Source organism: Schistocerca americana, chromosome 5 (genome assembly GCF_021461395.2).
Source record: "Schistocerca americana isolate TAMUIC-IGC-003095 chromosome 5, iqSchAmer2.1, whole genome shotgun sequence".
NCBI classification, from domain to species: domain Eukaryota; kingdom Metazoa; phylum Arthropoda; class Insecta; order Orthoptera; family Acrididae; genus Schistocerca; species Schistocerca americana.
Window position 1 is genome coordinate 559,999,572 of NC_060123.1, and position 121,524 is coordinate 560,121,095.

A 121,524-nucleotide genomic window follows, 5' to 3' on the forward strand; every position below is an offset into this window, starting at 1 on the left:
CAGGTTTCGTCATCACTTATTTTAACATATGGGCCATTTGATACAAAATCATACTAAAAACTAAGCATTTCATTGTCACACAAACCGATCTTTTCGTCAAAACACTAATGTAATAGGGACAAAAAAGGCAATGAGCACTATGGGACTAACTAACCTAAGGACATCATACACATCCATGCCCGAGGCAGTAATAGGGACAGTTTTGGAAGTTCAAAACCGTATGAGAATGCAAGCTTCAAGTGGCATATGAAAATACTGGATTCCATGGTCTTATCAATGAATGTACTGACAATCACATTTTCGCTGTGCAGTAAACTCTGGCGGCGAGGGCGCTGGAGAGCTCGTTAACACGCCCTTCCTCGGCCGCGCCAGCGACGGAACTGCAGCGGAGCTACCCAGGCACGACTCGTGACTCGCTCTCATAGCTTTTCTTCTGCCAGTATCTCGTCTCTTACCTTCTAGACTTCACAGAAGCTCTCCTACGAAACTTGCGAGATTAGCGGTTTTAATCTGCCAGCAAGTTTCATATCAGTGCACACTCCGCTGCAGAGAGACTATTTTGTTCTGGGAACATCCTCCAGGCTGTGGCTAAGCCATGTCTCCGCTACGTCCTTCTTCCCAAAAGCACTAGTCCCGCAAAGCTATGAGAACGGGTCGTAAGTCGTGCTTGGGTAGTTCAGTTTATAGAGCACCTGTCTGCCAAAGGCAAAAATCTCGAGTTCGAGTCTCGGCCCGGCTTACGGTTTTAATCTGCCAGGAAGTTTCATTCAGGCAGTCAGATGAATGTTAATGGCTGCAGTATCGAAAGCAGAACAGCACTCTCTTTTTCGGGGAGAACTTGAGTAAGTCGACGCAGATGTATAACGAGTCCGTTGAAGCATTCACGGACAGCATCCGAAAGATCAAAGTCCAAAAGTACGAACTGATGTGGAATTTGGAAAGAAGCAAGAATACGGCTCTCGAACTATTTTTATGCGGCATTCCCTCTGAAATGTCCCGTAGAATTAGGATGGAGAACCCATGTGGCTTTGCCACAGCTACTAGGATTGCCACACAGTTGGAAGAGACTGCCATGTTTTTGCTTCAGTAACAAAATGTCACAGTATGGAAATGAGGTTCACATCTAACAACGCTTTCATCAGCTGGAATGCTACGAGTGTGGACGAGAGGGTCACGTAGCACGAGAACGCAGGAGTAAGAACCAGGAAAATGCGTATCAGCACAAGCGTTCCAGAAACGTCAACGGGAATGTGTCAGCCATCGGAAAAAGTTCCCATTAAAGTGTAGTACCGCATGGACAGATGCAGACGCTGAATGCTGCTTGTTGAGTTTGGTTAATGGCAAGGAACATAGGTTTTTAGAAGATACAGAGTTACATGCATCAGTTGTCGTGTTTGATCTCTTCGGTAGATAGAGACTGGGGTCTCCACATTACAGGTTGCGTGGAGTTGGTAATAATGAAATATGCTCATTGGGGACAGCACTGCTCAAGTTTAACATTGGGGCGAAGACTTTTTCTGAGCAAAGGAAGTGTTGCCACAGGCTGGTGAATGGTATTCTCCAATGCTCGGGTTTCATTTGCTTACTAAACATCATGCTAAACTTGATCTTTCGCGACATACCGTTGAGATTGGATTGACTTTGTTTCCACTGGTAACACCGTCACAAGCAAAGAAGTGTCACAAAACATACTGATAATAAAGCTGTTGCCGTTTGCTCTGTCGACACACACATGCACACTAAAGATGGGTACCCATGTTATGTAGTGCCACATACACAGAAATTAGTTTGGGTCTCTGTGAAAGTAACGAGAATTCGGGTACAGCGCACTGCTTTATAGGCAGAAGACTAGCATTTATATGTAGCGTGGTTATTGAAAATTGGTTTCACTTAACGTGGACAATTTCGATGTGGAATACGCGAATCTACCGAAGGGTTTAATGATCATCACATTGGATATTGTGGGTGAAGAGGCTATATAGATAGGTCAAGCGCTGACCACAGCCATAAGCATACTGTCGACGATTCTGCATATGTGAAACACTGGGTCTTTCGTAGGCAGTGAGCGGAGAGCTATAGAAGCACTACTGTCATAATTGTTTAATGCACAGGGTCCATTATCTATGACCCTGATTACCCTACACCACACTCTGACTGGAAATAATGTCCCAGTTTATGGCAACCATACTGTATACCAAACAATTGCAACCACACATAGAAGAATTCATCATTTGACAGCTGGTAGATGGCGTCATAGAACCTAATGATAGTCCCTGGTGGACACCCGTGGTCCTGGTCCTGAAAGAACTGACAGATGACACCAAGAGATATCACTTTTGTTACGAATGTAGGTACCTGAAAGCTGGAACAACCACCGAGATCTATCCAATACCTAATATCACAGACATACAGATGCAAATACTTCTTCACATTGGATTTATGCAGTGGTTACCACCACTTGGATGTACTGCCAGAGGAAACTCTAAACAACTTCTTCAGTTCCTTGGCGGCAGTTTCAATATTTCAGGATGCCATTTGAGCTTAAAAGTGCACCAGCCAGATTCCGAGGATTGCTATGTGGGTTTAGCGTCTCCTAAAATTTGGAACATGCATGATATATCGCGATGACATTATAGTTGTTTGGAGGATATCAATGGACATGTAAAACTGTTGGAGGAAGTGTTCCATAGACCACGGGAAGCACACCTCATGCTAAGTATTGAAAAATGAAACTTTGCACAGACTCAGATCAAGTATGTGGGCCATGTTATTAGTGAAGGGATGTATGAACCGACCCCTGTTTAGTGTCAGCGATATCTGAATTTTCAACCCATCACACAACTAAATAGTTACAGGCTTTTCTGGGGCTCTGTAACCATTACCAAAAATTGTCACAGTCCTGGCATAAATTGCTCATCCATATTAAATAGATCCTGAGAAAAGACATTAAATTTGAATATGAATGTGCCTTTCAGATACTGCTAAAAGCATTAACCAAAGACACTGTGGTGGTGTTTCCTAATATCTGACAAAGATTTCATCCTTTCCTGTGATCCCAGCAATAATGCTCTTGTTTGCATTCTCAGTCAGAACACATATGGTAAAGAACATCCTGTAGCATACGCATCTCAACAGCAAAACAGAGCAGAATGCAATTACTGGACCACAAAGAAGGAAATGTTGGCAGTCATCTATCATCTATGGGATCACTTACTTTCGGCTTTACCTGTACAGGCATAAATAGCTATTGGGTTTAAAGGATCCCTCTAACAGGTTGACAAGATGTGTTCTTACGTTGAGTGTCTTCTACTACGGAGCTACTCATAAACCTGTGGAGGAACACAGAATCGCAGATACTTTGGACTGCAAGGTCGCAGTGCTACGAGCATTTGGGACGAGTGTGAGTGTGTGGCAGACAGAGCAGACAGGTGACTCAGACTGTCAGGAATTTAGGTCGCAGCCACAGTTCCTAACGCATGATGGCTTGCTGTGCAAGTCAACAAATTGACTGACTGACTAGACTGAACATAGCGGTTCCGTTGTTGCTGAGGAATAAAGCGTTGCAAGAGGCACATGGCCATATGTTACCAGGTCATAGTGGCTGAAGAGCGACGGATAAATACAGTTTTCCATAATTCCTTCAGGAAAGAAGACGAAGTAAATATTCCATAATTCGAAACCAGAACAGCTGTTAGTATGGGTGACATAAAAGTAGATATCTTCGGTGTTGCGAAACAAATCACTTAAGAAAGGCAATTCTTCCAGTCCCGAGGGTATACCAATCAGGTTCCTTTCAGAGTATGCAGACAAAATAGCGCCCTTCTTACCAACGATATGCAACCGCTCACTTGACGAAAGGTCTGTTCCTAAAGACTGGAAAGTAACACAGGTCACACCAATATTCAAGAAAGGAAATAGGAGTAACCCACTGAATTACAGACCCATACCACTGACCTCAATTTGCAGTAGGATTTTGGAGCGTATACTGTACTCGAAGCCGGCCGAAGTGGCCGAGTGTTTCTAGGCGCTACAGTCTGGAACCGCGCGACCGCTACGGTCGCAGGTTCGAATCCTGCCTCGGGCATGGATGTGTGTGATGTCCTTAGGTTAGTTAGGTTTAAGTAGTTCTAAGTTCCAGGGGACTAATGACCACAGCAGTTAAGTCCCATAGTGCTCAGAGCCATTTGAACCTGTCCTCGAACATTATGAATCACCTTGAAGAAAATGACTTATTGATATATAACCAACACGGATTCAGAAAATATCGTTCTTGTGCAATACAGCTAGCTCATTAGTCCCATGAAGCAAAGAGTGCTGTCGATAAGGGACCTCAGGTCGATTTCATATTCCTAGATTTCCAGAAGGCTTTTGATACCGTTCCTCACAAGCAACTATTAATCAAATTGCGTGCATATGGTAAATCATCGAGTAGAACAGAAGTGATGTCTGGCGTTCCGCAAGGTAGTGTCATAGACCCTCTGCTGTTCCTGATTTACATAAATGATCTGAGCACCCACCTTAGATTGTTTGCAGATGACGCTGTAATGTACCGTCTAGTAAAATCGCCAGACGATCAATTCCAATTACAAAATGATCTAGAGAGAACATCTGTATGGTGCGAAAAGTGGCAATTAGCACTAAACAAAGAAAAGTGCGAGGTCATCCACATGGGTACTAAAAGAAATCCGATAAATTTTGGGTATACGACAAATCGCACAAATCTAAGGGCTGTCAATTCGACTAAATACCTAGGAATCACAATTACGGCAACTTAAATTGGAAAGACCACATTGATAATATTGTGGGGAAGGCGAAACAAAGACTGCACTTTCTTGGCAGAACACTTAGAAGATGCAACAACGACAAACCCACTAAAGAGACAGCCTACATTACACTTGTGCGTCCTCTGCTGGAATATTGCTGCGCGATATGGGATCCTTACCAGGTAGGATTGACGGAGGACATCGAAAAAGTGCAAAGAAGGTCAGCTCGTTTCGTGTTATCGCGCAATAAGGGTGAGAGTGTCACTGATAGTGGGGGTGGCAGTCACTGAAACAAAGGTGGTTTTCTTTGCGGTGAGATCTATTTACGAAATTTCAATCACCAACTTTCTCTTCTGAATGTGTAAATATTTTGTAGGGAGAACTGATCATCACAATAAAGTAAGAGAAATCAGAGCTCGAACGGAAAGATTTAGGTGTTCCTTTTTCCCACGCGAATTAGAGACTGGAATGGTAGAGAAGTAGAATGAAAATGGTTCGATAACCCCGCTGCCAGGCACTTAAGTGTGAATTGCTGAGTAGCCATGTAGATGTAGATGCAGATTTAGAAGAAAATTTTGTTGGTGGATGAGAAAACATGATGTGGATCAGTATGTGCGAAACTATAGACCATACACACAAAGGGCCAGTCCTAGCTATAAAAAAAAAAACCCTCCAAATGTTGCCAGTGGCATCAAAACCTTAACTGCTAATGATCCACTTCATACATCATGATTCGGATTAAGGCCGGTGTTACACTATCATATTTCTTTCTTAAATGTTCGTGAAATTTCTTTGACAAAGATCTTTGACGTGGCGCTAAATTAGTTTATTACACTGTCGTCATACTTTTCGACAAATTTCAACAACTTGTGTGTTATGCGCTGCAGTTACTAATACCACAATTGCATTGTGTGTGTATTTGGAAGACAAGCGGCGGAAAAAAGGAAATATGCTTCGCTTAATCCATAGGTGTTACTACGACATAATAAAAGCATCCAGCAAAATTTGATTCGAGAGCTGCAATTGGAGGAAGTCAAATCTTAATATATAAATTACTTACGAATGGATGAGAGGGTATTTCAGTATTTGTTCAGTAAAGTGGCTTCTCATATTACAAAACAGAATACTCTATTGAGAAATGATGTATGTGCAGAAGACCAGAAAACTGTAACACTACTCTTTCTTAATACAGGAGAGAGATACTCTAATTTACAACACAGCTTTCGAATATCACATTGCACATTAACCAAAAGAATTCCAGAAACGTGCGAAGCGATTTATAAAGCACTAAAGGGGGACTATGTGAAGGCAAATAAATATTTAGTACAATATATGGCCAATAAGAACTAATTTTATTTTTGAATAATTTAATTAATGGAATTAGTGTACCAACAACTAAAAAAATTAATAAAAAGTATGAAACAGATGAAGTGCTTTTTAACTTGTTGCATCCAGGGTTTAAACATAGACAAAGTAGAATGGAAAGTGCAACATCCACGAGATAAATTTTAGCTACACTGCAACAAGAGGAAATTATACCTCTAACAGTTATAAACATTATCTACCCGACATATGAAAAAAAAATGAAATAAAACGATGATAAATATTAATTATTTATATAATATTTTATGCTGTAATTGGACATATCGACGTGTATCATACAAAGACAATGATAATTGTAAATTCCTTCTATGATCTGCGTTTGTCTTCCTTTGTTTTTACCTTTTGTTGGTTTGCTTTTGTAGGTTGCGGACGCAAGACGCATATCAAACTGAGGTCTGTTAAGAAATTGTAATTATTTGTTAATTATTACTTGAGAATAGAGTTCATTGTTATTATAAATATGAGTGAATAATTATTTGTAACGTGAATTCCTCTCTCAATAAGCATTATCAGACTTAATTACTTCTTTCCGCTGCAAGGAGCGCAGCCATTGATGATACCGATTTGTATCGCGTTTTTATATGTGTTTCTTACGAAAGTATCAAAGGTTTGCTTGATGAAAATTAGTCTATATGGTGCACAATATGAAAGTAAAGTCTAATAAACATTTCAAATACTTATCCTGTTAAAACGAAATTTGCTCTAACAATAGAAAGTCTCTATCAATTGTCTGCCGCCATCTTAACAAATATCTCAGCGGCAAATTCAAATTACGCAACTCTGCAGACATAAATGCTGAAGGTAATAAAAATGTGTAAAAATAAATGTGCATCGGTGGTCCCGAACTCATTTTAATGAAAATAATTCGAATCAGATTGGTTCTTTAAAAAACAGTGCTCATAGCACGATCCATGTAACAAACTTTTCTTGCTGATGTCTGGAGCCGAAATTAATTACGCACGAGTTGCGAAGAATATTGTTTCAGGTAACATACGTCAGTGTTGTGCGAGGCTGATATTCGGTGGTTTTAATGATCATTTTGCTGAAGATAACTGTTTCCATCATAATCAATAGTTGTACAGAATCTGTTGTATGAACTGTGATTTAGTGATACTTATACAACTTACAGACAACACTTTAACACAACGTTAACTTGGAGTTCTCTAGCAACTTGACCAAATCTTTAGCAGGGAGAAAAATTATTTAGTAATTACTCTCTGTAATAAAATAAGATTATCATTTTCATTTACAAATTAGTTAAATACCAAACCACTGAATAACACAGCGAACGCCACAAAAGCTAAGAAAGAATTTTTTATTTTAGAGTGTGACCAACTCCCATATTCTGGCTAGCTGAAAAGAGCTGCCTGGATGTTTCCAGATGTAGAGGTGGATGGCTGTAGCTGTGATTGTGGACATGAAGTCGCCTGCAGAATATTCCACCTGCCTAACAACACACAATTAATACCACGCACAGTGCCCCTTGCTCACCCTCCACCTTAGTCGTAACGGGTTTATTTAATAAGAGTCGAAGGAATACACCAACTTTGAAACCATGTTTACAAACACACTACAGAGACATCAAATAGCTGTAGCGACGCCAGCGCTCCAAGCGGTTACATTTCACATTGCAGTGAACGACTTTTATGATCACATCTGCGACGAGACCCTAGATTTGATCATATTTATTTGACGACAGGCGAGATTTGACAAAGTTCCCTATTACACCATCAAATTTATTTGAGATGAATATTTGACATATCAACTTTGACAAAGAAATATGATAATGTAATACTGGCCTAAGATCCACATTTTCTTTCCGCTGCAACGCACAGGCCGGTTTTGACGGCTTAACATTGACAAGAATACGTCCATAGTACTGTAGATGTCTGAGACTTTGTGTGTGAGCTTATGTACACCCAAACTGTGGTGACCGACCCAGCCAATCATGAATAATAATGATTAATACTTTTGCTGTTGCGGAAGTATTGTGCTAGGATTTTATGTGTGTTCCATGTTTAATGCAGTTCAGGAGTATGAACCAATTTGCTAATAAATGTCCCCTTAGTTTCAATTTCGTTAATTAAAGTTTTTCCATGAGCATATCCACATGCCGATGTTCCTCCTATGAGCACTGACTTCATGTATCTGTAAGAGTGAATGACTAGGATGCACTTAGTGAAATTTAATCATTGATCAGTCGATCTGGAACTTGGTAGCCAGATTTTCGTTATGCGTTTCTTTTTTGGTGTAGGAGCCACAGCTAAAGTCCGCTACGGAAAGGCCCTGTTATAGAGCGAGAAATCGTCCCACCAAGATTTAACAAGCAATATTTAGACGTTTTGGATAGTCAAGAAACAGTGGGCGTCTTTTAATGTTACTAGCTATGTTGCACAACAATGTCACAATGAAAACTCCGGCATTCATTGTTAGTTTGAAGGTGGTAATATATGATAGGATGCCAAGTAAACACGAGCGATAATAAAAACCCTTATCTACTGTTACCCCTTTTCATGGCGACATTCTTTGTTCTTAATGATAATAAACCGATAACTAATAATCAAAATGGCAAAAAAGATTATTTGGACAATTAGGAATTTATATAAAAAGGCAACATAAAACTGCGTCGTTTCAATCACAAAGATGGAAATCGTGCAGATTCGCATTCAAATTAAGGATGCGTTTAACATATCTAAAACAAGGCAGTGTGATAAAGTTCCAGTTTCCTCTTTTCACATATACTTGTTTTAGAAAAGATTATAAGCATCTGGAACTTGATATAGGAAACACAAAACTGAACCAGCAATTCTAGGAAAGATTTCAAAGAGAACTAAAGTGAACTGTTTAGCTTTCGCAGACGATTTTTCAATATTTTCAGAAAATCTGACAGAGGTAGAAACTCAAATATTCTAGATAAAATAGCCAATAGAAGAACTGCTCTCAGAATTTCAGCTAAGAAGAAACAAATTACATAACAAATATAAAAAATATACAAAAATTTACACTAACACATTTAGATAAAACAGAATGAATTAATGAATTTCCGTATCTTGGAGACACGACACAACAGAATGGACGAGAACGATCTGCAATACCGGTACATGAAAGAATCAGAAAATGGAAGAAGCATATAATATCTAGAAAAGGATCTCTATAAATAAAAAGCTAAAGCACTATATCATTGTGTAGGACCGAAACGTTTATTGTGTGTGTGGAAACTTAACAATTACCTACAAGCCAGACAGAACAGATGCACTTGAAAGACAGATAATTAAAAAATTAATGGGTGCAATAAAAGGAGCGAATCAGCCAAAAAAATGGTTCAAATGGCTCTGAGCACTATGGGACTTAACATATATGGTCGTCAGTCCCCTAGAACTTAGAACTACTTAAACCTAACTAACCTAATGACAGCACACAACACCCAGTCATCACGAGGCAGAGAAAATCCCTGACGCCGCCGGGAATAGAACCCGGGAACCCGGGCGTGGGAAGCGAGAACGCTACCGCACGACCACGAGCTGCGGACGAATCATCCAACATAGTAACTATTCGTCCTATATGTATGGAAAAAGAAATCAACAATAGCAAGGATTACTGAAAGAACTAGGGAGAAACAAGATCAGAGAACTGTAAAAACAGAAACAAAAGAATAAAATACAGAGTGACAAAACAATGATAGTTTGGTAGCGGCGCAGAGAGAGTTTCAACGTTTTTATAATTTAGGGCGTCATGATGCCGTTCCGTCGAAACACGCGATGAAATGTTGGATTAATAACTTTGAAGAGAATGGATCTGCCCTCAAGAAGAAACCAATAGGACGACCAAGAAGTGTGCGTTCTCCAGCGAACATTGATGTTGTATGCGAGTCGGACATACGGAGCCCACGGAGTTCAGTTTATAAGCAAGCAGCAGTGATTGGAATGTTCCGGGAAAGTGTCCACAGAATTCTTCATCTTGATTTAAAATTTCATCTGTACAAACTACAATGGTGCAATAATTGAAAGACAATGATTACCGGTTACGATTAGGACTCTGTCAACAAAAGATAAGAAAAATGAACAATGACGATGAATTTCTGAACAAGCTGTAGATGTCAGATGAGGCACATTTTCATCTCACAGGTTATGTGAAAAAAAAAAAAAAAAAAAAAAAACAGAACTGGGCAAACAAAAATCCCAATGACGTTCATGAGCGCCCTTTACACGCTAGGAAAGTGACAGTATGTTGTGGTGTTTCATCACATGGGATTATCGGACCGTATTTTTTCACAAATGAACTGGGAAGCATTATAACTGTCAATGCCGATCGTTACGTGGAGATTTTACGAACTCTCGCTACACCTGCATTGAACAACTTTCCAAACGTTCAAGAGGCCTGGTTTCAACAGGACGGAGCGACATCACACACTGCACGGCAGTCAGTGGCATATGTGAGAGAATTGTTTGGCAGCCGTGTGATCTCGCGATTCGATAACATTCCCTGGCCCCATAGATCGCCAGATTTATCCGTTTGTGATTTTTTCCTCTGGGGCTACCTCAAAAGCAAAGTCTACATGACTCGACCAAGAACCCCGAATGAGTTAAAACAGAGAATTCTGGATGCAATTCACAGTATCCCAGCTGAGATGTTGCAGCGGTCAATGAGGAATCTCAAACAGCAGATTTCACGAATGTATTCGTACAGGAGGAAGTCATCTAAAGGACGTAATTTATAAAAAAAATGATAAATGCCATCAATGTGTCGTAAATGGCAAAGTTGTAAGGTTTCAATTACAATGAATGCAGTTTCTATCCTTCATCACTTCTAGTTTTATTGGATTGTGGAAATGTTCCCTTTTTTCTGTGCCACCCTGTACTTAGTTTGCAAGGCTATCAACACAGAAGCAAGATAGCTCAGACAATATGGACGGAAGAAAGAAAATTACAACGTGAGAAGAAGATGAAGGATTACTGCGAGAACATGAATAAGTGCTGAAAAAATAGGAAACATTAAAGACATTAAATCTGTGACGTAATCCCAATCACTCAACACGAAGATAAAGAAAAGTAGCAGATACTTAGTACGAACGAGTTAAGAGCAGATTGTTTTGGAGAAGTGCTTCCTACTTCATTTTTGTGTGTTTTCTCACAGCTTGACTAAGCACAAGACAGTATACAGCAGTTTAACGATAGTTTAATGTTAACACAATTAGTTCCTTTCTAGTATTCCTCTCCGTTAATATTTACCTTCGGGTATCTCTCATACGCGTTCTCCTCCAATAATGAGATCCACAGAATGCAATTTTGTAGGACAGTATCAATCCACAACCGCTGAAAATGAACAACAGTACTGTGTTGTGTACTAATTTCAAAACTGAGATGGATTCAAGCAGATGAACTTTCTTGCCTATATAAGGAAACTCGTAAAATAATCAAGGAGAAAGTAAGTAGACAATTATGTTATCAGATCACAAACGAAATTGCATGTCACGAAAAGGTGTCCAGAGTACACTGCTGTGACTCACTTGCACCGGAAGTTTACGGTGTAATTACCTACGCTGCTTAATCTTGACAACCTGCGTTTCTGTCTTATCTTATCAGGATCTCTCCTTATGCGCAGTTACGTTTTTCACGCTGTATTAACGCATGCGCTTTATCGGATGCTGTTGCTTATAAGAGAGCGGACGACAACAGCAGGTACCAGAGTGGTTGGCCTCTTCGCCATCGGCTGCAGAGGTAAGAGAATTTCCTCCACATATTAGCAGTGGTCGCTGACATACCATAATGCCGAATATTTCCGATACTGTTGTCTTGAGGTGGTAGTAAATTGGGTAGAATACAGGAAAAACATGTCAGCAATCACAACTTCTAAACCAGAATAGAAAATTTTGTGCTGTAGAGACTTGCACATGCCTACATTCTCTCATAGGGTATTGTTCTGAAACGAAGTTTTGTCAGAAATATCGTGCACTGTCTCTATCAAATACCTATAGTTAGTTGTAATGCAAATACCTATTAGGTAAGGAGATACCGAATATTTCTAGCTGTACGTTTGGGAGCCCGGAAACGTTGCGTACTGGTGGCATATATTCGTACTTGGCTTCGTTGCTAAGATATGAATCGGTGCATCAGGAGAACTTAGTTAAATTGCACTGGCCTTTTTGAAGGTAAATACTTACGCAATTAATCATTAAATTATGTTTTGACAAATACGAGGTTGTAACTTTAATAGTGGCAACTATTTATTTACAGCTCGTACAAAATAGATACGTGTTTCAAAGTTTTACTGACCCTCATAGTAGTGTAGGAGACTCTTAGCAGTGCCAGTTCTGTTGACAGTTCGAGCGGTGCGGTCTATTGCCTGAAGAATGCCGTGAAGTGTTTACTTCAGTTTAGAAATCGAGGTGAACTCACGAGGGCTTAAGTCAGGGGAGGGAAGTCGGTAGTATACCACTTAGCAGCCCTGTCAGTCAAACAAATCAGTAACAGTTTGCACTGTACGTGCTTGAGCATTGTCCTGCAAAATGATGGTCAGGTCCTGCAGAAAGTGCCATCACTTCCGTCTCTAAGCTGGTCGTAGGTTGTGTTCCAGAAATGAACAGCATACAAGGTAGAAAATGATTTCATCATTTTAAATTTTATCACAGGTTTAAAAAAAAAACAATGATTTTTTATGGCTTTCGGTGGAGGGGGCGCGAGAGATGATTAGAAATTAATACTGGAGGCAGAGTTGCCAAATCAGCTTTTTGGGTCTGGCCCTGACTTCTTTTTAATACCATTTAGTTGGCAAATGAGTGATTTAGCTAGCATCCGGAAGTATGGCATTTTTCGCAATCACTTGGCTTCTTTTCTAGAGTTTTTTCTTGACCATAGGAAAGAATTAAAATCCATGTTTATTAAAGGAAAATTGTTTGCATTGGACTAAGAGTTCAAAACACGCTTCAGTATTCCGTCAAAATATATTATTAGACTGCTGACATCAGCAAAGTATCGCAAGTCAGATGTTCTAAGCAGAGCAGCGAAACTGAATTACAGTTCTGCTATGAGTAAATGTGAGTAAATTACATGTGATCCACTTTCGTGGTCCTCTTTTCGCTGATACGGCCCCCTAGCGTTTGAAGTCGACCATTGGATTTCGATACAGACCACTTTGGTAATCGCTGGTTTAGACGATGCTACAAGCGGAGTCACTGTAGAGTTATTCCAGTTTATTACATTCAAAATATATTCGTCAGTTATTTAAACTGCACAGATCATTTCAACAGTAAAATTTTACAGCTTCGTTATTTGTAAAACTTTGAATTCCTCACGCACCACAAAGTAATGATTTTACATGACAGCGGAATTACAGTACTCTCTGCTCATATCAGTTCATGAAAAGTGAAGTGCGTGACGTAAATAGGTTTGGAGAAGATGGCGCTGACCACTGAAAACCAGTGTCACAGGTTGCTCAATTAATGGCAGTTGTAAACCCTCCATGTTATGTCAACGTTCAATAAATCCCTCTGAAAATGGAGGTGAAATTTTCCGAAAAGCTTAGTACGAAAAGTAAATAAGAACGTCAGATGTTTGTGCATTTCAGTTGCTAGTTGAAAGTCAGAGCTAGGCCTTAGCTGATATTTTCGCATTCACTCAGAGTTACTGTGAATGCCAGTGCTGCAATTGGCGCGCTAAACTACCTTCTGTGTAAATCGTTGGTAGCATGAAATATTGCCATCAGGCAATATATGCACCGTAACTAATCATATTTTTTTGATGCTATCTCCTGAATTAATTTGAACGGATAGTTTCTGGACTCTTGCATAATTTGAGGTGTTTATGATTAGTCCAAAGGATCTGAGAATATAATAATCCAGGTACGAAATCTTGTTTTGTCTTACAGGTCACAACACACCAAATTATTCCTTATAATCTTCAAAATGCTTCAAGTGGCTCTGAGCACTATGGGACTTAACATCTGTGGTCATCAGTCCCCTAGAACTTAGAACTACTTTAACCTAACTAACATAAGGACATCACACTAATCCATGCCCGAGGCAGGATTCGAACTTGCGACCGTAGCGGTCACTCGGATCCAGACTGAAGGGAATAGAACCGCACGGCCACACCGGCCGGCCCTTATAGTCTCTGCGGCGCCTATACTATCACTTAAACCTTCCATTCTTCTCCAAACACCTTTCTAAGGGCGATTTAACCGTCTAGCACCCATTTTTCACGGGACTGGTCCTGAAACACACCCACCGTACCAGCTGTAATCTGCACCATGTGTTCATACCTTGTCAAGGTTGCAACCCAAGCTCTTCCTGCCCGACTCTTAGTTCCCAATTCTCAACGATCCTTTCCCCACATACATGCCGTCCGCTGTGGCCGAGCAGTTCTAGGTGCTTCAGTCCGGAACCGGGCGCCTGCTACGGTCGCAGGTTCGAATCCTGCCTCAGGCATGGATGTGTGTGATATCCTTAGGTTAGTTAGGTTTACGTAGTCCTAAGTCTAGGAGACTGATGACCTCAGAAGTTAAGTCCCATAGTGCTTAGAGCCATTTGGACCACATAAATCCTACAACATAATGGATGTAGTCCAATACCATACAGATCAGTAAAAAATAAAGTCCAGTGCTGGCAAGGAATAAATTACAATAGTGACACTGAGGGATTGTCTCCACTACCAACGCCCCCTTATTTTACAGTACAAACTAGTCCTGTACTGACCAGGGATTGCAATCAGCACCTCTTCACTTCTGTCCTGTTATATTACGGCAGAGAAGATCAATTGTACCACCGCCTACCCGAAGGAGTCTGGAAGAACTTAGGTTGAGACAAGTGTGTCACAGAAAATGAATATAGGTCCTCTAAACACCTAATGGTGTAGTGTATTATTTTCAGTTTCTTTGTTTTGCTTGTTTTTTAACAGATCGGTTGGACATTTCCGACGACTACCAGATAACCCTAGTTGTGGATAAGCTCGGTCTCGACATGGGCCTGTTTCTGGAATCATGGCTGAGTGAATTCCTGGCCGTAGCCCTGGTGGCTGCGGCGGCTGTCTACACTTGGTACTCTCACCGCTACAGCTACTGGACCAAGAAGGGCGTATCGCAGGCACCAACTGTGATCCCATTTGGCAATATGGCGAGAGTGTTTCTTGGACTGACTCGTCTGGAATTCATCTTCCAAGGGCTCTACAATCGTTTCCGAGGTATTGTGGAGTAATACCTGTCTGAGCTGCCTTCTCTTTATATTGTTTCCAATTTTATTTTAACTGTAACTTTCTTTGATAATGTAGACTATATTTCTGCCCACTATTAATGTTTCACACTTTTCAGATCAGAGATACGTGGGAGTATATCTCTTCAGCAAACCAGCTCTGTTGCTGGTCGACCCGGATCTCATCCGACTGGTGTTAGTCAAGGAGTTTGATGCATTCTCCCACAGAAATGTTAACTTCGATGAGAAAGACCCACTGAGTTATCATTTATTCAACTTGAACGGAGGCAGATGGAAGAGACTGCGAGCTAAGATGTCGCCTGCCTTTACGACAGGAAAGCTCAAAATGATGTGCCAAGTAAGTAACAAAAATGGATCTGTCCATGTTATAGATAGATATTGTACACACGTCACTAACACTCCTCTGATTTCCTTAAAGTACTGTACTTAGTTGCAAATTAATACTATGCACAATTCCCTATTTGTCATAAATACCTTAGTCCAAGAATGATTTTGTAACAACTACAATTTCACACAAAGCATCCAATCCGAGTCATATTCTCCTAAATACAAGTAAATGGTGACACATTATTTGGGATTCAAACAGAAAATTGTGACCTGTAAATATCTGAATGAGACTTTGGACCAAGGTCATATTCGCTAGGCCAAAATATCAGTCGAAGTTTCTGTTTTATCAGTGAAATTTGTACAATTTACTAACAGCTAAGTTTCACGGAAGCTCGAAATTTAGTGCGGACGTCAATGCGAGATGATTTTAATAGTTTCCACAATGAAATATTGTCTGAAAATATGGTAGAAAACCCAAAGAGATTCTGGTCGTATGTAAAGTACACCAGTGGCAAAAAATAGTCAATACCGTCACTGCGCAATAGCAATGGAAATGTTACCGATGATGGTGCCACTAAAGCGGAATTACAAAATATAGTTTTCCGTAATTCCTCCACGAAAGAAGACGAAGTAAATATTCCAGAATTCGAAACCAGAACAGCTGTTAGCATGAGTGATATAAAAGTAGATATCTTAGGTGTTGCGAAACAACTCAAATCACTTAAGAAAGGCAAGTCTTCTGGTCCAGGTGGTATACCAATCAGGTTCCTCTCAGAGTATGCAGACTCAATAGCGCCTTTCTTAGCAATCGTATACAACCGCTCACTTGACGAAAGGTCTTTCCTAAAGAGTGGAAAGTAGCACAGGTCACAAGAAAGGAAATAGGAGTAACCCATTGAATTACAGACCCATATCACTGACTTCAATTTGCAGTAGGATTTTAGTACATATACCGTACTCGAACATTATGAATCACCTTGATGAAAATGACTTATTAATACATAACCAACACGGATTCAGAAAATATCGTTCTTGTGCAACACAGCTAGCTCTTTATTCCCATGAAGTAATTAGTGCTGTCTACAAGGGATCTCAGTTCGATTCCATATTCCTAGATTTCCAGAAGGCGTTTGATACCGTTCATCACAAGCGACTATTGATCAAATTGCGTGCATATGGCGTATCGTCTGAGTTGTGTGACTGGATTCGGGATTTCCTCTCAGAGAGGTCACAGTTCGTAATGATGGAAGGTAAATCATCGAGTAGAACAGAAGTGACATCTGGCGTTCCGTAAGGACCCTCTGCTGTTCCTGATTTACATAAATGATCTAGGTGATAATCTGAGCAGCCGCCTTAGATTGTTTGCAGATGACGCTGTAATTTACCGTCTAGTAGAATCATCAGACGATAAATTCCAATTACAAAATGATCTAGATAGAATTTCTGTATGGTGCGAAAAGTGGCAATTAGCACTAAACAAAGAAAAGTGCTAGGTCGTCCACATGGGTACTAAAAGAAATCCGATAAATTTTGTGCATACGATAAATCACACAAATCTACGGGCTGTCAATTCGACTAATTACCTAGGCATTACAATTACGAGCAACTGAAATTGGAAAGACGACATAGATAATATTCTGGGGAAGGCGAAACAAAGACTGTACTTTGTTGGCAGAACACTTAGAAGATGCGACAAACCCACTAAAGAGACAGCCTACATTACACATGTCTGTCCTCTGCTGGAATATTGCTGCGCGGTATAGGATCCTTACCAGGTAGGATTGACGGAGGACATCGAAAAAGGGCAAATAAGGGCAGCTCGTTTCGTGTTATCGCGCAATAAGGGTGAGAGTGTCACTTATTTGATACGCGGGTTGGGGTGGCACTCACTGAAACAAAGGCGGTTTTCTTGGCGGCGAGATATATTTACGAAATTTCAATCACTTACTTTCGCTTCCGCATGTATAAATATTTTGTTGACACCCACCTACGTCGTGAGAAATGCTCATCATAATAAAATAAGAGAAATCAGAGCTCGAACGGAAAGATTTAGGTGTTCCTTTTTCCCACGCGCCATTCGTGAGTGGAATGGTTGAGAAGTAGTATGAAAATGGTTCGATGAACTCTCTGCCAGGCATGTAAATGTAGATAGCTATCGTAGTGTGTTAGCTCTGCAACTGTGGAAAGTCAGTATCACCAAACCGTAATAGTGTGACAGATGAACACTGAAGGACGTCAGATTACGTCATCAGATATAGCTGAGCAGTGTGCCGTAATAACTAGCTTGGAGGCAATCAGTCACGTATCTAAACTTATCACTCAGAAAAACGTGTCAGCCTTGAAGCTCCTATGCGATTGGGTTGTTGTGGTAATGGACTCAACCCTTGAGAGGCCAGTTGAGGAGCTGCTTGACTGAGAACCAGCGTCTTCTGACACGAAAGCTGACAACGACTGGGAGACCCATATGCTCCTCTATATCCGCACCAAGTGGTGCTTTAGGCTGCGGATGATACGGCGACCGATCGGTACCGTTGGATCTTCCGAGACCTGTTTGTACGGAGTCTTTTTTAGTTTAGTAAAGTATAATAATAATAATAATAATAATGTTGTGTGACTAGGGCCTCCCGTCGGGTAGACCGCTCGCGTGGTGCAAGTCTTTCGATTTGACGCCACTTCGGCGACTTGCGCGTCGATGGGTATGAAATGATGATGATTAGGACACCACAACACCCAGTCCCTGAGCGGAAAAAAATCTCCCACCCAACCGGGGATCGAACCCGGGCCCATAGGATTGACAGTCTGTCGCGCTGACCACTTTTTTCTGAATTTTATTTTTATTTTTATTGTTTTTATGTCATTTTTTTTTTTGTTTAGTTTTGTTGTGTAATTGATCAGAGGCCTTCTGCGCCCCGCTGGTAATATGTTGAGTCACGTCTTCTCGAAACTGATCCGTTCAATTGTTCAGAAATGTTCATTGATTCAAACAGGAAACCTTCTTCTCTCTTGGCTTAACACATTCCAGCTGCGAGGCGGGTCGTGGAAAGCACTCCCAAGGAAGTTCGAGAAAAATTGTCTGTATTTTGGGTGACGGACAACGACATAATGACGGTCATTGAGGTATGTCCATAAATCGAGTACAGAGTCTACAGTTTGTCCAAATAGGTAGTGAATGGCATGTCAGCGAATCCAATTCACAGCATTGGTCTTTGTAAGAGGAAAATAGTCACGTTCCGGAAATAATAATGAAAGGGGAGTAATCCGATCCGGAATGTCCCGCGTTAGAAAAGCCACAATACGACGAATCAAGTGCCAAACCTCCACCGCCGGTCCGCAAACAAACCGATGTTCATCATTGTCTGGCACTCCACACGTGGAACATAGAGGTGATTGGACGAGGTGGATACGATGAAGGCGAAATTGGTTGATTTGCTTACCATTGACAGTTAGGTACCAGACAGATTGAACATTCGTGTCAAGGTAACAAGCGAACACCGCGCGCCATACATGACGCCAGTCAACCTGGGGGAACTTTTGTTGAATCGGGTTAGGTGTACGACCTAATTGGAGGACATTGTATACTGCCTTTGTCTTGAGTAAAAGCTGTCTTGGTAAGGTGAGGCGTAGATAACTGAGTTCAAGAAAGAAGTATCGTATATAATGGAACTGGGCCGGAACATCCGAGACCATTACTGGGGCTGACAGTGAGACCGGCGAATATGCCGACAGGAGGAGACCAGTGAGGCTCGTTGGGCAACGTGTCCATACCGTCATCTGGGAGCTGACAAATAGGGCGCGAGCTCTATCCGGCACGTGAAACAGATCTATCCCACTTCGTTCACGGGGAAGAGTTAGGGTGGCATAGTTAACTTTGAACAACAGCCCAGAGCTGACGAAAGATGCCATCGCTGCCAACATGCGACGTGCCACAGTAAGCGGGAAGGGTAGAACTTGTGCTACATGGGGAACTCGGGATGCGATATATACAGGGTGAGTCACCTAACGTTACCGCTGGATATATTTCGTAAACCACATCAAATACTGACGAACCGATTCCACAGACCGAACGTGAGGAGAGGGGCTAGTGTAATTGTTTAATACAAACCATACAAAAATGCACGGAAGTATGTTTTTTAACACAAACATACGTTTTTTTAAATGGAACCACGTTAGTTTTGTTAGCACATCTGAACATATAAACAAATACGTAATCAGTGCCGTTTGTTGCATTGTAAAATGTTAATTACATCCGGAGATATTGTAACCTAAAGTTGACGCTTGAAACCTCCGACGTTCAGTTGCGTGTTGTAACAAACACGGGCCACGGTCGGCGAGCAGCATCTGCAGGGACATGTTTACGATGACGACCGTGTTTACGAGTGTGGCTGTGGTGCACTGTTATGGTTTGGTCTAGCTGTCGCAGTGTGCGCATGTAGCGCTTTCTGCTATTGTTATTCTGCATTCGTCTCCGCACACAGACCAACTGTAGTACACCGTGTTACCAGACGTCTGTGATAGTGTAGTGTTGTAGGAACTGTGACCATGGTGTATTCGAACTCTGAAAAGGCGGAGATGATACTCATCTACGGCGAGTGTCGACGAAATGCAGCTGAAGACTGCAGGGTGTATGCAGAACGGTACCCGGACAGAGAGCTTCCAACGTGGCGCACATTGCAAAACATCTACCGCCAACTGTATGCAACAGGCATGGTCGTAGCACGCAAACGGGTCCGTAACAGGCCCGTCACAGGAGAAGCGGATGCAGTTGGTGTGTTAGCTGCCGTTGCCATGAACCCACACATGAGTACACGGGACATTGCGAGAGCCGGTGGACTGAGTCAAAGTAGTATCATGCGCATACTGCATCGTCACCGCTTTCACCCGTTTCATGTGTCGCTACATCAGCAATTACATGGTGATGACTTTAATCATCGAGTGCAATTCTGTCAATGGGCATTAACAGAGAATGCGTTGCAGTTCTACCTGTTTACCGATGAAGCGGGTTTCACAAACCACGCGGCAGTAAATCTACGGAACATGCATTACTAGTCCGTGGACAATCCTCGCTGGCTCAGACAGGTAGAGCGACAGCGACCGTGGACTGTAAATGTATGGTGCGGAATCATTGGCGACCACCTCATTGGTCCTCACTTCATTGCAGAGGCCCAAACAGCTGCAACATACATCGCGTTTCTACAGAATGATCTGCCAACGTTGCTCGAAAATGTCCCACTGGAAACGCGTCGACGTATGTGGTATCAGCATGATGGTGCACCTGCACATTCCGCAACTAACACTAGGCTGACCCTTGTCAGGATGTTCGACGGGCGTTTCATAGGACGTGGAGGACGCATAAATTGGCCAGCCCGTTCTCCTGATCTTACACCTCTGTTCTTCTTTCTGTGGGGCACGTTAAAGGAGAATGTGTTCCGTGATGTGCCTACAGCCTCAGAGTATATGAAACAACGTATTGTGGCAGCCTGCGGCGACATTACACCAGATGTACTGCGACGTGTACGACATTCATTACGCCAGAGATTGCAATTGTGTGCAGAAAGTGATGGCCACGACATTGAACATCTATTGGCCTGACATGTCGGGACACACTCTATTCCACTCCGTAATTGAAAACGGAAACCACGTGTGTACGCGTACCTCACCCGTCATGGTAATGTACATTTGCGTCAGTGAAAAAGACCAGTAAAAAGGTGTTAGCATGTGGACGTAATGTGCTGTTCCAGTCTCTTCTGTACCTAAGGTCCATCACCGTTCCCTTTGGATCCCTACGTAATTCGGTGCTCTCCGATACACACGATCGAGCAGCGGAGGAGTGGTACTCAAGCGTCAACTTTAGGTTACGATATCTCCGGATGTAATTAACATTTTACAATGCAACAAACGGCACTGATTAAGTATTTGTTTATATGTTCAGATGTGCTAACAAAACTAACGGGGTTCCATTTAAAAAAACATAGGTTTGTGTTAAAAAACATACTTCCGTGCATTTTTGTATGGTTTGTATTAACCACTTACACTAGCCCCTCTCCTCACGTTCGGTCTGTGGAATCGTTTCGTCAGTATTTGATGTGGTTTACGAAATATATCCAGCGGTAATGTTAGGTGACTCACCCTGTATATTGACATATCGAGCTCGTTGGAGAATATCTAGGGATCGAAGGCGATGGTCCATAAGACCTGCTCTGATCATTAAAAGGAGGCGTCGGCAGTTGATGGTGGCTGAACGCCGGAGATCAGATGAAAAATCTATTCCCAAACAGCGAATGGTATAAACGGTGGTGAGAGGTGTAACGCACTCCACGGGACGTCCCGTGCCAATGAACATAACTTGTGACCTACGTACGTTGAAAGAGCTACCCGACGCCTCACCATAAGTCGCTTCCCACTTCAAAACAGCTCGAACCTCGTCGGCATTACGTAAATAGATGACTACATCGTCAGCTACCGGGGGCGGACAGTTTAGTAAAGTAAGACCCACCAGCAGTAATGTGTTTCATATGCATGACAGTGTCGACATCGACTTTCAGCTTATTGGCGAAAGCTTTCGAACAATACTCAATCCCGTTTCTCCCTATGCCCATTGAATAGCTGAACGTATGGAACTTACGCAATGTGCATCCACTGACTGCAGGCTCACTATGGAATCTTGAAAGGATTGGCGCTCATCACTGGAACGACACTTCACTGGAAAAGCGATTATCAAGCATTATTTTATGAATGCCTCCTTTGAGAAGATGTACACACATGACTGTCTAGCACAGGGCAGGTTGAACCCTCAGTAGTCTCATATGGGCAGTCGAGGTGTCAAATTAGTTAGTATTTCCGAGACTCCAAAACCTTCTATTTGAACACGACTTGCCCTTCGTGACACAAACTCCATCACTGGCACTCCGTGAATTGTCAGCCGTGTAATCTGAAACAGCAGCGCGGTCCTATCAAAGTGAACCTGTGGACAGAGTGAACAGCAATTTCTGAATCTTTCTGATGGTGACGCTGTGGTGCACGGAAAGGTATCGTCGCTGAGTGACTGTAGAGGGATACAGGAATAGTTGTGATGAATGACAGCTTAATCTAAACGTAGAAAACAGTAAGGTAATGCGGATGAGTGGGAAAGACAATCCTGCAACGTTCGAATACAGCATTAGTAGTGGGCTGCTTGACACAGTCCCATCGATCAAAGATCTAGGCGTAACACTGCATATGATATGAAATGAGCACGTCAGGCTGGTAGTCGAGAAGGCAATGGTCAACTTCGTCCCTGTCAACATTTTAGGAAACTGCAGCATATCTATAAAGGAGACGGCATATAGAACGACACTGTGCCCGGTTCTCGAATACTGCTTGCATGTTTGGTATCGAATCAAAGTAAGCAAAGGAAGACATCGAAACAATTCAGACGCGTCGTGCTTTGTTACTGGTAGTTTCGATCATCAGTTCACAGATATTACGGGTATGCATCGTGAATATAAATGGAGACGGCATATAGAACGATACTGTGACCGGTTCTCGAATACTGCTTGAGTGTTTGGTATCGAAGCAAAGGAAGTAAAGGAAGACATCGAAAAAATTCAGAGGCGTGCTTTGTTACTGGTAGGTTCGATCATCAGTCCGCATATATTACGGGTATGCATCGTGAATTGAAATGGAAACCCTGAAAGGAAGATGACGCTTCCGAGGCACTATTGCGGAAATTCAGAGAACGCCCATTTGAGGCCGACTGCATAACGATTCTACTGCCGCCAACGCACATTTCGCGCAAGGACTACGAAGATGAGAGAAATTTGGGCCTCTGCGGAGGCTTATAGACAGTTGTTTTCCTCTCGCTGTATTTGCAAGCGGAACAGGAAAGGATATGACTGGTAGTACTTCGTACCAGCCGCTTTGCACCGTAAGCTGGTTTGCGGAGTATGCATGTAGATGTAAACGTATACATGTCCTAGTATGGGCTCACCTGTCATTCCCATTCTGTTGAGACGCTTCTAATGATTGACGTTGCTTTCAAACAGCGATGCACGTAAACCTGAAATCTAACGTTTGTCAAGATAGTAACACGGAAAACCATTGATGTGACTGAATGAAGTTTCCAGCACAGGTTAGATACCGTACACAGCACAAATAGGACTGAAGAACTGTACATGTCCGACTGTCAGAATTACGTGTGGTATGAAGTACACACTTGATACAGGCACGTTATACATGAGTGCCTACAGCAACAATGGTTGGAGGAGACAATAACGAATAAGTTGTCTACGCCAGTGACGGGAACAATTGAATGAAAACAATAGATCATTCGGTTGTTGGAAAACAATCGACTCATTCGGTTGTAGTTAATACGTATCGTTTGAATTATTCATTCATTCATGTGGCTCTGAGCACTATGGGATTTAACATCTGAGGTCATCAGTCCCCTAGAGCTTAGAACTACTTAAACTTAACTAACCTAAGGACATCACACACATCCATGCCCGAGGCAGGATTCGAACCTGCGACTGTAGCGGTTGCGCGGTTCCAGACTGAAGCGCCTAGGACCGCTCGGCCACACCGGCCGGCTATTCATTCATTATTTTAAATGAAACCAGTCTGTGGGAGCAATCGAATGAGAACAATCGTTCAGTTGGTAGGACTACTCATTCATTCTTTTGAATAGAACCAGTACGTGGCAGCAACCAAATGAAAACAATTGTGTCATTCGGTTGTAGTTTTACCTGTCAGTTGGATTATAATCGATTAATTTTTTTCGAATGAAAGCAATTAGTGGGAGCAATCGAAAGGAAAGATTCAACATCGTTGTAGCTTTGCATATTGATTGAATTATTCATTCTTTCTTTTCCAGTGGAAACAAAGAGTAGTTTTTCCATCGGTTGAACCAGATATTGATTCTTTTAGCTGAAACAACTCTTTAGTATTTTAGCTGACCGAGCTACCCATTCATTCTCCTGAGTAAAGCCAGCCTTCAGTAGTTCAATTAGTAGAACTAAAGCAGTGCTACTTTATACTGTCAGAGGGTGGGCCTAACCGAAGACGTATCTCTGGGGCATGACAAGTTAAAATAAGCACTACACATGTCCGATCAATTATGTACAAAATGGATAAATTTTTTATCATTTAAAACTGATACATATATCGATGTGGGATAAATAGTTCCAGGTTCCATTAACGCGTAACTAATTAACCTGATGTATCGCTAAGGTAGGCCTGCCACTGCTTGAATTGCGACACCAGACAGAAACTTAAACGCTGAACACTTGGGTCAAATTATTTTCCCTAACACAAACGGTCTGTAGACGATAAGTTGGCCGATGGCCACGATGTTCCGGGGGGAGCGGGGGACATGAGTTTCAGTGCTGACAATGTCAGTGGGCGTGCGCCTCCTACAGATCAGCAGACATAAATTACACGTGGGAATAACAAGGATTTGCGAAAGCTCGTTATAGAGACCTTCGTGTCAGACGTAGTAAAAATCTGGAGTAAGGACTATAAACGTAAATGACATCAATTTTATACATCTCAACGAGTTGAAGGCAAATGACATTTAAGATATTCAGTTGTCTGGCGGGCTAGGCGGCGTCGCGGTGTATGTGATCGCCCATTGTTGGTGGCTTCTAATTGTGTCAATAGAGAAGTATGGAAAATACAGGGTGTTCCAAAATTGTCTGTATAACTTTTATCATATATATACCAGAAATGTGGATAGTCAGAAACGCGCAGTTTGAGGCATAATGTTCATAAACACCTAAGGTTCTAGTGGCCGCTTAACAGAGTTCATTGTGATAAGGTAATCGGCGGCCGAAGTGGCCGAGCGGTTCTAGGCGCTTCAGTCTGGAATCGCGCGACCGCTACGGTCGCAGGTTCGAATCCTGCCTTGGGCATGGATGTGTGTGATGTTCGTAGGTTGGTTAGGTTTAAGCAGTTCTAAGTTCTAGGAGACTGATGACATCAGATGTTAAGTCCCATAGTGTCACAGCCATTTGAACCAATAAGGTGATCACATTTTCTAGTGTCAAATCCCAAACACATTAAAAATTTTTGATATTGCAAATAGAAATCTTAATTAAATATAATAAATGCAGCAAACTATTACCTTAATTTGTTACAAGAAGTATTTTATTTTAGATTTTATTAGTACATAATATGAAGGAGTGTGAACAGACATACAGTATTCATGAGTACTGTAAATTATCTTCAGCATGTCTTTATTCTTCAACAGCATAATGAAAACATTCGGCTCAAGGTTTTTCATAATTCACTCTAGTCACTAACATTGCTTTCGTAGTTTCTACAACAATCTGTGTTTTGTCACTGCTCCATACATCGCTCATTTAGGAAAAAACCCTTTCAGTAACAGGATACGGACGCAGATTAAATGAATATATAATTCGGGATAAATCGTTTCACAATTGTTAAATTCGAGTCAAATAGGTGTCCCGAATTACCTTTGAAAAAATTCAGGACACAGCTAAAAATATCGTGAATGTCAGGAATTTTAACATGTTGCAGCCATGTCAGCAACTGTGATAAATTAATATGTCAAAAATCCGCCTCAGTTGCTAAATCTCACTGGTCTTTACCCAGGTTTCAGATAGAGTAATCTAGCCTTATTCAGGTCGTTGGATGTTCCTCTCCAACAGAAAGAAATTGGAATTATACCTCTTTTTGATCGGATGTGTAGTTTTCGACATATTTCAATGTCTTGAGTTAAAATGAACACTGTGTGTAATTGTTGCATGATTGAAATGGTACATTTCGATTTACAGATAATTACCTTTAGGGAAATTGCAGCTTTTATGCAATTGTCATTTCGTTTGCTTCACACCAGTTCCTTGTCCACACCACAGGTTCAGACACCGACTAAGCAGTACGTCCGTTATGAGTATACAAATCCGATCTCGATAATCCTTTCTTGTTGCCATACTGCATCACTTACTATCCGCTCATCGCTGGGAATAACGATTTTCTGTTCACTGTAACTTCATACGTATTATCATTGCAGCTAATGTGCCCTTTGCGTGCCGAAAGATAACATTACTCGGTGGCGGAACACCCTGCGTCATTCAAATTCACTCAGATGCTCGCTCTATTGCTTTCACGACGCATATGTATATTTCTTCCAAGCTTCCATTTCCTTTGACTGAACATCACTGTAGGTGTGTTTTGAAAGAAATACATTCTTGACCACCCACACAAGAGAGCGCTCTGCCATGCTTAAGTGTACACCATCTGTATGTGAACTTAACCACTTACTGCTGTTACACTGCTATACACATACCTTCTGAAATGGATTCATTCGGTTCATTCCTTCTGAGCGTTGCCATTTTCACGAATATTTGTTAATGTAAGACGCAAATGGCAGTAGGCAGATTACAGTTATATTGTTAGGTATACAGGGTGGTTCGCAAACGGCGCGAGAAGGCTCTACCTTCACATGTGGGCTGGCGTCGTCGGAAACTGTTTAATTGGGCCGTGCATTCTCCCGGACCGACTTGGTTGTCACACGTATCTAGAATTCCTTCGAAAGGGTATGCCATACATGCTAATTGATGTTCCCCTGTCTGTTCGTCGCCGCATTCGATTTCAGCATGGTGGAGCCCCTGCAAATCCCTGCAGGCAAGTGAGGGCACATCCGTAGGCGACCTTTCCCAGCCCAGCCACTGGACTGGTCGCGGTGGGCCAGTCACATGGCCACCACGATCACCTTGTCTGCCCCCAATCGATATTTTCCGGGGGGAGTGGGGGGCGGTATCTGAAGAACCTTGTGTATGAATCATCTGTTACATCGTCGGAGCACCTAGTGGACAGGGTAGTTGTGGCAGCAGGATGTCTTCGAGATAAACGAGGTGTCTTTGAGAGGGTGCGCCGTTCAATGCAGCATCGATGTCAGGCGTGTCTCGATGCATTTTTACAAACTTTGAGCATCTCCTGTAGTGAGCATCCATTTGTAGCACACTGACTAAACAAATGCAACGCAATTTAGTACCCGCGGATGGTCTTTGCGACCGCCGGTTCCTGTGTGATTACTGATCCTTGTTGTATGCCTGATGTACCATGTCGGATTGTAAACATTTTTTTCAACCGTCCTGTATCTCGGAAAAAATTGTATGAGAACCTTTACAATCAACGGTCTCTTCTTCCTTGCAGACAATGCAGGACTGTGGACGCCAATTGGTGGAAGTGTTGGAGGAGCCAGCGAAGAAGGGCCAGATCCTGGAGATGCGGGAGATAGCCGCCAGGTTCACCACCGACATCATCGCCTCTGTCGGTTTCGGGCTCGAGAGTAATTCTCAACGAAACCCGGACGCAGAGTTCCGCCGCTGGGGACGAAAATTATTCGAATTTTCGATTAAGTCGAGGATTGCCGATCTCATGTACAGGTTCATTCCAGTTGTGGCTAAAGCTCTAAGGTGAGTAGTTTAAATGTGCATTTACTCTGTAAAACGTATCACATTGTAACGATACCAGAGAAAAATCTGTCAGCTCCATGAGCCTTCCTAAAACAGTGTAACACACTCTTTAACTTGATAAAGACCAGGGAGGAACAGACCCCATGAATTTCTTCAAGCCGGCCACGGTGGGCGTGCGGTTCTAGGCGCTCCAGTCCGGAGCCGCGCTGCTGCTACGGTCGCAGGTGCGAATCCTGCCTCGGGCATGGGTGTGTGTGATGTCCTTAGGTTAGTTAGGTTTAAGTAGTTCAAAGTTCTAGGGGACTGATGACAACAGCAGTTGAGGCCCATAGTGCTCAGAGCCATTTGAACCATTTTGAGTTTCTTCAAGCATTGAACATCTACATGAAGCCACTCATTGATAATTAGAACCAGTAGTTAACAATTGTGGGGTAGTTGACTGGTGAGTTACAGCCGCTGTTTAAAGGGAGGCCAGTCATTTCCATGGGATTATAAGTGTAACGAAGTGGGGACCCTCGGGGACGAGTGACTGGTGGTGACTGCCCACGAGGTATGGGGCAAACACTGTTAAGAATTAGAAAGAACTTTATTGATCTTGGTACATGGCGTAGCTCGATAGGCTCTTCTCGCTGACACTGACTTAGGTCAGTGAACTGGTGGTGGCTTCTGACTGTTGCTGCTGTGCTGTCACCTTGTGCTGCTAAGGCCGGTAGTCCCTGCAGGCCATGGGCGTTGACGTCAGTGACACTTGGAGTTGTGCTGCGATGACACCCCAAATGGGAGCCTGCTCCTCGCTTCCGCACGCAACTACCAAGGTGGTGCGTACATCACTTCCCTCGGGGTCCTGTAGGCTTGGCAGCCCCTTGCCCCACTTGCACCATTGTGACGGAACGCAGCTGTGAGCTGCCTGCTACCCCTGGACGAAGTCGGCTGGTGACTCGTGTTGTGACACTGAACCCCACTAGGAACTCAGCGCAGGTTGCAGATTGGCAGGGCTGAGACACCAAGTCCTGTGAAGGACTTACTGCATATGGCAGGTGCAGCCCAGTCTCAAACGCGTGGCTGCAGTTAGCAGAGTCCACTGTCTCGCCTGTCCGGTGTTGCTCTGCTACCTTCCGGCGATGATGAGTGTTCCCGCCTTAAAATCCAGACATTTATATGCCTCAGGTGTCTAACATTCTGCGTGGTGTCTGTTTGTTCTAAGTCGTGTCTCCCTACAACTTTCGCGCAACGACGCTCTGAGCGTGTTTTTTAGGGAATTGACTAGTTTGAACCTGGGACCTGTTGCTGGTAAGGAGACGCCAGACCACACACGACATGTAGAGTTCAAAAGATCTCAGTGAGACTACCGATGATATAATCAAATATTTAATGATTTCAGCGTCAGCTCCACTGCACTCCCTGTAAAAGAATCTTTATACTAACTAAATTTAGTGGATGGAGTTCAAGGCTTTCCTATTTTTAGTTAGCTGGTAAAATAACGTCGAAAAAGCAGTTAAGTTTACCACTGGAATTTTTATTCAACTCCCAAAAGATTCTTTATAAATTGCACTATTGATAAAAGGAAATATTTTAATACAGGATGATAAAGACCAACTGCGTTCAACAAAAATGTGAACGAATATTCCCTGAATGGGTTTCCATGTTCTATAATAGATCGAAGGATGACCTATGCCATATCACATCTATAATCTAGGTTTAAATTAAGTTTCATAAAAGAGAAAACTATCAAAAATGGTCTACAGTAACCCTCAATTATCTTTAATTACTTATTTAACTTGTCATAAATTACAGTGGCTGATGTGACTTCTCAATAATTATATAACAGAAAAATCATCGCATTTCAGATTTTAACTTCAAGTAGCAAATGTGAATACCACGAAGTTTAATTGACGATCGACACTACTATTACGTGCGGTTCTAGGCGCTACAGTCTGGAACCGAGCGACCGCTACGGTCGCAGGTTCGAATCCTGCCTCGGGCATTGATGTGTGTGATGTCCTTAGGTTAGTTAGGTTTAATTAGTTCTACGTTCTAGGCGACTGATGACCTCAGAAGTTAAGTCGCATAGTGCTCAGAGCCATTTGAACCATTTGAACTACCATTACGTAAAAAAGCCAGCCGGAGTGGCCGTGCGGTTCTAGGCGCTACAGTCTGGGACCGCGTGACCGCTACGGTCGCAGGTTCGAATCCTGCCTTGGGCATGGATGTGTGTGATGTCCTTAGGTTAGTTAGGTTTAAGTTGTTCTAAGTTCTAGGGGACTGATGACCACAGCAGTTAAGTCCCATAGTGCTCAGAGCCATTTGAACCATTACGTAAAAAGGGGATGTAAGAGATGAGACTTCTGCAGTTCTGAGTGAAGCCTTATGCTCCCTTATGCGGCATCGCGTACGTCCATTACCTTGTCGGTGGTTAGGCTGCGTCATGGGTGGCGGGCGGCGCAGCTCCACACACCTCGTCGTCTCAGTAGCAACTCTCACTAACTTCTCCTCACTACAATTTACCGAAGCTGGTTTAAGAAAAGGTATCTGGCTGTGTTTTCAACTGACCAATCAGCGTCTCAATGTTAACCTTAAGCTCCGCCTACAAAAATTCTGTCTATCCAATGAGAAACGTTATACTTTTCGTGGTGGGGCAATGTTTTTTAATGTTTGCTACGTAACAGAGACACGTATATTCTCACGCTAGAACTTGCAGCTGGTGTAGCCCTTTTAGTGTTATCGTAAGATCTATACTGTTCTTCTGGAAGGCCCTATCTTTTAACATGGGCTGGGGGATGGACCTCCCGGCGATCGGCCGGTGATGTGGGTGTCCGTCCCTTATCGTAGGGCCTCCTAGCCTACACGACTCTGCTCTCGGCTTCTGTTCTCGTTTCTCCCCCTCGGAATTGCATCTGTTTCACGGTGGAAGGTATGACAAGCATTTAGGTTCAAATGGCTCTGAGCACTATGGGACTCAACTGCTGAGGTCATTAGTCCCCTAGAACTTAGAACTAGTTAAACCGAACTAACCTAAGGACATCACGAACATCCATGCCCGAGGCAGGATTCGAACCTGCGACCGTAGCAGTCTTGCGGTTCCAGACTGCAGCGCCTTTAACCGCACGGCCACTTCGGCCGGCGACAAGCATTTAGGCGTTCTTGTGTTAGTCTGTGGTATTCCATTTGCTTACTTGTTGATCGTATTACTTTTGTTAATTTAATGTCAGGATTTATTCGGAGCTATGTGACATACTGCCGGATTTGCTATCATGTCAGGGTTTTCATGGAAGGTGTTGGATTTGCCTGACACCTTACAAGTGCCCATTTGTTTCATTAAAACCTGGCGCTTCGTTACGTTGCCAAAACAAGTGACTCTCCCTGGTGTGGTACCACCACCCCACTTGCTACATGGTTACGGCTGCGCAGCGCCGTTTACCGCTGACCACTGTTATCCCCGCTGCACAATCCATTGGCGTGTCTGTTATTGTAACCCACGTGTCGCCACACTTGCAGCTACGGGCTAACGACTGTTAACGTTACGTTGTTTGGTGAATCGATGCTATTTTTCATCACATTTGTGAAAGACAAGTAATTTTTCGTCCAAAAACTTGGTTGAAGGACTATATAAGAAAGGGCAGTACTTGGTCACCGAGAATTATGGAATAAACGAAATGGTTCATGTACACAAACGTTGGTATGAGAAACATCCCCAAAACATCAGACAACTTCCTCCGGCCTACAACTCACTCCCCACTTACTGCGGGTTAAACGCCTCATTAGGCAGTCAGTGCTCTTGACTTCTTGCATCATTTACAAGAAGAAAAATGATGGCTTTTCCGGCCACCCCACTCACCTTTGGTGAGCTACTGACCATTTTCTGTGTTTTTCGGCCCACTGACGAAATGCAGCTTTCTGTTCCCCTGTGAGGACACTCCTTTTGTCAGGAGACCCTACTCTAAACGCTGCTTGCTTCTCTCTCACACTGGTTGATACAATACTGCACTCACTCTTAGCAGGAAACAACGTCGGGTTTGAAACCCATTGTCATTCCCAAGGCGTGACAATCCTCTCCAGTCCCTGTCGGTTTGTATCTTTTTATGACCACTGTTCTCATGGCTTGTTACGTGGCTGCGAGTGATAGACAGTTCCTTATAGACACACTCGACTGTCAGCGTTGATACACCACCAGATCGAGCAACTTCAGTAGCCATATTGTCCCGGTCGTGTTAAAACATGATAGTTCCTTTACCCTGCAAAACGTATCACATTGTAATGATACCAGAGGAAAATCTGTCAGCCCCATGAGACTACCTAAAATAGTGTAACACAGTCTCTAACTTGATAAAGACCGGGGAGGAAGAGAATCCATGAGTTTCTTCAGGCGTTCCACATCCATTTGAAGCCACTCAGTGACCGGGTGTTGTGTTGTCTCTATCATCATTATCTCGTCCCCATCGACATGCAAGACGCCGAAATGGCGTCAACTCAAAAGACTTGCACTAGGCGACTGGCGACGGGAGGCCCTAGCGACATGACATTTCCATTTGTACAACCCAGTTCAGGCAGTATGGTGTCATAAACATAGGTTTTGACTTGTTCATTAGTCTCTTAGTTGAATAGTCCAAAACTAATAAAACCGACAAAATTACAGTCTCATTTTTCAGCCATAAAGATTTTATGTGTTTAACATCAAGTAGTCCTTATCATAAGGTTTGAGTCCTGCAACTGCGGTTCCAAAAGAATGATGTTTAAGCGTACTTGAAGCTCTAGTCATTAAATTTACCAGATACCAAAGCGAAAGAACTTGCCCCCCTTCTAACAGCCGTGTACCGCAAGTCTCTAGAGGAACGGAAGGTTCCAAATGATTGGAAAAGAGCACAAGTAGTCCCAGTATTCAAGAAGGTCGTCGAGCAGATGCGCAAAACTATAGGCCTATATCTCTGACATCGATCTGTTGTAGAATTTTAGAACACGTATTTTGCTCGCGTATTATGTCATTTATGGAAACCCTGAATCCACTCTGTAGGAATCAACATGGATTCCGGAAACAGCGATCGTGTGAGACCCAAATCGCTTTATTTGTTCATGAGACCCAGAAAATATTAGATACAGGCTCCCAGGTAGATGCCATTATCCTTGACTTCCAGAAGGCGTTCAATACAGTTCCTCACTGTCGCCTGATAAACAAAGTAAGAGCCTACCGAATATCAGACAAGCTGTGTGGTTGGATTCAAGAGTTTTTAGCAAACACAATACAGCATGTTGTTCTCAATGGAGAGACGTCTACATACGTTAAAGTAGCCTCTGGCGCGCCACAGGGGAGTGTTATGGGACCATTGCTTTTCACAATATATATAAATGACCTAGTAGATAGTGTCGGAAGTTCCATGCGGCTTTTCGCGGATGATGCTGCAGTATATAGAGAAGTAGCAGCATTAGAAAATTGCAGCGAAATGCAGGAAGATCTGCAGCGGATAGGCACTTGGTGCAGGGAGTGCAACTGACCCTTAACATAGACAAATGTAATGTATTGCGAATACATAGAAAGAAGGATCCTTCATTGTATGATTATATGATAGCGGAACAAACACTGGTAGCAGTTACTTTTGTAAAATCCGTACGGAACGATTTGAAGTGGAATGGTCATATAAAATCAACTGTTGGTAAGGCGGGCGCCAGGTTGAGATTCATTGGGAGAGTCCTTAGAAAATGTAGTCCATCAACAAAGGAGGTGGCTTACAAAACACTCGTTCGACCTATACTTGAGTATTGCTCATCAGTGTGGGATCCGTACCAGGTCGGGTTGGCAGAGAAGACAGAGAAGATCCGAAGAAGAGCGGCGCGTTTCGACACAGGGTTATTTGATAAGCGTGGTAGCGTTACGGAGATGTTTAGCAAACTCAAGTGGCAGAGTCTGCAAGAGAGGCGCTCTGCGTTGCGGTGTAGCTTGCTGTCCAGGTTTCGGGAGGGTGCGTTTCTGGGTGAGGTGTACTTACACACACAGATATATATATATATATATATATATATATATATATATATATATATATATAATGAACACATTATTGCACTGAAATTGTGCAGAAGTTATATCGTACTTATATATATATATATATATATATATATATATATATATATATATATATATATATATATATACACAAATCAGTTGGTTTTACTGAAAAATTCATCAATGGAGTAGAAGGAGTTGGCCACCAATAAATCCTTTAGGCTTCTCTTAAACTGGATTTCATTGGTTGTTAAGCTTTTTATGGCTGCTGGCAAGTCATTGAAAATGTGTGTTCCTGAATAATGCACACCTTTTTGAACAAGACTAAGTGACTTTAAATCCTTGTGAAGATTATTCTTATTTCTAGTATTGATTCCATGAATTGACCTGTTGGTTTGAAAAAGTGATATATTTTTAATGACAAATTTCATTAAGAAATAAATATACTGGGAAGCAGTAGTTAGTATCCCTAGTTCCCTAAACAGGGTTCTGCAGGATGTTCTTGAGTTCATACCACATATAACTCTTACTGCACGTTTTTGTGCCCAGAAAACTTTAGCTTGGCTTGATGAATTACCCCCTAAAATAATCCCATATGACATTATGGAATAAAAGTAAGCATAGTATGCCAGATTTTTCAATTTCATATCCCCTATGTCTGACACAATTCGCATTGCAGATAGAGATTTGTTAAGACGCTTCAGCAGTTCTGTGGTGTGCTCCTCCCAGTTGAATTTATTATCAAGCTGTAATCCCAAAAATTTAACCCTGTCCACTTCTTCTATCTGCTTGTCATTGTATGTTAGGCATATACTCGTGGGACACCCCTTACAAGTTCTGAACTGCATGTAGTGTGTTTTTTCAAAGTTCAGTGACAAAGAATTGGCTAGGAACTAGTGATTAATGTCCACAAATATTTTATTAGCTGATCTTTTTAAGACTACACTTGATTTGCTATTTATTGCAGTCTTTGTATCATTGGCAAACAAAACAAACTTGGCATCTGGTAATGTTACTGAAGAAAGGTCATTGATATACACAAGAAAAAGTAAGGGCCCCAAAATGGAACCTTGTGGGATCCCACATGTAATTAGTTCCCAGTTGGATGACGCCTGATAGCTTGATACATGTATCTTTCCTAATAACACCCTTTGTTTCCTGCCAGAGATATAAGATTTGAACCATTTTGCAGCATTTCCTGTTACACTATAATATTCTAATTTATTTAAAAGGATATTGTGATTTACACAATCAAATGCCTCTGACAGATCACAAAATATACTAGTGGCCGGCAATTTGTCTAATGAATTAAGCACATTTTCACTGTAAGTGTAGATAGCCTTCTCAATATCAGAACCCTTTAGAAATCCAAACTGTGACTTTGACAGTATGTTATTTGAGATAAGGTGGTTATAAAGCTGATTGTACATTACTTTTTCTAAATTTTTTGAGTATGCTGGCAACAGTGAAATTGGAAGGAAATTTGATGCTATTTCGTTATCTCCCTTCTTAAACAGTGGCTTAACTTCAGCATATTTCAACCATTCAGGAAATATTCCACTGATAAACGACTGGTTACACAGATAGCTTAATATGTTACTTAGCTCAGAATCACATTCTTTAATTAACTTTGTCGCTATTTCATAATACCCACTAGATGTTTTTGAGTTTAAAGATTTTATGGTGGACATTATTTCTGCTGGGGTAGTGAGGGTCAAATTCATATTATGGAAGTTACTTGAAATGTCTGGTCTGAGGTATTCCATAGCAGCATCTACCGAATCTGACAACCCCATCTTTTCTGTAACAGTTATAAAATGATTGTTACAAAGTTCTGCAACACTATACACATCTGTCACCAATGTATCATTTACTCTTAATGCTATTTGTTCCTCTTCATGTCTAGTTTTACCGGTCTCCTCCTTCATTATATCACATATTGTCTTTGAACCATTCTATGACGCCAGGATAATACCGCTCTGTCTCTCCAAAACGTTGGAAGAATGAGACCTCTCCCTAGGATACCGCCACACTCGCCGACGATAGTCATCCGGGGTAGTACAGAAGTGCTATTCATCGCTGAACATAATGCGATGCCGTTCACCAGCAGTACTTGCTTCCCGGCCAAGGCGCTACTCCAAACGCAGCCATTTGTGTTCTGGTCTTAAAGGCAGCCTATGCACTGGGTGGTAATTCAGTGACATGGCTAATGCTACTCTGCCAGTAATTGTATGGAATGGCACAGAACGCTACGGGGAGTCCGTTACTTGTTCTGGGACAACAGACGCAGAAGAGAAAGGGACTGCGAAGCGCTCGCTGCACAATCCGGCGATATTCCCTTGTGGTGGTCAGACGTGGTCGATGGGAACATTGACAAGGTGTATGCCTGCCCGCGTAGTCCCATACAGTCCAACACTGGGCCGCTGCCAAGTCCGAATGCCCCATTATTATACACGTTGAACGATTCGAACAACTGGGGAAATGAAGACGGACAATGAGGCCCCTTTCAAACACTGTCAGGTGTTGAAAATTCCTGCCTAAAACGAGTACGCGACATCACCGTGTACTTGATCACTCAACACCGGACGGTATTCACACCTTTTACACAGTATTGGAAATCAGTATAAAGGCAGGGTTCCACGAAAGGGCCTGAAGTAGGACTTTTGATAAAATATCGATGTATCGACATATTTTACAAGAAATGTAGATACGTAAGTATATGTATATGTCGACACCGAAACAGCAATATCAAATGCCGATATTTTTATTTTATGTTATATATTTTCCGCAATTTTCAGCAAATATTTGAAATTGTTGTGGAATATAAGTTTACTTTCACTGTGTGAAGCAGTCTTACTACTTTTTGAGCTTTCATCATGTCCAGTCTTCCTCTGTGACTGAGTGAAGCAAATATAGCTGTCTCAATGAAGTCCGATTCACTACGGTGAAGGGAGGGGGGGGGGGGGGGGGGGAGCGGGTGTGTGAATAGAATAACAGGATTTCCGATTGGCGTTCTTCAAAATCAGTTGCTCAAAATGATGAACAAAAATCTAAATGATGGCTGTCGGAGAAATGCTGACGTAATCGGCGCTCCGCGCTACCAGCGGAAAGTGCAACGTTTGACTCCACCATGTACCTTTGACACTACAATTACAAGGTCGCTGGCGTTTGCAGAAATGAAAAAACAGGGAAGTTGACATGAGGTGTTCCGGACAGATTAGATGTATGACGAATCCGAACGACAGACTTATCGGACACCTGTTAATTGCGCCACTTACGTGCAGTTACCATTGTTAGCAAAGTGGTTATCGACAAGCGTGAAAGTGGATCGTTTTCCTTTCGACTCTCCTCTAAGGGGGTAAGCAGGTTGCTACCTTGTTGACCTGCAGAATATCTAATAATAAATCAGTACTTAAATATACCACTCTAAACCCGGCAGTATATTTACAACGTGCAGCCAATATATTTTTAGGTCTGTACGTCGATACTATTTGTCGATGTTTTGATACTTTCTTCGTTACATCGATGGTTAATAATGATACGTTTTTTAAATATCGATGTATCAGATTTCCGATATTTTAAAAATATTCAGAAGCAGACGCTTATCGAATTTACTATGAATAAATATACATATAAGACTTACATAATCATGATTGAATTACATAGCTTATTTCACAAAACAAGTAAAAAAATAAGGCGTTTACATTTCCTGGGTGGCAACTGATACAAAGGCACTCACCGTGCTCTTGTGTTATTGCATTGATAGTACTTTGTGCAACTTCCACTTTTCCTAATTACCTAATTACCTAAAAAATTCTCTTCGGCATTGATTTTGTCAGGGGTTGCAGTTCTTGCATTGAAATTATCGACTACTCTTGTCGTATCGCTCTTTCAGCTTACAACAGCCTCAGATTGCCTTCCATTTCGATAAACACGCCTGCAAGTATTCTCCAAAGATTTTCCACGAAGCTCAAAATCTGGGCTATGTCCGTTATCTCCATATCATGCGCCCAATCTCACGTAAATTACCCAACGAAACTGACCAGTTCAACTTGTTGGCAGTTTGACGGTTAGAGTGTCCCATTTACTTGTACGTACAGATTTCTGCTTTTTCGTCACCTGATAAATGTTTTCCGCGTAGCACAGTCACAATCGTGGTTTATGTACACAGCACGCATAGTCACTAATGGCGTATGTTTACTATCTGCAATAATGGCATGAACGCAAACACTAACACTGCATAGAGCCAACTGCCTTTATACCTACTTCCACCCTCTACCATCTGAATCGTTGATGTCTTCTTATATACTGTCCTACTGGTGTCAAATGCGATACAATTTGACTGCATTTGTCGGTATATGGAATTTCATACTGTTCCAAACACATTGTGCACAACTATTCCAATGGACAATGTTAATTTTCCAGCAAATATCCATATCTTTATACTGATTTCCACCACTGTATTCCCTACCAGGCCTGTTAACACTAAAGATGAACAAGACTAATTCACTCGACTAGTCGTTCTACTTGTCACTGAGAATTGCAGTTCTAATCATTTACATACCCATGTGCGTGTATGATGAAGTTACACACATCAAAAAAAGTTTTTCATCACTTCGGTTCCGAGAGTTCCTGTACCTGTACAGAAACCTGGAATAGAGATCAACATAAACATCATTTCCGCCCTTTTTATTGCTCATGAAACCAAACATTGCATGTTGTACCACCATACAGCGAGACCTTCGGAGATGTTGGTCCTGATTGCTGTACCTCTAATACCCAGTGTAGTGTTGGCAGAAGAGCCAACACTGTTTTTCTAGAGGAGGCCGAAATGCACGCGCTTAATTACACGCTGACTGGCGTGAGGTCTGGAACAGGACAATATCTTGAGAATCGTAAATAAAGTGCGTAGATGATGTAATACTTAACTTTAATCCACAATTGTAGAACATCTCTCTTGATGATACATGCTTAAATATCAATTGAATACGGCGCCTCAATTGAATACGGCGCCTTGCTAGGTCGTAGCAAATGACGTAGCTGAGGACTATGCTAACTATCGTCTCGGCAAATGAGAGCGTAGTTGTCAGTGAACCTTTGCTATGAACGTCGGATGTACAACTTGGGCGAGTGCTAGTACGTCTCTCTAGACCTTACGTGTGGTGGCGCTCGGTCTGCTATCACTGACAGTGGCGACACGCGGGTGCGACGGTTTCTAATGGACCGCGGCCGATTTAAAGGCTACCACCTAGCAAGTGTGGTGTCTGGCGGTGACACCACATTCCTCCCCAGCAAATCGGCGAACGGTGGTGTTATAAGGCTTCCGCCCGCCGTGGGGACGACCCCATGTTGACGTATGCGACGAGGGGGGGAGCCTAACAACAGGCGAGGCTGTGCCACCCGCACCCGGCCATTCGGTCCGAGGGGAGCTAGGAAATGCCCGAAACCCTAATCCAGAGTGCACGCCAACATGCGGTGTATGCGCCCGTAAAGAGACAGGAGGGGCCGAAGGGTCGACCTCCATCAGAACGGGGCACCCGACGGGCGAAGACGACATCTGGTCCGGAGCGGGCAAGAGTTCGATGTCGGAGGACAGCTGGTCACGGGAAGCGATCGGCGGCGCGTGACCCAGGAAGGCGCCCTGCGGCTGCAGCGAAGCGTCCACTGCGGGCGGCGCCGGCGAGAGAACAGGCGGCGGCGGCGGCGGCGGCGCGTCGCCATGGGGCAAAATGGAAGGCAGCGTCGGTAACACCTGGGGATGAGGCGAGCCAGTAGATGGGTCCCCAGGGCGCTAACCGGACGGCACCATCGCAGAAAGCAGACGGGGAGCGGCAGAACCCGTGCGACGACAGAGGCGCAGCTGATTGAGATGCCGACGCACCTCACCAGAGGCCCCCAAAACCAGATACATAGCGCGGCCGAGGCAGCGAAGAATGCGCCCTGCGAGCCAACGCCGTGAACCTCGATAGTTGCGATAGTATACCACGTCGCCTGGAGCAAAAGCAGGCGTCTGCCGCTGCACAGGAACCTGATGCGGCGGATGCAGCAAAGACATCAAGGTTCGACGAGGACGACCGTGGAGCAACTCAGCCGGCGAGCCACCATCTCGGGGCTGAGAGCGATACGAAAACAAGAAGAGCAACAACGCGTCCTTCCGAGAATGCGACTCTTTCAACTTCAACATTTGTGACTTGAAAGTGCGGACCAATCGTTCAGCGGCACCGTTTGGCTGAGGCGAAAACGGCGCGGATGTCAGATGTTGAATACCATTGGCCTTGCAGAATGACTGAAATTCTGCGGACATGAATTGTGGGCCATTGTCGGAAACAATAGTCTGTGGAAGACCTTCGATGCAAAAGATAGCGGATAACGCTTGGATGGTGGCAGATGACGTCGTGGAAGACATCCTGACAACAAAAGGAAAATTACTGAAGGAATCGACAACAACCAACCATCGAGCATTCCAGAATGGACCGGCAAAATCTATGTGTAAGCGTTGCCAAGGGGAAGTGGCTTTCGGCCATGCAAAGAATTTCCGCTGTGGTGCGGATTGTTGTTCGGCACACGCCATGCAAGAAGAGCACATATTCGTAATCGCAGCATCGATTCCGAACCAAGTACAGTGCTGACGAGCAAGTTGTTTCGTTCGCACTATACCCCAATGTCCTTGGTGGAGAAGCCGTAAGACAGAGGACTGTTACGAACGAGGGACCACGACCCTGGACTGATCATTATCAGAACGCAACAGCAAAACACCGAGTCGAACAAAAAGTCTCTTCTTGTGAGCAAAAATCGGCGAACCAACGGATCCTCGATCCGTGATTTCGACAAGGGCCATTGAGTAGCAACAAAACGCAAAACGGTAGCAAGGACAGGGTCAGCAGCTGTGGCTGTAGCTACACGACGAAAATCAATCGGAAACGAGTCGACCACGTCATCGGTTTCCGCATCAATGAACATGCAAGCAAGTTCGGAAGAATCGAATGCTCTATCCTCAGCAACAGGCAAACGGGACAACGCATCGGCGTTTCCGTGCTTAGCAATGGACCGATACAAGATATCGTAGCGGTAGTGCGAGAGGAAAATAGACCAGCGAATGAATTTCTGCGCTGTACGTGGAGGTACAGGCTTGTTCGGATGAAAAAGCGATGTCAAAGGTTTGTGGTCTGTGATGATGGTAAAGTGACGACCATACAAGAAATCGTGAAACTTAGTAACACCAAATACGAGAGCCAAGGCTTCTTTTTCGATCTGTGAATAATTTCTTTGCGCAGACGAGAGCAATTTGGACGCAAAGGCAATAGGGCGATCATGCGATCCATCTTTGTGCGCAAGCACAGCACCGATTCCGAAATCCGATGCATCTACCATCAACAAAAGGGGTGTCTGGGGATCGAATGGCGTAAGGCAAGTATTTGAAAGCAACGCCGATTTCAACTGGCGAAAGGCGCGTTCGCATTCCGTCGTCCAGACGAACGGAACACCTTTACGGCGTAAGCGATGAAGCGGAGCTGAAATGGAAGAGGCATGGGGAATATATCGGTTGTAATAATTAATTTTACCCAGCACACTTTGTAGCTGCTTCAGTTTCCGCGGCGAAGGCAAGTCTTGTATGGCACGGGGGTGCTCGGGACTGGGATGTATGCCTTGGGCATTGAGTACGTGGCCCAGATATGGTAAGTCCCGAGCAAAAAACACACATTTGTCCTTCCGCAAGCGAAGACCATTTTGTCGCAAGACCTGAAATAATGTTCGGAGATTGGCTAAATGTTCTTCTTCCGTCTTTCTGGAGATCACAATATCGTCCAGATAGTTTGCTGCAGTAGGGACCGACGCACAAACGGTTTGCAGATATTGCTGAAACAATGCAGGGGCGGATGCACACCCGAATGGCAGTCTTTTGTATCGGTACAAACCAAGATGCGTATTAACCACCAAAACGCTCTGGGATTCTTCGTCCACCGGTATTTGCAAGTACGCATCTGCTAGGTCCAACTTCGAAAAATATTTACCCGGGCACAGTTTGTCAAAAAATCTTCCGGGCGGGGTAAAGGATAAGTTGCAATCACTAATTGTGGATTCACCATTGCCTTGAAGTCCACACAAAGTCTCAATTTTCCGGAAGGTTTTGGCAAAATTACTAAGGGTGAGGCCCAGAGAGAAGCCTGCACACGTTCAATCACACCTTGTGATTCCAAATCATTTAATGTTCTTGCGACCTCATCACGCAATGCGTGGGGAACATTGCGCGCTCTGAAAAATTTCGGTTCCGCGTTTGCTTTCAGTTCCAAATGTGCTTTATAGTTCGTAGCGCAACCAAGGCCCGGTGCAAAAATGTCTGCAAATTCTTCACATAGACTAGAAACACTGGCTGAAGGCACAGTCTGATTCACTGATAGGGCCTGATTGACTATAGACAAGTTAAACAACTTAAATAAATCTAAACCAAACAAGTTCACTGCAGAAGAAGAACGAAGGACGTAAAATGACACAAGTTTTGTTTGTCCCTTGTATGTGGCAAGAAGGCTGCACTGTCCTAACACAGGGATATTCTGACCGGAATAACTATTTAACTTAACATTTGCGGCACGCAAGGGAGGTGGGCCCAGCTGTTTGTACGTGTCGTGATTGATCAGAGTAACTGCAGCTCCGGTATCGAGCTGGAATGGGATCACGTTGCCATGAATGTCCAAATCTACAAAAAGTTCATTGTCCTGCTGACGACAAGAGCGACTGTCTCGTGCAATTTGTACTGACACTGGTACAGAAGCACTTGCGACTTGACGTGATTTCCGTCGACGTCGACGCACACTGTTTGTGGGACGAACACAGTCACTGTTAGAGAGAGTGGCAATGGACGGAGGGGATTGAACTACATGAATATCCATGGGCGAAGGTTCACGAGCCTGAGTATTCTTGGTTCGATTCCGGCGCGAAGCAAAGGGCCTGGAATGGTTTTTAGTGTCCGAACTAAGCTTTTTCTGGCAAACACTCTGAACATGTCCTTTTTTATTACAGAAAAAGCAAATAGCTTGGCGTGACGGGCAATTCTAACGCGAATGTCTGGTTGCACACCGCGGGCATGATTTTAGCACTGTATTTGCCTGCTTGGGCGGCACACGCGGCTGCGCGGATGGGCGCGAGGACTGTTTACTGCTCCGTGCAGCGCGCCCAGCGGGCCGGTTAACGTGACACACGGCTGGCGAAGTTTCAAATGATTCCTGAGCAAAGTCAAGTGTGTCTTGCCTATCCAATATGTCTATCACTTGTTGGAGGGAGGGACTGACCAGTTTCAAAATTTTCTCCCGTATACGAACATCAGAAACGTTCTGTGCAATTGCATCACGTACCATAGTATCTGAATAAGGGAGTCCACATTCACACTCAAAAGCACAACACCTTGTAAGGCCTTGCAAAGTTGCAACCCACTCCCGATTAGTTTGACCGGCTGTGCGGTTTGTACGAAAGAACGTATACCTTTTTGCAACTACATTGACTGATTCCTTGAAATATGCATCTAATGCAGACAAAATTTCTTCGTAGGACAGAGTTGCTACGTCGCGTCGGGGAAACAATTTCATTATCACACGGTACGTCTGGACGCCGATACACGATAATAAGTGAGGCTGCCGCTCGTTACCTTGAATTCTGTAGGCGGCGAGATAGAATCCAAATTGGCGTGACCACTCCGTCCAGATTTCCAGTGCCGCATCAAATGGACGAAAAGGTGGTGCAACTTCATGTTGTGGCTGCGGTAGCGGTGGAGCGGCGGCGGCCGCATCGTTTTGCATCGCACGTTGACCCTGGACGAGCTGTCCAAGGGCATCCAATAAGGCCTGCGTCTGCTAATTCTGCAAGCGATAAAATTCGGACAGTACATCTGGAGATTGTGGCGAAGCCATGACACAAGTAAATTAGTTATATATAAAGGAGACCGTTTGTATCCTCGTCGCCAATTTGTAGTGTTGGCAGAAGAGCCAATACTGTTTTTCTAGAGGAGGCCGAAATGCACGCGTTTAATTACACGCTGACTGGCGTAAGGTCTGGAACAGGACAATATCTTGAGAATTGTAAATAAAGTACGTAGATGATGTAATACTTAACTTTAATCCACGATTGTAGAACATCTCTCTTGATGATACATGCTTCACATAATAAATATCAATTGAATATGGCGCCTTGCTAGGTCGTAGCAAATGACGTAGCTGAAGGCTATGCTAACTATCGTCTCGGCAAATGAGAGCGTAGTTGTCAGTGAACCTTTGCTATGAACGTCGGCTGTACAACTGGGGCGAGTTCTAGTACGTCTCTCTAGACCTGCCGTGTGGTGGCGCTCGGTCTGCTATCACTGACAGTGGCGACACGCGGGTCCGACGTATACTAATGGACCGCGGCCGATTTAAAGGCTACCACCTAGCAAGTGTGGTGTCTGGCGGTGACACCACACCCAGCAGTACGTCCTCTTGCATTGATGCATGCCTGTATTCATTGTCGCATACTATCCACAAGTCCATCAAGGCACTGTTGGTCCAGATTGTCCCACCCCTCAACGGCGATTCGGCGTAGATCCCTCAGAGTGGTTGGTGGGTCACGTCGTCCATAAACAGACCTTTTGAATCTATCCCAGGCATGTTCGATAGGGTTAATGTCTGTAGAACATGCTGGCCACTCTAGTCGAGCGATGTCGTTATCCTGAAGGAAGTCATTCACAAGATGTGCATGATAGGGGCGCGAATTGGCGTGGATGAAGACTGTCACGCCTATATGCTGCCGATATTGTTGCACTATCGGTCGGTGGATGGCATTCACGTATCGTACTACCGTAACGGCGCCTTCCATAACCACCAGCGGCGTACGTCGGCCCCACATAGTGCCACCCCAAAACAGCAGGGAACTTCTACCTTGCTGCACTCGCTGGACAGTGTGTCTAAGACATTGAGCCTGACCGGGTTGCCTCCAAACACGTCTCTGACGATTGTATGGTGGAAAGCATATGCGACACTCATCGGTGACGAGAACGTGATGCCAATCCTGAGCCATCCACTCAGCATGTTGTTGGGCCCATCTGTACCTCGTTGCATGGTGTCGTGGTTGCAAAGATGGTCTTCGCCATGGACGTAGGGAGCGAAGTTGCGCGTCATGCAGTCTATTGCGCACAGTTTGGTTCACTCCGAGACACGTAGACACTTTCCTTGTTGAGAGCCGTTCCTGGCACAAAGTAACAATGCGGACGCAATCGGACAGCGTTATTGGCGGTCTAGGCATGGTTGAACTACAGACAACTCGAGCCGTGTACCTCCTTCCTCGTGGAATGACTGGAGCTGGCGCTGCTCATTCATGGTTGTTTACATCTTTGGGCGGGTTTAGTGCCATCTCTCAACAGTCAAAGGGACTGTGTCTGTGATACAATATCACAACCAAAGCCTATCTCCAGGGGTTCTGGGAACCGGGGTGATGCAAAAGTTTTTTTTTTTTTGTTGGTGTGTGTATCTTCACATCCAAGCATGTCTTCTGGGTCATGACTGTTTGGCATATACTATTAAAACATTTCTACCCAAGAGAAAATTGGCTATGTGTAGTGTATTTTGACAACCACGTGTGCATTACATCAAATTTCATGTATGTTTGATTAGCGAATTCTGAATACTACAAAAACGATCGATGACCATTGTTATCGATTGAGCATCATCAAATAAAGTTGGGGAAAGTACCTTCCTTCGGTTGAGATGTGACCTTACTACTAACTTCATGACTTTGAATGTACATTTGTTTCCCTTATTTTCAGGTTAAAGGGAAGCGCTAGAGACGTCATAATATACTTTCAGGATGTGGTGAAGAGCACTGTGGAGTACCGCGAACAACACAGCGTTGTCCGCAATGACTTCCTGCACCTGATGATACAGCTCAAGAACAAGGGTTTCATTGACGAACAAAGCAAAACGGGATCCCAAGAAATTGATAACTGGAGTAAGTATGAACATATAACTCAACGAACGTGGGGTCAGACAAGTTTGTCACTTCATCAACAAATATCTGGAATCTTATTTTATTCAGAAACAGCTGAAGGCGCGAATCGCATAAATATTTTTTTAATTATTTTTACGCTCTTATACCGGAAATGATATTCGTAAGATGGAGCCAATGTGAATATACCACACATCACCACAAAGAGAAAGAACAGGATAGTGCCTCATTACGAGATTAGTAATGAATATTTTGAGCACTTCGTATCATATAAGTATTTAGCAGTAATAGTAACAAGGAGATCACACAGTAATCGCATTATTGTAATTTTTTATACTTGCGGTACATTAACTCTGCTGGTACTGCGAACGGCTGAAAGCAAGGGGAAACTACAGCCGTAATTTTTCCCGAGGGCATGCAGCTTTACTGTATGGTTAAATGATGATGGCGTCCTCTTGGGTAAAATATTTCGGAGGTAAAATAGTCCCCCATTCGGATCTCCGGGCGGGGACTACTCAAGAGGACGTCGATATCATGAGAAAGAAAACTGGTGCTCTACGGATCGGAGGCGTGGAATGTCAGATCCCTTATTCGGGCAGGTAGGTTAGAAAATTTAAAAGTGAAATGGATAAGTTAAAGTTAGACATAGTGGGAATTACTGATTCAATCTGTATATTGAGCAAGCAGTAAAGGAAACAAAAGAAAAATTCGGAGTAGGTATTAAAATCCATGGAGAAGAAATAAAAACTTTGAGGATCGCCGATGACATTGTAATTCTGTCAGAGACAGCAAAGGACTTGGAACAGCAGTTGAATGGAATGGACAGTGTCTTGAAAGGAGGATATAAGATGGACATCAACAAAAGCAAAACGAGGATAATGGAATGTAGTCGAATTAAGTCGGGTGATGCTGAGGCAATTAGATTAGGAAATGAGAGACTTAAAGTAGTAAACGAGTTTTGCTCTTTGGAGAGAAAAATAGCTGATGATGGTCTAAGTAGAGAGGGTATAAAATGTAGACTGGCAATGGCAAGGAAAGTGTTTCTGAAGAAGAGTAATTTGTTAACATCGAATATAGATTTAAGTTTTAGGAAGTCGTTTCTGAATATATTTGTATGGAGTGTAGCCATCTATGGAAGTGAAACGTGGACGATAAATAGTTTAGACAAGAAGAGAATAGAAGCTTTCGATATGTGGTGCTACAGAAGAATGCTGAAGATTAGATGGGTAGATCACGTAACTGACGAGGAAGTATTGAATAGAATTGGGGAGAAGAGGTGTTTGTGGCACAACTTGAAAAGAAGAAGGGACCGGTTGGTAGGACATGTTCTGAGGCATCAAGGGATCACAAATTTAGCATTGGAGGGCAGCGTGGAGGGTAAAAATCGTAGAGGGAGACCAAGAGATGAATACACTAAGCAGATTCAGAAGAATGTAGGTTGCAGTAAGTACTGGGAGATGAAGAAGCTTGCACAGGATAGAGTAGCATGGAGAGCTGCATCAAACCAGTCTCAGGACTGAAGACCACAACAACAACAACAAATAATTTTGTGGATGGGATTGATGAAACTTCCATCCACGCATTGGTCCCAGGATCCACTGTTTATTCAAATATACCCGGGAAAGGAATGATAAGAGATGGTTTCTAAAATTCGTTGAGAATGCTGCGTTTCTCAGGCAGTACAAAAATTGATGCTTTATATCACCTCTCAAAAGTTCAATTCATTATTGACGGATTGTGCTAAAATTTTGAAGTTACTCTTTTCAAAAACCGTTCTACCCGAAACGTAGCTAAGACCAACGGAAAAGAGTTACTCACAATATAACGTCTGTAAAATATCTGTAAAATATATCTTTTGTAGTTAGTTAATGTCTTATTATAGAGCACCGAATTGTGCTGCTCTGCTTTAAGACACAACGATAAGCGTAAATTACCATGTGATGATTATTGGATTTTAGAAAATACACAGTCCCTAAATATCACAAAAACTACAATGAAAAAACTGGCAAGAAGAAACATATACATTTGCAAATTAGGACTTACTTACAGGCTTTCCTGAGTGGCTAGCTCCATAGAAAAGTTGAGTGAGATCCCAGCTGCTTTCCTCTAACAAAACCGTCTAGCAACCAAATGAGCCTTTCTCATCCTACGACATAATGCGTTACTTCGTTGGTAGAATACAACGTTAGTGGGATGAACTCACTATTATCAAATACAATAATTGTACTAATGGCACGATTTCGTTTCACAGAATTTACGATCGACGACGTGACAGCACAGTCGATCCTGTTTTACGCCGCAGGATTCGAAACATCGTCGACAACCATGAGTTTCGCCCTCTATGAACTGGCTCTCAATCACGATGTACAGAAGCGACTGCACGAGGAGGTGGACGCGACGCTGAAAGAGAACGCAGGACAGTTGACGTACGAGGCCATTTCCGGCATGAAGTATCTCGACAAGGTCGTCGCAGGTGAGTTTCTGCAGACCAGCACAACATAAACCGACATAACTAAAGTGATTGCCTTCTTTTCATTTTCACACAGGCAATCTATATTTGCAGGACCCAACAGATTCCACAGAACTACCCTAAAATAATTTTTCACTCTGTAGCTCATTGTAAGCTGCCGTTAAATTTCGTGGCAGAGTAAAATTGTGTACAAGATACGTACGCCCACACAGACCTCCCTATACCGAATGAATTAATTGGAATTGCTAGAAAATGACATATGTCGATGTTTGAGTACTGATCCGAAAGCTTCATTACATTCTTTCTAGATTATTTACTTGAAAAGGCGCACTTTTTTCAATGTCTATATATAAGTAATAAGCACACCGTCTTCAGACCATGAGTGGCATCCCGAAAAATGGCAACAGCATATGGCGGCCTGGATGGTCCCCCATCCGAGTGCCGACCACGCCCGACAGCACTTAACTTCGGTGATCTCACGGGAACCGGTGTATCCACTGCAGCAACGCCGTTGCCCTAATGTCTATATATAAAGGGTGTAAATTTTTAGTTGACGCACCAGAATAACTCGAAAAATAAGCTTCACACGAGAAAATGTGTAAAATCCAAAGTCGATTATTTTCGAGGAGGACATCAGCTGGTACTAAAATTAGTCCGCCACCCCAGCCTCCTGGGGATGGAGCGGGAGGCAACTTTAAAATTTCAAATCGGAACCCCCATTTCTTATTGCAGAATCAGGCTCTACATAAAAAACTACGTACGTTTTGTCTTAAAGATTTGTTTTGATTCTTGGTAGTTCTCGCTGTAATTAAACAAAACCCATGTTCTCGTTTTTGCGCGGAAAATGGTCACGGATAGATAACAAACTTATTTACTTCGTAAATTTTGATTCGCTAAAACTAAAACTCTCCCTCTCTCCCCATATGGTGGGGTTTGATAGAGAGGAATTAGAGTTTTCCAAATGTTGACCCGAATATTAATTTTTTCCCGCAGATTCGGATAAATTTTGTTTGTTTCGTGGTCATGAGGCCAAACAATTTTTAATTATCAAACAAATCATCTTCCTAGCTAACGAACTAACCAAACATTTTTCATATTTTTGACCATAGCCAGTTAAATCCCACTCCTGCAATCCGACGTTAGACGCCAATCATTTCGTAAGAAAATCTGTCATCTTAACTGCCAATGTTGGTATTTCGTATTCTTTCCCCAGTGTAGCTACTACTTGCGCACTGCTTGAAGCCTCATGGAGGCTACCTGAGACAACAGAAATCGAGGGAATTTGCCGTGTACTGACAAGTTTACCTCGCTAGAAACGTAGTTTGACTACGTAGGTAGGCGAATTAAGAATGGCGTTTGCTTTTCTGTAGGAAACCAGGCGTGACACGTGGAGTTAACGGCACACGAATAGAGACGACAGTGCCAGTGTATAAAGGTTATTTGCTGGAGTGACGTTGGTAGCTATCTGAAACAAGTAAACATCGGTCAGAAGTCGTAATCTTGTTCCGACGTTTGTCGTTTCTGCTGCTCGCATGAGTTACCAAGTGCCTTATTGGAGTGCAAGACTTATTGACAGCTGGCAACGCGCGTTACGTGCCCAGACAGACAGAAATCAACACGTTGAGAGTGGAACTGATTTCACTGGGCTTTTCGCTGAGGCGTCAGTCCTGCTTGCCGGCGATCACTTGTGTTGAGTTGGCGTATAAAGGGATATGTAATGCTGCGCCGGCCGGGGTGGCCGAGCGGTTCTAGGCGCTACAGTCTGGAACCGCGCGACCGCTACGGTCGCAGGTTCGGATCTTGCCTCGGGCATGGATGTGTGTGATGTCCTTAGGTTAGTTAGGTTTAATTAGTTCTAAGTTCTAGGCGACTGATGACCTCCGATGTTAAGTCCCATAGTGCTCGGAGCCATTTGAACCACCCGAACTGCCGCCGTGCTGGATACGTCAACAGAATGTATGTACTCCATCTCACGGTTGTTCAGTTGTAATTAGGGATGGAAAAAATGACCAATTAAACCGATACCGAGATTTTCGTTCTGAATAAACGGTATTTTTCGGTATTTGTTTGGTCTCGGTTATAACAGATTTTTTTAATTTTTTACTAATGACTGTGTAAAAAATCGAAATTTCAAAGAGCCCTAGCAGCAGTGCTAAAGTTTCTCGTTTGTAAGAAAACCTCATTCTGAAAAATGAGCAGTTTTTATTTGTAAAATTTACATTGATTTGAAATACTGCGTTATTGTAGAAAATGGAAAAAGCGATCAGTACTACTTTAATAACAACGCCGACAGAAACGAACAACAAGCACATGCCGTGAAAATTTGTACAGCATTGCTGATACAATAATGTCCGTGTTGCCTTGTGTCGTTGCTTAAGGTAAGCGTGTACGTGCAGTGTGCAAGATTTGCCCCCACGTGGTCTATACGGTAGCTTCTCGCTGTCGTTGCTGGACATCCGTTGTACTGCAGACTGGCACGAACCCTAGTCTGGACGTATTTCTCCGAAGTGACGTAGCAGAGAAGTACAATGCTTCGGTTGCTTTAAAAGATTTAAGATTTGTCTGCCATTTCTATGAAATAATAATAGAGGGAAGATATTAGGGCAACAGCCATAAATTAAAAACTGTCTATAACTCATTCATAGTATACAATAAGAACAGAAAGTAGCTTCGCTGCTGCCTGTGTTCTCATTGTACCGCCTATATTTGCTAGTAGTCCCGGAAAATGGACGAATTAACACAAAAACAGAGTCAGTTTTCACCCTTTGCTACTCACTATACGTAACGCCAAAACAGTGGAATGATCCCCAATTACAACATGATTTTTGAGCAGAGCTTCAAAAATTTACAATCAGTCGGAGAATACTGGTGATTTATTGTAGTATTCAACCACTTGTCACTTTTCTAAAATACACTGTGAATGGTGGACGGGCCGAACGGCTCTAGGCGCTTCAGTCTGGAACCGCGCGACGCGACGGTCGCAGGATCGAATCCTGCCTCGGGCATGGATGTGTGTGATGTCCTTAGGTTAGTTAGGTTTAATTAGTTCTAAGTTCTAGGGGACTGATGACCTCAGAAGTTAAGTCCCATAGTGCTCAGAGCCATTTGAACCAATGGTGGACGGGCTTAGTTTCGGTTATTTCTCTATTTAATTTAACATTGTGAGTCTGTGTATTTTGAAACCGAGAGAGTCGAATTTTTTCAATCTTTCTTAGAGTTCTACTTTTATTACAGGAAGTAATGGGAATAAAAAACCGAAAATCGATTATTTCAGAAACCAATTATTCTGAGAGGTTTTAACAATCAGGTCAAAATGGCGTGGAAAAGTCCATATAATCGAAAACCGATTGTTTCTGCGCTAACCGCAATCCCTAGTTGGAATATTAAAAGGAGTGGTATGACAATAAGACAGCCTCCCAGGACCGACCGTTTAGGGAAAGTCACATTAATGTATATAGGGACTAGTTTCACAGCAATTACATTCAGAAAATTTTGTTCCTCATAGTAGCAAGAACGTCGAAAGGAGAAGACCGTGATTTGTTGAGTGCGTTAATTGTACCACGTATACGTCGCAGTACGACGTGACTGCCATCATCCGACCGTGAGAACTTGTCTGATGCCTCAGTAAATGATCGAAGTACGTGATTTGATCCTCTATGCAATCAACCGAATTTTGTGTGTTTTACGACTACCCATGGTGACAAAGTGAGCAATGAAAATGTGCAAAAATGTATCAAAATTGATGACCTCTGTCTACTTTTGTCAAAGATGAATACTCAAACACATCAACGAACAAACAAATATTTATGCTACACAAGCGACAGTGGTTTCCAAACGTTTGAATCAGTGGATGCCAACAAACAAGAACGAGGAAAACGGTGTTTGAATTAATTTTGTGGATTCAATTAAACGAAATAAAACGGTGTTTCAAATAATTTTGTCCCCACATGAACCATGGACTTTGCCGTTGGTGGGGAGGCTTGCGTGCCTCAGCGATACAGATGGCCGTACCGTAGGTGCAACCACAACGGAAGGGTATCTGTTGAGAGGCCAGGCAAACATGTGGTTCCTGAAGAGGGGCAGCAGCCTTTTCAGTAGTTGCAGGGGCAACAGTCTGGATGATTGACTGATCTGGCCTTGTAACACTAACCAAAACGGCCTTGCTGTGCTGGTACTGCGAACGGCTGAAAGCAAGGGGAAACTACATTTGTAATCTTTCCCAAGGGCATGCAGCTTTACTGTATGGTTAAATGATGATGGCGTCCTCTTGGGTAAAATATTCCGGAGGTAAAATAGTCCCCCATTCGGATCTCCGAGCGGGGACTACTCAAGAGGACGTCGTTATCAGGAGAAAGAAAACTGGCGTTCTGCGGATCGGAGCGTGGAATGTCAGATCCCTTAATCGGGCAGGTAGGTTAGAAAATTTAAAGAGGGAAATGGATAGGTTAAAGTTAGATATAGTGGGAATTAGTGAAGTTCGGTGGCAGGAGGAACATGACTTTTCGTCAGGTGAGTAGAGGGTTATAAATACAAAATCAAATAGGGGTAATGCAGGAGTAGGTTTAATAATGAATAAAAAAGTAAGAGTGCGGGTAAGCTACTACAAACAGCATAGTGAACGCATTATTGTGGCCAAGATAGACACGAAGCCCACACCTACTACAATAGTACAAGTTTATATGCCAACTAGCTCTGCAAATGATGAAGATATTGATGAAATGTATGATGAGATAAAAGAAATTATTCAGGTAGTGAAGGGAGACGAAAATTTAATCGTCATGGGTGACTGGAATTCGAGAGTAGGAAAAGAGAGAGAAGGAAACATAGTAGTTGAATATGGATTGGGGCTAAGAAATGAAAGAGGAAGCCGCCTGGTAGAATTTTGCACAGAGCATAACATAATCATAGCTAACACTTGGTTCAAGGATCATAACAGAAGGTTGTACACATGGAAGAATCCTGGAAATACTAGATGGTATCAGATAGATTATACAATGGTAAGACAGAGATTTAGGAACCAGGTATTAAATTGTAAGACATTTCCAGTGCCAGATGTGGACTCTGACCACAATCTATTGGTTATGAGCTGTAGATTAAAACTGAAGAAACTGCAAAAAGGTGGGAATTTAAGGAGATGGGATCTGGACAAACTGATTAAACCAAAGGTTGTACAGAGTTTCAGGGAGAGCATAACGGAACAATTGTCACAAATGGGGGAAAGAAATACAGTAGAAGAAGAATAGGTAGCTCTGAGGGATGAAGTAGTGAAGGCAGCAGAGGACCAAGTAGGTAAAAAGACGAGGGCTAGAAGAAATCCTTGGGTAACAGAAGAAATATTGAATTTAATTGATGAAAGGAGAAAATATAAAAATGCAGTAAATGAAGCAGGCAAAAAGGAATACAAACGTCTTAAAAATGAGATCGACAGGAAGTGCAAAATGGCTAAGCAGGGATGGCTAGAGGACAAATGTAAGGATGTAGAGGCTTATCTCACGAGGGTTAAGATAGACACTGCCTACAGGAAAATTAAAGAGACCCTTGGAGAAAAGCAGTAAAGGAAACAAAAGAAAAATTCGGAGTAGGTATTAAAATCCATGGAGAAGAAATAAAAACTTTGAGGATCGCCGATGACATTGTAATTCTGTCAGAGACAGCAAAGGACTTGGAAGAGCAGTTGACGGAATGGAAAGTGTCTTGAAAGTAGGATATAAGATGAACATCAACAAAAGCAAAACGAGGATAATGGAATGTAGTCGAATTAAGTCGGGTGATGCTGAGGCAATTAGATTAGGAAATGAGACACTTAAAGTAGTAAAAGAGTTTTGTTATTTGCGGAGCAAAATAACCGATGATGGTCGAAGTAGAGAGGATATAAAATGCTGACTGCCAATGGCAAGAAAAGCGATTCTGAAGAAGGGAAATTTGTTAACATCGAGTATAGACTTAAGTGTCAGGAAGTCGTTTCTGAAAGTATTTGTCTGGAGTGTAGCCATGTACGGAAGTGAAACATGGGCGATAAATAGTTTGGACAAGAAGAGAATAGAAGCTTTCGAAATGTGGTGCTACAGAAGAGTGCTGAAGATTAGATGGGTAGATCACATAACTAATGTGGAGGTATTGAATAGAATTGGGGAGAAGAGGATTTTGTGGCACAACTTGACAAGAAGAAGGGGCCGGTTGGTAGGACATGTTCTGAGGCATCAAGGGATCACAAATTTAGCATTGGAGGGCAGTGTGGAGGGTAAAAATCATAGAGGGAGACCAAGAGATCAATACACTAGGCAGATTCAGAAGGACGTAGGTTGCAGTAAGTACTGGGAGCTGAAGAAGCTTGCACAGGCTAGAGTAGCATGGAGAGTTGCATCAAACCAGTCTCAGGACTGAAGACCACAACAACAACAACAAATAATTTTGTGGATGGGATTGATGAAACTTTCATCTACGCAATGGTCCCAGGATCCACTGTTTATTCAAGTATACCCGGGAAAGGAATGATAAGAGATGGTTTCTAAAATTCGTTGAGAATGCTGCATTTCTCAGGCAGAACAAAAATTGATGCTTTATATCACCTCTCAAAAGTTCAATTCATTATTCACGGATTGTACCAAAATTTTATAACTATTATGATCCTTCTGAAAAACTATGTATCGACGAGCACGAATTATATTCAGGAATATGTGAAACAAAAGAGACACGAATGTTATATCAGAATGTTTAAATTCTACTGCGATAATGGATACTGCTCCACTTTCCAGATTTACGCTGGTAAACTAGTTGATAAATAAAACAACACAGCGACAAATGTTATGATGAGTTTGTGTCAAGATCTATTCAATATATGCTATGCATTATATACCGATAATTGGTATACCAGTGTAGATTTGGCAAGCAAACTTTTAACAAAGAATACGCTTTTGGTTTGTACCCTTCTACTAAGTCGCAAAAGAATGCCCAAAGAAATTGTTACGACCAAATTGAAACTCGGGCAAGTGATTGCAAAAGAGGACGGTCAAGGAATCAGAGTCCTGAAATGGATACACAAAAGAGACGTTTCCGTTCTTTCCGTCATACATGCTAGTGGGAGGGATTTATCGAAAGACAAAAATTGTTACGAAATGTTACGGGGAAAATCTGCTATTGGCCTTTCTGATCAGATGAGAGCATATGGCAGTCTACTGAGAAAGACAGTAAAATTGTATCGGAAGTTAGCATTCGATCTTTTTCTGAACGCCGCTGGTGTGATTGTGTTGTATGTATTGCAACATGTGACGGGACAGAAAATGTCAAACAGAATATACCAGAACCAGTTGGCAGATACGATCACACGGTATTCACGTGGAGTAACTCCAGTCAGTGTCGATACAGGATGAAGGAAACATCAGTTGGAAGCAGAGGAAGGAAAGACGCATGAATTGCGTAAAATTTTTTATGAAAGTTACAAGACGAACACAGAAACACTCGGGCGCAATTCGCTTACAAAATTAACTAAACAGGTGCTTGATTAGCTTTTGTAATAAATGCAAATCTAACCCCATCTCTGTACTGAATGTTTTAATAAACTACATTAAAATTTGACGTGGGCTATTTAACGTTGATGCTGCGGCTCCCAAGCACTGATTTTGTCCAGACGAAAAGTGCACTCATCTCCATAGGACTGGTGGCGCGCTTTGCGTGTTAAAAAAAGAAAAAGAGCACGAAAGGCAACCAAAGGGACAGAGAAAATTATAACCTCACACCCCTACCTCTATTTATTTGGCTAACTCGATTTTAGCGTTGCTAACGAGTACGTTAGACTTCTTCAAAACAATCGTGCACCAATAGCTAATAATATTTGAAGGTTTTTTAAGAATGTGTCAAATAACTGTCACAGTGGTGCAAGTGAGCGTCATGTTTTGCATGGAAACACAGTGATTTTACCGTCGGTTACGTTTTAGTGTCCTCATACTTTCTACTGCACTGCATATTATGTGACAGACTCTGCTAGATTCTCTCCTAATCACTGTAACTAACACCGGTATTTTGTCAGTGAAGTATGAACCTGAAGCGCACCGAACATGGTGGAGGAGTTCGCAAGGAACAAAGTTCATATCTCCGTCGGAAAACCTGATACACACTGTCTGTGGCTTCCGTTATCAGGCCAGGCTACAACCAATGGTACGTCACTCGAGTATCCTTCCCAGCCCATTGAGCAAGTGATCGTTTTCAAAGTATCTTGACGTCAATGGAGCATTAACGGGTCCTGCAAAACAGAGATGTAAAGTCGAATGTAGTTGAATTAGCTTGGTTACTAGAAATAGGATAACGAACAAACGGTGGTTAGCAAGATTCCTCAAAACTGGGAGTTCCGGCAGCCATTTCCCTTGTTTATAAACTAATTGTGATATTTTCGAAAATGCTTCAAAATTTTATCGCTTCTCACAGAAGTCAGAGTTCCACGAAAAGATGTAAATTGATTGACTGATGATGACACACTTAACTGAGAATGCGGAAGCAGGGAAAAACAAAGAGTAAGAGACTTAACAATACTTAATACCTCGCAGCTAAGCAGTCTAGAACACTTGTCACCGAACTTTACACTTTAAAGGGTTCATATGTTTCGTATCTGTAACGAGGCAGATAGTAATGGTCTAATTGTATTCAGCTCTTGGGTAACAGCAACGTCGAGATAGTGTACTAAAGCTGTAAAGTGTCACGCAAATCCAACACCTTTCATGAAAACCCTGACATGATAAGCAAATCCAGTAGTATGTCACATAGCTCCGAATAAATCGTGACATTAAATTAACCAAAGTAATACGAGTAACGAGTGAGCAAATGAAATACCACACACTAATACAAGAATGCCTAAATGCATGTCATAGCTTCCCAACGTGAAACAGACGCAGTTCCGAGGGGAGAAACGAGAACAGAAGCCGAGAGCAGAACCGTGTTAAGCTGGAAGGCCCTACGATAAGGGACGGACGGACACCCACGTCGCCAGTTAACTGCTAGGACCACGCCACCTGCAAGTTTTTAGCGTGAGACTTTTCGCGTCTCTGTTACGTCAAGACCACCCCCCAGCCCATGTTAAAAGCTGGAGCCCTCCAGAAGAACAGTGTAGATCTTACGATAACACAAAAAGGGCTACACCACCCGCAAGTTTTAGTGTGAGACTTTTCCGCGTCTCTGTTATGTTAGGACCACCCCCCAGTCCATGTTAAAAGATAGAGCCCTCCAGAAGAACAGTATAGATCTTACGATAACGCTAAAAGGACCACACCAGCTGCAAGTTTTAGCGTGAGACTTTTTCGCTTCTCTGTTACGTTGCAAACTTTAAAAACATTGCCCCACCACGAAAAGTATAACGTTTCTCATTGGATAGACAGAATTGTTGTAGGCGGAGCTTAAGGTTAACATTGAGACCCTGATTGGTCAGATGAAAACACAGCCAGATAGTTTTTTTTGAACCAACTTCGGTAAACTGTAGTAAGGAGAAGTTAGGGGAGAGTTGCTTCAGAGTTGCTTCGGAGACGGCGAGGTGAGCGGAGCTGTGCTGCCTGCCGCCCCCTGACGAACACCGACAAGGTAATGAACGCACGCGATGCCGCATAGCAGCGCATAAAGCTTCACTCAGAACTGCAGAAGTCTCATCTGTTACATCCCCTTTTTGCGTAATGCTAGTGTCGATCGTCAATTAAAGCTCATGGTGTTCACATTTGCCACTTGAAGTAAAAATCTGAAACGCGATGATTTTTCTGTTATATAGATATTGAGAAGCCACATCAGCCACTGTAATTTACGACAAGTTAGATAAGTAATTAAAGATAATTGAGGGTCACTGTAGACCATTTTGATAGTTTTCTCTTTTGTGAAACTTAATTTAAACCTAGATTATAGATGTGATATGGCATAGGTCATCCTTAGATCCATTGTAGAACTTGGAAACCCATTCAGGAATATTCGTTCACATTTTTGTTGAACGCAGTCGGTTTTTACCATCCTGTATTAAAACATTTCTTTTTATCAATAGTGCAATTTATAAACGATGTTTTGTGAGTAGAATAAAACTTCCAATGGTAAACTTAACTGCTTTTTCGACGTTATTTTACCAGCTAACTAAAAATAGGAAAGCCTTGAACCCCTTCCACTAAATTTAGTTAGTATTAAGATTCTTTTACAGGGAGTGCAGTGGAGCTGACGCTGAGATCACTAACTATTTGGTTATATCATCGCTAGTGTCACTGAACTCTTCTGAATTCTACATGTCATGTGTGGTCTGGCGTCTCCTTACCAGCAACAGGTCCCAGGTTCAAACTAGTCAATTCCCTAAAAAACACGCTCAGAGCGTCGTTGCGCGAAAGTGGTAGGGAGACACGATATAGAACAAACAGACACCACGCAGAATGTTTAGAAGGCAATTTGAAACAACGAAAATGGAATAACATATTTCATCACAACCAAATACATTTAAAAAAGTTAGATCACGCTGAGATCTTTAATTGGGCAGTGATTGTCGACACCGCCACCTGATGAGTTTCTGTAACAAATTAATTAAACCTCTGTGGAAGGATAGAATTCGTATTTTTGTTCGATACAGTAGATTAGGTTTGACAATTCGCTTGATTTGCGCCTTTGGTTCTGTATAATTAGAATTTGTGCGAGATTGATTAGTTCGAAACCGAACACGGTTTCATAACTGCGACAGGCATTCAATAGCCAGCGCCACACATATTTTTCTCGGCGAATTTCGGTTGAAATAATGCGGAATTTGTTGTGGGTCAACGGGGAATATTGCCGCCGCAGCCCCTGTAGTTTCATGTAGTTCCGATAGGTGGCGACGCCATCCGTTCACGTAGCCTTCAAACTGGCGTCTGTAACGGAGCAGAGAGCTGTCACTGAGTTTCTTTTGGCGGAAAACCAGAACATCGCAGGTATTCATAAGGGCTTGCAGAATGTCTCCGGAGACATTGTAACGCACACCGGCTGATGGCACATAGCTGTCACTTCTGTAATGCTGGAACGTGCGGACACTCTCATTCCATATTATAGTGCCTGTGTTGCTCAGAAGTACTGTGTTCAGAAGGATTGCATGTCCGAAGGAACATTGCATCGTACTCCTGAACAACTCAGGCACTATCGTATTTATCCGTCGGCACCGAGCAACCGGCTTTCAATTAAAATGTTTCCCCTGTACGGGAATATCCATAATGGATGTACAAGTGCATGATTGACGACATGTGAAAGTTTTGATCTGACCGTGAAGTGTGCTCAGATAGCTTAACGGCAAGACAATTGTAGTGTCACCGCCAGACACCACACTTGCTAGGTGGTAGCCTTTAAATCGGCCACGGTCCGTTAGTATACGTCGGACCCGCGTGTCGCCACTATCAGTGACTGCAGACCGAGCGCCGCCACACGGCAGGTCTAGTCTAGAGAGACTCCCTAGCACTCGCCCCAGTTGTACAGCTGACTTTGCTAGCGATGGTTCACTGTCTGCATACACTCTCATTTGCAGAGAACACAGTTTAGCATAGCCTTCAGCTACGTCATTTGCTACGACCTAGCAAGGCTCCATATTTTTCGTCAAAGTTCAAGATGGCTGACAACAACAACTTGTCATTAACCGCAGCAGTTGCATGTACCACAATTGCACTGTGTGCACATGCGGAAGAGAAGCTGGGGAAACAAAGGAAACGTACCAGGGTGAAGCATTCAACAAAACTTGTTACGTGAGTTTATAGTGGAGGACGTCAAGTAATACATCAATTACTTAAGAATGGATGAGCATACATTTCTGTATGTGCTCGGTGAAGTGATTCCTCATATCTCAAAGCACAATACTCACTTAAGGGGGGGTAGGACGTCAAACGGGCTGACTTGGAGCAGGAGAGGCACCACAAGACATTTTATTTTCTACTGTCTATACTTTTACAAATAAATCCATAAAACTTTGTCAGCATGACCAGGAAGGATTCAGGATTCACACTCATAGCAGTGGAAGTGCAAAATCATAACAAAATAAGTAACAAAATAATTTTTTTTAGATATGAAATTTCATCATTTTTCACTTACTGTTGGCTGCATTTGTTGCTATAGGTACATTTTTCTTCACAATTAAGAGAGATTCTTTGATGAATTTTGCACAGCACACTAACCATACTTACAGGTGTATGAAACTCTAGAATTTTCCAAATCTATTAAAAACTGCGGTAAAAATTGAGATAATTAACTACAAAATTTGATTTTTTTCTCAACATAAAGTATAAAACGTAACAGTTCATTCATTTTTCATAAATTAAATACATTCTAGAGTTTCAGACACCTGTAACTATGGTTTGTATGCTGTGAAAAATTCATCGAATGGTCTCTTACTTATGAAGAAAAGTGTACCTATAGCAACAAATGCAGCCAATAGTAAGTGAAAAAATGATGAAATATCACATGTAAAAAAAATTATTTTGTTATGTTTTTGAACTTCCGCTGCTACGAGTGTCAATCCTGAATCCTTCCTGGTCATGCTCACAAAGTTTTATGAATTTGCTTGTAAAAATATAGACAGTGGAAATTAAAATGTCCTGTGGTGCCTCTCCTGCTCCAAGTCGGCCCGTTTGACGTCCTACCCCATTTAAGAACTGCTATATCTGCAGAAGACAGGCTCACTGTACCACTCCAATTCCTTGCTGCAGGAGAGAGTTAGGTTACGATAGGTTAGGTTAAGTTAGATTCAGGTCTCCAATCTTCGTAATCTATTTTTGTATTCAGGGCGCCTCACGTTGTAAAGCGCGTCATCAGCTTCATACATCTCTATTAATTTTGTGGTTGTCAGTACACACCAATTGTATTTACTGGCAATGTTTAATAAAAACAATACAGATGACAGAACGCTGCAGCGATGCTAGTCCTCCACGTGATAACACGTCACATTGCAGTGAACAGAAGACAAGCGCCTTATTTGATCAAATCTACAGTGAGGCCCTAGATTTGATCAAATATTTGACGACATTTGACAAAGTTTCCTATTACACCATCAAATTTCTTTGACAAAGATATTGGACAAAGAAATTTAATAGTGTAATACCGGTCTAAGGCGGTCGCATTGAACGGAAATTATGTTGAAAAATAGAATTTTATAGTCAAAACCGTCGGGAATAATATGGTGAATTGGAATCCTGAAGAAACCCAACTTGCTGTCAGAAAACAAAAAAAAAATGTGTTGCGACACTTATTGAACGCTCCTCGCAGAACGAACCGGTCTAGAACTGAGTTACCTGTAGTTCATACATCATCTGATGGCGGAAAAGTATCAAAAAAAAACAATTTAATGCAACAGTAAGAAAGACATTTTGGAAAAGATGTATATAGCGCTTCGTTTTCATTTTAGCGAAGTCGCTGAAAATCTTGAAAACTATAAATTTGTAACCGCTATTGCGTGTGTCAGTTACTTCATTTCCTATACACATTCATTTCGTTCCACAGAGACTCTTAGAAAACACCCACCGTTTAATCGCTATTGCGTGTGTCAGTTACTTCCTTTCCTATACACATTCATTTCGTTCCACAGAGACTCTTAGAAAACACCCACCGGCAGCTGGCACTGACCGAAGATGCGCACGCGACTTCCAGCTTCCTGATGGAGGACCTCTTATTGAGAAAGGGACGCCTGTGTTCGTCCCGATTTACGCCCTCCACCACGACCCCGAGTACTACCCAGAACCACAACGCTTCGACCCCGACAGGTTCTCAGAAGAGCAGAAAGCGGCGAGACACCCATACGTGTACATGCCCTTCGGCGAGGGACCCCGGAACTGTATAGGTAAGTCCTCAGACTCTTACTATGGGTACACAGACAAAGCATGAGAAAAATTTACGATTGTTTGCAACACATTTGAAGTGACGCATTTCTTTATTAACAACTGCTTCATCTAAGATAGTTGTTTGATAACCGACGTCGGTTACGTTTTCTTGGACAACTGGGTTTCGTTTTGTAATAATCGTGATTTTGAAGCCGCTTCTTTCCCTCTATCTATGTTTCCTTTGGAAAATAACCGCCGGCCGCGGTGGCCGAGTGGTTCTAGGCGCTTCAGTCCGGAACCACGCGGCTGCTACGGTCGCAGGTTCGAATCCTGCCTCGGGCATGGATGTGTGTGATCTCCTTAGATTACTTAGGTTTAAGTTGTTCTAAGTTTAGGGGAATGATGACCTCAGATGTTCAGTCCCATAGTGCCTATAGACATTTGAACCATTTTTTTGAAAATAACCTTAGCGTGATTAGTTATACACGAGACTAATGGAAATCAAAATGTGACTCATACGACTGGACTAATTTTTGTCTTCCAGGTATGCGTCTGGGTCTTCTTCAGGCTAAGATCGGTCTGGCGTACATGATGTCCAAATACGAAGTTCGCCGATGTGAAGAAACCAAGGTGCCTCTTCAGTACAGTACATGGTCCGCGGTTCTGATGTCTACAACTGGTATACAACTGAAACTAGTCCAGAGGAAGTAATCAAAGATATCTCACTGGTTACTCTCAACCGTCTTTCGCATTGTTTGTCTGTGTAACTTTTTATACTACTTGTTTTGTAAATATCATCTTTGTGGTTGCAAATGGTGAGGACACAATAAATTATTTCATTCCAGCTACATAATATTGTTTGTAGTAAATTTTTTATTCACCTGTTGCGTAGTTCGTCAACGTTTCCTGCAGTTCAAGGAGGATTCAGAACCTTCAATCACTCTTTGATACTTTAAGTCTTTGGAAAAAAATGAAGTGCAGCTACCATTAATGCGACATTACTGTGCGACCGTACGTATTCGAAGTGACCACCATCAGCAACGAAATAATGCCATTGCAGCCCTCTGAGAAAACTGCCGTTGTGACTGGTACGATAGCTCTTCTCGAGCATTTGACGCATACTTGTAGAGCCTTCAGTAGTTTTGGCCTCTTTCAACAATCTTCGCCCTTCGGAATTCCACACTGAAGGAGACTAAGAAGTGTTAGATGCCGAGGCGATGCTATGTACACAACTGTACGTCTCCGTCGTATCCGGTTTGTTTCTAGAGTGTTATTCAGTTACTCTCTGGCATCATGAGAGTACTGAAGTAGAACAGCACATTATGGTACCAGTATTTAAAATCTCTGACCACAGCGCAGCACTTGATATTTTTAGTAGAATAACATATGTAATAAAGTAAAGAGCGGAGCAATTCAGTAAATCTAAACAAAATAAAGTCAAGGAAAAGAAAACGAAAATTGTTGCAGAGACGCACTGGAGGGCTGCGTCAGATAAAATTGAACGCATTCCACATAAAAATAGCGTGCGATTGGCTTTTAAGGTGACGAGTAACCTAAAATTAAAACTATAGCGTAACATTACACCTAGGGCACATGAGTTCGCAGCAATTGGAGTGGTATCAAGAGTGCAAGAAAGAGTACAAAGTACAAAATGGTGGGTCCCTCGATGTTCGTATCAAAAACAAAAAATCAGCTTTGGGACACCACAGTAATAAAAAAAACCAGAGTATTATTAACAGAATGAAAATTTTAAAATCCTGCACAGAAATGCTACAGGAAAACACAGGGAATCCCTTGATGTATTAGAAACTTACGTCGCTAAACGAAATGGCCCGGATAAATCGGTAAATTACCTCAGTGGGTCTGCACGGAATGCGTATTTCAGTAGCTTTGCTGGCTTTTTTTAAACACTTTTCACACCACTTCCCATGTGGAGCTGCTTGTAAGCACCGCGAATACGCGACGGGTCGAGTTTGTCGGTTGCTCGCTGTCTGCCCGTGACTTCCGAATGAGAGCTCCGTCAATGAGGATATGAGCGAGTGCGTGGTGAGCAGACGATGGAGTGAAAAGTGACCATAGGTGAAGTCGTACGTGCCTCGCTGATAACCTGCGATGCCACGTGTGTTACACGGGTATCCTTCGATTCATATCGTCACAGTGCTTTCCAGTGTTGGAATACTGTTTTCAAGACTTGTGGAAACGACTACGTGTACCTGAGTTACGTATTTTCGGATATGTTACGCGCTCCGTATCTGTTCTGATCGCACATAGGTCAAATAGTGGATTGTATAGCTTATACACCTGTGAGTGTAAATACGAGTTTTCACCTGACAAGGGCGCCATACTCACTGGCTCTCTTCGATTTTCTTCAAATCTAAAGAATTTGTCGGTCAATGTTCGAACATTAATCTCGTCAAGCAGTACGACACAATTCTAAAATCAGATAAACTCAAAAGACCGCCTTCGATTCTTAGAAGATTGCTGTGTTAATTACAACTCATATCGACGCTATTAATGTAGTCGACAGTAGCTTAGTACGTAGAGGCACAATGTGATGATTGTGATGTCGCCAATTTGAATCTCACTGGTAGCAACTTTGTTTTTAATTTAATTTAAATTACACGTTTATTACTAAATGGAAATGCTGAAAAACAAATATTGAATCGTAACTTTCGAATAAAAATAACATCTTTCCATTTTTAATTACAGGCCATGTGAACACAAATTAAAATATTTAAAAATGTGCTGTATTTTCTATTTTATCTTTTGTATTTATGTACTAAGTTTAGATTTATCTTCAACACTCAAATTATCATGTGAATAGTTACTAAGAATAAAAGTGTTATCTTTATTGAGAAATGCAAGTCAATATTTGATAATTAAGTTTCATTTGTTAATAAATATATTATTTAAATAATCATACAAATAAAAAGAAAGTTATTATTGAAGAAAATAGAATCACTGAATTCACAGTTCAAGACTTTTACACTGACTGGACTTCCAACTACCGGCAGCTACGGTAACAATATCTAGAAATGGGCCGCTCACGAACTAACGGGTCCAGAGGAACGGTTCATCAAGATGATCGGAACGAGCGATGAACGACTTCTAAGGAACGGTCTTTCACAGTTCACTTCGGTCGCGGCTTTCTATTTATAGTTCCCAGGAACAGGAAACGGTCGATCTCGTTCCCGCAACGGCACGTCGGCCGGTTTCGTTCCAGCCTCGGTCCCGTTCCCGTCGGTCTCGGTCTCGGTCTTCTACTTATAGTTCCCGCGAACTGGAAACGGTCGGTCTCGTTCCAGCCTCGGTCTCCCGTTTCCATTTGTCTCGGTCTCGCTCGGCCGGACTCGTCCTTCTTCGCGTGGCCACTCGCAGTTCCACTGCCGACTGCTCATAGTTCAGTATAGAGTTGTTCGTTTCGTTCGCTGTGCACGTCCATTTTAGATCTGTTTGAATCCTTTTTTGAACTGTGAACTTCTGGTTGTTTTCGTATTCTATTCAGCGTCCATGACCGGTTAATTAAAATGTATTTTATAATTACGTAAATTGCATAAAATTCCGTGGTATGTAATACATACATATTTCACGTAACAAAACAGCATATCTGCATACTTCACTACTTCGATAAACAGCGGAAGAAATACTTGTAAAAAGGCAAGATTTCTTTGTTATTACAAATGCAAAGGAAGTCGGCACGGCACACAAGAATGGCCATTTTCCGTCTTTTTGATCCAAGGTAAAAGAGCATGTCCAATGTTATTGAAGGCAGACCGACTCACAACCGAATGAAGCCTGCGCTCCATAATTGATCGTCTGGTGTCACATTTTGTAAAGAGAATGTGATAACTTCTACAATATCATTTCAGTGGTACATGGTGGCGCACGAAAAATCGGCCCCGAGTACTAGACTGCTCATTGTCGCCTACCAATCGTCATCTATTGTTTCGAACTTGTTGTTTGCATTAGCTTATTTGTTATTTATTCACTGCCTAATTATTACATGTTATTTATATTCTGCTCGTAGCGGTCAACAAATCGTACTTAATTGGCGAGCAGTCTGTACTCGGGGCCGGTTTTTCGTGTTCCACCTCGTATTATATCACTGCGATCAGCCTCATACCGCTACAATTGGCTAAACGAGATGTTCTGCAGAATCACGAAAATTACAAGTGTGTCAGAATTCTGTTATGAATAAAAACTCTGTACTCGAGCGGGGAGGCAAGTGCCCCCTCTTGGCGCCTTCCATCTTCAGTCACCTGTGCTACTAATTTTAAATTTTTCATAACAGCCGGATACCAAGCACAAACGAACGGTGAACGAATTAAAATGAACGGTTCCCAAAAAAGGGCGATCACCAGTAAACTAGTTCCCAAGGATGAACGAGTTTGCCCATCTCTAATAAGATCGAAATGTTTTGTCCTTAACAGCATGCATAAATCTGTTAATTCCCAAAGACGATTGTTTGGAAAGTGCTCACGGATTCAGGATACTGATACTCAGGCACTGATCTTCAGATACTCAAAGTACGAAAAAAATCGAAGATGACCACTCCATAAGATCCCCTTGTGAGACCTTTGTCTTCGAATGCGGCGTATCTAATGGGGCAGATTACCTCAACGTTGTCCTTCCTTCTCTCCCTCACCTCGCCATCAAGGTTACCCTTCAAGCTCCACCCCCTACCCTCAGTTCCTCATCCCCCTCCCACTCCTTCCACAACTTCCCCACTTCCTCGTTCCACTATCCCTCCACTCTGTGAGTGCATATGATTTTTACTTTATTTAAACAATTTAGGTGTGCAGCTGCTGCTCCGAGATAAAAATTTAGAGCTGTGTACCCTATTATTTATTTATTTACACAATTGTGCTGGAGCAGCGGATCGTGATCATTGAAGCAGGTAGTATCCGTCACAGCTGTACAGTGCACTCACGGGCCTGGAGATTCCTACTGAAAGGAAGTCCCTGATCATGACGTGCAGAATTCCTGTTAAATAGTCCACAATCCTTCTCCTACTCCGTCTGAACAGGTCTCGGAAGAACGTAACGGTACTGACTGATCGCCGCACCATCCTCAGACCATTGGCGTCACTGGATGCGGATACGGAGGGACGTGTGGTCAGCATACCACTCTTCCGGCCATTGTCAGCTTTCGCGACTGGAGCCTCTTCTCCTCAATCAAGTAGCTCCACAATTTGCCTCACAAAAGTTGAGTGCATCCCGGCAGACCGGACAGTCACCCATCCAAGTGCCAGCCAATCCCGATAGACCTTAACTTCGGCGATCTGACGGGAACCGCTTTTACTACTGCGGAAGGCCGTTGGCAAGTGCCCGCAAATACCCCCTGATAATTTCGCTTGCTGATGGGCGCAGATAACTTGAAAAATCTTACATCCGTGGCACGCTAAAAATGAATTCCAATTACCTGCACGAATTTCACAAGCTGCTGCATGTGCAACAGTTATTCAGAACGGCGACTGCCAGCGTCAATTCAGGTATGGCATCGTCCCACAAAGTTCTGTCGTACTCGTTCTGATTTGAACAGTGTCGCAGTCAGTGAGAATTCTTGCCAGGAGATCCTCTTCGGTTTTGAGAGGCGTCTCGTACACAAGACTTTTCACACTGAAACCTTCCCGTCTCCTCTATATTTCTTTTGTGTTACTATTTCTATCTCTTGCTTAATAATAACAAATGAAATATTCCCTTTGAAATTAATTCTCTTTCTCAATCTTCTCATACAAACTTAATTGCTGCTTATTAAAAGTGATTTTCTGATTGTTTCGACGAAACATAGAATGTGTCGTAGTCGTGGCCCTCAGTCGTTATCTGCATTAACCCAAAACTGTTCCTTACCGTTTTTACTGTTACTAGATCGCCATCTGACTGCTACATCGAACTGAGACATAAATATACTTACTCTGGTTTACTATACTCTATTAACTGCTGGTGGGCTGTCATAACAAGTGGCTGTTCAAAATGGTTCAAATGGCTCTGAGCACTATGGGACTTAACATCTGTGGCCATCAGTCCCCTAGAACTTAGAACTACTTAAACCTAACTAACCTAAGGACATCACACACATCCATGCACGAGGCAGGATTCGAACCTGCGACCGTAGCGGTCACGCGGTTCCAGACTGAAGCGCCTAAGTGGCTGTATTTATCACCAAAGCTGACGTTATTCTTTAATAGCAAGGCTGACGTTATTCTTTAATTAATTTGACTGAAGTTGCGTAATTCATAGTTACACTTTTTTTTTGACAACAATAACATTTTTGCAAAGTTTTACGTTGATGGTTTTTGGGATGGATTATAATCAGTAATGCAACATTGCTGGCAAAAATTAATTATATTCTGAAAACGCTTCAAATATTTACTGTTGGTAGTTACACTTTTTCTTGACAACAATAAAATTTTTGCAAAGTTTTGCGTTGGTGGTTTTTGGGATGGATTATAATCAGTAATGCATCATTGCTGGCAAAAATTAATTATATTCTGAAAACGCTTCAAATATTTACTGTTGGTAATGAAATGACTTTACAGACGTTCAAATGGGACTTACTTTTTACAATAATCTTATAACTAGCATTGCGCAAACATATCTTCAGTAGTCTTGAGTTTCGCAAAGAAAATAAATTCAATAATATTAGCTCCTCTTATGATAATAGTTAGCTGATGTCTCTGTACATCCGTTTATAATCTCTTGTAAATCATAACTAGTGGTTGGCAGGCACACCGCTCCTCTCAACCTCTCGCTTCAGACCTGTTACCGAGGTGCTTCACATCTCGCTTACTACTGACTTCCTACGAACGCTATAGTGCAGTCTCTCCTGCCAACAATGCTCTCTGGCGCAGACAATCTCTGCTACCATTACAAAATGTATCAATGCGCGGTCTTTCCCGCTCTTTCCTTAAAATGTATCCATACGCGGTCTCTCACGCCCTTTTTAAAATTATATCAATTTGCGGTCTCTCTTGCCAACAATACTTTGGTGCAGACATTCCCTGCTACCACAATTATTTCCAACATGACAAATATTAATTATTCCTACTTAATCCTATTAATAAAATATAAACATCTTTCATAAATTGTGGGTTGACAATAGCCAATAGAAATATACACCTCTTACAGCACAAGGCGAAGAAATCCTCTACTGTGCGATATTACAACTGTCGATAAATTAAAGGAAACAGTAACTACAGTAAAATACCTAGGAGTGACCACAGAAAACAAAATGTATGGAAAACAGATATCAGACCGAGATTCATTGGAAAAGTAACTTATCCACGAAAGAAGATCCTTACAAAACTCTTGTTCCACCGGTTCTTGAGTATGGCTAATTAATCTGGGACCCTTGCCGGGTTTGATTAATGAAAGAGATAGACAAGATCCAAAAGAGTGACGCGTTGCGTCACGGGATGGCTCAGTCGGCGCGAAAGAGTTGTGTAGATACTCAACAAACCACAATGGCAGATGCTACAAGAGAGACTTCATGCATCACAGTGAGGTTTACTATGGAGACTCCGAGAGACTGTGTCCTGGGAAATGTCGGGAAACACATTACTTCTGCTGTGTCGTCCGAACAAGACACAGCCAGGGCAAAAGTACCACAGTCGCAAAGGTGCTTGCTGATGCCAGTGCCTTAGAGACTCGCCACTTGCGCGAGTTTCACCAGCGTCAGGGGCGGCGCTGGGGATGAACAAATCGGCTTTGCGTCGGCCAGCTGCCGGCTGAGTACAATCCGCCAATGACCGGACGACAATGGACAGAAACCGACGCAGAAGATAGAAGAGCAGATGTGATCCATTTGGTTATAGACTATCGTCTAGGCCTGACATAGACAGGGAATGTCGTTCAGTGAACTCTTAGAAGTGAACAGACAGTTGTTGTAAACTGCATTTGCTATATAATGTGAAGCGTACCTTCGATTATTTGCGCTTATCCAGGGCTTTTTTTGTGTTATAAACAGAGTTGCAGACTACTTCATTCAGCAAGTCACAAAGGAAAATAAATCTTGCAACTCATTTGTGTGACTCTGTTACTAATTTGTCAGAGTTTTGTAGAACCTTCGTTCTCCTATCCTGTTACCTGACTCTGGGCTTAGCTGTGTGACAGTGGGAGGGAGAAATTGTCTTAGTGGCGTACTGCACCAGAAGCCGTTTCACGAACTCACAGACTCGGTCTACGCAAACAACAGTGACAACTCGGACTCCACAGAAGTAACGCCGAGGCCTTGACAAAACTGGCGACGAGGGTTTACAAAAATGGTGTGATGAGATCAAGTGAACGTATTAGCCATGAATCTGGACCTTCTGCTCCCATCCACTTTTCAGGGATTGTCTAATCCACGTGTAGTTTAAAGTGAGGTGGAGCTCCATCACGTTGGAATCACATTTATTTATGAATAACAAAAGAGATATGTTACAGGTATCTGAGTACCCTACAGTTTTATCAACCAGTCTTATCAACAACAGTAGTGGTATGTGTGTACCATTGTCAGAGATATCAGAAAGAGTTTCGCTTAGAACGTCCAACTCGGTCGTTTCTGCACGAGGGTCCCATACCTCGTATTGTTAGTCTGTATTTACCCTTCTCCACAAACCCTGAAAGTCTGCAACATCATAACGGAATCAGCTATTCCATATACGTTACACAGACACACACACACACACACACACACATACTCACGCACACATTTATAACATATATATTCACTAGTTAAAGTTGAAACAAATGAGCCCTCGGTCACCATTTTTAGTCGTATTAGCCAGGTTTGAGCACTTCTAAGAGAGCCTTCATTAGAATTTAAATGTTTCAAGTGGCCTATAACATAATTACAAATTTTTGGGAAAAGAAATTTATTTATATAAAAATATAAGTACTCACTAACAATACAAGACAGAGACAGTACTTACAAGTCACGCATAAAATAAATAACAGGCCAGAAGGGCTTTAGCTACAAAAATTTTTTAAAGAAGAATACATGAAGGCGAGCCACTACGGGCTGCTCGCATATGTCGTGCTTCAGACTGAGGCGCCCGCGTTAACAACTGCGGGCACGCGAGCATTGCACCGTGAGTGCCATCTAGTAGCCGCAAGTACAACCTGGATACTTAACATTCACATATAGGCAGATGAATATTATGACGAACATTATTCAGTACATGATGTAAAAGGCAATATTTTTTTCAACAGCGATAGATAAATTGACAGTTTGTCTACATCAGAGCTTAGAAGTACAGTTTGATGTATGAAAACATCACTATAGCAAATACAAAAACAGCTGAATGACACAGCCTATAGAAAACGTTATAACATGAAATACAGCCAATAAACCATTTAATGCATGAAAAATTATGAGTTGACTTAGATGGCAAAAATGCATTTCGGTCACTTCACGAGGAGACTGAAATTAAATGTCATACAACGACTTCATACCGTTGAACAAATTTTTGTTACGCAACTGCAGCTGCTCATTGAGAATGAGGCTATCGTTTCGAGAAAGATGTTCACAAATCTCTAATTCTTCAAGAATATCTAATCTACGCCCTTTCTTCTCGGTGTGCAAAATGTTGATATCGTAAATAGCTTTAGGCGCGTGACCTGTAATCAAAAGATGGTCGGCAAAAGACGAATTTTGAGTGCTAATCCAATTTTTTCTTAAAAGGTGTTACAACCAGATATAAAGAGATTACTGGAGAATGCAGCTATGCCGGGTAGTCTTCTTTCGTCGAGTTTTGCCATACTATCCAGGCTACCCACATGACAAAGCCCCCTTCCTAGTCGCAAGTTGAAAGTTTGTGTCATCGAGAACTGCATCTTGGGTGATGCCTATGTCGCCTTGATACACTGTTTCAACAAGTTTCTCGTGGTGCCTGCATAAAACGTAAAAAATCGAGGAAGCGCAGCGTAATTCTATGCGTCATTCGTTTGGAGAATGATATACACTCCTGGAAATTGAAATAAGAACACCGTGAATTCATTGTCCCAGGAAGGGGAAACTTTATTGACACATTCCTGGGGTCAGATACATCACATGATCACACTGACAGAACCACAGGCACATAGACACAGGTAACAGAGCAAATCACAATGTCGGCTCTAGTACAGTGTATATCCACCTTTCGCAGCAATGCAGGCTGCTATTCTCCCATGGAGACGATCGTAGAGATGCTGGATGTAGTCCTGTGGAACGGCTTGCCATGCCATTTCCACCTGGCGCCTCAGTTGGACCAGCGTTCGTGCTGGACGTGCAGACCGCGTGAGACGACGCTTCATCCAGTCCCAAACATGCTCAATGGGGGACAGATCCGGAGATCTTGCTGGCCAGGGTAGTTGACTTACACCTTCTAGAGCACGTTGGGTGGCACGGGATACATGCGGACGTGCATTGTCCTGTTGGAACAGCAAGTTCCCTTGCCGGTCTAGGAATGGTAGAACGATGGGTTCGATGACGGTTTGGATGTACCGTGCACTATTCAGTGTCCCCTCGACGATCACCAGTGGTGTACGCCCAGTGTAGGAGATCGCTCCCCACACCATGATGCCGGGTCGTATGCAGTCCTGATTGTGGCACTCACCTGCACGGCGCCAAACACGCATACGACCATCATTGGCACCAAGGCAGAAGCGACTCTCATCGCTGAAGACGACACGTCTCCATTCGTCCCTCCATTCACGCCTGTCGCGACACCACTGGAGGCGGGCTGCACGATGTTGGGGCGTGAGCGGAAGACGGCCTAACGGTGTGCGGGACCGTAGCCCAGTTTCATGGAGACGGTTGCGAATGGTCCTCGCCGATACCCCAGGAGCAACAGTGTCCCTAATTTGCTGGGAAGTGGCGGTGGGGTCCCCTACGGCACTGCGTACGATCCTACGGTCTTGGCGTGCATCCGTGCGTCGCTGCGGTCCGGTTCCAGGTCGACGGGCACGTGCACCTTCCGCCGACCACTGGCGACAACATCGATGTACTGTGGAGACCTCACGCCCCACGTGTTGTGCAATTCGGCGGTACGTCCACCCGGCCTCCCGCATGCCCACTATACGCCCTCGCTCAAAGTCCGTCAACTGCACATACGGTTCACGTCCACGCTGTCGCGGCATGCTACCAGTGTTAAAGACTGCGATGGAGCTCCGTATGCCACGGCAAACTGGCTGACACTGACGGCGGCGGTGCACAAATGCTGCGCAGCTAGCGCCATTCGACGGCCAACACCGCGGTTCCTGGTGTGTCCGCTGTGCCGTGCGTGTGATCATTGCTTGTACAGCCCTCTCGCAGTGTCCGGAGCAAGTATGGTGGGTCTGACACACCGGTGTCAATGTGTTCTTTTTTCCATTTCCAGGAGTGTATATTTATCGACGCTCTCAGACAGGACGATGACCTGATCGTTCTTTTAACCGCAATCAGCCAAGTTCTCAACAAGAAAGTGATCATACCTGCTCAAATTACTCCAGGTTGCATGCACTGTGAGCCGCAATGCGGAATATACCCACTAGGTGGCAATATTCCTTATGGGGAGTTTCGGCTTTCCAGTATCACGGCAACCCACAAATATGGCAGCCAAATCTTGTACAAATCATCGTTCTTCTCCTTTGTTTAATTCGTTCATGGGGATAATGTTGCTTTAAAGCTTACCGACCTCCCATGTAAGTTACTTGAGCTCATTGAGCAACCAATTCCCAGGATTATTCCTCACGTATGATTTATTATGATTGAGACTGGTATAATAGTTTCGTACCACCCATTACGCGGCCACATATGGTACATGTTTCTGCGTGAAGGTCGTATGTGAGGCAGTGGGATCACCTCCACAACGTGCCACAGGGGCGAGGAGTCCCTCAGAGTCAGCATATACTAGAAATGGACGTCGCTCCTGGTGGTGACTCTTCCTAAACTTTAAGAATTTGTTTTCCTCTGTCGGCATTTTAACACATACTGGTTTACTGGTTGAGCAATCAACTTGATGTTTTGTTAACTACTCACATGAAGAAAAGGATCCGAGTCACTTGTAGCAAATATGCTGTTTATGACCATGTTTACTCAATTGGGAGGAAAAGAGCAGGGTCATATCCTTGACACACAGGTAGTGTTGGTTTTCATTCTCATCTGAGAATGTTAACATACAGCTTACACTGACATAAAAAACTTGTAAGATTCTTATATCAACCTGCCGGATTCTCTATCCTTGTAATCGAGATTCGCTGAATAAATGGAAGCGACCAACAGCGTTGTAGATGATTTTTCCATTGCAAACTGACTTCATCTTCTTCAAGCCAAATATGTTAACCGAAATATTCTCATTCTCCCTCTCGACTCTGGGTACATCCTCACATTTAATGGGGAATTCAATACCCTCAACGCTGTAACATGCATTACTATCATGTACGTGGTATTTGTCTCGACAGGCCGAATGAATCTTATAACTCTCTCCACAAGCTAGGATTGATCACGCGAAACAGCCGTTGCCTGTTTCATTGTTGACATTAATGGCTGGTTCAAATGGCTCTGAGCACTATGGGACTTAACATCTGTGGTCATCAGTCCCCTAGAACAGAGAACTATTTAAACGTAACTAACCTAAGGACATCACACACATCCATGCCCGAGGCAGGATTCGAACCTGCGACCGTAGCGGTCACGCGGTTCCAGACTGAAGCACCTAGAACCGCACGACCATACCGGCCGGCTGACATTAATACTCGCCTGTTTGGCTGCTGTATCTTTCGGTAGCTCGATATAGCTGGACCTTCCATTTTTTGGGACATGGTGATGTGGATGGATGTCTATATGTAAAATACAACTGATTGCTTTACCAGATCCTCTACCAGTCATCTCCGAAAGCGTGGTAAAAACAGGACTCAAGGTGAGGTCGTGGAACTACTCAGAGATCGAGGTGCTCCATGATATCACACCGTTTTCCCCCCCAGATATACTTTTCTCTTGGAGATCGCCTTCCTCTTTGTGAGGAGGTGATTGTTCGCAGCAAAATACACTGCTGTATTTCACGGAGAGATCTCGCGAATCCTTTGTGAGTTTAATGAGCTCTCTCTCCGTGACACGGCGGCACACAAACACGAAACTTGTAACATCTTTACACCATCCTACCGGATTCTCGATCCTTACTAATGAGATGCGCTCATCAAACGCATCCTCGATCGCTACATAGTCTAGTTCTGGCATGACGTTTGTAATCTGATGTCCTGTAACAGGACAGGGAATGAGGCTGCTACTAGCCATGTCACTATCACTGTTACTACTACTAGAACTAACCGAAGGCAGCCGCAGCAGCGACGGCCGGCATCTTCGCAGCCTGGCTGTTCGATCTGGTCGCTCTAGGTTGCCAATGGTCCGCGCCATGCCCTGCGCCACTGTCACCACTATGGCCTTCGGTAAGTGATTGATGGTGATTTGATTCTCTTCTCGAGCTCCTTGAGTGTATGAGTTACTATCCGTTGCACTTCGTAGCAAAATAAGTTCCTGTACAGCATTTATAATAATTCGATACATGTTCTCGAAGCACCCCATAAGCATTTTTAGAGGTAAGCAAGCAGTAAATCGGCGGTACCCTTCTCCTTTTCTGCCCACAGGCTCGTCTATGAACCAGCCTGCATTTTCAAGACCATTCAAATCCGAGGATGATGATGGTGGCCGGCTCGCATTGATGCCGTGTTTTTGGCATTTGTCACAATCAAGTGGCGTCCTATTTCTCCTTGAGTTACTGCTACAACGAGTTGCTGACTTGCCTGCATCAGTGGCAGCAGCAGCGTTTATCGATGCTAGTCATGGAGGTAAGAATAGAGGGAGACGCCGTGACGTCACAGCTGTGAAGCTATGTGAAGCCGAGGGCAGCCATCTCAATCCGACCAAAACATTGCTGCTGTAAGCTTGTATGCATAGGCTTGTCGCTCTCTTTTGGAAGGATTTTGCGCTTTTATGGTGACTTGTGTGGTGTTCGGATGTACGAATCGTTCTGATTGTGATGCGAAATTGAAGGGAATAACATTTCATGTGTAAGTTGTCCCGTTAAGTGTGATTTTACAACTTCATTGTGAATGAACGTGTGCTACATCGGTACTTGTACTATAGCGTGTTTTTCTCCTGTATGATTTTAGATTTCCTAATAATGAAAGTCGGAAAGCTCTGTGGGAGAATGCCGTGAGGAGGAAGAATTGGCGTGCGTCTAAATGGAGCACTATATGTTCTCAGCATTGCCGAGAAGAGGACATAGACCGAACTTCCCTTTCAACAGTAAGGCTCCCAGAAAATGCTGCACCATCAGTTTTCCCTACACACCCAAAACATTTGCAAAAGGTATGTTAATTCAAAGAATTAAATTCTTAGTTTTCAAGTTCACGTTTCAGTATAATACATACGTATCGTCGATAATCGAAGTGTTGAGTAACTCACTTTGTCTTCATCATGTACCAAATTAAAAGCTAACACTACATTAACTGGCGTAAAGTATAGGCCTAAACAGGACACTGTGTAGATTTGCCATTCTATGTACCGTATTTCAGTAAATATTGGTGGTAATGAAGAGTGTTTCCCAGTAGGGTAACGTAACTGAAATGTCCCAGTACGTATTACAAACAAGATCAATTTATGGGGCTTTGGAGGGAGGGTATAACTAACTTAGTTTTCAGTTTCTATTATTTAATTTGTGATACACGTTTATTACTGAATTAACAAAGTTGTATCGTTTACATTGAAGGCTAGCTATTCGTAATATTACATTAAAAACTATTTTTAATCAGAAGAAACGGGGAATTTCGCCTTTACGAGATTTTATTTTAAACAAAAACTTCGAAACAACCAATCTGATGACGTTACATGCGTATATGGTGCAATTAGCGACTGTAATACACGCAGCGCTATAGCACACTGGCAATGTTTTGGTCAGAGTGTCATGGCAGCGAGCCACGCCCCCATGGCTTCAAAACGTAGTACGGCTGGGATACGTAGCGCCATCTCCCCTTATTCTTACCTCCATGATGCTAGTACTGCTGTACCATCTTTGGTGTGACCGCTGTATTTGCGTGTGAGGTGTGTGTGGCGGTCGGTCGGTTGGGACAGAGCAGCGAGGAAGTCGCCGTGGAGATCAGGCCGGGGCCGCTGGCGGCGTGCACGCGCGGTCAGATTTGTGAGGGGCTAGCTGCAAAAGCTGCAAATTCCGTCGACCACCGAACCTGGACATTGAAGTTGAGTGATCAGTTAACCTGTAATGAAGCCTCAACTACTGTGACATCTCTTCGATCATTGCGGGTTGTTGCTTTCTGGGCCATTCCCGCAAGCAGCAATGTATAGTGTGTTGGAGTCGGCGAAATTTTGCAGCCGTCTGCCTGTATGGTGTTTAATTATTGAGTTGGTTGGTACTTATTAGTGAAGTGCACCAGCGGTATCTTCGGCCTTGTGGCCAATAACGTTCCAGTTACCTGCCGTGGTCGTTATCGTAGTTTTCCGACTGTGTTTTTCCTCACCTTGTAGATGCTGTCTGACACGACGCGTAGTTCAACAGCCTTTAGTTCTGTTCATATTTTTTAGTGGTTATTGTGTCTTGACTGTATTTAGATGCCAATTTTCAAGACGTAGTGCTGCTGGTATATTCTTCATCGCTGATTTTTCCGTTGTTGCGCTGTTGGTCGAGTGGTAGGGAATTGATTAGGTTGTTGGTCTGTCCTTCAGCCGTCCCTGCGTCGGGTTGCCATCCGATTATTTAGTATTACGCTTGGCTGCCTGTCTCACGTAAACTTATATTGGTGTTACCTCCTCAGGCCGACCCTTGGAGTACTTCTGAGTACGACCTACAGCCGTCTATTAATTTAGTCTGTTTTAATGTTAAAATAAGGCCATCAGCCGCCTTTAATTAAAACCTTGAAGATTCTTTTTTCTCTGTGTGAAATTCTTCTTATCCAAGCCTTAAGCCTTGAGCTGTTCTACGTTCAGTATGTTGCCTTCAGCCAAACTATACGTGAAATATTTTAAGATAAGGCCTTCAGCTATCTTAAATTAAAATTTGAAAGTCACTTGTTTAAAACCTTTTAAAATTTTCTTCTCTATCTGAAATTCTTGTTATCCAGGCCCTAAGCCCTCAGTTCTTATATCTCCAGTGTGTGGCCTTCAGCCGAGTTTTTATGTAAAATTCTGTAACTAAGGCCTTCAGCTGTGTGAATTCCTTAAGGCAATTGTAGTAACTTGTGTTTGGGTTTTCAGCCATGTTGTTTTTGAATGCTTTTAAGGGCATGTGTGATTAAGTGTTTTAGGAAAATAAAGTTTGTATGTTTTATGCAACTGACAATAACTGATTTTGGCCCCTTTCCACAACTATAACCTGATCCGCTGTGTCCCGCAAAACCAGATTTCAATCTGTTTAAAGGTTTATGCTATGCCTTCATCATGTGGACGATCAATATCTACCCTAGTAAGCTCATGTCGTATTTCCTGGAACAGGAATGCCAAAGCATTAAGTGTAAGCTTCGATCCCATTGTATGACTACCATCCGTTTTCTTACATGATCCATAGAAATATATGAAACTCTTGGATGAAAGAGTCTTGGTTCTGGATAACAATCACAATTTTATCTTTCTTGTTAAATGTCGTTCAAGCATAAGGTTTATGTGAGAAGTATTCCTGGGGTATGGTTCGCTCATCATATGCTCAGCTAGTTACAGTACTTGACATAGCTCCTTTCAGTAATTCAAAACAACCCTCCAAAGTTGTGCGTTCAATTAATGACTCAACAATTAGAAATTTCAGAGAAAATCTTCAGCAGTTAGACTGGGATGAGGTTTACAAGGAACCTGATGCTAATTTAAAATATAACTTATTTCATGATACACTTGTAAGAGAATTTGAAGACAGTTTTCCCAAGAAAATAGTTAAATCTAATTATAAGAAACTATGCAAAAAACCTTGGCTTACTAAAGGAATAAAAATATCTTGTAACCACAAAAGGGAATTATATCTAACAACAAGAAAGAGTAATGACCAGAAACAGCCAAATATTACAAAAACTACTGTGTTACATTAAGGAAGGTTATTAAAAAGTCCAGAAGCATGTGCATCATGTCTGAGATTAGTACCTCTGATAACAAAATCAAAACAATTTGGAATATTATTACAAGGGAGACAGGACAACCAAGAGTACAGGATGATGGCATCACCATCAAAGCGAATGGAAACTTGATAAACAACAAGCCGGAAGTCGAAAACATTTTGAATAATCATTTTTTAAATGTTGTAGAGAAAGTAGGATCTAAATGTTCATTAGAAGAAGCAAGGCAGTTAATGGAAGAGGCCTTACCCACACCATTTGATACAACTGAAATTCCACTCACCTCTCCATCTGAAATTAGGAAGATAATAAACTCTCTCAAGAATAAAAGCTCACATGGGATTGATGGCATTTCCAGCAGGATAATAAAAGCTTGTTCCCAAGAACTAAGTGGGATTCTTTGCCACATAACTAATAGCTCTCTGAAGCAGGGTATTTTTCCAGATCGACTGAAGTATGCCATTGTTATACCACTGCATAAAAAAGGGGATACGTCTGATGTCAACAACTACCGCCCAATCTCTCTTCTGACTGCCTTATCCAAAATTCTTGAAAAAGTAATGTATTGTAGAGTAGCTTCACACCTTTGTAAAAATAAAGTTTTAACAAAATGTTAGTTTGGCTTCCAGAAGGTTTTTTTCAACGGAAAATGCTATATATACTTTCACTAATGAAATATTAGAATCGTACCTAACTGGAAGAGTGCAGAAAGTTGAAATAAACAGTTCACATAAGATGCAAAAAATTGGTGATTTCTCAAACTGGGGAACAATAAAGAATGGGGTGCCGCAAGGTTCGGTATTGGGTCCTCTGCTGTTCTTAATATATATTAATGACTTGCCATTCTATATTCACGAAGATGCAAAGCTGGTAGTTTTTTTCCGATGATACAAGTATAGCTATCACACCCGACAGACAAGAATTAACTGGTGAAATTGTAAACGATGTTTTTCAGAAAATCATTAAGTGGTTCTCTGCAAATGGGCTCTCATAGCCCGTAGTAAGTGGGTAATTTACGAACGTCCACAAAAAAATATATTATTGAGTGTCATGTAATATTCTTTCTAATGTAATATCTTGTATAGACACCTTTTATTAACCTGACACGTTCCACATCATTACGAAGTGTCGTATTCATGATCTATGGAACAAGTACTAATCTAATCTAATCTAATCTATTTCACTGGGTGAGATGTATTGAGCGACGACGTCATTGCGAGGTTTCAAGCCTACTGGTATAGCGGAACTCGTAGCTCGCACGTGTTATCACCTTGCGCTTCTGTTGCGAAGTGCTGTGGAGTGTGGTGTGTGCGCTGATTTCATACCTTACGCCCATCCTGCCTTGGATGTAGTCGTCCAATGATTTCCTCACCACGAAAGTCAGCAAGTAGGTTGCTCTGGTCCACAATACGCGGCTTCAGGTAGATCAATGTCGGAACTGTCACTGGAAGATATATAGCGTTGATAGGAGTCTCAAAAATCTTGTACCTTGTTCCAACTGATGCGAAGAATCCGTAAGCTGAATGAATCACTCTGTCGTCGAGATATGTGTTCGTTGCGATGTTACACTCAACACGGACTGAACTGACAAGGAAAATATTCAGTTTCTGATCAGATGTGTAAAATTTACTGGGTTCTACTTTCAAAACCTGTCCCTATTTGAAACCCAGTGGTGCGACTATTGAACCTTTCTCCTTAAAGCCAATCGATGCATTCACCGTCCTTATTTCAGATTCAAGTGTACTGATGTTTGCACTGATCTCAATCCCTTTCCCAAACTGCTTTAAAACCACGTTTAAAACGTAAATATCGTATACATCATTTTCGATTTCCACAATTTCGTTTCTACCATTAATTTCCAGATGCAGTTCATTGTTAGCCCCTGTGATATTTGAGATGGTGTTGTATGTCTCAAGTTTAATCAGCGCAATACTCAATCCCCAATGCCTAATCAATTGGTACGAAGTAATTCGCACGTAGTACAGACGATCGTTCTTTTAAAGTCAGAGTGTACGACACTGCGACTAAACATCAACTGGTGAATGCATGCTTAAATCCCGTCCTTATATATCAATCAGAAGTAACATGACGCATAGATGACCACACAGGAATGTTTTAAAGTCTTGGTAGCGTCGAAAATTGTAGAACACATGCCTTCTGCCCGTGAAGAATCGTTGTAATTCTTGCGTACGTTTCTGGTCGCCGAATGAGTCGAAATAGCAGACGTTATTTGTATTTCTTTTTGTAACATATGCTACCCAGTGAGTTCCAGGTCCTCCTGCTGCATCTATACTCATAATTCCGCATGTTCTTGATTTTTAGATAGTCTTCGGTAATGTATTCCGCATAAATCTCGGAATACTGAATTTCTTCTTAACAGGCTTAAGCAGATCTGTATTTGTAAGCGCCCTTTCAGATACAATTGTTAATGGGCTTTTTTGTTTATAAAAGGACCTAGGCAGTCCTGGCAATAGCCGTAGCACCCCCAACTAGTGAACCCATCGTCGAGAGATCGGCTAGGGTCGGAATGAGGAAAGGAATCATTCCACCAGGCGTCTTGGGTGTTTGTAGAACCTTGGTGGTTTAATCGATCTCCTTTTTCTCGTTCCTTTCTTCATCAGGGCGCTTTGAACTGCATACATCTCTGTCAGGACCCTTTTATTTGATTATTAATGGGAAGTTTTATTTTGCTTAGAAGAAGGTAAATAGGCCATTACTTGTAAATTTTAATAAGTATGCAAGCAAAATCAATTTTTTCCCAAAAATGCAATTATATGCACTTTATAACTGTACCAGTAAGTTTTCAAAAGTGAGAACGGTAAAAAGTATATCTGACGCATGCATTTAGACTATTCATAAACTGAATGAATTTTGCATTTAAATCTGGGTGGTGTCTATGACATGTCGTAATTCTGATATAGCGATCATTTGACATCATGGGAATGACATCACTAAGTCGCTAAAATAAATTGATGGAGGTGATGGGGCACTTGACGCCTGGACAGTCGTATGGGCGGTTGTTGTTATGAGAGCCATGGCAGACACTTTAACGGACGATAGTTGTGCCGATGTTTACAAGAAGGCTCCTTACTGAATTTCCCTAGTGTTAAGGTGGCAGCAATGACTCGCTGAGACAGCACGATGCTTCAGGTGATCAGTCTCGTAAAACTGTTTGTGTAGGGAATACTAAAAAAGATAAGCATTATTAGAAGTTTTTTCGTTATTTATGAAGTTAAAAGACAACTCAATCAACATATGACGCCGTGGAGCTCCAACTCTGGATAACAAAGGACTGGAAGATATGTATGTCGACGGAACTTGTGGGTTTGGAACTCTGTATTACACTACTGGTCATTAAAATTGCTACACCAAGAAGAAATGTAGATGATAAACTGGTATTCATTGGACAAATATATTATACTAGAACTGACATGTAATTACATTTTCACCCAATTTGGGTGCGTAGATCCTGAGAAAAAAGTACCCAGAACAACCACCTCTGGCCGTAATAACGGCCTTGATACGCCTGGGCATTGAGTCAAACACAGCTTGGATGGCGTGTACAGGTACAGCTGCCCATGTAGCTTCAACACGATACCACAGTTCATCAAGAGTAGTGACTGGCGTATTGTGACGAGCCAGTTGCTCGGCCACCATTGACCAGACGTCTTCAATTGGTGAGAGATCTGGAGAATGTGCTGGTCAAAGCAGCAGTCGAACATTTTCTGTATCCAGAAAGGCCCGTACAGGACCTGCAACATGTGGACGTGCACTATCCTGCTGAAATGTAGGGTTTCGCAGGGATCGAATGAAGGGTAGAGCCACGGGTCGTGACACATCTGAAATGTAACGTCCACTGTTCAAAGTGCCGTCAATGTGAACAAGAGGTGACAGAGACGTGTAACTAATGGCACCCCATACTTTCACGCCGGGTGATACGCCAGTATGGCGATGACGAATACACGCTTCCAATGTGCGTTCAGCGCGATGTCGTCAAACACGGATGCGACCATCATGATGCTGTAAACAGAACCTGGATTCATCCGAAAAAATGACGTTTTGCCATTCGTGCACCCAGGTTCGTCTCGAGTACACCATCGCAGGCGCTCCTGTTTGTGATGCTGCGTCAAGGGTAATCGCAGCCATGGTCTCCGAGCTGATAGTCCATGCTGCTGCAAACGTCGTCGAACTGTTCGTGCAGATGGCTGTTGTCTTGCAAACGTCCCCATCTGTTGACTCGGGGATTGAGACGTGGCTGAACGATCCTTACAACCATGCGGATAAGATGCCTGTCATCTCGACTGCTACTAATACAAGGCCATTGGGATCCAGGACGGCGTTCCGTATTACCCTCCTGAACCCACCGATTCCATATTCTGCTAACAGTCATTGGATCTCGACCAACGCGAGCAGCAATGTCGCGATACGATAAACCGCAATCGCGATAGGCTACAATCCGACCTTTATCAAAGTCGGAAATGTGATGGTACGCATTTCTCCTCCTTACACGAGGCATCACAACAACGTTTCACCAGGCAACGCCGATCAACTGCTGTTTGTGTATGGGAAATCGGTTGGAAACGTTCCTCATGTCAGCACGTTGTATGTGCCGCCACCGGCGCCAACCTTGTGCGAATGCTCTGAAAAGCTAATCATTTGCGTATCACAGCATCTTCTTCCTGTCGGTTAAATTTCGCATCTGTAGCACGTCAACTTCTTGGTGTAGCAATGTTAATGGCCAGTAGTGTATTATTGCGGAAGGGGGGGGGGCGTAGGAATTGATGTCATTTACAATAAACCGACTGCTATATGCAGACCTCAATACCAGAACACATTATCTTGTCATGGCCTACTACTAGAATACTATGTATGCAGCCTTTCTGTTACAAAAATTTGTAAACTTTTAGTTGTATTTAGGAACCCATGTAGCCAACGTAGACATTTACTTTGAGTTACTTTCACCCGACAACCTGCCTAAACCTCACTATTAGGTTAACAATCCTTTACACAAGAATTACATTGTAGGCACGGACATGTCACAAAACAGTTTTGATTTCAGGTGTGTGGTACATAAATTAATGCATACCTACAATGAAAACTTTGTACTTCTCCGTAATGCTCAAAACGCCGAAGAAATACGCTAATGAAGGCAAGAAATATAGAAACTGTCAAATAGAAGACAGGCCTTCTAATTACTGGTACGAACAATAACAGTCTCATACTTCATCTACACCAATTGTGTGTTCATTGTGTTATGCAGTAGCACATGCCACTCATCAGTTATTTATGGACGTTGTTACTTACAAATTCTACTTTATTTCCTGTGGCAAATGAATTCAATACGTTAATAAAAATAAATTGTCTCAGTAGTAATTGCTGTCACTCACTGTTCAGTGATTTACAGCCTTCATTTTTAGTGATTAAAACTTTTGTGACCCGCCTTCGATTTCTCCTTTACAATTTAAATGTACTTACCTGTGAAGATTGTAAAACTCCACCATTATGAGTTTTTGTGTGCAGAACAGTGTTGCTTCTGTTGCGATTAATGCAAATGCATTATGGATTGATAATCAAGTACTTACGCTGTGTATAATATCAGCTCGTCTCTTTGCGCTGTGTAATGCCGTGTCTGTGCTGTGTTACTTCCCAATTCGATGTTGATGACATTTCATAAACGTACAACGTAGTCATTTCGGCGACAGAGACGCTACGGTTTTATCACCACCTCTGCCACAGAGCTCACTCGCACAGACTAGAAATATCTGTGAAGTTAGCATTACGAAGTGCAGCACAGAAATATTTCGCAGTATTAGCAGCGCTTATTGTCTCTAATCGTCCCGTGACGTCGGGACGGCGTATGTTTTACCCGTGAAGCGCTCTAAACACAGGGGCGATTGTAGAAGTCAGTCAAATGGGGGGGTTGGAGGTGAACAAAAGGAGAGTTGGGGTCCTCGACCGACAAATTGGTAAAATTTGGTGTTGTTTAAAGTAGTTTTGGTAACTGTTTTGGAGTTCGGGGTAAAAACGTGTCTACAGAATGTGTGTAGCCGTGAAAATAATACGATTTTACCAAGATGTCCGGCGATTTCGAAGTTTCTGTCTGAGGTCAGCAATTTAAGTGTCGGCAAGCGTATCCCCCATATTTAGGTTTCATGATTATTGTAAGTGGTACTCGTACGTTAATATACATCCAGTGTACATTAATAATAGTAAGACGCCCATTTTAAGTTAAATGATACTTATTGGTTTGGATAGTAAGCTATTTGCCGCTCTTATTCTTTATCTAAAATGTATTTGAAATACATCGCAACCTATATTGCTACATAATTAAAAGAAATTGAGCGATTCTGTTAAGTAATATATTCGCTAATTTCTGGAGTCATTTTATCCAGTCTAATATGATACTCCATTTGGGGGGGGGGGGCTATAGCATCCCCCTCCCCCCTTGCCACCGCCCCTGTCTGCACAGTTTTCTTATTTTATTTTACACACCTAGTACAGCCAAATACCGTTAAAACGCACGTTGGAAATTGTATACAACTTTGGGGAGTGGATCTCAGGTAACTTCCATCGATCCCAGGAAGTGGCACAGATTTGGTTCTTTACTGCCCTTAATTTTATGGTCGAGTCTGCGCTCTAATCAATTATGCTGCATTATCCTCCGTAGTATGCCACTGACATTGTTAAATGTCCCTAATAACTTCTAATCTGGAGCTATGACGTTCAGCAAATTAGCCATCTACAACACATGTTTATGCCTCGCTTTTAACTTGAGTTTCTTACGTAGTTTTTCAGTTTATTAAGAGTGTATGTAATGGATTTTGGTCCATAAAACGATTTTTCAAAACTATTATTTTCTTGCTCTACACAATTTAATCTACAATGTGTGTGAATTTTATCGTGATAGCAGCTTTAGAAATGCCTTTAAAATGTTTAACTGATGATCTGTGCACTGGCGGCGACCCCAACCTTTCCCGACATTGGGAAACTGCTTGCTTCAGCGGAATTTTTGACAGTGTGAAGGCTATTTTCTTTCGATATCTTTGGATAACATTTATATCTCTGGCTGACGTGTATATCTCTTCGACCATAGATACTAGTAGACTGGCCTTGCTGTGCAGAAGCTATAGGGCTGGTGTGGCTCCAACATAAACCACGTGACTGTTGGAAAAACGTGGCGGGATTTCAAACCAGCGGTCTGCCATCCTATCTTTGTATCGTATTTTACCCACATTTCTCAGTTGACTGCCAAACGCTTCCAACAAAAAATACTTTTTTATTTGCGAAAAATTATGTCAGAACTACATTTGACCTGGATTTGTTCACAGTACCATTTATAAAATCTAACAAATACATCGAACGCCCCTCTGGTGGGCAGTGGGGCGAAATTACTATAAACTATCAATTAAAGTAAAATGTCGTTAAAATTCTTGTAAACAGTAAGAGTGGGCTCATGTCAAAACTTTAAACATTGGATTCGCCGTGTTTTGAGCTCTAGTCACTTATAAAAGAAAATGGAACATGGGAATTATTTCAACTATAGGTGCCAAAATTAGGAGCAGGTCCATTTTAGAGTATCAATTTTAGGTGCACTTCAAAGGTTCAGTTCCTACTATTTTTACAAAAGTTTAAACTATCAGTTTAACAAAAATGATATTTCAGATGAAAGGTGACACTTTGAAGTTTCAGAAAATAATTTTGGAGCCTACATTTATTTAATAGTATTAGAAGGTAGAAAAAAATTCTCTTCATGTATCGACTTCTTATAATTTCACTTGTATATACAAAAAGGCGCGTATGTGCAGATGGCTTAAAGTTTATCCGTTTCAGGGCCTGTGTCCACCAAAGCCGCCTTCGGTTTTCATCCTTAGGGAACCTATGAGTAGGAACGAGAAACTACTTACTTCTGTAACCGAATTATCACAGATACTTTCCAAAATGTAATATGAGTCTGACTTTACAGGCATCACTTTCAACACTTTAATTTACGTGATACTCTATTTCAAGTGTAAAAAAACATATAAAAGTCACGTCAGCAGATTTCAATAAACGCATCTGCACTGTCATAGGAACACTTACACGTGAAATGTAATGCCATTTCCCTCGACAAAACGCTGAGTACAGCCATAAACGCAACACGAAACAACCATGTTTTGCCAACATTCACGTGACTTTAGCCCAGAGATGTTGGAGCCACGAAAATGACGTCAGGGCCAGTCTATTATATTTATGGTCGAAGGTATATCTTTACCTGAAAGCTTTCTTGCGTTTGGTTTATACGTGGAGGTCAAGATTTATGCACAATGGGTGGTGGAAAAACTGTATTTAGGAAACGGAGGTTTCATGGAAATCGGTTTACGAACAAAAAAGAGGAAGCAGCTCGAAATGAAGAGCATCGAAACTTGGGACAGGAGAATTGGACAGGTGCGCGAATGATGTTGTTATGGATTCCACTGGATTCAGACTTAATCATTAGAGCTTCTCTGCCAGGCTATAAAGTTTTCATGTTAGTGTGTTAGCTGTAAAAATATGGAATTAATGATTGTTGTTGAAGAAAGAAGAGTGGGAATAGCTTGTGATTTTAAATTAATTTGTAATTCGTTTGGCTATGGATTTTCGTTTTCCTCCTCCGAGAGAACTGATACTGGTACCTACGAAAGCAATTTTAGGTTAGCATATGCTCTGAGATGCCTTGGAGAGTGCAGTAAAGGAGGTAATTTATTGTGTGGCTTTCTGAACATGCCTCCACCTTGTACAAGGCTTGAAAATATAAATAAAGAAATGTCTGATGCTGTATGCGATACTGCCAAAGTTTCTATGAAGAAAGCAGTGGAGGAATTGGTGGAAATAAACCAAAAAGAAACAGATCCTGGGGTTGATACTCATGCCACTGAATCTCCTTTAAATGTTACTGTCCTATGTGTGTCTGTTGATGGGACCTGGATGAAAAGGGGCCAGACATCTCTGTATAAGTTGCATCTGTTATTGGTATTGACTCAGGGAAAGTTTTAGATGTAGAAATTATGTCCAAGTACTGCTACCATTGTGCAACAAGGAAAATGTCCTACAAAGAATACAGTGAGAAACTGTGGCAAGAGTAGCATACATTAGCATGCTCTACAAATTATAGTGCCTCAAGGGGGGGGGGGGCATGGAGGCTGTTGCAGTTGTGAGGATGTTCTCCAGACCTGAGGACCAGTATGGTGTTAAGTATACTAAATACCTTGGTGATGGGGCCTCCTCTTCGTTCAAAGCTGTAGCAGATAAAAATCCGTACAGTGCAACAATAGAAAAGTTGGAATGTGTTGGCCACATCCAAAAGAGGCTTGGTGGTAGGCTTCATCTCTTGCTGAAAGAGAAGAAAGATGAAGTACTTGAGGATGGAAAACCGCTAGGAGGAAAAGGCAGGCTTACTCTGAAAGAAACGGATTCTCTTAAGTTATTTTATGGGAGAGCTATCAGGAAAAATACTCATAATTTAGAGGCATTGAGGCGTGCTGTGTGGGCAGTTTTTTTCTACAAACTATCCACTGACCAAACACCAATGCACTATCTGTGTCCGAAAGACGGTTGGTGTCAGTTCAACAACAGAAATGGAACGTATTCACATAGACACTCATTACCATAACCTGTTATGAATGCAATTAAGCCCACATTCAGGTTTCTTGCAAACCCTGATTTACTGGAAAGACACAAAAAGCAAATGAATGTCTCAATAATTTAATTTGGATTAGATGCTCAAAAAGGACATTCTGTGGATTTGAAGTACTCAAAATAGATGTCTATGATGCAGTTTTGTGCTACAAAAACGGAAATAACGGCAGAATTGAAGTCCTGAAGAGGGATGATATAGATTCTGGTGTGTTTACAACAAAAGCATTCTACACCATCAATGAGAGCAGGGTCAAGAAAGCTAACAGATCAGTGTCTTACCTGCTAATACAGGCCAGGCAGATTCGAAGAGGAGAGAAGAGAAACCTGAGGGATGAGGAGTATCAGTACGCAAGATTTTAAAATTGAGGTAAGCTTATTACAAATGAGAAGAAAGTCTTTGAAACTCTTTGCCTCTGTTTTACATTTTTTACTTTATTAGAAGCCTTTTCTCAGAAAGTATATGCGCTACTGCTATGAAATTTTCAGGAACTGTTTGCAACGTGGTGCTGTCTTCCTGGAACTAAAAAATACGAGATCCTGGAACAAAACTCTAGTTTTTAGATGATCGCATGTAGAAAAAAAGTTCTGTTAATGCTACAGTTTGTACCATAAATTAGTAACTGTAGTTCAGTGGTCTTATAACCTTCTCAGGACACTACAATAAAATTTTCAGATTAATTGCATGATTAGAATTTGAGTTACGGCTTTTTATAAAAAAAGATAATAAAAAAATTAAAAATTAAAGTTTCTGAGAATATATTAATCCTACATATTTTATTATATTTTTCCGTTAAAACAAAGCATTTTTGCTTTACACATGATAAATTTTAGATCTCTACATTTATAAATATGGCTGTAATGATTTGTTGAATAAATGTTTATATTTTCCGTCACATCCCCCCATAAAGGCAAGTGAAAAACGACATTTAACGTTTTAACATATTTATTTTGCAGAGAAATGTCCACAATACTACAAAGTAAATAGCAGGTGAAAAAATTCTGAGCGTTTAATAGATGAATAACAAAGAGAGTCAATATAAAAAAACTTAACACAACAAAAGTGTCTCATGCAAAATTTTATTCATGCGTGTCAAGTGTTACCTGAAGTGGCTGTGCGACAGCAACAAAGGATAATGAATAGAATGACTCTCATGAAGAACTTAGCTGACCTCTTATATACTAGCATTTTACATATGTTAACCGAATGGAGAAGGCAATAATCTGGAGTAAAAATGTGGAGTAAAAATCAGTCAAATTTTCTGACATGCTTACATAAATTTTTTTTTTTTAAACTTTATTCCAAACGGAGTACATTATTATATATCTTAACCTACTACCTAAACTAAGTGGTGAGCCTTATAATTTATTCATTAACAGTTGCAACTACAAGCATTCATTAGTGGCTGTCACTATGTACAAGGTTAGTATGTTTACTATTCTACTCTACAAATATACAAAAGCTGTAATTTCTGCAGCGTTGCAGGTGTGCCAGAAGATCTTATAAACCTACTGTTGCTGACCTGCCCAACCAGCTAATCTTAGCGGGAGTGCCCCTGGCACTGAGCTAGCCCAAATTAATTGAACTCGCTGCAGTCCCTGTCATGTTTGCGGTTGCTAATTGGTGTCTACATTCTGTTCTATAACTGCTAGTACCTAATAATTACTATATAAGTGCTGCTCTCAGATCTGTGTTAGTGACACACCTGCCTCTCTAATCCAGGAACACGGCGGATCTCGACCATAACGGCGATCGGCCAGCCGCTGTGGCCGAGTGGTTCTAGGCGCTTCAGTCCAGAATCACGCGGCTGCTACGGTCGCAGGTTCGAATGCTGCCTCAGGCATGGATGTGTGTGATGTCCTTGGGTTAGTTAGGTTTAAGTAGTTCTAAGTCTAGAGGACTGATGACGTCAGATGTGAAGTCCCATAGTGCTTAGAGTCATTTGAACCAAAACGGCGATCGGATATTACGCGCCCAACGGTACTGGGCAGGTGCATCTCAGTCTTAGTCCGTTTTTTTGATTGAGGTTCTTTTGTGATACCTCGTTTGCCAAGGTGTTGAGTATCTGAAAGGTATCGTCGGGTCTTAGTAAGGAAAAGGTCTCACAGTTGGGTAGTTATTATCGTAGTCCGGTTCAAAATGGTTCAAATGGCTCTGAGCACTATGGGACTTAACATCTGAGGTCATCAGTCCCCTAGAACTTAGAACTACTTAAACCTAACTAACATAATGACATCACACACACCCATGCCCGAGGCAGGATTCGAACCTGCGACCGTAGTGGTCGCGCGGTTCCAGACTGACGCGCCTAGAACCGCTCGTCCACAGCGGCCGGCGTAATCCGGTTGGCACATCGTTGTATGTCGGGCACTCATAGATCACGTGATCAGGAGTGCCTTCTTCAGTGCCACAGTCACACGCAGATGTAGCCTGTTTTCCAAAACCACCCTGTAAAGAAGTGCAGCAGACCCCTACTCGATTTAAAGTAACCCATCTGTAACCTTTCCCTATTGTCTGGCAACAGTTGAAACCCCTCCGCTCTGTTTCCTCATTTTCCCATGACTCTTGCCATAATTCCTACCCTCTTCTTCTGACTGCAAATTTGTCACCCACGTGTACCCACATAATCTCCCTAGTCTTTTCAATTTTCCTTTGGTTACCCAATAATGTGCTGCCTGTTCGTGGATTCCAATGCGTAGAGGACATAGCTCCATAAACACCAGCAAAGCCCCCTCCCCCCACCCCGCCCCCCGTCCAGGAGTGGTTCTGAACACCCCAACAGAGCTTAACACCGTATTCCGCTACAACCTCCTCACAGCCACGGCAGGCATCACCCTCATGAGCTTTTGCGCCCGATCTCCCACCCCATATCCTACTATAGAGGTTAATATGCTGTTGTGGTAAAGTTTAATTAAGTTGGGTGGCAAATGGAATCTTTTGTGCCCAATCTTAATTAGATTACTTAAAACTTCTAAAGATAGTTGGGCTACGATATCTGCATGGGCTTTGTTGTTCCATTATTCGTCTGTAATTACTCCTAACTATAGAGCCTCGCGGTGCTGAAGAACTGGTGTCCCCTCTATCCTCACAGAGGGACTCCTAATTAGGCTACCTTTAATTAGTAAATATGTCGACTTATTTGGTGTGATCTTCAGTTTGGATTTGTGGCACCATTCAGCAACTGATGTCATGGCCCGTTCCACTTTAGGCTCTAAGTTCTCATGGCTATGGCCACGAACCAGCAGGAGGAGGTCGTCTGCATAGGCTATCACGTCTAGTTTTTCCAGCAAGGGCTCCATATTTATATCCCAAAGGAGTGGCCCCAGGACAGAGCCTCGTGGACACCCCTTGCTGATCTTTCTACTTATTTTTCCGCTAGCGATGGTAAACAGACCTCCCTTTCCTCACAATAGCTCCTCAGACAGCCACAGAGCGGCCCTGGACACTCATCTCGCAAGCAGGAGAAGATCGAGGGCTACTACAGGTTGTCAAAGGCGCCACTGATGTTCACCATGATGCCCACCATATAATTATGCGCGGCCGAGCTGCAGACCCCAGCTGCAGGGCGATTGTGTCAGACACCAGTCGCCCCAGCTGTAAGCCAAAGCGACTGCTATGGTTGCAGGTTCGAATCCTGCCTCGGGCATGGATGTGTGTGATGTCCTTAGGTTAGTTAGGTTTAAGTAGTTCTAAGTCCTAGGGGACTGATGACCACAGATGTTAAGTACCATAGTGCTCAGAGCCATTTGTAAGCCAAACCTGCCTGTCGTTCATCCCACACAGCACCCTGTGTGCCGCCAATCTGTCAGATAATAGCCTTTCAAATATCTTCTCCAAAACATCTAGAAAACGTATTGGCCTACACGGCTTGCTTCCATTGGATTTTTATCTTTTCCCTTCTTTATGATCACAACGTTCGCCTTCTTCCAAGTTTTTGGAAATTTGCCAAGCCTCAAACCTAGTAAGAGGTGCGCTTAGCTGAGGGGCGAGGAACTGCACCACCTCCGCTACAATGCCGTCTACCCCAGAGCGTTCCCCCGTATGAATTTTTCTTTCTCAGTGAAGGGGCACACCCCAGTGTTGTTGATGTACTCAGCAATATCATCCACGTGGATATGACGGTGCATTTGTGCGTCCTCATGCTCGTCATCATCTGGCAGGAGAGACCGAAGGAGGACTTCTGCAGTCTTCTGCCAGGAGTCTGTCACCTGGCCGCAGTCGCTGATGGACGACATGACTGTAGGAGGCCTTATTTTTTCCCTGACTAGTTTAAAGGGGACTCCCCAATGATCATTAGCTAACTGGCTCTGAGCTCTATGGGACTTAACATCTATGGTCACCAGTCCCCTAGAACTTAGAACTACTTAAATCTAACTAACCTAAGGACATCACACAACACCCAGTCATCACGAGGCAGAGAAAATCCCTGCATTAGCTAACTGATGCAGCACATATTTTTCCCAGCTCTTGGTCCTTTCCTCCTTTAGTTCCTTCTTGAACCACTCTTTCGCGTCACGATACCTTTGTAGCCGGAAATGCTTTTCCTGCCAGATGATACTTCACTGATATTAAAATGGTTCAAATGGCACTGAGCACTATGGGACTCAACTACTGAGGTCATAAGTCCCCTAGAAATTAGAACTAGTTTATCCTGACTACCCTAAGGACAACACACACATCCATGCCCGAGGCAGGATTCGAACCTGCGACCGTAGCGGTCGCGCGGTTCCAGACTGTAGCGCCAGAACCGCTCGGCCACCAGCGGCCGGCTCACTGATAGTACCCCATCGCCCTTCTTACAGACTGACACATACGTCCAAGGTCGGCAGTCCATGCGGATGGGAATGCCACAACGTCTCTCGTTCTGGTTGGTACAACAGCGTTCACCGCTCTGACTATTGATCCCACCAGCTCCTCGGCATATCTACCAACATTTTCATCACCTTCTGGCAATGGAGGAACTTCACACTCCCGAGCTAGGCGTTCCCAATCGGTTTTGTTAGACTTGTATTGAACCTCCCATCCCATGTCCCAGTGGAACTCCTTGTCACTTAGGGTGAACAAAATCAGGTTGTGGTCACTTGTTGTGACCTGATCAAGGACTCTCCAATTCCTAATAGTGCCAATCACACTGGGTGTCGACAGAGTTACATCTATGTTGGTTCTAAAGCCACCTCCACCCCTATAGGTGGGGGGATTCCCAGGCCTATTTGCAGCAACTAGTTGTGAGGCCATTATTAGTTCTTCGGCTCTCTCACCATTTGCGTCTCGAGTGCCACTGAACCATAGTGGGGATTTAGCATTCCTGTCAGATGTTACAATAACTTTGCGCCTCCACAATGCCATGGTGACTAATGTGAGGTAATCTACGTTATCTTTAAAATTACCTCCATATTGGAAGTATATATTTACAATGTAAATGAGTCCAGCAGGTGACTGAAGCTCCACCACCTTGCAGTGGCTGTTCAAGAGTCGTGACAGGACTGCGACATGTAACGCCTTATTAACTACAATTAGAGCTGCTTTTGGCTCATCCCCGTTGCTTATTATCTGCCAAGTGGCAGCCATAAAGGAAATTTGCCCAGCTTGGGATATAGCTAGTGCAGGCAGATTACATCCAGCCTCCACTCCTTCACCTCCCTTCGCAGTTCCAGCACCACCAAACAACTGTTGTGTGTATTTACTTGTCCAAATGTTTATTTTGGGATGCATTATGGGACACACGTGTGCACATTGCTCGCAGGCCAGTTCTTTTTCCAGTCTAACGCAATACGCCTATTAGCTAGTACGGACTGTATATAAATTTCGTCTAAGTCGAACCTTTCGCCTCTTCTTTCAAAAACTTTTTTAACAAGGTCACGTAGGACTTCGAAGTCAGCGGTGAGATTCATCGACTTTAACTGTATTCTGTCCACAGCCTCCATTGTCGAGAGGGTGATGTTTCTTCCATACTTATGTCCTGTGCAAACGACATGTCGTAGGGCAGTTGACAGGACATCCAGCTGTTCCAAGTGCGAAAACTGCATGGCGTGCTGTAATTGGGGTATACCCTTCTCGTGTCAGCACCCGGAGCTCGCACTTGTGGCACTTCCTGTACTGACATCGTCCTAGTTACAGTGCTATCTTGAATTCGTTGCTGTGGCTGTTTCATGTGCGCAGGTAGGGTACTGTGGATTGTGCCTGCTCGCAAGTGGTTGTCCAAAATTTCGCTGCCCTGAATTACCACTGGCTGGCCAACTGCCACTGGACGCCCACATGTCTCTCGCCTTCCTCTGTCTGGTTGTGTCCTTAGTTGTGGGAGGAGGAGACGCTTGGAGGAGCCTGAGCCACTGGCTCGATCTGAATGCAAGCGCCCATTATTACTGCTCTTCGAGCTCTCACTACTGACAGTGACTTCAGAAAATCTTTAAACTTGCATGCCCTCTCAGCATCTCTCCTCCTTTCATTCGGGGACTTCCTCTTCTTTACTAGCCTGGTCTCGATGATGGCAGCAGCCATAATCAATTCGAGTTTTTGTATGTACATCCTTTTGGGAAGAGGTCTTTGGGACGACGGCCGTTTGCTATTGTGATACAGTAAACCACCTATAGCTGTCCTTATGATTTTATTTTATTTTGTTGCAACCCGTTTCAACGCTTCAGTGCGCCATTTTCAGGCTGTTGTTGATGCCATACGGGTTGATATGATCCCTATTATTATCACACCAGTTGCCAGCATAACTGGATACGCAGATAATGTGTCAGCACTCCAACCATCACATATTGGCAAGATTGAAGTGCTGAAGGTATTTGGTATAGATCCTGGTGTGTTTATAACAAAAGCACTTTACACCATCGACGAGAACAAGTCAAGAAAGCTAACAGATCAGTGTCTTACCTGCAAATACAGTATTTATAGTTGGAGTGCTGACACATTATCTGCATATCCATTTATGCTAGCAACTGGTGTGATATGCAGGGTGGTCCATTGATAGTGACCGGGCCAAATATCTCACGAAATAAGCTTCAAACGAAAAAACTACAAAGAACGAAACTTGTCTAGCTTGAAGGAGGAAACCAGATGTTGCTATGGTTGGCCCTCTAGATGGCGCTGCCATAGGTCTAACGGATATCAACTGCGTTTTTTAAAGTAGGAACCACCTTTCTTTATTACAAATTCGTGTAGTACGTAAAGAAATATGAATGTTTTAGTTGGACCACTTTTTTCGCTTTGTGATAGATGGCGCTGTAATAGTCACAAACGTATGAGTGCGTGGTATCACGTAACATTCCGCCAGTGTGGACGGTATTTGCTTCATGATACATTACCCGTGTTAAAACGGACCGTTTACCAATCGCGGAAAAGGTCGATATCGTGTTGATGTATGGCTATTGTGATCAAAGTGCCCAACGGGCGTGTGCTATGTGTGCTGCTCGGTATCCTGGACGACATCATCCAAGTGTCCGGACAGTTCGGTGGATAGTTACGTTATTTAAGGAAACAGGACGTGTTCAGCCACATGTGAAACGTCAACCACGACCTGCAACAAATGATAATGCCCAAGTAGGTGTTTTAGCTGCTGTCGCGGCTAATCCGCACATCAGTAGCAGACAAATTGCGCGAGAATCGGGAATCTCAAAAACGTCGGTGTTGAGAATGCTACAACATCGATTACACCCGTAACATATTCCTGTGCACCACGATTTGCATGGCGACAACTTTGAACGTCGTGTACAGTTCTGCCACTGGGCACAAGAGAAATTACGGGACGGTGACAGATTTTTTGCAAGCGTTCTATTTAGCGACGAAGCGTCATTCACCAACAACGGTAACGTAAACCGGCATAATATGCACTATTGGGCAACGGAAAATCCACGATGGCTGCGACAAGTGGAACATCAGCGACCTTGGCGGGTTGATGTATGGTGCGGCATTATGCGAGGAAGGATAATTGGCCCCCATTTTATCGATGGCAGTGTAAATGATGCAAAGTATGCTGATTTCCTACGTAATGTTCTATCGATGTTACTACAAGATGTTTCACTGCATGACAGAATGCAGATGTACTTCCAACATGATGGATGTCCGACACATAGCTGGCGTGCGGTTGAAGCGGTATTGAATAGTATATTTCATGGCAGGTGGATTGATCGTCGAAGCACCATACCATGGCCCGCACGCTCACCGGATCTGACGTCCCCGGGTTTCTTTCTGTGGGGAAGTTGAAGGATATTTGCTATCGTGATCCACCGACAACGCCTGACAACATGCGTCAGCGCATTGTCAATGCATGTGCGAATATTACGGAAAGCGAACTACTCGCTGTTGAGAGGAATGTCGTTACACGTATTGCCAAATGCATTGAGGTTGACGGACATCATTTTGAGCATTTATAGCATTAGTGTGGTATTTACAGGTAATCGCGCTTTAACAGCATGCGTTCTCAGAAAAGATAAGTTCACTAAGGTACATGTATCACACTGGAACAACCGAAATAAAATGTTCAAACGTACCTACGTTCTGTATTTTAATTTAAAAAAACTACTTGTTACCAACTGTTCGTCTAAAATTGTGAGCCATATGTTTGTGACTATTACCGCGCCATTTATCACAAAGCGAAAAAAGTGGTCCAACTAAAACATTCATATTTCTTTACGTACTACACGAATATGTAACTAAAATGTGGGTTCCTATTTTTAAAAACGCAGTTGATATCCGTTTGACGTATGGCAGCGCCAACTAGCGGGCCAACCATAGCGCCATCTGGTTTCCCCCTTCAAGCTAGACAAGTTTCGTACTTTGTAGTTTTTCCGTTTGACGCTTATTTCGTGAGATATTTGGCCCGGTCACGGTCAATGGACCACCCTGTATAAGCATTGTCTCTCATTTCAGTTTTAGAAAAGAAACATATCTATATGGCCATCATATTATGTATTAACATGTAGCACTTTGAGATGCACTTGATAACGGCTTAATGTGAAGACCGAAATCGGTCGCGTGAACTTCATGAAGTTCTAAAGAAAAGCAACTGTAGCTGCTTTTCATTAAATGTTCTTCACATGTCGCATGATGATTCTCTTCACAAACATCTGTTTTAAGTTTTACAGTTCCTTCCTCTGTTAATGTTTGCAGTCTTTCTGATCACTGCTTACTCCCACGCTACCAATAGAAAAATGATTACACCAGTGATAAACTGTACCACAGTCCATTGTCAGTTTTCTACAACCTTCATTTCGACCCATGTCGACTTATGTCGTGTTTATGCCTCGTAGAATTTTGATATTAATGTACGATCTTTTATATTCATGAGTCTCGGTATGCAAGACCCGAAAACTTTCTATTTCGGCAACAGGATACTTACAAAGCCAGGACACTGTGAACGAAACAAAATACTTACTTCTTACTCAAGAATTAAACTGAAACATACTAGTTATTGTTGGAAGATTTAACTTTTGTGTTGTCAACCTGTGCATTACTTATGAAATTATTCCCGCATATTGCTCCCCACTGGAGGATACCAAGTGGTCTTGAGTGTTTGATTCGCCGCCTAGAGTGTCCATAATGAGGAGCAATCGAAGTTGGATAAGATATCCACGATGGAACAACGCATTGTGATAGGTGCACGTTGTATCTTCATTGTGTTGCAGGTATCAGAGACAGTAACGTACGAGCAACATACACTGATAAGTTGGTAATATAATTTTTCTGTGCCATTACACCATTAGCAATAATTTTAATATTTTTGAAACCGCTTGTCTATTGCGTGCTCCACTCTTGTCTGTAACAGGTAAAGGCTTACACATGTTTTTCAAGACAAACTCTATCTTTTCGCCTGCTAGCTACTGTTCTTCTTAAAACGCATACTGTTACGTCACGCGATAAGAGAATCGTGATCTGAGAACAAGTATACTACAACTCATGCAAGGCATGATTCACGATGACTGTTTGCATGAGTGTAATGTAGAACGTCCTGTGTAGATAACCATTTTTTCTTGCCAAACAAGTCGTAGATTACATGAGGAATTTCAGACACACATCGTAAGTCATGTCTATTTTGAGATGGATTACGCTTGTCTTTAAATCAAGACTCTCTTATGTCCAAGACGTAAGAGTCGGCGTCTTACGAACAAGAGTGTCTCGAAGGGTAACGAACAGAGTAAGCCTTCCAACATTTATGTAAGCCATTCGACATACACCGTTGTAACATCTAGAATGCGTAGCGTGTCCTCCAAACTACTTGATTCATTAGAAGAATTCTTGCTAGATAAGGTCCACTGAATAGTCACGCATGGTGAGTGTGTCCACTAAAAACTAATTGCACATTCTCCAGAGATTTGCCGGCCGGAGTGGCCGAGCGGTTCTAGGCGCTACAGTCTGGAACCGCGCGACCGCTACGGACGCAGGTTCGAATCCTGCCTCGGGCATGGATATATGTGATGTCCTTAGGTTAGTTAGGTTTATTCTAAGTTCTAGGGGACTGATGACCTCAGAAGTTATGTCCCATAGTGCTCAGAGCCATTTGAACCATTTTTTTCCAAAGAATTATGAATTGACTGGCATTATTGTCAATACAGAAGTCAATCAATTGACAGAAGTGCCGACACAGTGTTATTTTGAGGGGGCCGATAGGCACGCTATCTAACGCAGACGGGGGTGAATTCTGGAACAGGATAACTATAGAATGGTAGCAAGAAAAGTACGTAGCTGCTTTATACTTAACTTTAATGACTCCTTGTGATACATCTCTCTTGACTATACAAATGCGACTCGTAAGATACATGCACTGTTACAATTGGCGCCTTGCTAGGTCGTAGCCATGGACTTAGCAGAAGGCTATTCTAACTGACTCTCGGCAAATGAGAGGAAGGCTTCGTCCGTATTGTCGCTAGCAATGTCGTCCGTACAACTGTGGCGAGTGCTCTATCGTATATCGAGACCTGCCTTGTGGTGGCGCTAGGTCTGCGATCACTCAGTGGCGACACGCGGGTCCGACATGTACTAAATGGACCGCGGCCGATTTAAGCTACCACCTAGCAAGTGTGGTGTCTGGCGGTGACACCACAACAACAGTAAAGAGAGATGGCCTACAGAGTCGTAAGAAAGCTGGATAGGAGTGAATAAGTTAACACAGCAAGCAGAAGATTTACTTAACTTGTATTACTCCAAGCGAGTGTAGACTCATTACAAATAATGTCACAAGAACAGGAGTTCAGCTATCACAATGTCAACAGGGAAGAAACTCGTTCTACTAAGCATAGAGGATGGTGGCATAGCGATGAGACTCCTACGTGCGAGTGGACTGAGAGGCTGCCTTAGGCCATCCAATATTGTTGTGGCTGAGGGCGCTCGTAGTTCAGAGCAGAGCCGCTATAGGCGTGACTCAGCGGACGCATACCACTCGGTCTGCCCAATCCTGCATGACAACTATCAGCGTGTAATGTTGCTGTTGTTGTGGTACTCAGTCCTGAGACTGGTTTGATGCAGCTCTCCATGCTACTCTATCCTGTGCAAGCTACTTCATCTCCCAGTACCTATTGCAGCCTACATCCTTCTGAATCTGCTTAGTGTATTCATCTCTTGGTCTCCCTCTCCGATTTTTACCCTCCACGCTGCCCTCCAGTACTAAATTGGTGATCCCTTGATGCCTCAGAACATGTCCTACCAACCGATCCCTTCTTCTAGTCAAGTTGTGCCACAAACTCCTCTTCTCCCCAATTCTTTTCAATACCTCCTCATTAGTTATGTGATCTACCCATCTAATCTTCAGCATTCTTCTGTAGCACCACATTTCGAAAGCCTCTATTCTCTTCTTGTCTAAACTATTTATCGTCCATGTTTCACTTCCATACATGGCTACACTCCATACAAATACTTTCAGAAACAACTTCCTAACACTTAAATCAATACTCGATCTTAACAAATTCATCTTCTTCAGAAACGCTTTCCTTGCCATTGCCAGTCTACTTTTTATATCCTCTCTACTTCGAACATCATCAGATATTTTGTTCCCCAATTAGCAAAACTCCTTTACTACTGTAAGTGTCTCATTTCCTAATCTAATTCCCTCAGCATCACCTGACTTGATAGGTCGGTAATTTTCACATCTGGCAGCACCTGCTTTCTTTGGGATTGGAATTATTATATTCTTCTTGAAGTCTGAGGGTATGTCACCTGTCTCATACATCTTGCTCAACAGATGGTAGAGTTTTGTCAGGACTGGCTCTCCCAAGGCTGTCAGTTGTTCTAATGGAATGTTGTCTACTCCCGGGGCCTTGTTTCGACTTAGGTCTTTCAGTGCTCTGTCAAACTCTTCACGCAGTATCATATCTCCCATTTCATGTTCATCTACATCCTCTTCCATTTCCATAATATTGTCCTGAAGAACAACGCCCTTCGATAGACCTTCTTTATGCTCCTTGCACCTTTCTGCTTTCCCTTCTTTGCTTAGAACCGGGTTTTTGAACTTGAGCCTTTAACCTCCAGGGAACAGGATAGAAAGTTCTACAATACGTTTCGTGTGGCTTAACGTAGAGATGGCATATGTATCCCTTAATAACTCCTGGCCTTTCGTCAAACACGTTTTCATACACTAATAATAACTCTTTGAGCTGCTTCTTCTGCTCTTCAATAATGCAGTCAGATTCATTTAACTTCTCATACACTAATTGACCGAAGTCTCCTTTGACTTGGAACTCATTATTTTCGTGCTGTTTAGAATTTTGTGCAGTCCTGATTACTTGCACACTGATCCCACTATTATATTTTCTGGTAAGGCTTTCCGTTTTCAACAAGTCCAACTCAATTTCTTGTTTATTTACATTTAACCAAATTTTTCCCGTTTTAAAATCTATTCTGCATCCGTATTGACGTAGGCTGTCGACTCCTATAATGCAGTCTACCACCAAATTTTTTACAACAAGGAATGTGCTTAATATTGCTACATTTCCGACTTCTACACTAAGTAGTGACTGCACTTTTACATTAGCCGATCTAGCCCCAACGGCGCCTATTATTCTGCAATTTTGAACTGGAAAAATTGGTACTCGTCTTATATTTCTGATCTTGTTGAATAGAGCCTCCGAAATAACATTCGTGGTTGCAGCTGTGTCCAAAACCGCCACTATAGGTACAGTCTCCAAAATGACTTGCACTTCGGCTACTGCCACCTGTTCCTTATCGTCATCTTGGAGTTCTAAGTCCTCGGTCAATTCATCTGCCAGTAATCGTCCATCATTATACGTTAGCATGGGTACACATATCTTGTTGCCCCTCAACCATTTGTTGACCGCTCCTCCGGGGCACGAGTGGGTCCTTACAAGTTTGTTGGATTTTGATTCGCCTGGTGGTTGACATCGTCCGTCACTTCGGTATTACCGGTTGATTCGTAGATGTCCGTCCCCACTGATGTTGGTTATTTGAATCTATTCCCCCCGGTTGATTCCACTTTCTATTACTGTTATTGTTCCAGGCTTGCGGTCTGAAATTCCTTTCGTTCCCCCATACGGGATTGTATCGTTTCCCATTCCTGTTGTTCCTTGGATAGCCCCTGGCAAGACTATTGCCGGTATTATTATTGAGATTTTGAGGGGTTTCTCCACTATTTATCGATCTCTGTGCGTTCCCTTGCCTACCATTTGGCGGAGGTTCTATCTCCCTATATTGGAATCTGTTGTTACAGGCTTTCTGGTTGCTCTCTTCTATAATGTCTATATGATCTAACGTCGTGAGGAACGACTCCAAGTCTTTATCGTTCCCGTAAATTAATTGATTCCGGATGTTAGTTGGTAATCTTGCCTTAAGTATGTTTATTATGTCTGGCAAAGGCATAGGTCTGTCCCAATATCTAGTTTTGTTTATATATTTTTCAAAATACTTCCTAAGGCTTCCTTTTGAAAAAGAGAAAGGCTCTGGGTAGAGCACCTCCTGCCTTAGGCGTTCCTGTACCCCTTCTGACCAGAATTTTGCTAAAAACGCTTTCTCAAAATCGTCATATGTCGAGCAAACAGAAGTCATGTCCGAGGCCCAGATCGCCCCCGAACCTTGTATATACCCAGTCACGAAACTGATTTTCTGCCACTCCGACCAATTTCTGGGTAGCACTCCTCTAAAACTTCGGATAAAAACAATCGGATGGACCCCCCTTTTGTCAGTGTTAAAAATCTGGAATTGCCGATGCTTTATCATTTTTTCTTCGGCATGGCAAAGGCTTTCGTAATCTCCGTCAGATAAAACTTCACGCGAACAACTGGCTCGTGGCAATTTAATATTCGAGTTACTCACACAAGTCGGTATCGTGTGCGAATGTGCAGTAACTGGCTCTACAGACGCTGCCAACTTCTGCTGCTGGCCGGTATTCATTTGTTCTGAGCCTTGTTGTGAAACGCGTATCGACTCTTCTATCGTTTGTTCCCAATGCTCGAAATCAGCACCTAACTGCTGTCGCACTTCCTCAAGTCCTTTCGCAAACAAATTCTCTTCCTGTTTGCCGCATAGACTCTGGAATGCTGCTTTAACATTTTGCTCAACGTTTTCACACATTAGCCTTTTGTTTTCTAATGTGATTTCGGATAATTTACCCGTTAATACATTAATTTGGTGGTCTATAACGTCTTGACGTTCGGTCAGATGTTCAACACTTTCCTTTAGGTTCGTCTGCGTACGTGCCAATTCAGGAAGTTGCGCAATTGCACATGACATGGCATCTTGCTTTTGTACTAATTGCGGAACCATTTCCACCTGTTCCCGTGCGGTATCTATCTTAATAGCCACATACTCCTTCATTTCTACACGTACGCGTTGAGTAGATTCCTCACATTGAGCTTTAACCAATTCTATTTGTGCAGTTAATTTTCGTTCCGTCTCTTCGGCCTGATCTTTAAGTTCCTTTGTCTTCGCCTCTATCCGCTGCTCTAATTCGGAAAAACTGTCATGTAACTGCTGCTTAATCTCAGCTTTCAGATTTTCCTGTCCCTCAGTAACTGAGGCTAATTTCGCATTCAAATCATTTTGCCCCTCGGTAACTGAGGCTAACTTCGCATTAATGTCGTTTTTCATATTATTCATGCTCTCGGTTATCATCTGCATCTGTCTCATGATAATTACTAATGGATCTAATCCATGTTGCATACAGTTCTTGCACTGCTGCAAGTCTGAACACACAATCGTAGTGCTTCCCTTTCGGACAAAGCGGAGGTTTGGTACGATCGTATAGTGTTGGAAACACTACCGATTACGCCACGTACGGTATCTATCTTAATAGCCACATACTCCTTCATTTCTACACGTACGCGTTGAGTAGATTCCTCACATTGAGCTTTAACCAATTCTATTTGTGCAGTTAATTTTCGTTCCGTCTCTTCGGCCTGATCTTTAAGTTCCTTTGTCTTCGCCTCTATCCGCTGCTCTAATTCGGAAAAACTGTCATGTAACTGCTGCTTAATCTCAGCTTTCAGATTTTCCTGTCCCTCAGTAACTGAGGCTAATTTCGCATTCAAATCATTTTGCCCCTCGGTAACTGAGCCTAACTTCGCATTAATGTCGTTTTTCATATTATTCATGCTCTCGGTTATCATCTGCATCTGTCTCATGATAATTACTAATGGATCTAATCCATGTTGCATACTTGCTGTTACATCTCCAGCCGTGTCTGCCGGGCGTTCTATTGCACTATCTGTAGCGATCGGTTCTACAACACTTCTTACTACATCACTATTATCCGTGCTCACAGCTGAAGGCTGTTGCGTGTTGCTCTGCTCTGCTTGACTCATCTTAAACATTGCCCTAGTTAAAACCATATAAATGTTCTACAGTCAATATGTATATATCTCCCTTCATACAAGAATACTTCTGTGGCTACTTTCTTATAGTACTTACACAGGTAAATGCAACTAGGGCAGGTCAATCAAACTACGTCTGGCATGAACACAAGTAGTAAATGTTCATATCTACGTCTACTTCCTCAATACTAGCAAGCTTTAATAAAAAATTATAGATCCCAGCGTGCTGCTTTTATTTGTAGATCCACTTAATTTGCCTGCGAGTATTTCTTCTCTTTTCCAAGTTAAGTTGTCTCGTCGTAGTTCACATGAAACAGAGAACAAAATTATTTTAACAACGTCCAAAAACGTGTCCTGTCACGGATTGGCCATTATAATGAATTCTACTCTGCTTTTGTAAATGATGAAAGTCTATGTGAATGCAGCTTGCCGCTAACTTGGTGTAATGTTTTGTCTGTACAGAAGTGTATCTGTCGCATTTATCGCTCTTTCCCTCTCACACATAAATCGGTACAATGAAGTCAGGGCTTCGTGTTTTCTAGTTAGGCTGATCCGTGAAAAGACAGAGAAACAATTATGTTAATGGAGGATTCTCTCACTCTCTCTCTCTCTCTCTCTCTCTCTCTCTCTCTCTCTCTCTCTCTGTCCTTTATCTGTGTACAGTTTAAATATATTATTTACGTGAAATCAGCCTAGTAGAATCTCTGGTGGAGCCCTTCGTCTTAATATTCAGCGGCTGGCTTGCTAGAAAAGATCTTTACATTTGTTATTATTATTAAGCGCTGCATTCAGTTGGGAAAATCGATCGTTTGAACAATTCGTTCAGTTTACGACAGATCTAAAATTTCAGATGTGGACGAAGCCTTTTTGGACGATTTCAAAAAACTCAGAGATTGCAGGCTCTCTTCGTCACAGCTGAAACTTCCCAATTAATTACAGGGCCCAGACAATCATCAATGGTTCAGACAGAGAACTCATTCGTCATTCACTCTAGAATAAAATGGTCACAAACCTTATTTCTGAGGAAAATTGTATATTGAATCCATTTCCGTACATGTTCCGTTTTCTGCTCGTTCCAAGTCTCATGTAATTTTCTTTTACAGGTTTTTCTTTCTCTTTATCTATCACGCTAGCGGCACAAACTTTCCTAGCTCGCTTTAGCGCGAAGAAGAGTAAATAAATCTCCTTTAGCAATCCGACAATCTTCCAACCGATACTTCCGAAGCTGTTCCTCTCTCTCTCTATAATAACCATGGAGCATACATTTCTGTACCTCTGTTGTTCCAAAGAATAAACGTACTAGAAAAATACCTTGGCGTCGACGAGCTGTCGGCGCATATATTACTAGAAAATCTGATCAGATACTTTTCAAACGTAAATACATGTGAACGATTTGGTTGACCATTATTAATTGTTGCGTGGTAGAGGGTAATTTTCCGTGGGGAGATTACACAGAGCCTGTTCTGTTGATGGTGCGAATGGAGCGGTCTAAAGTTATGGTGATTCTCGTGTACGACTGTGATGGTGTTATCCTAGAGCATTACGTTCCTCCACGGCAGACAGTCAATGCACAGTATTATTGTTCGTTTTTGGAGCATCACCTGCGACCAGCTTTGCTAAAGAAGCGGCGACACTTTCTGCGCAACCCACCCATCATTTTTCACGACAAAGCGCGGGCGCATACAGCGCGAGCTGTGGCTGCTCTGTTCGGTCGATGGGACTGGGAAGTACTGTACCATCCACCATATTCCCAGGACTTAAGCCCTTGTGACTTTGATTTGATTCCGAAGATGAAGGAACCACTTCGTGGCATTCGCTTCAGAACTGTTCCAGAGATTCGACAGGCAGTAGACCGCTCCATTCGCACCATCAACAGAACAGGCTCTGCTGACGGTAAGTTACGCCTTCCACATCGCTGGCAACGGGTTTTACACAACGCTGGTGACTACTCTGAAGGACAGTAACAGATGCAAACGTATAACTCTTTTGTATCGGTTGTGAATAAATAGTTGCCACTATTTAAGTTCCAACCCTCGTGTTTATTGCAAATCTCTCGCCCAGTCAAAAATCCCAAAAGTACAGGGTGTATCCGAAATGTATGTGGAAGATGAGACGCCTGGTAGAGTGGGTCATGAAAGCACATTTCACATTGCAACCCATGTCTGCATCCCTTAGAGTACGTCGCTAGGCGTCGTTTAACAGCGTCGCTCACCGCTAAGAGGAGAGGCACACAACATGCCATCCGAGCCGTCATGGTAGTAGGTCTGCAGGGCAGCAATTTAAATGCTTTTGTGACATCAAGATAAAAAGAGACGTCGAGCTGAAGTTTTATGACCTTTATCTGCAAACGCTGTAATCGACGCAGTTGCGGATTTTCCAGACAGGACAACACTATGGGTTTTCTGCCTCTTATCGGGAGCTGGCCGCGGTGGTCTCGCGGTTCTAGGCGCTCAGTCCGGAACCGCGGGACCGCTACGGTCGCAGGTTCGAATCCTGCCTCGGGCATGGATGTGTGTGATGTCCTTAGGTTAGTTAGGTTTAAGTAGTTCTAAGTTCTAGGGGACTGATGACGACAGATGTTAAGTCCCATAGTGCTCAGAGCCATTTGAACCATTTGAATCTTATCGGGACGTGAACGCGTTTCTTTCCGATGTGCAAATGCCTATGTGATAGGTGTTACATAGAGGGCAGCACCTGTGCACACTGCGAAGTTTAGTTTGCCCTGCGTCAGTTTGTGATCAAACGGGGACACTCTTGTGCTTGTTGCTGTGCGGACTGGACAGGAAATGGAGCGCTGTTCTTGGGAGGAAAGGACAGACATGCACCGTGCTTACGGTGCGGCGGATGGAAATGCTGAGGCTGCCCAACATTTGTACGTTCGGCGGTTTCCGATTGGTCGAGCGCCAGATCCACGCACATTTACTGCCATCCACAGGTCCCCATGAGAGCCAGGGCCGCTTGAGGTACGTTCTCTCTGGCACGTTCTCGTAATGGTACACATGCATTTAAGGTCTATTTCAAAACCCGGTGTTTTCGTTTTGTGTTAAAGGTCTGAAGGCCTAACGGGCGCGGTCGTCAACGCACAGTGCGTACACCATGGCTTGAAGATGAGACGTTAGCAACGCTGGAAAACACACCCTTAACAAGCTCGCGGCGTGTGGCGCGGGAAATGGGTGTAAACTAGTCCACAATTGAGCGTTTGTTTCATGAGGATGAATTGCACCACTACCGCCTTCACAAGGTTCACGGCCTTAACCATGACGATTTTCCACGTCGAATGGAATTTTGCCAGTGGATTTTGCAAAGATGCGTCATTCAACCGGACTTTCCAAACCGTGAACTTTTTTCGGATGAGGCATCCTTTAGACGAGAGGGTATTTTCAACACGTGTGAGCACGGGAAAGTCCGCACGCCGCCTTTGTTCAAAATGGTGCAAATGGCTCTGAGCACTATGGGACTTAACATCTAAGGTCATCAGTCCCATAGACCTAGAACAGCTTAAACCTAACCAACCTAAGGACATCACATACATCCATGCCCGAGGCAGGATTCGATCCTGCGACCGTAGCAGCCGTGTGGTGCCGCCTTTGTTCGTGGTTGCCAACATCGCTTCGCTGTCAACCTTTGAGCCGCCTTCGTAGGCGATAATCTGGTCGTTCCGTACATGTTCCCCCGGATACTGAATGGAAACAAGTTAAAAAAAGAAATGAGCGTATGGCGTTGTTCACCAGGAGGCCACGTTCGGGGAAGTTCGGCCGCCAAGTGCAAGTCTTATTTCATTCGACGCCATATTGGGCGACTTGCGCGCCGGTGAGGAGGATGAAATGATGGTTCAAATGGTTCAAATGGCTCTGAGCACTATGGGACGTAACATCTATGGTCATCAGTCCCCTAGAACTTAGAACTACTTAAACCTAACTAACCTAAGGACATCACACACATCCATGCCCGAGGCAGGATTCGAACCTGCGACCGTAGCAGTCGCGCGGCTCCGGACTGAGCGCCCAGAACCGCTAGACCACCGCGGCCGGCAATGAAATGATGATGAGGACAACACAACACCCAGTCCACGAGCGGAGAATATCTCTAACCCGGCCGGGAATCGAACCCGAGCCCGCTTGCATGGGAGGCAAGCACGTTACCACCCAGCTAAGCAGGCGGACTACAAATGGTTACTTAATCCTTTTGCGAGAAACTCTGCCAGAATTGTTGGGAAACGTTCCACCCAACGTGCGACAGCGAATGTGGTACCAACATGATGGTGCACTTCCTGCGCACATGCAGTGCGAAAGCATTTGGATGAAACCTTTGCTGAGAACTGGACAGGGCGCGGTGGATCGGTGGCATGGCCTGCACGTTCCTCCGATTGACGGCCACTGATTTTTCCTGATGGGGACACCTGAAACCTGTTGTCTATGAAACACCCAACGAGACTGACGAACGTTATCGTGGCCTCCGATGCAACTTCCACTTTGCCAGGCGTGTCCGAAAGGGCGACAGTCACTCCAGCGCCGTTGCACGGTGGCATCCAAGCAGGAGGGCGTAAATTAGGGCACTTTTTCTGTTTTCAAATAAAGATTATAAAACTTTACCCAGTCTTCTCATTTATCTTGATGCCACAAATATACAGTGAAAACGTTGTCCTGCAGACCTGTTACCATGACCACTCGGATGATATGTTGTGTGCCTATCCTCTTGGCGGCGTTCAACCTGTTCAACGACACCTAGCGCCGTGCGCTAAGCGATGCGGACATGGGTTGCTATGTGGAATATGCTTGATCCACTCTACCAGCTCTCCCATTTTCTACATTCATTTCAGATACATCATATACAGAAGAAGGGTAAAAGAACGTATCCACAAAATTACAGACCAGTATCCTTAGCATCGGTTTTCTGCACGACACTTGAACTTATTCTAAGTTGTAATATGATAAGTTTCCTTGAAACATGAAGCAGGGCAGATTTAGAAAGCATCGCTCATGCAAAACTCACCTTGCGCTTTCCTTGCACGATAGCACGCGAAGCACGGATGAAGGGCTACAAGCGGGGTGAGTCGCTAGAAGACTTCTTATGTAATAAAACTAAGTGCCTTGTCCTTGACGGTCAGTGTTCGTCAGAGACAGGGGCATCGTCAAGGGTGCCTCAGGGAAGTGTGAGAGGATCGCTCTCATTCTCTATATACACTCCTGGAAATTGAAATAAGAACACCGTGAATTCATTGTCCCAGGAAGGGGAAACTATATTGACACATTCCTGGGGTCAGATGCATCACATGATCACACTGACAGAACCACAGGCACATAGACACAGGCAACAGAGCATGCACAATGTCGGCACTAGTACAGTGTATATCCACCTTTCGCAGCAATGAAGGCTGCTATTCTCCCATGGAGACGATCGTAGAGATGCTGGATGTAGTCCTGTGGAACGGCTTGCCATGCCATTTCCACCTGGCGCCTCAGTTGGGCCAGCGTTAGTGCTGGACGTGCAGACCGCGTGAGACGACGCTTCATCCAGTCCAAAACATGCTCAATGGGGGACAGATCCGGAGATCTTGCTGGCCAGGGTAGTTGACTTACACCTTCCGGAGCACGTTGGGTGGCACGGGATACGTGCGGACGTGCATTGTCCTGTTGGAACAGCAAGTTCCCTTGCCGGTCTAGGAATGGTAGAACGATGGGTTCGATGACGGTTTGGATGTACCGTGCACTATTCAGTGTCCCCTCGACGATCACCAGTGGTGTACGGCCAGTGTAGGAGATCGCTCCCTACACCATGATGCCGGGTGTTGGCCCCGTGTGCCTCGGTCGTATGCAGTCCTGATTGTGGCGCTCACCTGCACGGCGCCAAACACGCATACGACCATCGTTGGCACCAAGGCAGAAGCGACTCTCATCGCTGAAGACGACACGTCTCCATTCGTCCCTCCATTCACGCCTGTCGCGACACCATTGGAGGCGGGCTGCACGATGTTGGGGCGTGAGCGGAAGACGGCCTAACGGTGTGCGGGACCGTAGCCCAGCTTCATGGAGACGGTTGTGAATGGTCCTCGCCGATACCCCAGGAGCAACAGTGTCCCTAATTTGCTGGGAAGTGGCGGTGCGGTCCCCTACGGCACTGCGTACGATCCTACGGTCTTGGCGTGCATCCGTGCGTCGCTGCGGTCCGGTACCAGGTCGACGGGCACGTGCACCTTCCGCCGACCACTGGCGACAACATCGATGTACTGTGGAGACCTCACGCCCCACATGTTGATCAATTCGGCGGTACGTCCACCCGGCCTCCCGCATGCCCACTATACGCCCTCGCTCAAAGTCCGTCAACTGCACATACGGTTCACGTCCACGCTGTCGCGGCATGCTACCAGTGTTAAAGACTGCGATGGAGCTCCGTATGCCACGGCAAACTGGCTGACACTGACGGCGGCGGTGCACAAATGCTGCGCAGCTAGCGCCATTCGACGGCCAACACCGCGGTTCCTGGAGTGTCCACTGTGCCGTGCGTGTGATCATTGCTTGTACAGCCCTCTCGCAGTGTCCGGAGCAAGTATGGTGGGTCTGACACACCGGTGTCAATGTGTTCTTTTTTCCATTTCCAGGAGTGTACATAAATGATCTGACAGACAGGATGAGCTACAATCTGTTAATATTGGTAGCATACCTCTTCACACAGTCACTTAGATTAAGTACCTGCGCGTAATGTTGCAAAACGATATGAACTGGGACGATTTGGGACAGTGTAGCTCCTCTACAAAGAAAACCGTATATAGAACAGAAGTGCGACGCATTTTTGAAAACGGCGTGTTTCAAATCCGCAGCGTATCATATTAAAGGAAGACATCGAAACCATTTAGAGGCGAGCAAGCTATTAGGTTTGTTACTGATGGGTTATCAGTTATTGAGTTATTGGTTATATGGATTTGGTCATTAAGTACTTTCTTTTTCATTTCAAGAGAACTTTGTATGTGGAAGTTTCCTTGTAATGTCACAAAAAAAGCTCCTGACATTACAATAAAACTTTCACATACAAAGCGCCCTTGCAATGAAAAAGAAAGTGCTTAATGACCAAATCCATATAACCAGTAACCCTCTGATCATCTTGGCCACTAAAACATTAACAGCCAGAGGTCTGAAACAAATCCAGAGTAAATAATTAATGAATCTTCCTCTCCCCCTACCTCCATTTCTCTCTCTCTCTCTCACACACACACACACACACACGCACATACACGTACACGCAAAATATACATTAAAAAACACGCACTCAAAAAGAACGACACATTTACACATAACAAAATACACTCACACACAAAATAAATGAAAAATATAAAACCACAAACAAAAGACGAAAGATACACAGCGATAGTTGACAACAGTGCACTGTAAACACGTACATGTTGATCAGAAAATGAAAATTGCAACTGATATAAGTGATATATATGGCATGACAGCACTGGAAATCGTAAGTAACAACGAACGATAATATCACCTTACGAAATTTGTGCTACAAAAGTTGAGTCTGATCTGAAAAATAAACGAAAACATACATAGTAAGACATTGTAACTACTGCATAATACATTTACTGTAAACAGAAACATGTACTACAGGCCACCGAAAGTGCTTCACAAGTAAAAGACGCGAAACGCGTATGGAAATAAACAAACTGCCTTTCATTTAGTTGCATGGACGGAACATACCTTCATGAATTTTGAAGCAACTAAGGTACGACGGAATACAGAAAAAATGACGAGAATAAACAGTTTACGTTCTTTTTCTGCATCTGCCTCGTTTTAATTTGACTATCCCTTACAGTTTCTCATTTCCTAATCTAATTCAGTCGCGATCACCTAATTCGACTATACTCCACTAGACTCTTTACGCTTTTATAGGTATTTATCTTACAGACTCTTTTCAAACTAAGTTCTCTTCTGCTAATCTTCCTTTGGCATTGAAACGTTTCTGACAAGATATGAGTAGGCTCCTTTCATTAGAGTAATGTGCGAATTGCTTCTGAGAGAGAGGAGTTTGTATGAATATGAGAAATGAGTGGTATCTGATAGTAGATGGTACGGCTTATCCAACCCTTTTATATCCTCAGAAAGCAGAAATAGTACGACATATAGTTAAAGGTCTTCAAAATTCCTCCTTTTTTTTACTGGGATTGAGAAAAGAGAGCGCTTTGGATATCTAGGTAGACGGAGGGATCATTGGCCAGAGGAGTCAAATATTTTTAATTCAATAGCAAGGGTTGGTAAGTGACGCGTGGGGCAGAGTGACCGCTGAAAGCTTTGGCGCGCTTTGGGAATGTGGCTGCCAGCTATTAGGAAAAAACACGTGACTCGCCCGCGCGGTTCAGTCCAGAACGGTTGGACATAGGTTGCAGCAACACTATGAATTCTGGGTGTCAGAATATGGCGCTAGACAGTTGTACTTAACGATACCACACTGTTTTCCTCAGACAGTGTAATTACGTTTTTTTCTCTTTTGCTATTTTTAATTTGTTGAATTATAAGATGGATCTTTGTGACTGCTGCCACACGTCATTAGGTTGGCTGTTTTGTTGATTTATGACATCAGTCAGACACGACGGTGTTTTTCTTTTTTCGGTGCATTCGTCTGAACAATGTTCGTGCAACATTCCGATGGTCCTCGATCTTAATTCTTGCAGTTTTAATCAACCTTCCTTTGTTGATTGTCTCCATATGGAACTTATCAGTATTTGGTGTATCTCCTGGCTTTCAAGTGGCCTACAGTTTTTCTTTCTTTGATATTAATCATTTCAGTGCAGTTCTTTAAGGTTTTCAGTAAGATGCGGAAGTAGTGTTTCATAATTAACTGTTTCCTCTTTGTGACTTTAGACAGAGTCCCATGTCGTCATTGAAGTCTAGCAGGTCCCTTATGGCCGCCGAGTAATTGAACTGTATTAGACTGAGATCTCAACTGCTTGCCGTTCTTTTTCGTGTATTGTTTATAAATATGTAATGAGTTTCCTTTGTTAAACAATACACATGGAGCAGGGCAGTCCGTTGCATGTTGCGTGGCGGATGGATAGTGCTTTGTTCTATTCACTTCATTTGCTAGTTTTGATGCAACTGCGCTGCCAGCTACTCGCCAACGAGCAGCAAATGAGTTTGACTTTCTTATCTTGGCGTTACTTTTGTGTGGCCAACCACGTGATGACGTTCGTGGGCTGTTGTCGATCAGTTGCCTTTAGGGTATCCTCGTTTGTACTTTTTGTTGCCTTTATCCACTCACTATGCTCACTATGCTCCGACTTCATTTCTCTATAAATTCCTCAAACGTTTGAGTCAAGCTACGATGCTTTTGTATTTCAAGGTCTTCTGTCCCACATGTTAGTGTTACTTCAAACAGAGTAATCACTGTGAAGCTTCCATGAGTAGTAATTATTATAGTCTCCGAACTGTATTCCTGTTAGCAAGATTAGTAAGTTTATGAATCCTTGAATAACTATGTATACTACTGGCCATTAAAATTGCTACACCACGAAGATGACACGCTACAGACGCGACATTTAACCGACAGGAAGAAGATGCTGTGATATCCAAAAGATTAGTTTTTCAGAGCATTCACACAAGGTTGACGCCGGTGGCGACACCTACAACGTGCTGACATGAGGAAACTTGCCAACCGATTTCTCATACACAAACAGCAGTTGACCGGCGTTGCCTGGTGAAACGTTGTTGTGATGCCTCGTGTAACGAGGAGAAATGTGTACCATCACGTTTCCAACTTTGTTAAAGGTCGGATTGTAGCCTATCGTGATTGCGGTTAATCGTATCGCGACATTACTGCTCGCGCTGGTCGAGATCCAATGACTGTTAGCAGAATATGGATTCGGTGGGTTCAGGAGCGTAATGCGAAACGCCGTGCTGGATCCCAACAGCCTCGTATCACTAGCAGTCGAGATGACAGGCATCTTATCCGCATGCCTGTAACGGATCGTGCAGCCACGTCTCGATCCCTGAGTCAACAGATGGGGACGTTTGCAAGACAACAACCATCTGCACCAACAGTTCGACAACGTTTGCAGCAGCATGGACTATCAACTCGGGGACCATGGCTGCGGTTATCCTTGACGCTGCATCACAGACAGTAGCGCCTATGATGGTGTACTCAACGACGAACCTGGGTGCACGAATGGCAAAACGTCATTTTTTCGGATGAATCCAGGTTCTGTTTTCAGCATCATGATGGTCGCATCCGTGTTTGGCGACATCGCGGTGAACGCACATTGGAAGCGTGTATTCGTCATCGCCAAACTGGCGTACCACCAGGGGTGATGGAATGGGGTGCCGTTGGTTACACGTCTCGGTCACCTCTTGTTCGCATTGATGGCACTTTGAACAGTGGACGTTACATTTTAGACGTGTTACGGCCCGTGGCTCTACCGTTCATTCGATCCCTGTGAAACCCTACATTTCAGCAGGATAGTGCACGACCGCATGTTGCAGGTCCTGTAAGGGCCTTTCTGGATACAGAAAATGTTCGACTGCTGCCCTGGCCAGCACATTCTTCAGGTCTCTCACCAATTGAAAACGTCTAGTCAATGGTGGCCGAGCAACTGGTTCGTCACAATACGCCAGTCACTACTCGTGGTGAACTGTTGTATCGTGTTGAAGCTGCATGGGCAGCTGTACCTGTACACGCCATCCAAGCTCTGTTTGACTCAATGCCCAGGGGTATCAACGTCGTTATTACTGCCAGAAGTGGTTGTTCTGGGTACTGATTTCTCAGGATCTATGCACTCAAATTGCGTGAAAATGTAATCACATATCAGTTCTAGTATAATATATTTGTCTAATGAATACCCGTTTATCATCTGGATTTTAATGGCCAGTAGTGTAATTAACTTCATTTCCATTCTTTTGCTGAGAAGCTAGAAATGTTTTCTCCCTTACTGAGATTAGTGAATATCGTTGAAGAAACTGATTGTACATAGGTGTACAGGGCCCATTATTAAAATTTAAAAAATCCCACGTGACGGCATCTGGCACCGTCTGTAAGGGTATTACAAAATCGTCGACAAACCTTACAGTTTTTATTTCTTCACTATGGACTTCAGTTCCCCTTCCAAACTTATTTATACTTTACATTACATCTTGCTCAATGTACAAGTTGAATAACATCAGGGATAAACAGAAACTTTGTCTCAGTCTTTGTCTCACTCCCTTCTCAACACCTGTTTCCATTTTACGTCTCTTGGCTCGTATAGAACCACTCTTGTTTCTATACAAGCTTTATTTTTTGTTTGTATTCATGCTACCTTCAGAATTTCCAAGATTGTATTCCATTCTGCACTGGGCATGTGACTTCACACAAGAAAGATTATGTGCAACTAAGATAAATAATACCTTAAGCAAATATAATAGATCTAAGAAGGGTATTCCACAAGGTACAGTGACCTTTCCTCATACATATCTCCAACAGAAGAAATAAAAGTCTCACCATATGCAGATGATTTAGTTACTGTACTTGGATTTCATTACTATAGAAAGAAATGGATCAGTTATCGAATAAAATGAAGCAAGTAATAAATCACCTTGAAGAATAGTCACATGAAAGCCTTATGGAAATAAATACTCCCTCACATATTTTCCATATGTCTCTCTCATCCAAAAGTAACTTTAATGAGATTCACGAGAGGAATACTCGTATATCCAACAGAATGGATACCGGAAATATTTACGCGTATATGTGGACCAAAAAACAAACTGGCAGACTAGCATACAAGGTCTGTCTAAAAAGTATCCGACCTTTGACTTTCCTGCGCAAAATAGAGACGATAGCGGGGCGCCACTGTACATAGTAAAGGAAGAGACCTTTATGCGCATGCGTGAATGTTGTCCCCGCCTTCCAGCGCGTCAGTCGCTGCCTGCCGGTCGCTGAGAGAAGAGCTACACAACGTGTTCGTCAGATTACCGATTCTCTCAAGATAACTGAACGTCTTGAGCAAAGATACTGCATCAAATTTTGTCAAAAGCTTGATGATTCTCAAAGCTAAGCAATTCGTAAGATTCAGCAGGTGTTTTGAGAAGATGAGATGGGTGTAACACAAATTAAGATATGTTTCAACCGATTCAAAAATGGTCACACATCGGCAGAGAGTGACCAGCGTTCTGGCAGGCCCCAAACTGCTCGGAGTGCAGCTGTTGTTGAGAGGGTACAAAATTTGGTGATGTCAGATCGTCATTTAACCATGCAGGAGATTGCCCAAGAGGTTGGGGTGAATAAAGATTCCGCACATGCAATTTTGTATGTTGATTTTAACATATACCAGGTGGCTGCGAAATTCGTGCCCAAGTTTTTGTCGCCGGAACAAAAAGACCTCCATTTTGACGTTGCACAGGACCTTCCGGACAACACCAACTTTGATCATGGGTTTCTGAACGCCATGATAACTGGAGATGAGTCATGGGTGCACAGGTACGACCCACAAACAAAAAGAAAGTCGTCGCAATGGAAGCATCCCGAGTCTCCAAGGTCAAAGAAAATGCGGCAGGTGCAAAGCAAAATCAAGGTGATGCTGAGTGTCTTGTCTGATGTCTGTGGAATTGTGCTTCACGAATATGCATTGGAAGGACAAACAGTGACAAAGGAGTACTATCAAGATGTTCTCCGGTGACTCCGTGACGCAGTTCGGCTCAAAAGACCAGACATGTGGACAGCAAAATACTGGAAACTGCATAACGACAACGCCCCTGCACATTCATCCCACTTGATCCAAAATTTCACGTCCAAACATGGAATTACAGCCCTTCGACAACCTCCCTACTCTCTGGACATGGCTCCTTGCGATATCCAGTTGTTTCCAAAACTGAAGACGCCACTGAAAGGACCCAGTTTTGAGAGTAGAGAAGAGACAATGTGGAACACGACGAAGGAGCTGAACACCATCCCAAAAGAAGACTTCCAGAGGTGTTTCCAGTAGTGGAAGGATCAGTGGGCTAAGTCTGTGCAAGCACAAAGGGCCTACTTTGAATGGGATTAGGGTCCCAACCCCATCAGGTATTCGAAATATTTTTTTCTGGAAAAAGGTCAGATACTTTTAGACAGGCCTCATAAGTAAAACTGCCGAGAAAGAAAAGGCTCAGTATACTGAAGAGATGATCTGGTAGTATATGGGGATTGTAAAGACCAGTGCTCAACAACAGCTACTAAAAATACATAAGACTAATTTTAACATTTGGATCGAGGCCCTTCTTAAGGATACTACCAAAAACAGCAACAAGTTCGAAAAAGTTAAGAACCAGTAAGTTATAATTGGATTAGAACCTATTGAAATAAGTATTCAAACGTTCGCACTACTTCGCTATAAGAGACTGATTCATCTACCCAATAATATTAAATGGCTAAAATAAAAAAAAGACATGTAATAATAACAGTGGACAGTTTAAAACACAAGTTAGATTCTTTACAAAAGTAGTAGACATAAGATCACCATAACAGCTGTCGAAAGTTGATGCTGAAAAATTTATCTGCCCTCTCTCTCTCTTCCGTTCTACTTCCTCAACTGCAATACCAGCTAGACACAATGGTTCATTATATAAAAAAGTGAAACAGATAAATGATTAATGAGAGCTATAAAATTGGAAATAATAAACCTAAGATAAACTGACCATCAGTGGTTCCACGCCTACATGTGTGGTTCATTCATGGAAGAAGAAGGAAACGTTGGCGTAGGAATATACAGCAAAATTTCCTCTTTCTGTCAAAGTTTAGGATTGAACCAATAAAATTTTGAAGTTGAAGCTATTAGAATTGCAAAAAGCCAGCTGAACACCTATTTACACACATTCGAGAAAGTAGTTATATTTTGTGATTACAAGACAGCAATATCGACAGTTATCGACACAAAAATTCCAAGATTACCTGAAGTTAAAGAAGTCCAAGAAGTAATTAAAAATCTACACCAGAAGAACAATATAAATGCAATTCAGTGGATACTATCTGACTATGGCTTAGATGGTAATAGAAAAGCAGATTTTTTTATTCAAAAGAGCAAAAAAACTAAACAGACTGGGAAAACTAGCATGTCATATTTTGTAATGAAACGCATCATTAAAAAACATTTCAAGAAGAATTAAAACAATCTAACAAAATTTGATGCAAGAGGAAGATTTGGAAAAACCTCTCAGACGACTCGGTCTGACGCATCAAGACGAGAAGCAGTAGTCATATTTCGATTTACTGCTGTACATGATCGTATGGCCGCCCTTCGTAAGATCTCCATCCCGCTGTCTGTGTCACAAGATTGGTTCGATCATGAACAACATTTATAACAGTGTAGAAAATTAAGTGATTGTAATTCACACTGAACATGAGTGCAAGGGAAAGCAAGATGGCGAATGGCAATAAGAGAGGTACCAGAACATTAAAATACACTGACGGAGAAAAATAACAACACCAAAAAATACACTCCTGGAAATGGAAAAAAGAACACATTGACACCGGTATGTCAGACCCACCGTACTTGCTCCGGACACTGCGAGAGGGCTGTACAAGCAATGATCACACGCATGGCACAGCGGACACACCAGGAACCGCGGTGTTGGCCGTCGAATGGCGCTAGCTGCTCAGCATTTGTGCACCGCCGCCGTCAGTGTCAGCCAGTTTGCCGTGGCATACGGAGCTCCATCGCAGTCTTTAACACTGGTAGCGTGCCGCGACAGCGTGGACGTGAACCGTATGTGCAGTTGACGGACTTTGAGCGAGGGCGTATAGTGGGCATGCGGGAGGCCGGGTGGACGTACCGCCGAATTGCTCAACACGTGGGGCGTGAGGTCTCCACAGTACATCGATGTTGTCGCCAGTGGTCGGCGGAAGGTGCACGTGCCCGTCGACCTGGGACCGGACCGCAGCGACGCACGGATGCACGCCAAGACCGTAGGATCGTACGCAGTGCCGTAGGGGACCGCACCGCCACTTCCCAGCAAATTAGGGACACTGTTGCTCCTGGGGTATCGGCGAGGACCATTCGCAACCGTCTCCATGAAGCTGGGCTACGGTCCCGCACACCGTTAGGCCGTCTTCCGCTCACGCCCCAACATCGTGCAGCCCGCCTCCAGTGGTGTCGCGACAGGCGTGAATGGAGGGACGAATGGAGACGTGTCGTCTTCAGCGATGAGAGTCGCTTCTGCCTTGGTGCCAATGATGGTCGTATGCGTGTTTGGCGCCGTGCAGGTGAGCGCCACAATCAGGACTGCATACGACCGAGGCACACAGGGCCAACACCCGGCATCATGGTGTGGGGAGCGATCTCCTACACTGGCCGTACACCACTGGTGATCGTCGAGGGGACACTGAATAGTGCACGGTACATCCAAACCGTCATCGAACCCATCGTTCTACCATTCCTAGACCGGCAAGGGAACTTGCTGTTCCAACAGGACAATGCACGTCCGCATGTATCCCGTGCCACCCAACGTGCTCTAGAAGGTGTAAGTCAACTACCCTGGCCAGCAAGATCTCCGGATCTGTCCCCCATTGAGCATGTTTTGGACTGGATGAAGCGTCGTCTCACGCGGTCTGCACGTCCAGCACGAACGCTGGTCCAACTGAGGCGCCAGGTGGAAATGGCATGGCAAGCCGTTCCACAGGACTACATCCAGCATCTCTACGATCGTCTCCATGGGAGAATAGCAGCCTTCATTGCTGCGAAAGGTGGATATACACTGTACTAGTGCCGACATTGTGCATGCTCTGTTGCCTGTGTCTATGTGCCTGTGGTTCTGTCAGTGTGATCATGTGATGCATCTGACCCCAGGAATGTGTCAATATAGTTTCCCCTTCCTGGGACAATGAATTCACGGTGTTCTTATTTCAATTTCCAGGAGTGTATTATTGATATGTCAAGATTAAAATTTAAAATCATTGTTAATAACGATCTGTTTCTGACACACAAAGTTCTTCAAAAATGAAATATTTTCAAACAACAATAAACATCTTGCGTTTTTAAATTCTTTTTTCAGTTTAGTCGGATACTAATCTGTCTTAGACAGTCCTTTCTCCTATATCTTCAGTGCGGTTCACTGAAGTCGTCACTCTCCATTTCATGCACTTCGATGTGTCTCTACTGAGCATAGAATGATGGTCGGCCGTGTGCCTCGACATGTCTCCTCTAAGCGTGGAATGATGGTAGGCCATGTGACTCAATGCGTCTATGCTGAGCATGGAATGACGGTCGGCAGAGAGCAAGGTTGCTGAAGGTATGAGCATGTTGCGAATGCTTGTTGCCTTTGTTCCATTCCGCATGTGCCAATGGCGAAATTGTGTTAGAGATATATCCGTAACAGAATAAAAACTAATCTTCGACATTCCTCGAATCTTTATCTCGATTCATTATTGGTCAATTCGTCTCCTATTTTCCATATGAGTAATCATCTTCCATCTTCGGTGTGACACCCGAAAGTGTTGCAATGTGCCATAAGGAATATCAGATATTTGGATGGCTATAACAGTTAAAATTGGATTCTTTATTGGTAGGTAAATGCAATAATGGTCTCGTATAGGACTGTATTTAGAAAGGTTTCTTGATCTCTTCTGGTCCAGGATCTTCTTTCTTCCAAATCTTCTGTGTTGTATCTTCTGTCCTTGTTGCATCTTACTGTCTTCTCACTTGTGTCTTCATTCTTCTCTAGACCGGGAATCAGGATTGAAGATCTGGTTAACCTCGTTATTGTTTAATCCGTTCTTATGGTGTTTTCTTTCAAATTGTTGTATCAGGTTGTTCATCAAGATAGAATGGACAGCCTTCCATCGTTTT

At 43.0% G+C, this 121,524-nt stretch overlaps 1 protein-coding gene across 1 annotated transcript; it reads left to right on the forward strand.

Moving 5' to 3' along the window:
- Nucleotides 1-11,847: 11,847 nt before the first annotated feature.
- LOC124616171 (cytochrome P450 6k1-like) lies at nt 11,848-63,139 on the forward strand. The gene is made up of 8 exons (XM_047144453.1): nt 11,848-11,863; nt 15,038-15,319; nt 15,447-15,685; nt 27,826-28,088; nt 45,866-46,047; nt 48,296-48,517; nt 62,055-62,306; nt 62,831-63,139. Exons 2-8 carry the CDS (start codon nt 15,100-15,102, stop codon nt 62,995-62,997), a joined length of 1,545 nt encoding a protein of 514 aa, XP_047000409.1. The 5' UTR covers nt 11,848-11,863; nt 15,038-15,099; the 3' UTR covers nt 62,998-63,139.
- The last annotated feature ends 58,385 nt before the right edge of the window (nt 63,140-121,524 follow it).

Coding starts and splice junctions, on each gene's coding strand:
- LOC124616171 (XM_047144453.1), top strand. CDS start 15,100: ATGGGCCTGTTTCTGGAATCATGGCTGAGTGAATTCCTGGCCGTAGCC. Junction 15,686..27,825: donor AGCTCAAAATGATGTGCCAA/GTAAGTAACAAA, acceptor TCTTCCTTGCAG/ACAATGCAGGACTGTGGACG. Junction 28,089..45,865: donor GTTGTGGCTAAAGCTCTAAG/GTGAGTAGTTTA, acceptor CCTTATTTTCAG/GTTAAAGGGAAGCGCTAGAG.